Source organism: Pelodiscus sinensis, chromosome 24 (genome assembly GCF_049634645.1).
Source record: "Pelodiscus sinensis isolate JC-2024 chromosome 24, ASM4963464v1, whole genome shotgun sequence".
Taxonomy (NCBI): Eukaryota; Metazoa; Chordata; order Testudines; family Trionychidae; genus Pelodiscus; species Pelodiscus sinensis.
The window spans coordinates 21,471,528-21,593,693 of record NC_134734.1 but is presented as its reverse complement, the minus strand read 5'-3'; the positions used below and the strand labels follow the sequence as shown (position 1 = coordinate 21,593,693).

Sequence of the window (122,166 nt, the reverse complement as noted above, 5' to 3'; positions counted from 1 at the left end):
CCGCTGAGCGACAGGACTCCTGGGTTCTTTTCCCAGCTGTGTGTGTTGAGGGCAGTGGGGGGATGAGTGGTTGGAGCAAGGGAGCTGGCAGTCAGGACTCAGGTGCTATCCCCAGCTCTAGGAAAGGAACATGGTCTAGTGGTTAGAGCAGTGGTCTGGGAGTCAGGACTCCTGGGATCCCTTTTCAGCGCTGCTGTGTCCCCCAGAGGGATTCACTCCACCTCTCTCCGTGCGGCAGTCTCTGCTGCGCTGCAACAGGGGCAAGCAAAGCGAGTATCTCAACCGAGCCAGAGGGAGGGCGAACGGGGGTACTAACTCCACCCCCGAACCGTGTGCTCACTTGTCCCGTATCCCCACGGCCAGTAGGCTGTGGAGTGCTGCTAAACAAGACCTTTCCCCTGCTTGACTGGGTGCTTTGGCTGGCAGTGGGACTGTTACAATTGTTGCCATGGCACTGCAGTGGGTACACACACACACACACACACACACACACACACAAGTAACACACACTGCCCAGACACACAGTAACCGAGATCAGGACAGGACAGGCACTTCCCAGACACAGAGTAACTGAAACTGGGATGGGAACCTGAAAACCAGCGATGCAGTGACTCCCCCTGGCCCACACCGGAGCTGTGTAGCAGAGCAAGGATCTGACCCCAGTCTCCTGTCTCTTAGCCCAGGGCGGGCCTTCCCTCACGGCCACGTTTCCTAGCCCGGCTCTTGTAGCAGGAGAGATGCTCCAAAACCAGCTGGACCTTCGGTGTGGTGGGTTTTTCTCTTTTCGCTTGTAAAATAAAAGCAGATTCTTTGGAAAATGCTTCACTACTCTGTGTCCCTCAGCTGGGCCATGGCCGGCACCTCCGGGGTTAGGCCGAAGGGTTAAACCTCCCCAGCCTTCTCTTTAGGGAACTCTTACTGTCGGATCTCCTAGGAGGAAGGGGGGCGTAGTGTGGGTAGGATTTGTGCATTTCCTCCTACCCATCCTTCGCCCCTCTCCCCCCGCCCCCTGCACTGGTCCCCTATGTAGGCAGCTGGAGAGAAAAGGAAAGAAAACAGGCCGAGGCAGAGAAAAATAGGAGAAACTCTGCAAGGAGCAGCGCGTGTAAGAAGCCCCAAAGCAAAGCATCTCGCATTACCCATGCAGGGGGAAGGTAGCAAAGCCGGCCTGGTATTGATTGGTGTCTGTCAAGTGCTGAAGAACAATGGCTCTGCCTCGTGTCTCAGGCGCTGCGCCAAAGCACGGATCAATGAGGCCTGTCAATACAACAGGAATTGCACTGCAGCCATGGCAACTGGGAAGACAGGAATTAGAAGCGGTTGCTAGATGACTCCTAACTTCTCAGCTGCTCCCACAGGCTGGCTGGATTTCGGGGGGGGGGGAGCAGGGGAGAGAGCTGGGAAACAGAAAAATAACCCGTCGCGATGGGTTTGGTTGAAGGCCTTGGGGATGTGTGTGGGGGTGGGGGGGGGTGTATTTCAATGAATGTTTCCCGAGTGATTTGGGGGTGAACTTGCTTTTTAGAGGGGGGAGCCCTGAATTCCAGCTGCCCTCCGCAAATCAAGCCCCTTTTTAAGACTTCGGGGGGTCGGTCGCTCAAAACAGAGGCCCCCCCAATGTCTCCCGGTCCCTCAGAACTGACGGCCAAAGAAGGCTGTATTTGGGCAGGGACTGTCTCTGTTCTGGGTGCCCCAGGGGCCGGCTGGCGCGCCAGGGCAATGCCGTAATGCACCTAGTCAATCGTATCCACGCGCAGAATGTCAGCGTTTGGAAATGGGGCGCAGGGCCGGGAAGGGAGGACTCCAGTGGGAAAAGCTTCTCTGTGGCCATCGTGGGCTGACCGTGATGTCGTGGGGGAGAGAGGGGTTTTTTGGGGGGGAGGGTTGGAGCCTGTTCGAAATGCCTTTTTTAAATACAACAAACCTGATTCCATTTAAAATGAGCTGGGGCTTTTCTTGCCTGGGCCAAGGCAGGATCTGGGCTCAGTTCTAAAGAGGAACCTTTGAGGAGCCGGGCCAAAGATCTTACCGGCTGTGATCTGGCCAGACTCGGATCCTAAGGGGTTTAGGAGCTTAGCTCCCATCAAAGTCAGTGGGAATTAGGAGCCAAAGTATCTAGTACTGAGATACCATAGAAATGGGGTAGCCTGACCCTGTTCAATTTGCCCTGCCCTGCTGGGGGAAGAGGGGTGGGACTAATGGAGCCAGAAGTCAGACAGCTGCAGGGAGAGCAGCGGGGTGGGGAGGGTCAGTGCTCCGCAGCAGCAGCAAATTAAGACTTAGGTAGCCAGGAGGGCAGGGCTGAAGGGGATCCCAGAGGGATGGGAGATCCTGTTGTTTGTCTGGATGCTCGTTACCCTGGGAATGGCTACATTTATTTAGTGGCTTGCCTGCAGAGCTAAGCCCCATCGATGCCAAACTGGGGGGAGGAAACTGAGGCAGGGAATGGGTGTAGTGCCATTTACTCCAGAAGGGAGTGCAACAGAGCAGTCGTGGGGGGGGGGGTGGAGAGGTCCCAAAGATGGATACGTCCTGATCCTGAAAAGGGTGGAGCAGCTGCAGTTCGTTACCAAGGGGAGGAGCTGGTCTGTCCCTTCTGGACTTCGGATGGGGCAGGGTTAGGCCCCCCCAGGGGAGGGAGATCAAGGCTGGACCCCAGGGAGGAGGAGAGGCGAAGCACCTGGCTGCAGCACAACTAGCGCCACATCCCACTTTTATGTCATGACCGTGTGAGAAAGTCACCAACTCGTGGGCCTTGTGGTACCTGGTTTCAAAACAGTTGCGACGCCAGGGGGGTTTCTGCTGCTCAGCTTGCCAGAGCTGGGAGGCAGCATGGCCTAGAGGCTACTGCATTGGCTTGGACTCCGGAGACCCGACTGCTTGTCAGCAGTCTGCTGAGCGATCTTGGGTGAGTCTTGGCCCTGCCCCGTGCCTCGGTTTCCCCACCTGTGATCTGAGGCCCGCGATGCCGCCCCGGCCCGTTCCGCGCTTTGCGATCTAATGACGGAAAAGCAGCAGACGTAGCAACGCCCGAGCCTAACAGCTGTTAACAGAAAGACTGTGGTGCGTAGCATTCCTGAAAACCCGCTCACGCGCTCCTACCCCGGCGCGGCAGCGTGGCAGGGGCTAGTTGGTGTGCGCGCGTGCACGCCAGATGGGTGAATCTCCCACTCCGAGTATTGATTGGGGCTGCATTGATCCAGAGGAGAGAAGAGGGGCGGGTTGAGGGGGGGGAAATCAATGATACTTGTTTCTGGGTCTTGAGGATTCACTCTCATGCACGCTGCGCGGGATCTATTTTAATTTGGGGGGGCTGTGAAGAGGGGGGGAGCTTCCACCAGCCGAGAGGAAAAGGCTGCTTCTGCTTGGGGCTCTCCTGTCTGTAGCCCGCCAAGCAGTGTTGTTCCCTGGCTCGGGCCTCGCGTGTCACTGCGCCAGCCTCAGCCAGGCCAGCAAGCAGCAAGAACCTGGACTCCTAGCAAGACGGTGAGTGAGTTATTTTGATGGGCAATCGGGGGGGAGCATAGGAGATGGGGGAGCAATCTGACCGGGCAGCAAGGGGCACTGGCCACGAGGGAGATTTGCCATTCAACAGAGCCTCATTGGGGCCAGGCCAGCCGCTGGGCTCCGGTGCTGCAGGGATGATGCTGGCTGATTTCAGTAGAGGGCGCTCTTCCTTCTGAGACGACATCTGGACTTACTGAGGGGCTGGGCAGCTGCCAGCCTCCTTGGGCAGAGGAGACTGGCGAACCGCTTGGGCTGATGATGAACCAGGTCTCGTCTCTTGTAGAAGGGAATTGGAGCCCCCCTAGGGCGAAGGCAGGGTCCTTACATTCGGCGCTGCTCTAATTCCCCCAGCTGTATCGACGGCCTGCCCTATTCTGCATAGGTGGTTCTTGCTGGGTGGCGTGAAGCCCTGTGGCGCTCCGGCCCAGAAGTAGCTGCATTTCAGTGCTGCATGAACATCCCCATCTGGTGATGCAAAGCAGCTGCTTCATTTCATCCCAGAGGCGGCTGCATTTCAGTGCTGGGCCAGTACTCCCTGTTGTACATGGCTCTGCCTTGGGAAGTTCCACACCAGAGGTGGCTGCATCCCTGCAGTGGGCCAAGGGATGTCCACATATGCATGTGTGGTTCTAACCTGGTGAAGCTTTGTTCCTCTTTCTTCCGCGCCTCTGCTGCGGAATCACTCCTCCATCTTTTTAGTACCCGGGTTCAGCGCAATTATTTCAATACGTGTCACCTTTCCCGTTGCATAATGGCATCTCGACAATGCAGATTTCCCAAACGAGCAATCAGACAAGGCAGCTGGGATCCAAACAGTCACTTGAACTTTACCTTTGGTGTAGCCAGTGCAGGAGAAGAGTCATCCAGAATAAACCGTGTCTGATATTGATTTAGGCCTATGGTTAGAGAGAAGAATGTGCCAGCACAGCAGAACCCTGAGTGGGCAGAATATGTCGGCTTGTCTGATCAATAGCCCAATACATCAGAAGTAACCATGGAAACGTGGGCGGGAGAGGAAAGGGGGGAAATCGGCCAATCTTTAAGAAACGTTTGTCGGTTATCAGGGCTGTGTATTTCTAATGAAGCTCAATCAGGTGACCAAGAAAGACCGGGGAAGGCGGAAGATACATGATGGAATGGGATAGGTTTTCTCTCCTGCAGCCTGTAATCTCTGCTTTGCTCACGAGTGGCCAGGCCACAGGTGTTTTATTCATGTCACCCTGGGCTGGGAACCCCAGAGCTCCTTAACAGGCAGTGCTTATTAAAGAAAAGAATTTCAAAGTACAGGCGCACACACACACAAATTCAGGTTTCAACCCAGCTTGCATTCCAGCTCTGTTTCCTTTGTTTACCAGGGATTACCCTCTACACAGCACATGGAGCCATCTAGTGACTGAATAATATGCTGCATGTGAATAGATAATTACAATCCAATGACCACACTGATAAATTTCAATATGCCACCAAGGATTTGCTGTAGATTTTGCAGAAACGGGGATAAAGATCATTCAGCACTATTTTTCCCTCGTCTTTCTACCTGTAAATACTAAGTTTCTTGCGCACCATGAGTCAAATATCTCTGGACCTGCTGGCACTTCCACTGGGAAATTGGACCTTTCCCTACACTATAACCCCTATTTTAGTGCAATGCCTCACACACGTTAGAATCTGTTCTAACTCCTCCTCAAACTTACCCTGGTGGTGGAGAATTTCCACATTTTTGTGGAAAGGGGGAACAAGTTTTCTCTGGCAGGTGATTTTTTAAATTGCTGCTTTGGGAGCTGCTGCGAGATTTGCAATGTTAAAAGCAAGGGATGCAGGGGCCACGGGGATCAAAGATGTACAGTATATGAGTGCAGAGCCATGCGCTGGATGTCACTGCACGTGGTCCCCAACAAGGAGGCCTCTATATCAGAGGTGCCAGCACTGGAAAACACCTTTAGATCACCCAGTCCCGTATCCCTGCCGGGCTGCCCGGAGCAGGTGCTCTGTCGGGCTGGGAGCCTGTGTCGCACGCACATACGCAAGGAAAACCGGAATCGCCCTCGTGACTTTGGTTGCTTTTCCCCTTTGCGGTGGCTTCTGCACAGTACAGACCAGCTTTTCCCTAGCGCGTCCGGCCAGAATTTCAAATGCTCGGCACCCACGCCCAGGGCTGGGTTTCTCCGCACCGTGGTCAGATTTTTAGCCGCGATCGGTGCCCCGTAGATGTTAGTCTGTAAGGATATGTCCACACTACCCCCCTACTTCGAACTAGGGGGGTAGTGTAGACATACCCTAAGCTCTTAGGGGCAGAAGCCATCTTTCGTTCCATGCTTGTGCTGTGCCTAGCTCCTGGTCTGTGAGTGAGAACCGTGTGTGTGTGGGGGGGGAGGGGGTTGCAATAATACAAATCAATAATCAGAATGAGGGCCAGGTTCTCAGAAGATCCTCAATGCACTCAGATCCTGGGGAAAGTGCAGGTCCTTATTCGGATGCCAAAATAGGAAGTGAGCTCTTTGTAAAGATCTAGTGTTGCGTGAGTTCTTCCCGCTAATGATTTCTCTCTCCCATGCGCTCACAGTGGCTGACACACTGGGGCCCTCGAGAAAGAGCCGTCCTTTCCCAAATACAGAATACGCAGCTATGTGGGGCACCCGAAAATGTGGGGCCCTACTGGATCTTAATGTCCCCCTCCCCCGGTTTCTTCCTGTCCCCTCTCTCTGGCTCTTCTTCCTCCGGAGAGGATCCCGTTCACTGGAAAGTGACAAAGCTTGGCAGAGCTACTGGCCAGTCCAGTGGGAATGAAGCCACGTAAGACGCATTCGCCAACCCCAGCTCCAGACTGTCCGTGTCTCAATTGAGTCACCAGGCCCTGAGCTTAAAATTGGCTTTAAACTATTTCATGAGTGAGCTGCGGAAGACGATACAATCCCATCTCTAAAATATCCCCCCCACCCGCCGGCTGCCATGGGGCACCGGGGCACCAGTAACCGTGCTGCCGAGGGCCCCACAATGCTGGAGGACGGCCCTGCCTCCAGACCGGATTGCATCCCCTGCTACAGCTGGCGCTGCCCCTTCCTCGCTGCGCCTGTGCTAAGCCCGCCTGTGTGCGCGACGGGCCCAGAGAAGGACGAGACTTGCAGGCTCCGCTGGATGCTCTGGCTCCGGGGCGGTGCTAGTGCGCAAGCCGCCTCGAAGGCTTCCTGGGGTGAGGTGAATTGAGCGGCTTGTTCCACACTGAGCCGGTTCTTTGCCATTAGCCCCCAGCGCGACAGAGAGGCCCAGGGTCTCTCCGACCTCAGAGCTTCTGCTTATTGCTGGTGTGAGTCTTCCCAACCGTGCTGGGGGCTGCCGTAGGCCGGATGATGCCCAGACGCCACGAGAAACGGTCCCTGCCCCAGAGAGCTCCCAGTCTAAATAGACCGGGTGACACCGGGGCCGGACTGTGGTCCCTGTTTTGCAGGCAGGTTAAGAGCCGAGAAGCAAGTGTTGACGTAGGAATATAAGAACGGCCACACTGGGTCAGACCGAAGGTCCATCTAGCCCAGTGTCCTGCCTGCCAACTGGCCAATGCCACATGCCCCAGAGCGAGTGAACACAACCGGGAACCATCAAGTGCTCCCTCCCCCGTCACCCATTCCCAGCTTCTGACAAACAGAGGCCAAGGACACCATCTCTGCCCATTCTGGCTAATAGCCACTGATGGATCCAACCTCCATGAATTTATCCAGCTCTTTTTTGAACCCTGTTAAAGTCCTGGTCTTCATAACATCCTCTGGCAAGGAGTTCCACAGGTTAACTGTGCGCTGCGTGATGAAAAACTTCCTTTTGTTTGTTTGTTTTAAACCTGCTACCTATTCATTTCGTTGGGTGACCCCTAGTGAGCACCCATCCTCATGCAGTGTGTCCACGCGGATGTGCAACCGTACCCGACAGCATGGGAACGGCTGTCAGACGGACACAAGGAAGGGGTCTGCCGAGTGGGCCTGACCCTCAGATTGGCCTACCCAGCGGTTTCGGGTTGGGACTGGCAGGGATTGCACCGGACTGTCAAGGACTGGAGTCCGCAAGAGCCTGGAGAGGTTAGGGTGCACCCAAGAAGTGGGGATTGATGGCTTAGGGGAGCAACGGCCCCTGGAACTTCTCTCCAGCAGGCCCCAGAGCCGGGGCCAACGAGAAGGCCAACTGGCTAGGTACCAGCGGTGACTTCTTCCGAGGCCAGTGAGAAAATCCAACGCTGAGTCGGGCCTGGGAACGGGTGGCGGAGCCGGAGCCAGAACCCGGAACCCCCCCGGGAGCCCGATTTGAGGTGTGCGATGACCGCCTGTACAGCATGGTCCAAGACCCGCATGCTTGGGGAGCTGTGGCAGGTGCCCGTGTCCACAGAGTCGGGGCCCCCTGCGGTTAGCCCATGCGATCCCTTGGGCCGGAGCCCTGGGCCGAGAGACTGCCTTGCAGCGAGCGGTCCGGAGGTTCTTCTGGCCGGGTGTGCACCGCGAGGCCTGGAGGGTCAGCGAGCCAGCCCAAAGCGGGTACCGATGGCCCCCTTGACAGCGCCGCCGGGGGTGGGGCTTCCCTCTGAGCCAATTGGCCTTGAGTTGGTAGGACCCTTGGCGAAGGCAAGTTCGGGAGGTGACATTATCCTTGTGGCGGTGGACTACACAACTAGGTACCCCAAGGCCGTCCCCTTGCGGAATATCACAGCCCCCACCAGACCGGCTGCGCTTTTAAACATTTTATCTCCGGTGGAAATACCCGGGGAAAAATTAACTCACCATCCTTGAAACTGATGGCCAAATTGTGCCTGTTCTTCAATATTAGAGCCCTAAGGATCCCGGTTTATTGCCCCCGGACAGATGGGTGAGTGGAACCGTTCAATCAAACGTTAAAATCAATGCTGCGGAGCATCGTGGACGAGGACCCCAACGCTGGGACAAGCTACTCCCAGCCCTGCTGTTCACGGAGCACAGTCCCCCAACCTTCCACGGGCTTCTCGCCATCCTTTGCGGGAGGCAACCGCAGGGGATACGCGACTTGTTGAAGGAGACCTGGGAAGCGCGGGAGTCCCTAGTCATGGGACGGGTCCCCTACATGCTACAGCTCCGTGAGCGGCTCGAGAAGGTGGGAGAATCCCCCCGGACAAATCTTTTGCAGGCTCAACAGACCCATGCCCGAGATTATAATCGTGGGACGAGACTTTGCACTATTGAGCCGGGAGACCACGTCCTCCTCCTACTGCCGTCGAAGGAGTCCAAGCTACTGGCCGAGTGGCAGGGCCCTTTGGAGGCGGTGGGGTGTGTGGGGCCAGTGGACTCCACGGTGCGGCTGACAGGAAGGAAGTGAGAGATCCGGACTTACCACGTGAACCTCCTTAAAGGGGTGGAAAACTCGGGAGGGTTTGCTGATTGCCCCATGCCCCCAGAACCAGAGTTAGGGCCATGGGTGGCCAGGACTCCAACCCGTCACGATGGGAGAAACCACAAGAGGAGCCAAGCCAGCGAGTCCAGGAGCTCCCCTCCGTATTATCCCCCTAACCCAGATGGACCAAACGGGTCAACCAGCACACAGCCACTCTGCCGGGCCAGGAGGTACGTGGCCAACACCGGCCCCTTCCCAGGAGATGTGGGGGCAGTCCTGGAGGAACTCCAGGCTGTGCTAGAGATGGGAGGGGTGAGTGGAGAAGCCCCGCTGTACTGGTCCCAAAACCGGACGGGACCATACGGCTTTGTATAGACGTCCCCAAGGTGAATGCCACAGCGTGGTGTGACGCTTGCCCCGTGCCGGGGGTGAATGGACTACTCGAGAGACTGGGTAGAGCCACGTTCATCTCTACCTGCGACTCGGTTAAGGGATGTTGGCAAACCCCCTTGCCTCAGGCGTCTCGGGAGAAGACCGCCTTCCCCACTCTGCTTGGGCTGTATCAGCGGGTTGCCACGCCCTTCGGCCTGCATGGAGCAGCCACGACCTTCCAACGGTCGATGGACCGACTATTATAGGGGTGGCCAACCAGTTAGACACGAAGAGCCAAAAGAGCTGTGGGTAGTAGTGCAAAGAGCCACACATCCCTCCCCCAGAGCCAGGCACCCCCAGCCCCCCAGCTCAATGCCTCCCCCTCCCCCAGACTCCCCTAGATCCCCCCAGTCTAACCCAATGCCCTTCCCCTCCCCCAGAGCCAGGCACCCCTAGATCACCCCACTCTAACCCAATGCCCTCCCCCTCCCCCTCAGCCAGGCACCCCCAGCCCCCCAGCTCAATGCCTCCCCCTCCCCCAGACCCCCCTAAATCCCCCCCACTCTAACCCAATGCCCTCCCCCTCCCCCAGAGCCAGGCACCCCCAGCCCCCCAGCTCAATGCCTCCCCCTCCCCCAGACCCCCCTAGATCCCCCCAGTCTAACCCAATGCCCTTCCCCTCCCCCAGAGCCAGGCACCCCTAGATCCCCCCACTCTAACCCAATGCCCTCCCTCTCCCCCTCCCCCAGAGCCAGGCACCCCCTAGATCCCCCCACTCTAACCCAATGCCCTCCCCCTCCCCCTCAGCCAGGCACCCCCAGCCCCCAGCTCAATGCCTCCCCCTCCCCCAGACCCCCCTAAATCCCCCCCACTCTAACCCAATGCCCTCCCCCTCCCCCAGAGCCAGGAACCCCTAGATCCCCCCACTCTAACCCAATGCCCTCCCCCTCCCCCTCAGCCAGGCACCCCCAGCCCCCAGCTCAATGCCTCCCCCTCCCCCAGACCTCCCTAGATCCCCCCCACTCTAACCCAATGCCCTCCCCCTCCCCCAGAGCCAGGCACCCCCAGGTGCCTCCCATTCTAACCCAATGCCTGGGTCTCACCGGAGATGCCACCGCCGCAGCCACGCACTTCTCCCTCCAGGAACTGGGGCGTGCGTGTGCACAAAGTGGGCACGTGGCTCCGAACGAGCCGTAACCCTGAGAGCCGCATTTCTGTGAGCAGAGAGCCGCATGTGGCTCAAGAGCCTCAGGTTGGCCACTGCTGGACTATTTCAGCCCCACCGTCGGTACGCGGCAGCCTGTATAGATGACGCAGCGATCTATATAGTCAAACATGGTTGGAACATCTCCAGCATCTAGAGGCCGCGCTAAGGACTTTGGGTGAAGCCGGACTCACAGCAAACCTTGGCAAATGCCATCTGGGACGAGACAAAATGACCTACCTCGGCTACTCCCTTGGACAAGGGACTCTACGCCCGCTGACAGACAAGGAGCAGGCCTTCAAAGATTACACAGCCCCCACCACGAAGGGACAGCTACGCCAGTTTTGGGGGTTGGCGGGGTACTATCGCCGCTTGGTGCTGGATTTCGCGATGCTCACTGCTCCCTGGTCCAGCCTGACGGAGAACTCACAACCCAGAAAGGGTCAATGGTCGGCCAAGTGTGAGAGGCCTTCCGTGCCCCCCAAGACCGGTTAACTGGTAAACTAATCCTGTTTCATCCGGATTTTTCGAGACTTTTTATTTTACAGACAGATGCATCCGAGGTGGGGCTAGGGGCCGTGCTGTCCCGGGAGGTGGGAGGAGAAGAACACGCTGCCCTTTATCGGCGCAGGAAGTTGTTCCCATGAGAACAGAAGTGCTCCCCGGAGGAGAAGGAGGCCTTACCCGTAAAATGGGCAATGGACGTATTGAGGCATTACCTGCTGGGCAGCCTGTTCCTGCTGGTCACCAGCCACGCTCCATCGAGATGGCTGCATAACATGAAAGAGACCAGCCTGAGGAGCATGAGGTGGTACAACGTTAGCATGGCTCTGTGACGGCGCGTTGGGGGTCCCCCATCTCCTGCACCCCGAAATGGCACAAACAGACTGCGCCAGCCGGTGGAATAGAGGACGTTTATTGCCTCTCCAGGATACAGCACAGCACAGATGGAATCTGGTCACAGAGCTGGGCTAGGATGCCTCAGGCCCCCTTGAGATGGGGGAGACTGGGCCCCTAAACTCCAGCCCCTTTCCCTAGGCTGTCTCCTCCATGCTTCCAGCAGCAACTCAACTCACACTCTTCCGGCCCTGCCCCCCAGCCAGGGCAGCATCCACCTTCCTTTGTTCCTCTCCATGGGGGGTGTCTGGCCATACCGGTTGAGAGGTCCCTTTGCATAGTGACTCATCCTGTTTTGCTGGGTCGTGGTACCCACGGCAGCCAGTGGGGGTTACCCCAGAGCCAGCAGCATAGAAACCAGCCAGGTACCCCCACTACGTCACAGGCTCGTCGGCCAGGTGGGGCACACGCTAACTCGGACTTTTTCTCCCGTGCAGGCGGGGTGGACCTACGCCAGAACCTTTAAGATACTCACTTAAAGGGGAGGGTGGGTGCTGGGGTGAATTAACCCTGCGCTGGAGTGGATGGAGTTCCATTGGCCCAGCTGGCTGACAGGGCCCCGCCCCCACAGCCCTACTGGGCATGCTCCAGCTGGAGGCTGGCTATAAAAGCCTCTGGAGCAGGTCAGTCAGGGCTGGCTGCGGAAGGGGAAGGAGGTGCGGCAGGCGCACCAGGGGAGGAAGCGCAGCCAGACGAGATGGGCCGAGAGGGGCTGCCACAGACGCTGTGGGACCTGAGTGTGAGGACATCTGACAAGATCCGGTAGGAAGGAGCCCAGGGCAGGGAATTGTTCCCCGAGCGCTCAGCATGTCGGGGCAGGATTCCCCACTGGGCAAGTAGTGGAGCGTACCACTGTCAACAGGGCCCCCACCCCCTCTTTAGTTACCCCTGCGTGGATGGAGCTTTTCCTATGACATCTTGACCCAGGCCACTGGGCCATAATACCCTGGCTATAGGGGTGTGCGTATTGACTGAGGGTGCTGGGCCGTAATACTCTGAATAGAGGGGGTGTGCATATTGACTGAGGGTGCTGGGCCGTAATACTCTGAATAGAGGGGGTGTGCATATTGACTGAGGCTGCTGGGCCGTAATACTCTGAATAGAGGGGGTGTGCATATTGACTGAGGCTGCTGGGCCGTAATACTCTGAATAGAGGGGGTGTGCATATTGACTGAGGCTGCTGGGCCGTAATACTCTGAATAGAGGGGGTGTGCATATTGACTGAGGTTGCTGGGCCGTAATACTCCGAATATAGGGGGTGTGCATATTCACTGAGGCTGCTGGGCCGTAATACTCCAAATAGAGGGGGTGTGCATATTGACTGAGGCTGCTGGGCCGTAATACTCTGAATATAAGGAATGGATATAGTGACTGAGGCCGCTGGGCCATAATACCCTGAATATCAGACACGGACATATTGACTGAGGCTGCTGGGCTGTAATACCCTGAATACAGGGGGAGCGTATATTGACTGAGGCCGTTGGGTTGTTCTTTGAATAGACTTGGTGGCTGTTAGGTCACTCAGTCAAGAGCGTAAGTTTGATGGGCCTCCGAGGGCCCAACACCCCCCTGGGCCTGATTTGCAACGCCCACAGCCGGGGCCAGACGCTCAGGGACATTCAAGGCTCCGGAATGTCCCAATTTGTGGGTGCCGAGTGCTTGAAAACCCGCCCCTCTGTCTCAGTCGACAGCGCACGCAGGGGGCATCTCAGCTTGTTCCCCCAGCTGGTAAAACTGGGGGCAACTACCCTGTCTGCACTGACCTCCCTTCCCCCCGCCACCAACAGGACATGCAACTGAAATGCAAGCGTGCGGGTGTGCGCGTGTGCGTGTGTGTGTGCGTGTGTGTGTGTGCGCACGTGCTCCACCTATTCCCTATAATCCCGTTTCACCCCCCACCCCCACCCCCCACAAACGCTCCCTCCCCATTCTCCTCTGTGCCTTTTCCCCTGCCTCATCCACACAAGCTCAGCCTCCGGTTGGCCTGGAGGGGAGCAGAAGGGATTGCTGACCCTTAACCCCTGTGGCTGGACAGAGGTCGCAGGCCTCAGCTGCCAATCGATACAAGGGCTACCACTTTGGGGGGGCCTCTTAAAGGGGCCCCGTCCCTCATGAGCCGCATCAGTGCCACATCCCCACTCTGCGTTGTGGTGCGGCGTATTCTCCACCTTAGTTCTGCCTGGTGACGGCGGAGCTGCGCTCGCCGGAGAGGCCTCCGTGAGAGGGACTACGAGGTAGATGCACGCACAGGTGCATCCATCTGACAGTTCACAGCCTGGGTCCTCTGAGCCAGCCGCGTTGGCTCTGTGGGAGGAAGGGGGGGCTGCCCTCCGGGGCGATTGGAGAGCTGCCAGCTGACCTGTCTCCTGCGGGGCTGTTTGTGCTTAGTTGTTCTTATCAAGTCCCTCTGGTCCGACGGTTCCGCTTGGAGCCCCGGGTGGCTTTTAAACTCGCTGCTCGGCAGCGCGGGTCCCGGTGGGCGTCTCTGCTGCTCAGGCCGTGAGCCGTGTTCCCTGTAAGCGAGCACCAGCGTGGGCTCCCCAATGCTGGGAGGAGCCCTGAACTTTGGGGGCTGGATACACGCAAGCAGGGGGCTACATCCAGCCCGTGAGTTGGAGGTTCCCTACCCCTATGTTAGAATAATATACATTTTTGGTCATGCTATGGGGCCTCTTACATTTGACAGCCTAGAACCTCAGCATGTCATAATCCAACCCTGAATGGTGGGAAAAATCCAGTGGCCTGTAGCATATGATTACAGGTCTGAAAACATGACCTATGAGGGAAGACTGAAAGAACTGGGTTTGTTTAGTTTGGGAACGAGAAGGCTGAGAGGGGACATGATAGCAGCTTTCAAGTACCTAAAAGGTGTTACAAGGAGGAGGGAGAAAAATTGTTCTCCTTGGCCTCTGATGACAGAAAAAGAAGCAATGGGCTTAAATTGTAGCAAGGGAGGTTGAGGCTGGACATTAGGGAAAACTTCCTACCTGTCAGGGTGGTTAAACATTGGAATAAGTTGTGTAGGGAGGTTGTGGAATCTCCATCACCAGAGATATTTAAGAGCAGAATGACTGTGAACCATTAATAATCATTAAACAGCAGCTACTAAAGTGCGACATTTTGAAATCAGGTGGTTTGGATAATTTGAATCCAAGAGTTTTAAAAGAGCTGGACGAGGAACTTGCTGGACTGTTAATGCTGATTTGCAGTAAGTCTTAAAACACTGGGAAATTTCCAGAAGACTAGAAGAACGATGATGGGGTGCCAATATTTAAAAATCTGGTTAATTCGTAGAATTATAGAACTGGAAGGAATCTCGAGAGGTCATCAAGTCCAGTCCCCTGTCCGCATGGCAGGACCAAGCCCCATCTAGCCCATGCCTGACAGGTGTCTTACCTGCTCTTAGATATCTCCAGTGATAGGCCTGTCAGGGTGATGTTGTCCCAGGACAAGATAATGGAGCAGCTGGTATGGAACTTGATTGGTAATGACTCAAAGGAAGCTAATATAATTAATGCCAATCAACATGGATTTATGGAAAATCGATCCTGTCAAACAACTTCGTGTCTCTTTGGAGAGATGACACGTCTGAGTGACGAAGGCAATAGCGGCCAGGACATGGAGTTAGACGTGGGTAAGGCCTTTGGCTTTTACTGCACCACATTTTGATTAAAAAATTAGAATGCTATAAAATTAACATTGCACATTAAATAGATTAAAAGCTGGCGAACTGATGGGTCTCAAAACGGAACTGTACACAGGGAATCGTTATTGGCCAGGTACATGGCTCCTAGCGTCCCACCAGGATGGGTTCTTGGCCTTACGCTGTTTGACGTTTTTATTCGTGACCTAGAAGAAAACGAGAGCGTTGCTGATGAAGTCTGCAGATGGAAAGTTGGGGGAGTGGAGAGAAATAAGAGCGAGAACAGCTCGCTGGTACAGAGCGATGTGGCTGCCTTGCGGAGCGGTGTGCAAGCAAACACACCTTTTCATGTAGCTAAATGTGCCTCTAGGAGTAGGCCGACCATATTTCCCTGTGCTGAATGCTGGACACCAAGGCGGGGGGGCCTGCTGGTGCTTGGGGCTTCGGCCCCACAGTAAGGGTGGGGAACTGCTGGTACTGCAGAGGGCACATGGGATAACGGGCCGGTTTTTTTAAATTCAGGATGCCGGGCAGAGGGCTTACATAAGAATAGCCATAGGTCAGACCAAAGGTCCATCTCGCCCAGCAGCCTGTCTGCCGACAGTGGCCAGCACCAGGTGCCCCAGAGAGGGTGGACCGAAGACAATGATCAAGCAATTTGTATCCTGCCATCCCTCTCCAGCCTCTGACAAACAAAGGCCAGGGGCACCATTTTATCCCCTGGCTAATAGCCTTTTATGGACCTAACCTCCATGAATTTATCTAGCTCTTCTTTAAACTCTGTTATAGTCCTAGCCTTCACAGCCTCCTCTGGCAAGGAGTTCCACAGGTTGATTGTGCTCTGTGAAGAAGAACTTTCTTTTATTAGTTTTAAATCTGCTACCCATTAATTTCATTTGGTGTCCTCTAGTTCTTATACTATGGGAACAAGTAAATAACTTTTCTTTATTCACCCTCTCTCCACACCACTCATGATTTTATAGACCTGTATCATATCCCTCCTCAGTCTCCTCTTTTCTAAACTGAAAAATTGCTCTCTCTTTAGCCTCTCCTCATATGGGACCCGTTCCAAACCCCTCATCATTTGAGTTGCCCTTTTCTGAACCTTTTCTAATGCCAAAATAACTTTTTTGAGGTGAGGCGACCACATCTGTGTGCAGTATTCCAGATGTGGGCGTACCATAGTTTTATACAGGGGCCGGTAAAAACAGGGTGGGTGGTCGCCCAGCTAGGAGTGAAGACTGCAGCCACGGTTACACGAAGGGGCGACTCTATCCCAGGAAGCGGGGACTCCAGAACGAGGGGAGGGTGGTGTGATGGGTGAGCGGCAGCAAGCGGCCTGGGTGGCTCCGTGGCCGAAGGGCTGACGTGCCCCTGGGATGCACGTCCAGGGAATCCTGAGTAGGAGCAGAGAGGTGACTTTTACATCGATTCAGCGAGGCTGGCAGCCTCATTGGGCCCCTGGGCAAATGGCGGGGGGGGGGGGGGGGGCTCCGTGCCCCAGAAGGGGGCCTGGCCTCGGGTAGAAGGGACCAGGCTGGGGCGAGGCTGGCCTCAGGGCTGCCTGAACATGATGTGCCAGTGGCCATCTAGAGATCCTAGGTCTCCGTCCACTGCTACAGGACACAGAGCCATTGCCCCCGCCCACCCCCCACCAGTGGGCCTCCCTCGGTTTGGCCCTGGTGTGCCCACAGCTGGAACCCTGGGTCCTGAAGGACGTGGCTGCCTTGGAGAAGAGCCACGAGAAGGATGAAAGGACAAGGAACCCGGCTGTGGCGCGAGCGGCGCCAGGAGCGCCGTCTGTTCAGCTTCAGGAAGGGAAGGCCAAGGGGTGGCTCGGTCACAATCCGCACGTACCTCAGGGGGGCATAAATATCGAAGAAGAGGCTCGTGGGTCCGGCGGAGAAGACTGACCTGAGCCACTGGCTGGAAGTGAAAGCGGGCGAACTCAGCCCGGAAGTGAGACGAGACTCTTTAAGGGTAACTAACCGCTGGAGCCACTTGGCCAGGGCCAGGGTGGATTCTCCACCCGTTTCAATCTTAAAATCGAGATGGGAAGGTTTTTCAGGGGGGGGGGGGTTGTGGGAATCGCCTGGGGGCAGTTCTCCGACTTGTGCCAGGCAGGGAGATGAGGTGATCGGCGGGGTCCCGTCTGGCCTCGGACCCGACGCATCCTGCAAGGCGGGGGGGCTGGGTGGGAGTTGGCGAAGGCCCCAGAAGTATGAGACCCTAAACTGGGAGCGGAGAGGGGTGGCCTTGAGACAGAGGGAGGGGCAGGCAGGCCTGCCCGAAAGGCGCTTCGACAGAGGAGGCGTCGATTCCTGAGTGAAAAGCTCCTTGCGATGCTCCGGTTTCTTCCCCGCCCGCCCATCTCCCCCAGGCGCCGGCTGGAGTGTTTCTGAAGTGCCTTCCGAGGCGGCTCGGTGTCATCTCTGCGCCTTTTATCAGGAACCCTCCAAGTCCTGCTCTGAGCAGCGCTGGAGCCGGAGTGGCCATTAGCCCCGCTCGCCGCGGCCCCCTCTCTTTCATCTCGACAGCAGCGTGACTGAGCCTAACTCTGCCGGCTCGCTCCTCATGAGGTGCCTTGCCCGCCGCCGGCGACCACGGCTGGGCCCAAATGGCCGGCCCGGTGAGCTCCATCCCTGACTCATGCCAGAGCAGAAGTGTTTAGCAGCCGGCCTGGGATGGGCCTTGCTAACAACGCAGCCGCCTCTTCGTCGGACAGCCCATGCTGCGGAGACCTGGCTGACCGCTCTGGCTTGTACCGTGTGTGTGTGTGTGTGTGTGTGTGTGTGTGTGTGTGTGTTGTAGTGATGTCATCAGGAGACAATTGGTTTGGCAGGTTTATATACGCCGAGTGTGTGTGTGTGTGTGTGTGTGTGTGTGTGTGCTCATACGTGTGTGTGGGAGCATGTGTGTAAGACGAAGAATGTGTGTACCTCTGTCTAGACGCAGGGAGGGTCTGGCCACAACCATGTGTGCAGAATGGGCGTATCCGCTTAACTCTGGGGCTAGTACGCAGTTCAAGTTGCCAGTTTCTTTTGAACAGCTGATGGGTTTTTCCCAACATCCCGTCAAAGGCACGTGGACTATGAAACCGCCTTGAAACTGTGTTTGCCACAGCAAGGGGTGGGGTAGAGTCGCCTGTGAAAATTTGGGACCGTTTGACTAAGGGTTTCCCAAGATACAGCTCCTTCTGGACTCCCTAAATGTGTTGAGTTTTTTTTTTTTAAGGGGCCTGGCTCTTAACCCTTTTTTGCCTGCCCATTCATACCCTACAGCAGGGGTGGGGAATGCAGTTGGGGGGCACTGACCCACAGAAAAATCAGTCCAGGGCCGCACATGCAAACTCACTGACGTGGTGCCCGATGGAGAAGGAGAAAGACCCTCCCCACATTCCCCTTGTACACCAGAGCCGAGGGGGCCCAGGCTGGTAGATTTTGTGTGCCCCAGCCCCATGGTGGAGCAGCCAGGGGGCTGGAGTTCCAGCACAGGCCCCCCAATGTAGGGAGGATACTGAGCTTTGGGGGACGGATCCAGACAAACCGGGGCCGCATCTGGCCCCCGGGGCCTGAGGTTCCCTACCCCTGCTCTACAGAGTGTGTGTATTAAAGAAGCAGAGATACCAAATCCATAGCTAGAGACGTGTTCAGCCTTCCGCGTCGGTCCCGATTCAGCAAGGCTCCTCAGCACGTGCCTAACATGAAGCCCGTGAGCCGTTCCGCAGGCTTAGGGGGTGCAATCCGGGCGGTATTTAAGTGCCTTTGGGTTTGTTGCTCACGTTGGTGTTTAAGGCAAAGGTGGTGGAGCAAACGTGCAATACCCCAGCTCACTGGTGTCTAGGGTTATTTCCAATGTCCAGGAACCACATAGTGGTCACAAGTGGGTGAGGACTTTGACAGGCACTGGGGTTCAGTGGGTGAGGCCCTGGGAGTCCAGACACCTGTGCGCTCATCTTGGCTGTGCCACTGAGCTGCTGCGTGACCCCAGGCAAGTCACTTCCCTGCTCTGTGCCTCAGTTTCCCCTCCAGTCATCTCAGGCTGCGAGATCTTTGGGGCAGCGACTGTCTCTTGCTGTCTCTGCCGCGCCTGACACTGTAGGCCTGTAAGGCATTACTGCAATATACGAAATAATGCCCATCGGAAAGGCAGCGGTATGTTTGCCCTCAGGCCGGGGCCTGTTCTGACCAGCTGTCATAGCTCCTTCCCCACTCTGGCACGATAAATGCAGAAGTGGGGGCCAGCACGTACCCCAAAGCCTTATCTACCAGGCTTTGGTATAAAACTTCCCCCCAAAATCTTAACAACCTCGATATTCGGAATAAAATCTCCGCTGCCACCACCCAAATATTAATAAAGAAAATCAGGGGAGAGACCACTTGGGAAATCTCACCCCTAAAGTACAAACCAGGACACAACCATTAACCAATACCAGGTTAATAAAAAGAAAAGAGAAAACTTTTATTATCCCCACGCTATTCCTATTGCAAACAGGCTGTGTCTACATTGGCCAGTTATTCCGGAAAATCAGCTGCTTTTCCGGAATAACTTGCCAGCTGTCTACACTGGCCACTTGAATTTCCGGAAAAGCACTGATGATCTAATGTAAAATCGTCAGTGCTTTTCCAGAAAAACTGTGCTGCTCCCGTTCGGGCAAAAGTCTTTTCCGGAAAACTGTTCCGGAAAAGGGCCAGTGTAGACAGCAGAGATTTCTTTTCCGCAAAAAAGCCCCAATCACGAAAATGACGATCGGGGCTTTTTTGCGGAAAAGCGCGTCTAGATTGGCACGGACGCTTTTCCGCAAAAAGTGCTTTTCCGGAAAAGCATCCTGCCAATCTAGACGCGCTTTTTCCGAAAATACTTTTAACGGAAAAGTTTTCCGTTAAAAGCATTTCCAGAAAATCATGCCAGCGTAGACGTAGCCCATGATTAGCTGGAAAAGTAACAAAATAATATACACATGGAGAAACTCCATGGGCCTAGAACTTAGTTACAAAGGAAAGCCAAACTATTTTTTTAAAAAGTGCACAGACAGCAGATCCCACACCCAAACCCTAAAACAATAAAACCTAACTGATTTATCTAAATGTTACCCTACTCACAGAGAGTGAAAAATTGTTTCTTGGAGACACAGACATATCTGTCTCCCTCAGAAGCTGGAGAGAACTCCCAGAACAAAGGGGGGAAAAACCCAAATTCCTTTGTCCTAGTTTGAAATTCCTACCTACATTCCTCTTGGCCAACTCCACCTGAGTTAGATACAGTTAACCCTTTAGTCCCCAGGCTGCTGGCTAACCCTCATGATCATAACACCAGCTCTCTGCAGGAACCCAATGACTGGCTTTGGGCGCTGCTGCTGGTTTTAAAATGCTCCATGTCCCCGTTTTAAACCCGAGTTCCTCAAGTCCATGCTGCCCAGAGAACTAGAATCGGCCTCAGCGTATGCTGGGTGGAACCCAACCTCACGAGGCAGGCAGTGTGAGGTGGTACATAGACAGCACAATCAGGGCTCTAGTGGACAGATACCCCCGGGCTGCCCCGTTTCCGTTCTCTCCCGTCACAGGAAGAGCTGATGCAAGTGACGAGGTCCAGATTGCCGACTCCCCGGGGAAAGGAATGTCCCCTTGACCACCCGGAACCCAGCTGTGATGGGAGGTGGCTCTGAAAGCCATGAGCAGTGTGTGTCACAAGGCAGTGCTGAGTAAGGGTTAGGCCTAGCTTTGTGGCCAGGCAAGAAGGGAGCAGCTGTGGGCCAAGGACCAGGCTGTGGTGGGGGTCGTGTGATGGGGAACACATCACAGCAAGCTAGGACTCTAACTTGCTTCGGACTGCTAAAGCCCTTATTAAGGCACCACTCTGTACTTTAAGACCCCAAATACCCGTGCAATTCTACCTTTTTTTGTTTTTGAAAATGAAATTGTTCTAAATCACTTAGGCCAGGGGTCTCCAACCTTTTTAAACATGAGATCACTTTTTGAATGTAAGTGCAATCCAGGATCTACCTCAAACCCAAATACCTCTGCCCCGCCTCCTCCCCACCCCTTCTCTAAGGCCCTGCCCCTGCTCACTCCATCCTCCCTCCCCCATCCTCACTCTCTTTTATCAGGCCGGGAGCAGGAATTTGGGGTGCAGAAGGGATTCAGGACTGGGGCCAGGGTTCGGAATGCAGGCTCCAGCTGGGCACCACTTACCACAGGTGGCTTCTGGGTGGTGGTGCAGGGGGCTAAGGCAGGCTCCCCCCCTGCACTGACCCTGCACCACTCCCAAAAGCAGCCAGCAAACTCTCTCCATCCCTGCCCCCTCTGCTCTGTGGAGATGGGGTACAGGTGGACGGAGGGAGGGGCACCCTGAGATCAGTACCCCCCTCCTCTTCTTCCTGTGCCCTGCCCAGCAAGCAGGAGGCTCCCACGGGTGACAGGCAGCTCCAAGGCAGAGGGCAGGAGCAGCACGGCAGTGCTGAGAAGGCAGCTGAAGTGCCGGCACTTGATAACCTCCCGGCCAAACCTCTCAGGATCACCTGTCAAAGGTTCCAAGATCTCCCAGTAGATCCCGATCGACTGGTTGGTGACCCCTGCCTTAGGTGCTTTTGAACACTGGTCCCTGAGCGCCTAAGTAATTTTACGCGCCAGTCTCCTCTCTGACCAAATCCGTGCATTCTGAAGTGACCCTGCAGTGAGACGCGGACGGTGCTTGTGCTGCTCTGAGGTTATTTGTTCAAGATCCCCTGGCAAGCGGAGCCAGACCGCTCCCAGGAGGGCTGTGTGCTGTAAACACCCTGGCTTTTATTTTGCACCTGGTCTGCGAGACCAACCTTTTCAAGTGACAGAGCCGGGGGGGGAGGCTTCCTGGCCGCAGATGGCGCTTTAATCTCGCAGGCAAAGGCGCAACCGGCTGCGGGTTGGAAGTGGCCATGAGACGTACCGTTGTGCAAACTGAGGCACTGATTTTGACAGGGCGGGCGACTGACCGTTGGAGGTAAATTGCTCCATCGCTTGCAGACCTGAACTCAAGAACAGCTGCTCCTCTTCCAGACAGATGATGGTTCAGCCCCAAGTTGTGGGTTGGATGCAGAAGTGATGGGGTGACACGCTCCAGCCCGTACCGTGCAGGAGGTCAGACGACGTGGCTTTAAAGTCTGTGAACTGCACGGTTAGGACCCGCTCTCCCCCCCTCCTCCAGCAGACTCCATTTGGGCCAGATTTTCACAAGAGTTTAGCCCACCCAGCGGGGGGCTTTCCTGAGCCTCTGGTGGCTAAGAGGGGGTTGGGCTCTTCTGAAAACCTGCCCCCGATGTTGCCTCCTTTTTGAAAATCTGCACCTTGCCATTGATCCATTTGACCCCCCCCCCCCAGTTCTGCTTATGTCTCCCCTCAGACCGCTGGGTTCTGCTCTGAACAACTCTTGTATCAATCCAGAGCCACCCCTTGGCCTGCCGGTGTCACGGGGACCCCGATCTGCTCCATGCATCACGCGGGGTGCGTCGGAGAGGAGCCGGTAGCTGTGTCCTTTACCACGCTAGGCAAACTCGGAGTGGAAACATGGCAGAGATTCTTAATGACCGGGGAAATGAGTCTTGGGTTCAACTTCCCCAGGCCCGTGGTGGGAATCTTTAAATCAAAGTTGGCTTTTTTTTAAAAGATTTGACCTAGTCAAAGCAGGAATTATTTGGGGGAATGTTCTCCGGCCTGTGCTATGTGACTAGAACAGGGGTTTTCCAACGAGGGGTCACGCTCCAGAGTGGTGGGATGTCGGGCGCTGGGTCTGGTGGCTGTAGGAGGATCAGGTGAGCAACGGGAGGCAGAAAGCTGCCTTAGTCCCTCCCGCTACCCCACTGACCAGGAGCCACTCAAGGGAAGCTCCTCCTGCCGCAGCCCAGACCCCCCCAAAGCCCCCCCACCCAGTCCAAAGCTCTCATCCTCAGCCCCATGCTCCAGTGAAATTCTGTCAGGTCGCGGCCCCAACGATTTTCTTCAACGGGGCCATGTGCAAAATAGTTTGAAAACCCGCCGGGCCAGAGGATCCCGGGGCCTTCGAGTCCACCAATTTACAAGGGGGGGGGCGTACGATGGGGGCGAGGGGGCTGAGCACCCAAAGAGCTGCCCCTCCCCCTGGACAGACACACGCCAGTTGCACCCTATCGCCTGGGCCCAGAGCCAGAGCGGGGGCCGCGGATTTACCCCGCGGAGACTCTGGGCCCGGCAGCGTGATGCGCCAGGTGAGAAGACCCCTTCGGAGGCAGGCGGTGACCTGAGCGCTCCGGCAGCCCCGGTTCCTAAAGAGTTAACCCGCTCATCCCTCCGCCCGGGGTGCAGAGCAAGAATCCATCACGGAGCCAGGAGGAAGAGTAGAAATGGATTGGGGATGGCGCATCGCCGCTGTCCATTTATTATCTCCGCAATCAATAGGCCACTTCTTGGAGACGCTGGGTCAGATACGGTTGCTAGGAGACCGCAGCATCGAAGATGGGGGCTAGTGTGTTGGGCAGGCAGCTGGGAGGGCAAAGGTCACGACAGCGGGGGCGGGGGAAGGGCTCCGCGAGGTGGTACTAACGGGCATGGGGAGTCAGATTCGCCTGTCGTGAGAGCCAAAGGGGCGGTGGGGGCAATGGGAGGGACATAGCCCCAACCCTGGCCAGGTTTCCAACCCAGCCTGGGCTCCTGGGGGTGCTAAGAAAGCAACCAGCCAGCCTGGAGCTCTCTCCCTTTATCCTCCATATGGAGACCGGCCATGTCCGCTCTCGGAGGGAGAGACCGGAGCTGTGCCCAGGTGACTCCGGAACCCTTGCTGCTTTGCACCCCATCCTGCGTCACGGTTCCGGGCGTGTGCCAGAACGTCCCTGAGTCACTAGGATCCAGCGTGCGTCCCCCAGCGAAAGAGGGGGGGGGGTGCGTGCGGCACAAGCCGGTGTGTTTCCCCAGTAAGACCAAGGACTGATCTGGGGCTCCTAGTTCCCAAACTTACCACCAGTTTATTGCATGATGCTAAGCAGGTCCTTGTCAGGCATAACAAGGGGACTGATGAGTCTTACCGGTGCCTTGAGCTCTGTGGAGGAGAAGGGTTGTGTAAGGGCTAAGTGTTGTTCCACGTTCATGCACAATTCCCGCCTGCGCTACATCCCTTCCGTGGAAACTGCTGCCCAAATGCAATTGATTTCCAGTCACGATGTAAACCCCAGGAACCAGAGCATTTCAGGGGGGATGCTGAGTGACCCTGAAACTCAGGATGAACGAGGATGCTGCCGTACATAAGTATGTACAATATCAGCAACCCCAAATGTTAAAAAAAATCAGGAGACAGGCCCCGAAACCTCAGGAGACTGGTTAAAATATCACCAGGCTTTATCTGAGGTTCTTCTAAGTTGCGATCTTTCTATTTGCATTGTGGCTTTGGAGCCTGAACGTTTGTCTGGTCCTGTTTTGAAGCTTTTCTCTGCAGCCACAGGATTAGACGTGTGTGTGTCAGCTGTTAGTTTCACCTAATCACATAACTCCACGAGCTGGGACTTTTAGCATGGCACTCAAATCTGTAAGAGCTGGCATTGGTGTGTACATATGTGGCCTTTCTCTAACTTAATGCCAGTTGCACTCAGGTGGAGTTACGCTTTCCAGTCTTGTGCTGTGACTCTGCTAACTCTGAAGCTATGCAGAGTCAGCCTTGGACACTGCTGGGATAGGAGACCTTCTAGGAACAGGAATGATGTCTGCTAAGTTAGTACTAATCTAGTGTCTTGGGGTAACTCCAAGCTAAAGGCACTACAGCTGTACCAGAGACCTGTACTACAGAGCCATAAAGGGGTTTTTGTCACTTTAATACAACTACTCTCTTGAGAGGGGGTAGCCAGATTGATGGAACCAGGTGACTTTTTCACAGCCCTGAGCAATGTACTAGAGCAGTGTTTCTTAAACTGTGTTCTGCGGCACGAGGCAGTCAGAGGTGTACCGTGGAGAACAACAGAGTTCAAAATGGTCGCCCTTAAAAGGGCAAGCGACTTTTTTTTTCTCAATAACTTTCCCCCGACCATTTTTCCCCCCGACTTTTTTTTTCCTTGGTTTTTTTTTTGTTTTTGTTCAACAAAAAATCCTTGGTGTTGCTCATAAAAAATATTATTGTTTGGTGTTCCTCGGTCTTAAAAAGTTTAAGAAACACTGTACTAGAGCAAGCTACAGCTTAGTTGAAGACAAGGGCTCAGTATGGCTTGCTGAGGGGAGTTGCTATACGTCTGGAGACACTAGATTCCAGGCATGGAATGGTCATTACAGAACCCGACACATGTTCTAGCTAAATGCTTCTTGGGACTTACATTACTTCTTGCTACATTGCCAGGGCAGTTTCAACCGGGGAAGGAGTTGGGTCCTTCACGTCCCATCCCAAACCGGATCGACTCCTGGTATGGATCAGCTCCTGGCCAGACTCTGTGGCTTCATAGTGAGGGATAGATGAACTGCATTGGCGGGTGAGATTCTGCCCCAAGCGGAGGATCGGAATTAAGTTTATTCGGGTGAATTTCCCCTGGAAGAGAATCGCTCACTATAGGTTGAACCTCTCTCATCCAGGATTCTTTGGTCCGGCGACATCCGTGGTCCAGCGTGATTGATGTCAACTTATCATGGGTCTGGTCAAGTTTCCTACAGTCCAATAAAATTTGTTGGCAGTCACCAGTCCTGGCTCAGTGTTCTGTGCTGTTAGTAACCCGAAATGTCCTCTAAGAGCCCAGCAACTAGTGGAAGTGCTGGCAATGCTGCTAGACAATATTGACCTCCTGTGGTCCGGCAAATTCTCTGGGTCAGCACCGGTCAGGTTCCAAGAGTGCCAGACTAGAGAGGTTCAAAGGGAAAGTTTCACTATGACTTCAGCACGGACAGAATCAGCCCCTAAACGCCCCCTGGGCGAAGTGTAAAGCTTCGATAGATTCTCTCGGGCTTGGTGTCTAAGTTTACAAGCCCAGCTTAGGCATTGGCTGCTCCTGCTACTCAGACCCTGAGTTTAATTTCTGAGAGTGCAAAAGGGTTTCAAGGTCTTTTATTTTCACAGGCATCCGGGATCCGAGCAGGGGTCAGCTGGACGAATTTGTCCCAGTTCTGCCCACATGATCGGCTGCTCCCGGTGGACTGTGCAGAGGTTTAAAATATGCTGTAGGAGCACTGTAGGGAAGTAGAGCTCTGGTTGAACCAGGAACCTTCTTACCTGAAAGCCGAAGCAGTAGTGTAGGTCCCACACGACTCACCGGCATGGCTCAGTGGGTCAGGAAACCTGCCTGCTGGGTGACTTTAGACAAGTCATGTCATAGCATAAGAACGGCCACACTGGGTCAGACCAAAGGTCCATCCTACCCGGTGTCCTGTCTGCCCACAGTGGCCAGCGCCAGGTGCCCCAGAGGGAGTGACCACAACAGGGAATCCGCACATGATCCCTCCCCTGTCACCCGCTTCCAGACAAAACGTCCCTGATTTGTGCCTCAGTTTCCTAATTTGTTACGGGGGATAGTGATGCTGGTCTCTTTTGAGATCACTGGGTGGAAAGAGCTGGGGGGCTTGGCGGCGACCCACAAGAAACATCACGCACAGTAAACTGTACAGCTGTCACGTGTGTGGGCCTCTGATGCCAGGAGCGAAATACTTAACAACTTTGATATTTAAATACTCGTCATTGGCATCAGTGCGATGAATGAGGCGTGTCCCACCTCTTGGTGCTATTGGCTCAAGCACTCAACAGACTGAGGCCCAGTTGACCCTACCGCTGCCTTGCCCTGACCTGTGCGTGTGTCTACACTCAAATTAGTCTATGGCAACACAGTAACACCACCTCCGCCTGCTGAGATTGGTGCCGTGTGACTGTCGACACTGCATGATTGGTCTACCCTAAAGCTACGTCTTCACTGCGAGGTCTTCCAGCAGAAAATATGCTAATGAGGGCTCATTAGCATGAGTCACGATCTCATTAGCATATTTTCTGCCACTTCTTTTTGCGCACGGGGTTTTTGTGCACAAAGAAGCAGTATGGATGTGGGTTTTTTGGTGTAAAAACCCTGTTTTGCGCAAGACCTGTCCCACACAGGCATAAGGATCTTAGGCAAAACAGGGTTTTTGCACAAAAAAATCCCCATCCACATGGCTTCTTTTTGTGCAAAAAGAAAAATGCAGAAAATATGCTAATGAGATCGCGACTCATGCTAATGACCCCCTCATTAGCATATTTTGTGCTGGAAGAACTCGCAGTGACGACGAAACCTCAAAGTTCTCCAGCAGCTGCCCCACAATTCCCTGTTCCCTGCAGTGGTGTCTTCTCTGGTCACAATTATGAACTCTGCTGCCCAGGGATCACGGAGACCAGGAACACACCACCCCAGTTTAAAGCACTCTGTGTATTTCAGAAATGCCTTTGCCTGACTGCCCAGTTTGGGAAGCACATCTAGCAGCTGGCCTGTGTTTTGTGCAACTGCCCAGCCAACATAGGCACAAAACAACCATCCACTAGATACACACCTGCCTGGAGCAGCCAGGAGGAACGGCTCCCCTGGGGCTGGAGACATCACATCTTTGTAGCCGTAGCACCTAGGAACGGGCTCTGTTTGCTCAAACAAAGAGGCAAGATTCTGGAGAACAAGATAGTAGCTTCAGAGAGGTGCCAGACACTCTGAACAGGGCACATTAGCCATTTCCACGCCCTGCCATTAGATTATTTGGAAACCATTGTGGTAAGAGCAAAGTGTCTGTGGTCTGTTCAGGTGGCCGTATCAAGGGAGTGGAAACTCTTGATGGGGGGGATACAGCCTAGCTCACCCTTCCAATAACAGAAATACGTGGCGGAAATGGCAGAAGCTTTTACAAAGATCCCTGCTGATCATTCGGTAACTGCAAGTGTATGTGTGGCCAGCAGACGCCAGCTGCTCCTGCTGCGCGGGGCTCCTGCTACTCAGACCCTGAGTTGAATTTCCAAGAGTGCAAAAGGGTTTCAGAAGCTATCGAAGAGGCCATGCGCACGTGCTCCTTTAATCAAGCCCACAGCCCCCATGGAGCTAATTGAGCTGCGAGGCCCAGTCCAGCTCCCCCTAGGAATCCGACAGAATTCAGCGAGACTCTCGGAGAGCAGGTCTGCAGGTCTGGCAGGGCGGGTGTGTCTATACTGTGTGCACAGGGGCCCAGGACTGTGCAGTAGCAGCAGCTACCAGAGCCCTGGGCCCTTTAAATTGCCGCTGGAGCACTGAGACGCACTCACCAGGTGGCTCTAAGGGCTGCGGGGGGGGGGGGGGGCTGAGGGCTAGCTGTTCCTAGCCCTGCCCCTCCCACCCAAGGCTCCGCCCCTTCCATGAGCACAGAGCGTGCCCGCCCCACCTTGCCCAGGGGCCCCGGGCAGGTGGTCAGCTCCCCTATCGGTGGGACCCCAGCGTGGAGTTCCCCACTTCATGGGTGAGCGGCTGGACCTGGGTCTCCCAGCCATGCCACCGTGTCCGTATTTCATGACCCAGAGCTCTGACTTGGGCAACTGCCCAGTCAACATAGGCACAATAGCAGGGCTTGAACCTAAATCTCAGCAGGACTTGGGGGTGCTGCACCCCGCCCCCCAGCAGCGTTTAACCACGTGGATCTGAGCCCTTTGCCACGGGAGCCGACGCCAGGCCGGCCCCTTGAGCAAGCTGTGGGGGGGCGGCTCTATACTCCTAGGCGGGGCGGAGCCAAAGCCTCCTGGCTCTCAGGGCTGCGCCCACCCCCCCCCCTCCAGTGCTCCGGGGTTGATTTAAAGGGCTCAGGGTACCAGGTCCCTCTGAATCGCTGGGCCCCAGGACAACTGCTCCCCCCCCCCACACACACTCCTGTCAATGGACTGGTCCTTGCTGGCCCAAGTCAGGTGGATTTGTGTGTGGACGGAAGCGGAGGGGTTAGCGCTCAGCCTTCCAGGGGGCAGACCTGAGCTAGCTCCACTCCACTCCAACCAGGGCGCTGAAAAGGACACCGCAGCTCCTGGAGCTGTCCTCTAGTCGCCGTCTCGCGTGGGCCTACCCGCCAGCCCTGCCGGATTAGATCAGGCCCCACGTCCGTCTAGCCCAGTGGCCGGTCTGGCACAGCGATGTGTCAGAGATAGGAACCAGATGGGACAGAATCCAACTGCCCCCCGACCCGTGAAGGTTTCAGCCTGTTCTCCAATTGCTAGAGATCGGCTGAACTCCAGAAGCAGGAATCTGACGAGCGCTCCTTGAACTGCTTCCAGCGGAGTCCCTCGTAATTTGTGATTAATCAGTTACAGGCTCCGTGCGAGTTTCGCATTGTGGCCCGGTAGCTTGAACATTGGCCTGGCCTGGGAGACCTGGTTTCTACCCTGCTGCTAGTGACCACAATAAAAATCACTTTCCCCTTTCTGTGCCTCAGTTTCCCCCCCTGTAAAATGTGGCTGGAGAGACAATCCTCCTTGGTGAAGCGCTTTGAGGTCTATAGATGATAAGAGCTAGGGATTATTATTAGTACTCAGGAGAAACTTCCAGCACTGACGCTGGGAGAAAGTAGGGATGTTAAATATCGGTTAACTGAATAATCGTGTAGCCTCGTGAATTCTTATCGGTTACTCTACTATTCTATAGTCTCTGGGGGCGGGACCGGCAGCCAGTGCCATCTTGCCCCGCTCCCGAGGAGTCCCCTGCCACTCCACGCTGCTGCCTCTGTATCGGGTGCTAAGCAGGAACTGGTCCGTGAGGGGAGCCAGTTTAAAACCCACCTCCCCTTGCAGACCGGACGCCTGTCGCCCCATGCAGCTGCCTCTGATAAAGAGGTAGCTGCACTGTTCCATCCCTAGGAGAAAGGAATGAAGTCCTGATTCAGCCAGGCTCTTAACTTCCAACGGACACTTACATCGCATTGAAGGGAACAACACACCCTGACGTGGAAGAGCTTTGCTGAATCAGGGCCTGCCCGTATATTTGTCGTGTTGTCGTTGGAACGTGCTCTCCGTTAGCCTGGCTTTCCCCCCATGTATCCTGCTTGGGGTTTTTTTCCTGGCAAATTTCCCCTCGCCTTGGCTGTGATTTGAGACGATATGCAAAAGACAAATTGGGCTAATCCAGGCTGCAGCCTTTTCCTGACAGTCTCTGGCTCCAGGAGCAGTCGCTTGCACCTGACCATCAATTCTCACGCTGGGAATTCCCTGTAACTGCCTCGATTAATAGAAACAAGGTCTCCGATGAGCACGCCGCCAATAAACCTTGTTTAAAAGGAGACGTTGGCATGGGGGAGGGGAGAGAATCCTTACCGACATTACTGTCAGTGCTGGGGATTATGAAAACAAATTTAAAAATCCCGTTGACTTTACAGCAGCCTCATCGCTTTCATTTTGCGTCGTTGATTTCAAGTGCCTGATTCCAGTCTCTTTCTTTTTCGGGTTCTCATTAGTCTGCATCCAAAGCCCATTGAATCCATAGAAAAGTCCCCACTGCCTCCAATGGGCCTGTGACTGCGCGTCGGGGAGCCCCCGACCCTGCACCCCCGTCCGCAGCCAGATGTGACGCTCAGTCAGGCCGTAGAATAGAAGGTTTATTTGCTTCTCCGAGATACAGGGCAGCACAGGCTCCACACTGACGTAGGAGCCAGGGCAGATAGCCTAGTCCTCTTGGGGGGAAGGGGATCACAGGCCCCTGAACCCCCCGTCCTGGACTTAGTCTGTTTCCTTCATGCTTCCCTCAGCCAAGACTGCCCCTTCTCTGAGCAACAGATCACTCATCCCCCCAGGTAGTCACCTCCCTTCCTTTGTTCAAACTCCTTCCCCTGGCCAGGTGTGACGTCACAGGGCCATGGAGCATGATGCTGGTAGATGCTTTCCTTTGGCGATAGGTCTGTATTGGAAAAAAAATAGAGGGGTTAGATAAGTAAGTAGTTGTGAGTTCCAGCAAGGCAGAGGCAGCGTTAAATAATAATGTAAACAAAAAACGTGTGACTGGGGTTTTTAATTCCTCCAAATGATCTGTTGTTAGTCTGGTCGGTTAAAAGAACTCCAGCCTGAATGTTGGGTCTGGCAAATATCCCTTTCTCGTTAGCATTAGTGTGGTAAGACACGAGACGTCATTCTTCCGCTCTACTCTGCCGATTTGGCCTCAGTTAGAGGATTATGTCCAGTGCTGGGCTCCACATTTCAAGAAGGATGTGGAGAAATTGGCGAAGGTCCAGAGAAGAGCAACAAAAATGATGAAAACTCAAAACCATGAGCTATGAGGGAAAATAGAAAGAACTGGGCTTGTTTAGTTTGGAAAAGAGAAGACTGAGAGGGGACATGAGAACAGCTTTCAAATACATAAAAGGGTGTCACGGGAGAAGTGAGAAAAATTATTCTCCTTAACCTCTGAGGCTAGAACAAGAAGCAAGGGGCTTAAATTGCAGCAAGGAAGGTCTAGGTTGGACATTAGGAAAAACTTCCCAAGCGTCAGGGTGGTTAAACACTGGAATAAGTTGCCTAGGGGGGTTGTGGAATCTCCATCTCTGGAGATATTTAAGAGCAGGTTAGACAGACACCTGTCAGGGATGGTCTAGATGGTGGTTGGTCCTGTTGTGAGGGCAGGGGACTGGACTCGATGACCTCGTGAGGTCCCTCCCAGTTCTAGTGGTCTGTGATTAGGGTCCCAAAAGCATGAGGGACGAGCGCCACGTTCATGGGCGGCTCGAGGCGGGCTGCAGCAGCTGGCGCTCCAGGCGGAATGCGCGATCGGCGCCCCCGCCTGCACGGCTGTCAATGACATGACATCATCATGGGGCACCCCGTTGAAGATGGCGCCCTAGGTGACGGCCGAGTTGGCCTGTACTCATGGGCCGCCCCTGGCCACATTACGCCCACATCTAATGCCCACTAGCTATGTCTGCTTTGCACTAGCATTCACTTGTGTTCCGGAAGTCTTTAAAAGCACCTGCGGAGAGCAGGGCCCCATTACGCCAGGTGCTTGCCCCAACCTAAGCAGACAAGTCAGGCCAATGGTGGGAGGGGAACAGAGGCAAACGGCCTTAAGTCACAGCTGCTCTGAATCACAGAACCGTGCTCTTGCAGGCCAGCCCCCTGCCTTGTTCCATTAGACCTTCCTGGGGGCTGTATCTGGACAGTGAGGTAATTTGCCCTCGGTTGCCCTTTCGTGAGGAAAGAAATGAGCTCAGAAAATAACGTTGTGCCATCCAACCAACTACTCTCCGAAACACACGGATTGCAAACGGAGAAGGAAATGCTGCTCAAGCGGGACGTGGCACCTTGTCTGTATTTGAAGAATGCACCTCCATTCTGTTATTGTCTGCCCTATTCAGGCTTGCAAGCACCACCCCTTCTGGTTTATGATCATTTCACTGGCCTCTCTTTTTCATCCAGTGCTTTATCTAGTGACTGTGCCCATAAAAGACTGCAATTCATCCACCTCAAATTATTTTTTCCATCCAATATTTTTCTTGGGGAAACAGAGACCTAGACGCTGCAGAATTCCCCGGCCTAAAACAGAAATGTTACACCGACAGTCCCGGCCTCAGCAATCTCACAATGTACAGTTTATTTAACTTTCCTTGTGTTGCTGACTAACTGTCCATGGCTCCTTTAAAATGCCAGATCTTAACAGGGTGGAAGGAATGGTTCTTTCTTAGCAGGAAGTTGTCTCCTTGTTTGTTTTTTTAACTCAGCCAATATTTAATCATTTTTATTAGAAAAAAATCAACATTTTCCATGTGACCCTTTCCCTCTAGGGACAGGTGAGTAAAACCCGCCTAGCAAACTCGTAAAATCAGATAGAAATTCAGGGCTATGTGGGTTTCACATACCAGGCACATAAATTGGAAACTGTGTTAGGATGAACCAGCCAGGACTAAAACTGGATCCCCCCCCCTTGCAATAAGGAGCTATGAAACTGTCTAAATCCTTCAAACTCAGTTCTGAGAAAATTCTCTCTCTCTCTCTCTCTCTCTCTCTGCAAAATACCATCAAAGAAAAATCTTCCTAGCTCCCCCTAGCCCAGTGGAAATGCTCATATCTGGTTTAGGAATAATTAAATTGGATTGTCAAATTATCCTCTAATGATTATTTGTTTTCATTAGCTGGTAGAAGCTGTGTGTGCTGGGGGAGGGGTGGTTGGGGAAGTGAAAATATGGTCATTTCTGCTTTTCTGATGGAATCTATTGATTAGAATCTCTGTTCATTAACATCTTGATTAGCTAGGAACAGGGCGTGGGGGTGAGCCACAGGAGAGAGGGCAGCTTTGGAAGCGAACGGTGGGTTTATTTCCTTATTTATTTTTACTGGCAGGGAAAAGCTGGAGAGAGACAAAAGTCAGTCTGTAGGAGACCCAGAGAAAGGCGAAGAAGTGGAGCTGGGGTCATGGGGGAATCTGACCAGCATGTAGCAAGGAGACCTCGGCGGATTTCTGGCTCCATGGGAAGCGCAGCAGAGAAGAGGCGCTGGTCCCAGAGCGGAGTAGCAAGACACTAGCCACCAAGTCAGCATTGGATGGAGACTCTCCCTGTCCCCAGGGTAGTCCAGTGGGGGGGGGGGGGGGGGTTAAATGTCGGCAGCCAGCTCGGATTTGGGTCCCTGTCTCCTTAAGGGGGCAGAGCCTGGCAGGTCTGAAATCCACCCCGGCGTGGCTAGCCCAGGCAGGCTCTTCCGCCGAGTCTCTAATTGGGGGGCGGGGCGGCGCGGATCCATCAGCGGGCGAGCAAGGGAAAGGTTTGGGTGGAGAGCTGGTGGTTTGTCCCACTTGCACGTCCCCCGCAGTGAGCGTCTGTCTCCCCCCCCCCCCCCCCGGGGGTTGCAAAGTTCATAGTCCAGCAATTAGCCCGTGTCCTTATTCATGCTGCTCTCTGCAAGCCGAGCGTGGCTTCTTCGCTAGGACAAAGGCAAGGAGGGGGAGCCGACGCCCGGGACTTCCTCCTTTCTTAATAGGGAAAAGAGGGTGTTATTAACCAACTACCCCCCCACACCAACCCCCACCGCTCAATATGCATCGCTGGCTGCATTTAGTGCACACACCCCGACCGGTCAATATGCATCGTTGGCTGCATTTGGTGCACACACCCCGACCGGTCAATATGCATCGTTGGCTGCATTTGGTGCACACACCCCGACCGGTCAATATGCATCGTTGGCTGCATTTAGTGCACACACAGCGACCGGTCAATATGCATCGTTGGCTGCATTTAGTGCACACACACCGACCAGTCAATATGCATCGTTGGCTGCATTTAGTGTGCGCGCACACCCCTTCCCCCCAACCGGTCAATATGCAGTCAATATGCATCGCTGGCTGCATTTAATGCACACACTTCGACCAGTCAACATTCATCGCTGACTGCATTTAGTGTACATACACACATCCCGACCAGTCAATATGCATCGTTGGCTGCATTTAATGCACACAACCCGACCGGTCAATATGCATCGCTGGCTGCATTTAATGCACACAACCCGACCGGTCAATATGCATCGTTGGTTGCATTTAATGCACACAACCCGACCGGTCAATATGCATCGCTGGTTGCATTTCATGGAGCGTGTATTTTCTCTGCAGGAAGCAGTACTGTAAAATCTCAGTTTTCCCCCTCTTCACGCCTTCGGTTTCTTTCAGCTTGGCCCTCTATGCAATCAACTCTTCTCCGCACGCAAGACAATGGCCGTGTTAATATCACAGCGCTTCTCGGAGTTAAAATTCCAACCCATTGTGTGTCAGCCAGCCAGCTTTGGCCATGCAGCGCTGAGGATAGAAGCTCTCCGATATTATTTGTATGATCCCTCCAGGATCTTTCCTAATCTGAGTCCAGCCTCTCTTCCCCCAGTCACCAAAGTGTAATTTGGGCTGCGGGTGGAATGCGTCTAAAGAGATCTTAATTTAGTAGACTAGGTGGTTTCCGGCTACAGCAGGACACAGCCTTGCCGAGACAGCAATAGAGAAATTAACCACAGCATGATCAATAAGAGAAACAAAACACATTTGTAGCTGATTTGGGGACAATACGTCTGATGCCTTGAACGGAATAAAACCTCCGTGGGGCTTACAAAAACCCGCTTGCTTATTTATTTATTTCTTCTGATTCAGTTGGCAGATTCAGGCGAACCCAAAAGCCCATTTGCAACCTGCACGTTACTTTTGCTTTCATCAAACGTTTTAGCGATTGGTGGGGGAGAAGACACAACCTTGCTATAAAACACATTTCATACCTGCGGCTGCAAGATTAAAGGGGGTGAGCGGGGAACCCAGGATTTCAGCTGATCAATTAAAGTTTCCTAATTTGTTTTTTACGTGATCTGTGACTTACACAAAACAATGAAATACATTGGTTCCCACGATTAACGATGGAAAGGACCAGCCGTGTTGGGGGGTTTTAAGTGCAGGTGCAATATTGTGTTGCAGATCAATAAGCAGGATGGAAATCAATGTGGAGAGGCTAAAAAAAAAGGCTCTCCCTAACCAGTTAGAAATGAAAAAGAATCAAAGCAACCCAGCCCAGCCCCTGACTCAAGTCTGTTTTGTGCGGTTCCCTGTAACGATCAGCACACAACACTCTGAACACCGAGGTTTGCTGCAGTGAGCAGCTGCCGGGAGGTTTTCCTAAGGTCTCGTGTCACCTTTAGTTTCCCCTTCCTTCCACTCACAGCTGAAGCATAAGTTCCGTGCCCCATGCAGAACGCATCATCCCTGTTTAGCAGTCAAATAAATGGTCCTTCAGTGGACAACACCACAAAATCCCTATTGATCTCTTTAATACAGCCCTGATATTTCAAAGGGGAGAAAGTCTGCACCAATTTGATTTTTAAAAAACCATTCACTCTGTTCCCTGCTCTTTTAAAGCAAAAAGGGGGGGGGGGCGGAGTAGGGGCTCCCAACACATTATAGAATAAAAAGTGTGATAATACTAAAGATCTTTGGTTAAAACAAGAAGAAAAAAAAACTCCACAAAAAAGGCAGACTTTTTTTTTTTTTTGGTCATCTCTACCTTTGTTAATTTCACTCTGGTTAAAGAGATACTTTATTACAATATTCTATTGATCAGATTTAAACAGCCTTGAAGAGTCATGTAATAGCGCCCCAATTAAAGCTTAACCCAATAGAAGTAGTATTTATTAAGAAACATAAAATACTGTAAATGCAAAATGATTCATAGATGGGGCTGATATTTCACCTCCTTGCTGGCAGGGACTTGATCCATAGCATGGCAAATATAGGAATGTAATTTAATTTCCTTCCTCGCTATTTCCTTTATCAGTAAGGTAAACTACATTGGGGAATAGTCCAGGGAATAGTTTAAATAATGTTGATTACATTAAATCAAGTTAAATCCTCTTTTTTTTACTTACAGCCACTTTTATAGCCCTCTGAAGAATAACAGCTTATCATATTTGTAAAAAAAAAATTCTCTGACTTCAAGATAATTCACTCTGCTTTTTATTAGGGACTTCAAATGGAGAGGAAAGGATTTGTACTAATTTTTTCTCTTTATTTTGTTTATTTTGGGATTTGTCGTGCTATAGTTTCTTAGGTCTGAAGGAACAGAAGTAATTTCTCCCTCTTTGTTCTGAGAAATCTTCTCTTGGGTTATTTAAAAGCCTGTTTGTGCTAAGCTAATATTTTCCTTTCCTCAAATAATATCATTTTTATTTGTATTTAAAATATTTAGTGTGCATATATGTATTCATTATATACAATACTCTATAGAGCTTGATTCTATAAACATCTGAATTTGTATATACACTATGATCTGATTTAATAGAGATCTGAAAGATATATTATTCATAGTTGGGGCTATATAGATATTTCAAATCTCTATTAAATCAGACCTACAGAATATATGTGTAATTACAGCCACTTTACATTTTTCAGTTGCTAATAGCAGCAGACAGTGATAATTAGATGGTGTTTCAAATTGTTCTTGTCTGTTGCTTTAAGTCTTGTATTTCATCTCCTGAAATTGCTGTGATGCCTTTCTGCAAAATAATTTGATCTCGCTTATACAGATGTAACTTCACTGACTTTCCTTAAAAGGGCTCTCCGTGCGGTGTGAATGAGATCAGAAAACCTCCCTCAGAGCCTGTTTTAAATTTGGAATCATGCTAATATTTGTTTACCAGGGGAGAGTGATTCTCTTGAGTTTTTTTTAATGTTTGTTTGTATGGGGAGGGGCAGTCTCGCAATATCTTGTAGAACTTTGATTTTCCTAGATGAACTTTTTATTTTTAAATGTCTCCATTTAAACAACCCAACCGGCAGCTCTCCTGAATGTCAATTAACTACCAACTTGCCAAGTGGTTTTTATTGTGTCAGGTTGGATTTGTTTATTGACTGGGACTGAGTTGTTAAAGGGAAAGTATTTTTAAAGGCTTCAACATAATTCCTTAAGAGTTGTCATTTATTGGAAGATTATTTCAAATGAGTAGATAGAAATAGCTCAGCAAGCTTTGGAAAAGTGAGTTTTATCTGAGGGATTTTCCCCCCTCCTGAAACTGACATAAAACATAATTTCAAGCTCCCTGTATAAGCGTGACGTTTTATGTGTAGGTGCATGAGCATCCATATAGGTACGCGTGTGTGTATGGTAGGTGTGTGGATAGCTACAGATATCACGTAGGCACAATCCAGTTATCCCAGGATATTTTATCTCCTTAGATCACCGCCAGTTTGCAAATTCGGAGAGTTCATGGCTAAACATCCAGTCAGCTTCTCTACGTGCATCTAAATGTTTCTCGGACTAATCCTATCTCGCATAAGCACCGAGCATTTTTCATAATAAACACTCGTACATGAAACAACTGACATTTGCAAACTTTCTTCCTTTGCATTTAAAATGTTAAATTCCTGATAATTTTGAGATTTTAAAAAATATTTGTGGCAATAACCACCCCTACCTCCCACCCCCGAAACGGTGCCTTTTAATTCCTTTAAAAATCTATTCTTGTTTCTAGGGTGAAATTTTCCATTTATTTTAGCTTTGAACATCCTGTTTGTTAACAATTAGAAATAAATTCCCTAAACACATTAGCGCTCTAAACACCATCCTTCCACTGAGGCTTAGATCTGAAGAACAACAGAAGAAAGTTTGCTGGCATTTCATTAACAATCTGAAAGTTATTATTCTGAAAAGCCCTACAGAGGAGAAATATTAAATTTACCTAATGCAATTTTCATTTTTAAGGGGGCTAAATTGCATTAAACACAACTTCATTTCCTCGAAGTGAATGATAGCTGGATCAACCTGTCGTTTCTGCTTAGAAATGGTGGGGAAGGAAGGGGGAAAGCCAACCAAATTGTTAAAAAAAAAAGTATTTTGTGTCTCATAATGTGTTAGAGAAAGTATTTAAATACATTCAGTGAAGGGGCCAATGTTCCTGCCAAACAGCAAATTGATCAATAAAAAGCAATTAATCAACCAAATGGTGTTTTAAACTCTGTCCAGGAGAGCTAAAAACCAATTTGATGAGGCAAGTGCCTTTAAGAATTTGTGTAGGCGCCATATACAATTTCGCAGGAGGTGTTGGAAAACTCGGGAGTATGATATTATTTCATAATTAGGTTCAATTGGAACATAGACTCTTGCCAACATTTGTCTCTATAGTAAAGACAGTTGATTGGTGTCTTTGAAATCATTTGGGAGGTGCATTTCCAGTCGCAGTATTTCCGTATATTTTAGCCCCCACCCCCATTTTAAGTTTGATTTGCGCTCCTTGCACTTAAAAAAGGGAATGTAGAGAGATTGAAAGTAGACATAGCTATTTGCTTTGGGCTATAGGGGAATGTTTAATTTTTGTTATACACTAAGAGCTGCCATTCCAAGAGATTAAAAGGAACGGGAAAGTCTCACGTCTCTTTTTGCATAGTTCCGACAAGGAATAAAGTTAGTAACCTCACGTCGGCATCCAACACAAAACCTCTTTTGGACATGTTATTATGGGATGAAATGAGATGAAAGTAGCCGGGGAGGGGATTCCAGTGTCTAAGAGCTCCCCTCTACACTGTGGATTTCTGGTGGATTTCTGGCAGCTTTCTCTGGCGTTTCTCTGCTTTTGAAGTCTGAGCTGAGACAGGAGTCGGATGCAATTGTAGCAAGCTGAGATGCAAGCTTGCTTCTCCTTCTTGCAGAAATAAAATGCGGCGCCTTCTCAAAGCTAGTGAGATCCTGTGTTTCTGAGTAGGGAGGGAGCCATTTGGTTTCTCCTCCCTCCCGCCTGCAGCCCCCAAATAATGTACAAACTCCCCGGGCCTGCAAGTGATTTATTTCTCAGTCGGAAACACGCGTGGATTGCCTGCTGGAACCGGCGCTGTCCCCCTGCGCTTTCTTCCCGTGTAGACACAACACAAATAGATATTTGCGTTCCAGTCTGGAAGCTTTGATCAAGCGAAATGTTTGTTTGTTTGTTTGTTTTTAAAGCGACCGTCCCTATATTTGAAGTTTCCATCCGAGCCCTTTTTGGATCGACGTGGTGTCTTTTGATGTGGGGGATGGGCTGGGAATACCCTTTTCCTCTCCCCCCCCCCCCCAGCCTTTTCAGCACGTGCCTTTTGGACAGCTCCTGCGAGCGACCTTCAGAGGTAACTTTTGCAAAGGTTCAGCCACGTGATCCAGAGGGCAGCCCGGGGGGGGGGGAATTCACCCCACCCGGGAGCCGACCCCAGCCAGGGAGCCCTCTGTCTACACGCCACCCGGGCTCCTGACGGATCTGGCAGGAGCTGTTCGGCTCGGCTCCACCGGGCCTGTTTGGCTTCGCAGCTAGAACAACTGGAGAGGGAGAAAAATGCGCCAGGTTCCCAACCCGCCGCAATAAAACCAGCTAGCCGCTGTGCGAGCCACAGAGCAGCAGGGGTTTTGGGGGGGAGCGGGCAACTGTCTCGCGGGGTCAGCTGGTGCGGTTGGGGGGTCGTTGGAGCCTTGTTGGGAGGCGCTGTGTGCGAGGCTGGGAGGTGTGATGGGTGCGGAGCGGGTGCTTTGCTCTGGACAAGTCACTGACGCAATTAAGTGGCTATAGAATGGCTATAGAACGCAGACACAGACACACGGACACACACACCCCTGCAGGCGCGCACACACACACACGCAGACAGAAACACACACACGCAGACACACAGACACAGACACACACACCCCTGCAGGCGCGCGCACCCACACACAGGCAGACAGAAACACACACACGCAGACACACAGACACAGACACACACACCCCTGCAGGCGCGCGCACACACACGCGCAGACAGAAACACACACACGCAGACACACAGACACAGACACACACTCCTGCAGGCGCGCGCACACACACACACGCAGACAGAAACACACACACACACACATACATACACACACACACACTCTCTCTCTCTCCCCCTCCCCAGCAGCAAGCCCAAAGGAAGCGATTCGTTGTTAGCACCTCTGTGTTTCCCACGGATCCACCTCGTCTTGTTTCACACCCATCCCCTTCCTTCTCCGTTCACACCGACAGGAGAGTGGGTGTGAGACACACCTATTGGCGGCGGGTGCCCACGCCACCCCCAAACCCTAAATTCCTCCCCAACCGTCTCCCCTACGCCCCTCGCTTTCTCTCCACGACCCTAGCCCCTTGCTCTCGTTGCGCTGACTTGCTGGATGGCTGCATCTCCGAGGCACACAGGGTCAGTAGTCTGCCATGTGCCACGGGGCTCGCGAGTCTGCCGATGGCTTGGAACCCGAAAGCCCCCGCTCGAGAAATGTGCCCTGCAGATGCTGAGCGTGTTGAAAACCCCCAAGCAGCTTTCCAGATCCTTTGAGGCCATAGACAGCCAGGGACTCATTTCGCTAGACCCCCGTGTTTGTAGCCTGTGCACCCCTCAGTAGCGGGTCAGCTGCCTGTTTGGGGGCACGCAGATCAGAGAACGGGGCGAATCTAGTTCAAGGTCATTATCTGTGAGTTTCATTCGCAAAAAAAGGGCTAACATGTCCCCCAATGATCCGCCATGCGGAGGGACTCTCGGGCGGTGTTTTACTCTATACCAGGGCATGGATTTCTTTTCGTAGTTTTTTCCGTGGAAATGGTTTTGAGTCCAAGAGAAGGAGCCACTGGTTACAGCATCTGCGTTTTCCAATGCAAGAGGGTTAGAAGTATTTACACCCTATTCATATTGTGCACAAAGCTTCTTAGTAAAAAAAAAAAAACCTCATTCAATTGGCTCTACCTGTCCTGGAACCATTACTGGGCGGACAGGAACGATTTTAAACAGACGAGTCGAGTTTAAACCCCCTTTCAGCTCTGCTGCTCATGAAGTGACCAAGTTTCAAAGATTAAGAAAGTCTCGTTGCTTGGATGCCCGGGGCTTTTTTCCCAGCTCATGGATACAAAAGGCAGGGGGGCGAAAATGTGTGTGTGATGAAGATATGGGGACCGGCATCTATTATATAGATTTATTTGTGCGAGTTCTGCATGCGAGAAAAATCACCACAAATAGAGGAACACTCATTTTGCAAATGTCTGTGCTGTTTAGATTTACATAGATTTGAATGCTCTCCTGCCTACGTAAGGCAGGTAAAACACACACACACACACACACACACACACACACACACACACACACACGCAGTTGTGCGGCTTTCTATAGTTTTATAACCCCTGTTTTCACGTAGATTCTCTAGGTGGACAGGTATAGATTGATCTCTCGTTATAAACAGACTCCGTATGGATTAGTTGTGATCTCATACCGAGGAGAGAGACATTACAAAACGATCGGTAGTTGTACAAAGGAGAGAGATTGTAGGCAGTCCACTAGGGGCTTCGCCCTTTGGTTTGACGTGGGATACCACGGTGATGGGCGGCAGTGTAAAACGAGGCAGCTCTGGGGTATTTATCCTGATAGATAAGCTACCTGGCTCGCTTTACTTGATGCCTGTGTTTATTATCTAGATAGAAGTAGACACGTTAACCGCGACCCACAAAGCATCGCCACACGCTGCCAAGTCGGGATCACCTCGATCCCTTTCCCCCACCCTCCCCCGACGCTCTGGTCCGAATTCGCAGCCGGGCCGGATCGGGTTAACGCAGGTCGTGCGCTGATTGCACATCTGTCAGATTTTAGGCTTGGTGACGTGTGAGGAGCAGGAAAGCGGAGTGTGTGCGAGGGAAATCGATGCGCCTAGCTGTGGGCTAGGGCCGGCCAGTATCCTCTGGAGGGAGGTGCAGAGAGTCAGACTGTGCGTGTGTGTGTGTGTGGAGGAGACACAAAGAGGATGGGACTGTTTGGAGCTGCAGCTATTAAAACCAGAGAGACAGAGAGAGCGATCTGATCCGTCCCTTCTCTCCCCCCCCCCCAAAAAAAAAGAAACCCACAGGCAGCTGCTAATTGCTGGCGTCTGCTGCTTTGCGAGCATTTGCCTGGAGATCTCCTTGGACTACGCTGCCAGCAGACCCGCTGAAAGCTCCAGGAAGGGGGGGTCTGAAATCTTGCTGCTGATTTTCATTTCATTGTTGTCCTGGGGTTTTATTTATTTATATTTTTGCCTCTCCCCCTCCCTCCACAAATGCCTAGAAAAAGCAGCAGCCGGCGCTAGGTAAGCCAGGTTCTTCATGAACTTTCTCACTTTGCTTGGGGATTAAAGGGAGGGGTGGGGGGATTTCTCCAGCCTCCCCCCTTTCCCCTATACTCCTCCTCCCCCCCCTAAAAAATCCACGCTGCCTTGGGTTAGAATGTGTCTCGTTTCTGATCCGTTGGAAGGGGGCCTGTCTGTGGGCTGGGGAGCACTGATGAGTCTCCCTGGGGTTGCGAGAGGGTCCAGTGCTGCTAGCTTTCCCAGCCTGGAGACAAGATCTGGTTGCTGAATTCACAGGACTTCCCCCTTTGCCTGTGCGCCCATCCCCGCTGGCAGACGGCAGAGACCCCCCGGCAACCTGGCAAGCCCTTCCCCACACTCCAGAAGCGCAAGATTAATGAGTGGCACAGTAGATAAAGGGAGGCTGCACTAGCCTGCAGACATGAACGTCCAGCTGGGTTTGGAGACCGCCGGGGACATGTCCAGCCAGGAGCAGGAGCTGATGCACGGCCAAGGCAGAACCTTGCACTCCGCTCTCCCCAGACCGTCTCTGGTGGCCTCGGTGCTGGACGGCAGTGAGTACCACCGAGCCGAGCACCCCCTGGCCACCTCTTTGCACCCAGGGCTTGGCTTTGGCGGGGACTCGCCCAGCGGGGCCACCAACAGCTACACCACCTTGACGCCCCTGCAGCCGCTGCACGAGAAGTTCCACCACCAGCACCACCACCACCACCAGTGCTTGCCGGTGGGCAATGTGATCGGGAGCTTCACCCTCATGAGGGAAGAACGGGGCCTGGGCTCCGGCGGTAACTTTTACAGCCCGTACCACAAGGAGCTGGGCATGGGGCAGGGTCTGTCGTCCCTGCCCAGCCCCAACCTGACCCCCATGCATAGCTACAGCCACTCGGCCGGACACTTGGGCAACGAGAAGATGGTGACGGCCAACAATTTCGACGCCCACCCGGCCATGTTCGGCAGGCTGGACCAGCACTTTTCCAGGGAAATTTCCCCCTCCCAGAACTCCGGCATGGGATCCCCCAATGGCGTGGGCCCGCACCATTACGTCCACGCCAGGCCGGACATGAACTCCAGACCCACCCAGCCCATCTCCACCCAAACCACCGTCCTCTCCAGCCAGCTGGAGGAGATCAACACCAAAGAAGTGGCCCAGCGGATCATCGCTGAGCTCAAGAGGTACAGCATCCCCCAGGCCATCTTTGCCGAGAGGGTGTTGTGCCGGTCGCAAGGCACCTTGTCAGACCTCCTCAGGAACCCCAAGCCTTGGAGCAAGCTGAAGTCGGGGAGGGAGACTTTCAAAAGGATGTGGCGGTGGCTGCAGGAGCCTGAGTTCCAGAGAATGGCAGCTTTAAGGTTAGAAGGTAAGATACTTTTTATGAGCATGACCAGGAACTGAGCCTGGAACAATACAGGGGTCCCCGGCCCTGCCTCTTGATTTCCACGAGCGAGCGAGAGCAAAGGTCGCGGGTGTCTCTGCTTGGCGCTGGCCAAACTGTAAGGCCCAAATGAAGCAGCGATGCAACAGTAATGACCCTCTGGGCCCGTCTGGCTTGGGAATCGGGATCACAGCTCTTGATTGGAACTTGCACTGTGTGCGCGCCATTGGGGGGGGAAGGATGCGCCGGAGGCGTTCTCTCGCCTGCATTCCCTGTATTGTTTCAGGGTCCTTTCCACATCCGCACAGGAGGCTTCATTCCTTCATCCCCCACCCCCACTCGCCTTGTGTCCGTGTTGCAGTTCAAGCAGGTTTTTCACCTCGCCCCGGGGCCTATTGCTGCGCCGTGGTGTAACTGACCGTCTTAGCCTCCCGGTCCACGCGGAGCCCTTGTTCTCCAGGGTTGGATGCCCTATTGGGAGCCAAAGCGGATGGGAGTCTTTCCGCTGCGGTCAGTGAGTTTTGGACGGGGGGCGGTGTAGGGGACAGAGAACCCTGAAGCCAGCTCCCGTTTCTGTGCCCACGTTTTTAGCGTAGGGTTAGCTGGAGGAGGAACCCCGCCGGGGAAGGATTTACAGCGCCTGCCCTTCCAGTAGAAAGCGGGGTGGCCTTTTTCACTGATCAACCCCCTTGGATTGTCTAAAGCAAGGACCAGAATTCCACACAGTGTAAATCCCATTGACTTGTGTGGAACAACCCTGATTTATGCCAGGGTCCTGGTTAGGCAAGCCAGACAGGCCCAAAGCCCGTCTATCCCAGTATTGGACTGGGGTTGGCACTGGATGCTCCAGAGGGAGGTGTAAGAAACCCTGCAGTGATGGGCCAGCCTGGCGCGGGGTCTCTCCCTCCAATAGTCTAGAGCTTGTGGTAAGTCCTGAAGCAAGAGATTCTTAATCACGTGCTTATCTTTAAGCATGCACTTAAGTCCCATTAAAATCAATGACGCTAATATCCTTTTGGGGGGGTGGGAACTTGGCTGAATCCAGGCTGGTTGAGGATTTGAGCCTTATCCTTCAAAATGAGGCTCCTAAATCCCTAACGAATGGGCCTGTTTCCCCACCTCTTCTCCTCCAACTGTTTCCATGGGAGCTCGTGGGGGTTTAGTGCGTCTGAAAACGAGTCTAGATATTGAGTGGCCTCGCTATGGATTGAGGAGCCTAACGTTTGCCCTTCGTTTTGAAAAATCTCTCTGGCCGGTGACTCTTCCCCTCCTGGCTGCGGTTCGATGAGTTTGCATGGCCGCTCGGAATGATTCTTTTTTTTCTTTCTTTCGCCTTCCTGCTTTGAGGCTCTCCCGTCCCCTTCAGAAGGGATGGTGCATTTGAAAAAGCGAGGGGAGGGAGATGAAAAGATAACGCCAATGCAAAGCACTGGCAGTATTTTAGGCTCTCGGCCTGGTCCCCATCTCTCTGAGGGCATGTCTACACAGCAGCAGCATTTCGGAGTAACTGACGTTATTCTGAAATAACAGTGCACGTCTACACAACAAGCCTTTATGCAGGAGGACATCTCTCTCTGACTCCTGTAACCCTCGTTTCCTGAGGAGTAAGGGCAGTCGGAGGAAGAGCGCTCTACCAGCGACTTCCTGCTGTGCAGACGGCACCAAAAGCCGAGTTATGCTATTTCCACTTCAGCTGCGCAATTGACGTTGAAGTTGCGTGGCTTCATTCGATTTTAACCCTGCTGTGGAGACATGCCCTGAGTTTCCTCCCAGTGAGCCGGTTAGCGGTGGTTTTGTGTGGATGTATATTGAATGCCTTATGACAACAGCCCTCACACCCCCACCCTATGACACCCCAGGGCCCTGCGATAACAGCCTTTCCTTGCTCGGTAGCTAATAATGATGCAATTATGGATCCACTGGGAAAGTAGAAACAAAATGGGGGTTTTTGTGGCAATGATACTTTGACAGCCGAGGGCTCCTTACCCTGACTTTCAATGAAATATTGTAGGAAGAGAAGGAACAGGCCTGAGTAATAAGAAACGTCAGCAAGTCCAGGGACTGAGCCATAGAATCAAACCTCCCAGTGGCTGTTGTGAGCTTTGAATCCAGTGTGTAGTTATTTCCAAAAGGCTTCCATCTCCAGCGTACACTGTGCTTTCCATCCTCCGGCCCCTCTTGTTTTATCTTTCTCGCGGCGCGAGAAGTTTGCAGCGTTTATTCCCGCCAGGGTTCGTGGGAAAGCAAAAGGTTTCTCTTCTCTTCTCTTCTCTTCTCTTCTCTTCTCTTCTCTTCTCTTCTCTTCTCTTCTCTTCTCTTCTCTTCTCTTCTCTTCTCTTCTCTTCTCTTCTCTTCTCTTCTTCCTGGTTTCCTCACAAGCATGTTTATTCCTAGGGCAGGGGTCTGGGCATGGACAGCTGGGGGGGGAGGTCTGTATTAGCTGCAGTAGGCCTTGCCTTGCCTCTGATTTCTAGCATGGACTAAGACAGCCATCGGTGTGGGGTTCTTGCCCGAGTGCCCCAGCTCTGATGTTGGCACCGCAAAGGCCAAGAGCCAAATTGAACACTGGCCAAAGCACAGCAGGGGTTGTATGGTTCTCCTGCCGGGCCATGCACAGCTCTGACTTCGATTGCGTCCCTTCCACTGCGCAAGGATGGGCAGCCAGGAATGACGCTCTCCACGAGGGTTCGGGGACAGCGGAAGGGCAGAGAAGGCCCCTGCTGCACACAGCCCACGGCTGATCCCAGCAGGGGCGAATGTGTCTCCCTGTAATGTCGCTTGTGAGTGGCTGCCTCCCTCCAGACGAGTTACAGCCAGGGAGTTAGCCGCAGCCTTGTGTTAGCAACGCAGGTTCGGCTGGGCTCAGGGGCAGGTTAGGTGTTCCTGCTTCGCTGGCTGGAAGGGTTGGCTTGGGGCTTTGGCAACTCCTACACTACCTAGACAGGGAAATTTGAAGCCCAGTAAGGTTGGCTCATTTCCACCCTGCTGGGACTGAGCTCCAAGGGGCCTGTCACCCAGAGACACCCCGGCCTGCTCTGCATGGATGAGAGACCCCACCCAGAGAAGGGGAGACTTTAAGGCCAGAAGGGATCTGTTAGAAGAGATCTTCCAGTCTCTGCCCTCCTGAACACAGCAGAGCCCTGGTCTGAAGATCTCAAGAGGTGGCTACCGCACCACTTGTCACTCTGCTGTTCATAATCAGAGCCTGTTTTCCAGCCTGGATTTGTCCGGCTTCGGCGTCCGGCCATTTGATTTCTTTCTCCCCTCAATCAGTGGTTCTCAAGCAGGGGTACACGTACCCCAGGGGTGCACAGAGGTCCTCCAGGGGGTTACAGCTGGAGATTTGCCTAGTTTTACAACCAGCTATGTATTTTACAACCTAGCGAAGTCAGTGCAATCGAAAACGGGTGGAGGTTTCAGACCCCCGCAGGAATGTCTACACTACAATTTTTAGCCCTATAGTACAAGCCTGAATCAGCTGCCCTGGACTCTGAGGAGTCCTGTGGCACCTTATAGACTAACTGAAGTGTAGGATCTGACGAAGGGGTCTTTGCCCACGAAAGCTTATGCTCCGACACTTCATTTAGTCTATCAGGTGCCACAGGACTCCTCGTCGCTTTTGCAGATTCAGACTAACACGGCTCCCCCTCTGATCCTGGACTCTGAGAATCACTTCTGCTGCGGTTGGTTTGCAGTGTTGATTTGCCCTCGGTCTTTCCCCCTAAGGCATTTTTCTCCAGTTCCCAAATAATTGTTGCGGCTCTTCTCTGTACTTTATCTAAGTGTTCAGTATCCTTCATAAAACGTGGTCTCCAGAACTGGCTGCAGTAGTCCCATATCAGGGAAATCCCTTCCCTACTCACTACTTCCCTGTGTATACATCCAAGGATAACATTAGTCCTTTTTGCTATTAGTTGGTTCCACCCCAGAGGTGGCTGCTTGCTAGTGATTGGTTACATTATTATTTTTCATTATGCTGTAGCTTCTCAGAATACTAGCCAGCCCCCCACGGAGCCCAGTGCTGTGCAAACACAGAACAAAGTGAGGGACCCTGGCCCAACCCAACCCGTTCTTGTTACTTCCACTGAGAGCCATCCGCCAGACCAGTGCGCAGCGGCAGTCAAAAAAGCAAACAGAATGTTAGGGATCATTGGAAAAGGGATAGAGAATAAGACAGAGAATATCGTATTGCCTCTGTGTAAAACCATGGCACGCTCACATCTGGAATACTGCGTCCAGATGTGATTGCCTCAATTCAGAAAAGATACATTGACATTGAAAAAGGTTCAGAAAAGGGCAACAAAAATGACGAGGGGTTTGGAACAGGTGCCATATGAAGAGAGATTAAAAAGACTTTTCAGTTTAGAAAAAAGGAGACTAATGGAGATATGAGAAAGGTCTATACAATCATGACAGGAATGGAGATAGTGAATAAGTAAAAGTTATTTATTTGTTCCCATAACGTAAGAACTAGGGGTCACCAAATGAAATTAATAGGTAGCAGTTTTAAAATGAACAAAAGGAAGTTTTTCTTCATGCAGCGCACTGTCAACCTGTGGAACTCCTTGCCAGAGGATGTTGTGAAGACCAGGACTTTAACAGGGTTCAAAAAAGAGCTAGATAGATTCATGGAGGTTAGGTCCATCAATACTTATTGGCCAGGATGGGTAGGAATGTTGTCTCTCACCTCTGTTTGTCAGGGGAGGGATCACTTGATGATTACATGATTCTGTTCACTCCCTCTGGGGCATCTGGCATTGGCCACTGTTGGCAGACAGGATACTGGGCTGGATGGACCTTTGGTCTGACCCAGTGTGACCGTTATTATGTTCTTGTGCTTTGGGCTCGGAATTTGAGTTGGCCCACAGAATGTGGGAGACAGAAAGGACCCACAAAAGCAACCAACGAGTCCAACGACAAAAGACTAGCCAATGTATTAAGGCGTAAGCGTTCCAGAGATACAACTCGCTTCCTCGGATGCCTGGCGGGAAAGGAAAGGCAGGGCTCCAGGGATGGGACTAGTGTGACATCCATGCTAATGCACTCAGCAGGGTGGACATGGCTCCCCTCCCGCCGTGATGACAAGGTGAGAGACCCCGATGAGGAAATGACGTGTTGTAACGAAAGGAGCCATTCCATGTCTGTATTCCAACCCATTTTGACTTTGAAGTGGTGCCCGGCCTGGCAGGATGCCACATGCTAGTCTTCACATTGGTTGGAGGGGTGCCCTTCGCTGGGGCAGGGGAGGGAATGCAACATCAGGAGTTTTTGCAGGTGGGGGTGACTTGTTGCCAAGAGGCGCCAGGCTGGCTGGGATCCGTGGCGAGCCCTTGGCTTGTGAAACGGGGGCCCACGTGCCAAGGCCTTGGGCTTTGCACGGGGACTGTTGGGCAAAGTCCATGGGAAGCTTTGCACGACTTTAAACCACCCTCAGAGCAGTGAGGCATCTGCCTGTGGACACAGCCCTGGTCTGCAGCCTCTGAAAGAAAACGAGGCAGGGCTGCCGGTTCCAGTCCACTCGCTCTCCCGCGGTCGCTGTAAGAAAATGAGGCAGGGCTGCCGGTTCCGTTCCTCCTGCTCTCCCGTGGTCGCCATAAGAAAGCAAGGCAGGGCTCCCGGGTTCCGTTCTGCCTGTTCTCCCGCGGTCGCTGTAAGAAAACCAGGCAGGGCTCCCGGGTTCTGTTCTGCCCGTTCTCCCGCGGTCGCTGTAAGAAAACCAGGCAGGGCTCCCGGGTTCTGTTCTGCCCGTTCTCCCGTGGTCGCTGTAAGAAAACCAGGCAGGGCTCCTGGGTTCTGTTCCGCCCGCTCTCCCGCGGTCGCTGTAAGAAAACCAGGCAGGGCTCCCGGGTTCCGTTCTGCCTGTTCTCCCGCGGTCGCTGTAAGAAAGCGAGGCAGGGCTCCCGGGTTCTGTTCCGCCCGCTCTCCCGCGGTCGCTGTAAGAAAACGAGGCAGGGCTCCTGGGTTCTGTTCCGCCCGCTCTCCCGCGGTCGCTGTAAGAAAGCGAGGCAGGGCTCCTGGGTTCTGTTCCGCCCGCTCTCCCGCGGTCGCTGTAAGAAAGCGAGGCAGGGCTCCTGGGTTCCGTTCCGCCCGCTCTCCCACGGTCGCTGTAAGAAAACGAGGCAGGGCTCCTGGGTTCTGTTCTGCCCGCTCTCCCGCGGTCGCTGTAAGAAAGCGAGGCAGGGCTCCTGGGTTCTGTTCCGCCCGCTCTCCCGCGGTCGCTGTAAGAAAACGAGGCAGGGCTCCCGGGTTCCGTTCCGCCCGCTTTCCCGCGGTCGCTGTAAGAAAGCGAGGCAGGGCTCCTGGGTTCTGTTCTGCCCGCTCTCCCGCGGTCGCTGTAAGAAAGCGAGGCAGGGCTCCTGGGTTCCGTTCCGCCCGCTCTCCCGCGGTCGCTGTAAGAAAACGAGGCAGGGCGCCTGGGTTCTGTTCCGCCTGCTCTCCCGCGGTCGCTGTAAGAAAGCGAGGCAGGGCTCCTGGGTTCTGTTCCGCCCGCTCTCCCGCGGTCGCTGTAAGAAAACGAGGCAGGGCTCCCGGGTTCCGTTCCGCCTGCTTTCCCGCAGTCGCTGTAAGAAAGCGAGGCAGGGCTCCTGGGTTCTGTTCTGCCCGCTCTCCCGTGGTCACTCTGGGGTGGGACCTTTCCCCTCTCTGGACGTCTGCTTTCCCTTCCCCGCCAGACGAAGACGATGAGTCGTGCGGAGGGGTTACAAAGGCTCAGCAATGATTCTAACGTATGCCCAGGCTCCGGGATGGACGGGGAGCACCGTTTCTGTGCCGCGCTCCTGCCGGTGGGGCGGGATCTTCCCCCTGGTGGAATAGACACCGTTTTAAGACATTTTCACCCAAATAGCATGGGAAAAAACACTTTGATTTTCCCTCCCCCCCTTTTTAATATGCATTTTCCTCTGCTGTGTGTGGATACAGCAGCGGGGAGGCCAGAAAATGAACCTGGCTAGACCTCCACCCCCGAACACTCCCACCTCCCTGGGGCCTTTTCTCTCCCTGTCTCTGGCACCGCGGCCAAGGGCTGGGCGGGGGTAAATGGGCTTGGGGGAGGAGGGGCTACTTACCCGATGTGCTCACAAGCAAGATGGCGGAGCCCCAGCCTTCTTGGTCACTCCCTTGGCGGTGCGGCTGCCCTAGGGTACTCCCTGCAGGATAGCTCTGCCTGCAGGCTCCCGCCCCCCCCCCCCCCCCGGCCATTCTCATATCATGTCCCTCAGAACAGCAGCCCCTCCCTCTGCATGTTATGGAACCCAGTCCCTTTCCTGGGGCTTCCGGTTGTCCTGGAGCAGCCAAACCCCGACCTGGCTTTCAGTTATGAGAAGAGGAAGCCGCCTGCCAAATTTGGTGGCCCGAGCTCTTGAACAAACAGACTCACAGACAGACAGACAGACAGACGCAGTCTGAAATGGAGATGGAGAAACAGACAGAGACAGAAAAAGAGATGATTTAAATAAATGTAGATGCTGAATGATGCAGAGTCTCAAAAGTGCCCGTCTTTGTGCTTTGGTGCCTAAAAATCTTTATGAACCTGCCCCTAGGGCTTAAAAGATAATCAATGATTTTAGGCATAAATTCCTGAACCCCTGTGCCCCTCAGGTTAAATGGGGGCACCGAAGGGCTATCCGTGAAAATAATAATTGTGCTTTCAGGAGATCAGGCCCCTGTAAGACGACTCTGGTTGGGCTTCCCAAACTGCTAGTCCCGTTTGCAAAAGACTCGGCTTTGCACGTGTCACTTTTAGTGTAAGCGGCGGTTACGATGCTGTGACGGCGCGTTGGGGGTCCCCCGTCTCCTGCACCCCGAAATGGCATGAACAGACTTCACCAGCCAGTAGAATGGAGGTTGTTTATTGTTCCTCCAGCACAGCGCAGCACAGATGTAATCTGGTTACAGGAACTGGGGCTAAGAGGCCTCAGTGCCCCCCCTTGAGATAGGGGAGTCCCAGCCCCCTCCCCAGCTCCTTCTTCCCTGCTTTCCAGACAGGAACTAACTAACTCTCCTCCAGCCCTGCTCCCCAGCCAGGGCAGCATTCCACCTTCCTTTGATCCTCTCCATGGGGGGTGTCTGGTTCAACAAGTTTGGCATTACCTTTGCATAGTGAGGTTTTCCCTGCTGGGTCTTGCTCCAGACAGCAGGGGTCACCACAGCCCAGCAAGTACCCCCACTACGTCACAGATGCCACCACCAGTGGGTGTGGTGCTATTGGCTATGCTGGTAGCCAAGCCACGAGCCAGCATCCCTGACGCCCAAGAATAGTGTGCCGGATCCCCGGCCATTCCTCGCAGGAACAAAGGTGTTAGGATTCGATTTCTTGGGCTTCCAACCCTTGTAATTTCATCGTGACGCTGTTGGGTTTTCTTAGAGCCCCAGCTCCTGGGGTCAGGTGATCATGCAAGACTCTTGCATTGTCACTTCTGGCTGTTTTGGGAGGGTTAATTTCTAGTTTTTAGCATTGTAGAGGGAAGCTTGCAAATGTGACCCTTAGATAGCAAATACAAACACCAGGTTTATTCCATGACTCTTGCTCCGAACACGTGACTTTCGGGGAGGGAGTAAACACATACTGTTTGATGGTTTGGGGTGGGCAGGCAGTACTGACTCCCTATAAATAGACAGGTCTCCTGAAAAGGGGAAACATTACACCTGGACATCAGCTGAGCTCCTATTAATTCAGGGCCCCGTGCTGTACCACTAAAGTCGATGTGGGTTTTGTCGTTATTTCTAACAAGCGCAGGATCAAACCCTTCTAGGCTGAATTTACAAACTAACTTGCGGGACTTTCTCTGGGTCCGCCTACCTTGCCCCCTTTTCAAAACAGAGGGAGATCGGAAATAGGGCTCCTAGAAAGACAGTGCTTGTTAGGAAAGCTACGGTAATACTTAGAAGCCACTTCCTTGCCTGAAGAATACATCATAAAAGGTTGGCCCACTAGACCGTAATGTGCCACTAGACCTTTTATCTCCAGCTTCCTTAGATAAAAGGTACTTTGGATTTGCAAACAACATGTCTTTGCAACAAGACTGTCAAGGGGCAGGAGACCTGCCTAGCCTGAGACTGTGGAAACTCAGACAGGTCTGGTATCAGGGGTTTGGGACTGGACAGTCTTTTCATTCCTAGATGTGTGCGGTGCCTAGCCAGGGGGGTGGGATCCAGCCAGGTAGGGTGCTGAACTGGGATTGAGGGAGGGATGGGGTCCTGCCACTAGATCCTCAGCAAGCTGCTTCCCCCCCTCTGCCTCAGTTTCCCCTCTTACCCTTTGTCTCGTCTCTTTCGCTTATCAGCTCTTTGGGATACGGACTGTTTCTCACCATATCCAGGGGGACCCCATCTTGACTGGGGACCGTGGACGCTGCTGCTGTGCCTATTCTTTGAGCTGGCCGTGTGGGTGAGCTAACGTGCTAACCACAGAGCGTTGCCTGGCTGGGCACAGGTCAGCAGCAGCCTCAAGGATGGTGCTGCCTGAGACACAAGGCACTCCTCGGGGCAGCTGTCCCCTCATGCCACAGCCACTCCAGTCTGCTTTTAGCCCACGAGCGCCGAGCACTGGCTGCCAGCCCCACCCCCGGGGGCTATCAAATAATTGTATAACTAAGATTTGGTGCGGTGACACGATTATTGAATTGAATGGTATCTAACATCCTTACCAGGAACAGAACCCATGACTCCCGGGTCACTGTCTGGTGCAGGACTACTCAGCACGCGGCCCACAGGTGGGATCCTTTGAACGTGGCCTCCCCTGGGGACATGCTCCACAATGGCGAGTCAGTATAATGGTCTTCTGTTGACATGCGTTTTAGTAGTTACATTCCCGGACTGTCATTGCTTATTGAAAGTGCTGGCGTATGGGTGGAAATTGGGTAACTATTACATTTTATTAATATCAGCAGAACCTCTCTAGTCTGGCACCCTAGGGACCTCACTGGTCCCGAACCAGAGGATGCGCCGGATTGGGGAGGTCAGTAGTGTCTTGCAGCATGACCAGCACTTCCACTGCTTGCTGGGCTCTTAGCAGACATTGAGGGCTAACTCAGAGCTAACCAACAGCACAGAGCCCTGAGAGCCAGGACTGGGGGGCTGTCAGCAATCTTCATGGGGTGGTGGGAAAGTTGGCCACACCCGCCAGAGAGGTTCCATCGGTACTTTAATGGAGAAGTGTACTCAAGTTGCAGCGCTGTGAGCGCTCTGCTCTTACAGCGTGGCTGGGAAGTGGGGAGAGGTGGCTGCTTTGTGGGGATGCTGCATGAGGGGGTGCACAGGTGGCGAAGGGTGGCCCTGCTTTCTGGCTGCCTTGTGCAATGCACAGCAGAAAGCCCCATGCCTGGGGGAGTCAGACAGGCCCTTCCAACCAGCCCTGCTCCCCCCACTTCCGCTGCAGTCAGACGCGGCGCGTTCCCTGGGCAGAATCTGTGCCGGTACGTGAGCCACAGACCAAACACTGGGCCTTGCTGCTGCAAAGGAATCGACGCGCGAGGCTGAGAATTGACAGCGGGGGACCTGTGCGCAGAGGCTGCGACCGGGCTTCTCAGAACAGGCTGGCAAACAACCCACCTGCCCCTGCTCCCCCGGGATTCTCTGGCTCATGCGGGCGTGTGGCAGGAGCCGAAAGCCACCGAGATTTGCTTGGGTAACACCAGAGGGAGATCAGAACTGGGCACAGCCTGTCAGCCCTGCTCTTGGATCAGCTGCCCCCTAGGAATCAGGCCAGGTGTTCCTGCCCCTCCCTTCTCTCCTCCCCATGTTCCCCGCCTCCCACCCGGGACGACCCCCAGGGGTCAGGTCTGGTCTTGGCAGCCCGGCCGTCAGTGTGACCCAAAACGGTTGCCCTCTGAGGGCTGCTTTGTGTGAAACGAGTTGTTGGGACTCAGCCCGTGTTACCTACAAAACGGTGCCCTCGGGGATGGGGCGGCAAAGGACCCGAAATGTCTGAACGCGAGTGAAAATCTGTGCCGAGGGAGGGGCAAATCTTCACTTCAAGGCAACTCAAAATGTCCAAGGGGATTTTTTCTGAATCAATGAAAAAAAAAAGGGTTTTGGGTAGGAACTAATGGGATTTGTTTTCAAAGAGGGAGGTTTGGGTTTGGCCCCCCCAGCAAAAAATCCAGTGGTCGCGCCGCATTATTTTGAAGCGCAGCAATAGTTCCTCCCTCCCGGGGTTCTTCGGGGCTGGAAGAGCATCTGAATTCTCCCCCGACGGTGGGTCAGAGAGATCACGTGGGCCGTGGCGCTGTGCTTTTCTGGGTCGCCTTCCGGCGCAGCTAGCGAGCAGCCTGCTTGGCAGCTGTCCTCCTTCGCCCTGGATGCCCCTGAGATCACAGCTCTTTCTTAGCATCTGTTAACGTAGTCATTTGCAAGGGGGAGGGGATCAGCACCTCCATTTTACAGATGGGGAAACTGAGGCCTGGGGAGGGGAGGGGATTTGCCTGACGTGACACAGGAAGTCAGTGGCAGAGATGGGAAACCCACAGGAGTGGGGGGATGAGACTGGGAAGCCTGAGTCCAGTTCCCACGTGCACCAATTGCTGCTCTTCTGCGAACGCCACTTTCCCCATCCACACGATGGGGCAAAAGATACTGAATGGGGGGGAAAGCTTATGTCGCACTTTAAAGACGAACAAAACGGTTTAATAGGTGATGAGCTTTCGTGGGGCCAGACCCATTTCCCGGAACAGAGCTGCTGTTTGAGGTAGTATAAACAGGCCCTCTTCCTGGAGTTGGGACTAGAACCCAGACGCCCTGGCGGCCGTGCCCGCCTGCGCGAACCACTAGCCGCACGTCCTAGCCTGCCGCCCGGCACTGAAATGAAACGTGTGTTCCTAAGAGACGGAGACATCGACTTCTCTCCTGTTTTAATTAGGGCATGTGCTGTAACCTAGAGCAAGGGCTGGGGTAGAATCTCAAGGGAGTGGCGGGGGACCTTAGGAGAATGAAGTCAGACAGCTGGGAACTGGTTGGGCTGTACTTTCCCAGTGAGAAACGATTCCATGCTGCCCTCATGTAGGATCTGTGCAAATTCCAGCTGTGAGCCAGGAGCCGAGTAATTAGCGAGGGGGGAGCGGCTCTGGATGTGATGGGCAGGCAGAGTCAGGAGGTTGGCTGGGCGCAGAGACAATAGGGAGAGGAAGGCCGATGGGGCTTAGGGTGTGAGCCTGCGATTTAGGAGACGTCTCAGGCAGGCTCAGATCCTCCTGCCAGCAACTTCCTGGCGCTGGGCAAGTCGCCGAGGACATGTCCGCACTGGGGAGTAATTTCGAAATAACCAGGCGAACACCCACACGACCAGGCCTGTTATTTCGAAATAACAGCGCCTGCTTGCGAAGGGGTGCGGCTACAAAGCAGCGTTATTCCGGAATAACAATGCGAGCGTCTACACAGCAATTCCATTATTTCGGAATAAATTCCGACTTCTGTAAACCTCATTCCACGAGGAACAACACCTCTTCCGAAATAGCTATTTCGGAATAGCAGTAATGTGAGGGGGGTGTCTACACAGCAAAGTTATTTCGGAATAACGGCCCTTATTCCGAAATAACTATGCGAGAGTCAACACGGCCATTCCGTTACTTCAAAATAATTTCGAAATAACGGACGGCTTATTCCGACTTCCGCAAGCCTCATTCTATGAAGAATAGCGCCTATTTTGAATGAGCTATTTTGCAATAAGGCATATGTAGACGCTCCACGGATGCTGTTTTGAAATATCCCTTCACTGGGGCCATGCTTAGTTATTCCTCCTGTGGCTTTAAATCGAGATAGAACATCTACATCAGGGGAGCCTGCCAGACTAATTTGGAGGCTTCCCTGAAGTGTAGATGTGCTATTTCAAAATAACTATTCCAGAATAGCTTATTCCAAAATAACTATGCAGTATAGATGTAGCCTGGATGCTCCACAGCTGTTATTTTGAAATAGCTCTTCCACAGGGCCATTCAAAGTAATTACTCCCCAGTGCCTCTTGGGGCTTTAAATCGAGTTAGGACATCCACATTAGGGGAGCCTGCCTCGGGCTAATTTTGAGGCTTCTCTGTAGTATAGACGTGCTATTTCGAAGTATTTCTTCCGGAACAGCTTATTCAAAACAAGTGATAGAAATGTAGCCGTGTTAGTCTGGGGTAGCTGAAGCAAAATGCAGGACAATGTAGCACTTTAAAGACTAACAAGATGGTTTATTAGATGATGAGCTTTCGTGGGCCAGACCCACTTCCTCAGATCACCTTTTTATTCAAAACAAGTGTACCATGTAGACATACCCCTCAGGAATAAGCTTATTTCGAAATAGTTATTTCGGGAGTTATTATTTTAGAATAAATGATTTTGAAATAACCTGGTAGTGTAGACATAGCCTGAGAGTATGACTATGCTGCAGCGGAAATCCACAGCTGGCCTGTGTCGGGTGACTCAGGCTCAGGGGCTGTTTAAGTGTGGGGTAGAGGCCACATCTGGAGGATTGCATCCAATTCTGGGCCCCTTGCTATGGAAAGGATGTGGACGCATTGGAGAGAGTCCAGCAGGGGGCAACCAAAATGATGAGGGGGCTGGAGCACATGATGTAGGAGCAGGGCTCGCCAAACCGTGGCAAGCCCCGCTCGCCAGCCACACTGTCCGGCGATCTGCGCATGCGCAGATCCCGGCTCTTCCGGGTTGTAATCTACTCGCCACGGGCGAGTAGATTGCATAGTTTGTCGAGCCCTGCCTATGAGGGATTTGAGCTTTTTTGTCTGCAGAAGAGAAGAGTGAGGGGGGATTTGATAGCAGCCTTCAACCTCATGAAGGGCGGTTCCAAAAAGGATGGAGAGAGGTTGTTTTCAGTGGAGGCAGATGACAGAATGAGGAGCAAAGATCTCAAGTCATAGTGGGAGGTCTAAGTTGAATATTAGGAAAAGCTATTTCACTAGGGCTGTGTCTAGACTGGCCAGTTTTTCCGGAAAACCAGCTGCTTTTCCAGAAACACTTGCCAGCTGTCTGCACTGGCCGCTTGAATTTCCGCAAAAGCACTGACTTCCTACTGTCAGAAATCAGTGCTTCTTGCGGAAATACTATTCTGCTCCCGTTCGGGCAAAAGTCCTTTTGTGCAAAACTTTTGCGCAGGCCAGTGTAGACAGCTCAGATTTGTTTTCCGCAAAAAAGCCCCGATCGCGAAAATGGCGGTCGGGGCTTTTTTGCGGAAAACCACGTATAGATCGGCCACTGGCGCTTTTCCGCAAAAAGTGCTTTTGTGGAAAAGCATCTGTGCCAATCTAGACGCTCTTTTCCAAAAATGCATTTAACAGAAAACTTTTCTGTTAAAAGTATTTCCAGAAAATCATGCCAGTGTAGACACAGCCTAGGAGTGTGGGGAAGTACTGGGCTGGGTTCCCTAGGGAGAGGGTGGAATCTCCATCCCTAGAGGTTTTCAAGTCCCGGCTTGACAAAGCCCTGGCTGGGATGAGTTAGTTGGGTTGGTCTTGCTTTGGGCAGGGAGTTGGACTTGGTGACTCCCGAGGTCTCTTCCAGCCCTATGTTTCTATGTTCAGGCTCAGACCCTGGGAGGCAGGAGGGACCCAGAGCTCCAGCTGTAGCTGACATCCTGGCTACGTCTACACTGGCATGATTTTCCAGAAATGCTTTTAACAGAAAAGTTTTCTGTTAAAAGCATTTTTGGAAAAGAGCGTCTAGATTGGCACGGACGCTTTTCCACAAAAGCACGTTTTGCAGAAAAGCGTCCGTGCCAATCTAGACACGGTTTTGTGCAAAAAAGCCCCAATCGCCATTTTCGTGATCAGGGCTTTTTTGCGGAAAACAAATCTGAGCTGTCTACATTGGCCCTTTTGCACAAAAGTTTTGCGCAAAAGGACTTTTGCCTGAACGGGAGCAGCATAGTATTTCCGCAAGAAGCACCGATTTCTTACAGTAGGAAGTCAGTGCTTTTGCAGAAATTCAAGCGGCCAGTGTAGACAGCTGGCAAGTTTTTCCGGAAAAGCGGCTGATTTTCTGGAAAAACTGGCCAGTCTAGACACAGCCCCTAAGTCTATCCTAAAGGTACATCTACACTGCATATCCCACCTGTAGGGGTGCGTACTCCCCACCATGCCTCAGTGACTCACTGCCAGTCTTCATCTAGCCCATCTCTGGGCAAGCTGCAGTCTGCACAGGCTGCTCATCACTGGCACAGAGTGTAGATTTGCTACCCCGCTTCCCAGGGCTGCCACCCTCCAAGCCCCAGGCCTTGCTCCCCCAGTCCTGTTCTTGCTCCTCGGAGCCGCCGGCTTCCTCAGCTAGCAGCTCCTTACTGCTCTCTCCCCTCAGCAGGGCACTGTTCTTCTTTATAGAGCCCCCCGCTGGGCCCTCATTAGCCCTAACGACCTCAGCTGGGTCTTTTCTTTCAGCCCCCTGCTCTGGGCCTGGGTTTTGCCCCTAAAGGGCTAGTGCAGGGCATGCATCCTGTCACACGCCCTCCCTCTCGGACAGGGCTTCCCCTCCCCGGCTGGCCCCCATTTCCGGGTCTTGGGTGTACTTTCCCTCTGGCCTGGGTTTGTGGTTGCTGCCTGGGTTTGTGGTTGCTGCTATTCCCCCTGCCCCGTGCAAACCTTCTGGCTCAGGTTTGCGGCTTTGCCGCTTGAGCTGCGTCCACACTGCAAAAGGGCAGGGCTTGGACCCAACCCGCAGCAGGAATTAGGCTCAGACCTGCCCCCTTGATGGACCAGATCCCGACGGCTTCTTAACCCAAGTCAGACTGATTTGTGTGTCCACAGATAGGGGCTTGGGCTCAAACCTGAGTCTGAACCCAGCTTCACAATGCAGTGTAGACACAGAGATCTAGCTCCTGAAAGACATTTGCATGCTTAATTTGCATTGATTTCAATGGGAGTTAGCTGCATATGTAACTCTGCAGAGCAGGGCTTTGGTGTCACCGTGCCTCAGTTTCCCATCCGTACAATGAGGTCCTCTCATACCATGGTGATGGGAGTCAGATGGGTAGACAGAATCCCTCGGGGTGCTTCTGTCCTTTCCAGCTCCCCTCCACTCCTGTATCCTGCTGATTTGTTATTGTAGGGTCTCCTGAGCAGGCCTGCTCATGTGGGTTTGTTGGTATAGGACCGGTGAGTGCTGAGAACGCAGGCTCTGCCCATGAGGTGACGGTCCAGGGAAGGCAGCTAACGCTCTCCTATCCCTGGAGCACCATGGGGGTGCAGCGATGTTTCGGGGGTGGGTTGGCTGTGGGGGTTTACAGACCTCATTGAGTCAAACCTTCTCGCCCTTCTATCTGACTGCTGCTCCCAGCCAGAGACGAGAAGTTCAGTAAGGGGTACGGTGCAATTCTCCGCCCCTGTGGCTTCACACTGGACTCCCAATTCCAATACTTCCTGCCCCAGTGCCCCATTAAAGCAAGGGAGCAGGGATAGTAATTCAAGCAGGGGCGACTTGCAGCTAGGGGTGTAAAATCCTGTTTAAAATATTAACTGGTTAAACTACAAGATTAATCGGCCTGGTGCTGTTCTGGCTGGGCCAGGCGCCGGTTAACCAGTTGCCGGTTAACCGGTTATCCCGGTAAGCATGCCAGTAAGACAATGCTTACCAGGTAACTGGTTAACTGGTTACCCCTTCGTATCCCTCCGGGGAGACAGCATTCCTGGGTTCTCGTCTCTGCTCAGGAAGAGAGTGGTCCCTAGTGGTTAGAGCAGGAGAAATGGGCTGCTTTCTGCTTCCAGCTTTGGAGAGAGGAGCATGATCTGGCATGAGGGCCAGGGCTGGGGAGCCAGGACTCCTGCCCTGAGTCTCTGCAAGCTATTGGGTGGGACGGCACCTGCTTTCATTTCCCCACCTGTAACCATCTCTCCTAACACCCCACCGTGGAGGATGGGAGGCTCCCTGGTGCTTGGAGACATTCCCAGGGCAAGCATGAGGTCACGTTGCAATGCTGTGTCCCTGAGGCTGGGTACCACAGGGACGTAGCAGAGGCAGAGGCTGGCTAGCAGGGCAGGAGCCGCCGGTCTCCATCAATGTTGCATGCTCAGGCCAGGCTGCCACCAGGGAAGCAAGAAGCAGCGTATTCCTGGCTGGTTCCCAACCCCCCTGGGGGCTTTATTTAAAGGAAGCCATTGATTCCCCCCCCCCCCTCTTTCTCTCCGGCTGGCAGTCAGTCAGTCAGTGACAGTCACAAGCTAGTAGTCAATGACCCACAATTCCCTGCGCCTGATTCCCTGGAGCGGGGGGAGGGGGGGGGGCTTTTCTGCAAGGGAAGCATTGATTTTTGGATTTGGCAAAATTAGCTCCTCTTTTTGCACTCCCCCATCCCCTCGCAGCCCTTGTTTACTGTCTGTGCACAGGGAGGGCGAAATTCTCTATGGATGCAAGTCCCTGGAAGTCAGTTTGTGCTCACACCATGGGTCTGGCAGCGGCCTGATATATTTACAGTACCCTGAAAGGAGCCAGCAGTGAAAATCAGGCCCAGCTGAGTGTTGGTGTCTGCAGAGATTTTGCTTCTCAGTCTCTTTAAAACCCAACTTGGTCATCTTGCCTTGAAATGCCAGTTTGGCTGCTGGTTTGGTATGAGAGTTACCTTCTTGCCGGAGTCCCGGGCTAGGCTGCCTTCCGCTGGGTTGCCCAAGACAGATCAGGCCCTTTGGACCCAGGTATATGCAGTGGCTCTTGTTTAGCTTGGGGAGAGTTCCTGTTTTATCGGAGATGCTTAAGGGAAGGTCTTGGTCATTGTTCTCTGTCAGCTGGATGCTTCTGTGGCCACCCGAGAGATTCCAATGCCACCCCGCTGATTAGCAGAGCACTCACAGTCAGGTTTTGTTTCTATGGGTGGTGCCCATTCGCACGTGCCTTGGTGCACATAAAAATTTATTCTGCACCTGGATGGAAAAGATTGGAGGGAACATTAGTCTTGGCTGTCCCCGGCGTTTGCTCCCCTCCGGGGCTGGGGAAGTTCCCCCAGATGTGGGTCTTTTAAGACTTGGTGCTGAGCCCAGTGGAGAAAGGAGTCAGAATCACAGAAGACTTGGATTGGAGACGGCCTCAGGAGGTCAGCTAGTCCTGCCCCCTGTCCAGTTGCCATTGGGTTTTGGGGGGGCGTGGAGAGAGCAGGGGAGGTGGCCTTGAAGGACAGCGGGTCGTGTAGGGGGAGCAGGAGCAGAGAAAATGGAGGGGAAAGAGCTGAGAGAGCACAGTTCACCCGCCCCCCCCAAAGCTCCCACTGGGTGCATGGGGCAGCCACAGAGAGCAGACCTGGCCATCTGGGCGTGGAGGTCTGGGCCCCTGTGTCTGCTCCCCTGCCCCACAGTGGGGATGGGGGAGGGAATTCTGTCTGGGGAGCGCCCCCCCCAGCACAAGTGTCACCATCGTGCCAGGGGCAGGGCAGCCCAACCCTCCCCGACAGGAAGGAGAAAGGTTTCATCCTGTTGACTCTCCCGGCCCTGGTGGGGGGGTGCCGGTTGCCCTGCACCCACCGTGTCCACAGAGGATCCTACCGATCCGCCTGGCCTTCCCCATTGCCATGGCAACCCTGCCGGGCCATTGAGCTCCGCTGTCCGGAGGCCGGGCAGGGCCGTGTGCTGCCCCCGAGCCCCCACACAACTGGCACTGAGAGAGGACTGGTCCTTCTAGGCCAATCGTAGCCGTTCGGCCACCCCTCGGGGGCTGGAGCTGGCCCACTGGGATTGGGGCACCTAAGTCACTTAGGCATCTTGGGAGCCCAGCCTGGAACTTTAGGGCCAAACCCCCCTCTCGGTCACACCTACGAAAGGGGGAACTCAATGACCTTACGCTTGGGAAGATGAAGGAGCCATTTGGCCCTTCATTTCTGACAGCCCCTCTCAAACAAACTGCTGTCGGGGCCAGTTATTATCGCAGGTGTTAGAACAGGTACATAAAAGCCCTGACTCAGAGCAGGGCCCGTCGTGTCCAGTGCTGCCCATACATGTCCCTGCCCAAAGTCTAGCCAGCCAAGTGAAGGGTTATTTTGCAGAGGGGGAACTGAGGCACAGGGAGAGGACGTGACTCATCTGGGGAGCCGTGTCGGAGCTGCAATCCAGCCCTGCTCTCCCAGTTCTATTCCAGCCCCGTCACCACAAGGCCACGTGCCTCCTGCTGCTTATAGATGAAAGGTGTTTAGTCCAACTCCCACGGACTTCACTAGGAGCTGGGCTGATCCAGCTTTCAGGCCTGACCCTCAGCTCCCTGGCTTCTAAGAACATTCTCTGCCACCAGGCCCCTGTCTCATGCCTGCCAGTGCTTTAGGGTCCAGCATCTCCTCCCTCATCTCCTGCCTACGCTGCCAGCCTCCACAGTGCTGCCTCCCCCCAGCTCCAGGGTTCCCTGTAAGCAGTACTCTTGTGCAGCCACTCGGGAGAGATTCCAGTGCCACCCAGCTGATCAGCACAGCGCTCAGCTAGGTTTTTGTGTCTACTGGTGGTGCACATCCGCACCTGCCTTGGTGCACATAACATTATTCTGCACCATGATGGAAAAGATTAGAGAGCACATTGCCCAGCTCCTGCCAAACTCGGGGCGGGGGGAAGGGGGAGTTATAGATGGTCAGCAACTAGAAAAAAAGTCAGGCCTTTAATTTCTGCCCATCCAGCCATCTTGTGCATTTCCTGCTGCGGACACCAGGTGACATGGCTAAGGGGTTGTTCTGAAGACAGGTGGGGAGTAGGTGAGGAAGCCGCGGGGAGCAAGAAGGGACGAGGGAGTGAGGCTTGGATTGTGATTGACTCTTCACGAGAACAACACACAAAGTGGGGATGGGGAGAGAGAAAGGAAAGTCTCTGCAAAGGGCTTTGAGATGGTCTGATGAAAGGCATCCCTGGAAACAAAATACTGTCCACTGGACACTGCCATTCTAGGGAGCAGATGGGGCCGGTTGCTGCGGGTGGATGTGATGCAAGGTTAGGAGGAGACCGATCCAGAGGACACTTCTGTCGTCCTGTTGTTGCTAATGAGACCTAGGGTCTGCCGGGAGCATCACCCCGTCCACCCCAGATCCAGACTCCTCCCCATCAATGTCTGAGGGTGCTCATCTTGTGTCGGGCCATGTCTTGGATGGGCTTTTATGGGCCAAGGCAGGAGACACACCCCGTCCCCGCCATACACACAACGTGGCTAGTTGGTGCCTCTTTGGCTTTGAAAGGAGCGTCTGGCAGCAAGGCGCTTAGTGCACCAGTGCTGGGGTAACAGCCACCTCTGTGTGCGACAGCAGCTGGGCTTGTTTGAATCAGGCACTTCCGGGGCTGGCTGAAGGCATCATAGCTCTAGGCCCCAGCTCCTGCCGTGGCTGAAAGGGAGCAGGAGTGTGGAAAAGCTGGAAAAGGTGACTGATGCCTACCTGAGTCTGCAGCCAGCCTGAAACAGTAGCTCCAAGAGCTGCCCCATTCAGCTGAACTCTGAAACCTGCTGCAGCCTCCAAGAGGGGGCAGGACCCTGGCATGGGGACTGGGCTATGGGGGCACTGTGGGGCAGTGTGTATAGGGCGCTGGCTTCCTTTCATTTGGCCTGGGCCACGGGGAGTTCAGTGGGACACTTGGGTTATAACTGACGGAGTAGAGGCTTAACCTGTGGAACTCCTTGCCAGAGGATGTTGTGAAGGCCAGGATTTTAACAGGGTTCACAAAAGAGCTAGCTAAATTCACAGAGGTTAGGTCTATCAATGGCTGTTAGCCCAGAGGGTAGGAATGGTGTCCCTAGCCTCCGTTTGTCAGGGCTGGGAACAAGTAACGGGAGGGATCACTTAATGATTCCCTGTTGTGTTCACTCCCTCTGGGGCATCTGGCATTGACCACTGTCGGCAGACAGGAGACTGGGCTAGATGGGAATTTGCTCTGACCCTGTATGGCTGTTCTTATGTTCTGGATCGGAACCAGCTAAGCCAGGTCTCTGGTTTCTACCCTGTCACCTGCTGAAGGAGGCCAGGCCCCTTTCAAGCCCCCTGGAGTTGCTGAACACACCCCGCTCCCCCTGCAAATGCCATGGGTGGCGGCTGGAAGCCCGGCCCGGCGAGGGTTAATGTGAAATAGGCTGTTGTTTGCAGACCGCGCTGCTTGGATCTGATCAATATTTTCTATCAGCGTGCAGCCCCAGACGAGGAGCCAGGCGGGGGGCCGGGGGCTTGTTGGGGACGGGAGGGGCAGGGAATGGAAGGACCTGGGGGGAGGGGAAGGCAGGGCTTTCACGTTCGTAACCGCAAGGCAGACACATAGATGGCTGTACGCCGCGGTGCCACTCGGGGAGAGACGCGTCTGTGCAGCTGCCCTGGGGGGCAGGTGGGGCGGGAGGCTGGGGCGAGGGGGGGCATGCTGCCCCCTCTGCCCTGGTGCCTCTGGGTCACTGGTGCGCCAGGGCGGAGAGGGCTGCGGGCAGGGCTCGGGTTGAGTGTCCCACCAAGTGCCCAGGGCTGCCATGGCCAGGCCTTCGCGGGGCAGCAGGTTTGGGTCTCAGGGTGGGGAGCGGATGGTGCCGAATGGAGTCAGGGCCGGCCCACAACGTTTTGGCATCTGAGGCAGGGGGCTCAACTGACGCCCCCTGCCCCCTCGCTTGGGCCGAAACGTAGAAAGGTCTCAGTTCTCTGGGTCCTGGTGGCCCCCTCCCCACCCACACACCCACAGTCTGGCACCTGAGGCGGCCGCCTCAGCTCGCCTCATGGTAAGGCCAGTCCTGAGTGGAGTCGGTGAGGGGGTGAGGGGAGGCGACAAGAGGTTCCCCCCCAGCTCTGTCACTGGCCCTCAATCCCCACCTGCAGCCCCTCTTGCTAGTCCAGACCTAGAATCCCCCTCAGGCCCACACACTCCTGTCAGTGGCCACCCTTAGCACCCCCGCTCTCCCCACATGCAGCTCTGCCCCGCCCCCCACTCCCAACTCACAGCCCCCCGCTCTCCCAGCACCGGGCTCCCCACATGCAGCTCCGCCCCGCCCCTCACTCCCCACATGCAGCCCCCTGCTCTGCCAGCCCTGGATTCCCTACATGCAGCTCCGCCCCGCCCCTCACTCCCAACCCACAGCCCCCTGCTCTCCCAGCCCTGGGCTCCCCACATGCTTCTCTGCCCCGCCCCTCACTCCTGACCTGTAACCTTCCCGCTCCCCTCATGCCCTGGGCCTGGCCGGGCAGGTTGGGCACTAACGGGGGATTTTGGATTCTCACCAGTCGTTCACCCACAACCAGATCCTGAGGCCTGGCTGCTCCGTGAGGGTTTAGTCTTTGTGCAGACAGCGGAGCAGCCGGGCAAAGGGCCCCCCTGGCCGCAGCTGGAATCCAGGGGTGGCTCAGAGGGCCCCACTGCCCTGGCTAGCCCAGCGGGTTCGTTCCCGGGGGGGTGCCCGGCAGGTGGGATCAGAGCTCACGCTGTTTGGGGCATAAAGTCCCCGCTGATGGAGTCAGGTGATTTTCTGTTGCTTTTGTCTAAAAATCCCCAAAGTCAGTTGCTCGCCCGCACAGCTGCGGAGAGAAGCTGGAAGGCGGAATAGTGAGGACTCCCAGGCTATGTCTAGACTGCAGGCTTCTTTCGAAAGAGCCTCTTTCGAAAGATCGCGTCTAGACAGCAGGCGGATCTTTCGATAGAGGAAATCCGCTTTTTCGAAAGAGAGCACCCAGCGAGTCTGGATGCTCTCTTTCGAAGACGGCCTCTTTACATTGAAGAACGCCTTCTTTCGAAAGAGGAACTTTCGAAGGAAGGCGTTCTTCCTCGTGAAACGAGGTTTACCGCCATCGAAAGAAAAGCCGCGTTCTTTCGAAATAATTTTGAAAGAACGCGGCTTGAGTCTGGACGCAGGGGAAGTTCTTTCGAAAAAAGGCTACTTTTTTCGAAAGAACCCCTGAGTCTGGACACGGCCCCAAAGACCAACCGGAAGAAGCTCAAGCCTGTGGCTGGCGTAAAATCGCGCGGCTCTTCCGCCTAGCGGACCGTTTTGCCGCGCTCGGCGTTGGGACTGGAGCAGGATCTGTCTGCACATGCCTGGTTCACAGGGCCGCCTGCGGGCGCCTCTGCCCGGGCACGCCCGCCGGCCCAGCAGCTTTCTCAGCCTGCTGCTCGGTCTCTGCTCCGCCGCCTGCTTTCCGCCCCAGCAGAGCAAACCCTGCCGCGCCGCTGCAGCACCAGCTCCCTTCCGTGGCCGGCTTTGGGAAGGGGAAGTTCACCTCAAGGCAAAGCTTCCAGCCCCTCAGCTAGTCCTTTGGGCCTTCATTATCCTCTCAGCCGCCCGGCCCGTGCTTCCCGGCCCAGCTGCAGCCTCCCTCTGTTGTTCACCCGCAGGCAATGACAGACTGGCCTTTTTACCCTCTACTGACTGAGTTCTGGGCTTCCGGTGCGCCGGTCCCTCAGTCCCTGTAACCCAGCCACAGGAGCGGCTGCGCCCAGCCCCGGCAGCCAGCCTTGGAACAGCCCTGCTTTCCACACGGTGCCATTCCCAGCTCCACTTCAAACTTGGGCAAGTCCCTTGGCTGCCCCGTGCCTCAGTTTCCCCATCTGCAGAAGTCGGGGGAGGGGTCACTCTGTCCCACCTCCCCCGAAGGGCTGGGAAGATCAGGCCACTAACGATCGCTCAGATCCGAGGGTAAAGGAGACGCGTGGCAGACAAAAGCGACAGCTGCCCTGTCCCCCTCTGCGTCCATCAGACGCTTGCCTGATGTCCCCTAGTGCTGGACAGGGGTGTCGTAAGCGCTCAGCTGGCCTTGCTGGGCCTTATCTGGTTCCTATCGATTCCAGAGCGTGGCCCAGAAAGCGCGAGGCTGAACATCACTGCCCAGGACTCCCATCATAGCTCTGCCTGCCACCCAGCTAGGGCGTGAGGCCGAATACAGCAGCATTTAACTGTCTTCAGCCCCTGCCAGCTTCCTGCCCCTCCATGGGGCTCCCGTGGACCATCCCAGCCATCGTCCCCAATGCGCCTCGTGAAGTGCCCGCTGCAGTAGTACTGGCGGGCGGCCGCTTGGATGAGGCGTGAGCGAGATGAGGCGGCCGTTCATGTGCCTTGATGCCACCTCACGCGCCCTTTGCCGGACGCCGTTTTCGACACCCCGCCTAAAGCCAGGCGGCAGTTGGGTTGCTCCCCCGGGCGCGCCAGGAGGCTGCTAGGCCAAGTGTCAGGGAGAGCGTAGGGCTAGGCCTGGGGCGAGTAAATGTGATTGTTTAGGGCCCGGCTGTGCCTGTGCGGTATCGTCGCAGGTGGTGTCAAGAGCAAACGACACCAGCTTGGCACCGAGGGGCAGGGGGGCAGGGCTGGCCGACCTCAGGGAATCGGGGGCCTCTACTAACGGGGCATCTCTAACTTTTGTTTTATGGCAGTGCTCTCAGGCCTGGCGGGGCATCCCCACAGCCAGAAGGCCTCTGTCCATCTCAGGAGTATGGGCGATGGGCAGAAACCTGGTAATGTCACCGGCTCTTCAGCGTCTCAGCTCCCAACTGGGGGAGACCTGTTAGGCCCTGTGTATGAGCCCCCCCCCTTGTCCCTGCCCTAGACACCATCCACTTGGGCCCATTCAGTGACTGCCAGTTCGCCTGAGGTGTCGGGGAGGGGGAAATAGAAGAACCACCCACACAGCTGTCACTTACATAGACACCCACCCACTGGGAGTCAGCCGGACTCCTCCCCATGCAACCAGCTCATTGCTTGGTCTCTACTAGCACGGGGCTGTATGTGAACCATCGGCTTTGGGGTGAAAGGCTCTGCCTCCCATTTCTCATTAATAATAATTAGTATTATTAATTGTATTGTACTAGTACATGGGAGCCACAGACATGGACCAAGCCCCCATTGCACTAGCCTCTATACATTTATATTGTTATTAGGTGTATTACGGTAGCACCTAGGCGCCACAATCCCAGACCAGAATCCCGCTGTGCCAGGCACTGTACATTTGTATTGCTATTAGGTATATTACGGTAGCACCTAGGCGCCACAATCCTAGACCAGAATCCCTCTGTGCCAGGCACTGTACATTTGTATTGCTATTAGGTGTATTACGGTAGCATCCCAGTGCTGCATTCTTGGCCCAGTAGCCCCATGCACTAGGTGCTGTACAAACACAGCCCAACAAGAGACTGTAAATTCTGCGGAGTCGGAACTGTCTTTCTGTTCTGTTCATCCGGCAGCTCATGCATTGGGGTCCATTCTCCCAAGCACCCTGCTGGCTGCCAAGAAGATGGTGGGGCTCTTAAAGCTGCAGCATCCATGGACTATTAAGGAAAATAAAAGATGTGTTTAAAAGGAACACGCGCGAGGCTTTTGCTACATGTAGTCAAATCCTGTCACATTAACTTTTGTTGGATTCCTCAGCCAGGATCCCACCTCCGTCAGGGTCTCTGGCATGAATTCTGGCTTTGCAAAACGTTTACTGTTGCAGTGGGGTTGAACGACCTGTCTATAGAAGGGGTGGCCTCTTTTTTTCTTCTACTTTGCCATGGCTCGTTTTGTGGCTCATCTCAGAAAGAGGTGCCGGGCCTGGTTCGCAGTCCCTCAGTTTCCTAAGCTCATTGGGTATGTCTACACTACCCCGCTAGTTCGAACTAGCGGGGGTAATGTAGTCATCCGCAGTTGCAAATGAAGCCCGGGATTTGAATTTCCCGGGCTTCATTTGCATGAAGCCGGCCGGCGCCATTTTTAAATGCCGGCTAGTTCGAACCCCGTGCCGCGCGGCTACACGCGGCACGGAGTAGCTAGTTCGGATTAGGCTTCCTAATCCGAACTAGCTGTATTCCTCGTTCCATTGTTTCCTAGCTTGACCCTTCCCACATCCAGTGGAAAACTACCAGCAGATCAGGATGGGGACCCTGTACCAGGTGACCTAAGCACTGCCCAGCATGAAGGGAGATTAGCATCTTCAAAGTCCCACTGTCCTTCCTAATGGCCCATCCAGGCTGACTGCCTCCTGTCTGGACGGCGTTCCCCAGATACAATCATGTGTATAATTGATACCTAGTCCATGTCCCTAACTTTAGATACAGCAGAGACAGATGCTGACAAATAGGATAATCACATTCAGCAAATCAGAACCTGTCCAGCGATGTCTCACATGACCCGTCTTGCAAGGAAGGTATCTTAGTTACGCCACATTCCTATGGTCCCATTTCTATGAAGAATAGGGGGCGGAATGTCACAGAAAGGATCTGACCTCTGCTTATGAAGCAGCTGGTACTGGTCCGTAGGGGAGGTAGGGCAGGAGGCTCGCTGGACCTTGGTTCTGATCATAACGGGCCATCCCTCTGAGCCATAAGGTCGGTCTTGTTAAGGAATCCTGGATCAGGAGAGTTAAATGGGCCAGAGGAAACTTCCCGGGGGCGGGCTATCCCTTTGCTGCAGGTTTCTGAGCAGCTGGATGAGCGTCTGTGCTGCTCCAGCCAGGCAAGCCCCCCCACTCCCGGCTGGGCTTGTGGCTGAGGGTCTGGAGTGGGGTCAGGACTCCTAGCAGTGTGTGGGATTCCAGTCTCTGGGGCTACTGGCTGGGCTCGCTCCCCCCCCCCCCGCCCAGCTCCGGCGCCTCTGCGCAGTTCCCCGCCTCTCTGACAGCGTCTCCTCTTCTCTCCCTCTGCCGCAGCCTGCAAAAGGAAAGAGCAAGAGCAAAGCAAAGCCGACCGAAACCACGTCCCTAAGCGGCACCGGCTGGTCTTCACGGACATCCAGCGCCGCACGCTCCACGCCATCTTCCACGAGAACCAGCGGCCTTCCAAGGACCTGCAGGTCACCATCGCCCAGCAGCTGGGCCTGGAGCTCTCCACCGTCAGTAACTTCTTCATGAACGCGCGGCGCCGCAGCCTGGACAAGTGGATGGAGGAGGGGCGCCCCCCCTCCTCGGGCGCCCACGCCCCCAGCGCCGCCTCCGCCGTCACTTGCACCAAAGCATGATGGGAAGCCGGGGCGCCGGACGGGGGGGCGCCGTGCCCGGCTGTCGACGGGGCGGGGACTTTTTGGGTGGTGATTGGCTTTCGTGTCTTCTCTGCGGTCGCTTCTGTGCCCTTCCCCCGCCTCAGTCCTTTCGGCTGGTGCAATAGAACCCACCTGCCCGGATCCTGAATCGGCTTCTCTGCATTGAGTGGGGCTCCCTGATCCACCCCAGGTGGGGGTCTGGCCCCCCCGACGCCAATGGAGCGATGCCGATTGACCCAGGTGAGCTCCTCAGCTGGGGTGCATGGGGGCACCCTGATTGGCACCGGCGGGGTGCGCCCCCTTCCCTGCCTCCAATAACTGCCTGGGAGGCAGGGGAAGCACATGGCTGAGGATCCAGGTGCCTGGTGGAGGCTGCAGCTCTTTGAAAAGCATCCGTGTGCCCCTGATGCTGGAGCCCGTTCATCGTTGTGACTGGTGTTTTGGAAGGCAGCGCTGCCTAGGAGTGAGAAGCAGAGCCAGGACTCCTGGGTCCTAAGTGTGTCTGGGAAAGGGGTACGGTAGGAGTGGTGGCTGGGAGCCAGGATTCCTGGGTTTGGGTCTTGGCGGGACGAGGGGAGTGAGGTCTTGTGGTTAGAGCAAGAGCCTAGCAGCCAAGACTCCTGGGTTCTGCCCTTGGCTCTGGGAGAGGCAATGCAGTCTAATGGTTAGCGTAGCTGAGCGGGAGCCAGGACTCCTGGGTTCTGCATGCAGCTCTGACAAGGTTTCTAGTAATAGCGCTACGAAATGATGAGTCCAGCCTCCTGGGTTCTGTTCCTACCACTGACTTGCTGCACAACTTTGGGGTAGCTCACGTCCCGGTCCCGTGCCTCAGTTTCCCCAGCTGTAAGGGCCTACTTTCCTGGCTACTGAATGGAGACGCTGCCCGTCAAAGTCTCTGAGAGGAAAGGTGAGCAGGAGACAGACAACCCCTGTCCCCCAGGGTATGACAAGGCAGATTGGGGTGGAGATTTGTGGGGCAGAGGTCCCTGGGGAAAAGGGAGTTGCCCCCCCTACCCCGTCTGGCTCCCCCTCTGTTGCTGACTGGCGGGAAAATCAATCAAGCAAATTATCTCGGGCAGCATAATTAAGGGTTTATCTACAGGTCACGTACTCTAGGGAATCCGCTTTACATTCCTGCTCTGCCTTAATCCGGATTCATTTTCCTGTGTGGACAAACCTGCCCCTTCTTCGGGCCTGAGTCTCCAGACTGTGGGCCTGATTCTCCGGGAGCCGGGTGCCCAGCACCTTGCGCCGCTGTGTGCACGGGTGCAGCCCACTCAGTGCCCTGCCGTGCTCGGAGGCCGCCCGCTGGGCTGGGTCAGGGGCTGGGGGACCCAGGGCGTGGTGCTGAGCCCTGGGGGGGCTGTAGAGCTTCTCTGCTCCCTTGTGCACGGGGGATGGCTGGCAGCCCAGTGCGCTGCTCCCAGAGGTCCCCTCCCATATGGGCAGCCCGCAGCATCAGCCAACCGCCAGCTAGGCTCTGTGAGCTGAGGCCCAGAGCCTCACAGGCGGGTAGGCACCTAACTCCCCTTGGTTTTCCAAGGGGAGTTAGGCACCAGGTTGCCTTCCAGGATCCGGGCTTTGAAAGCACGAGACCCGGCTTGGAACAGCGCTCACCCATGCTGGCTTTGCACTGCGGCTGTGACCGCAGGGGTGCGGAGTGATGGGGAAACCGAGGCGGGGAGCCTCCTCGCGGCCGGGATGCTTAGAAGATCCTTTAATTTCTTCCATCCCATGACACTTCCAGGGGTGCCCCCAAGGGGGCTTCTGGGCCCGTAGGAGGGTCCTGGCCTAAGGGGACTGGTGCACTGGAGAGGCCTGGGCATGCGGAGAAACCAAACCCATCCTGAAAGCTCCCCAGCAACCCTAGGTCCAGAGCCTGCGAGGAGCTGAGCTGCAGCACCCATGGGTGCCAAGGGGGGCTCTGGGCTTGTGGGGCGCTGTTAGGACTGGGCCGGGATGGAGTTTCCCATGGCGAGGAGCCTGGAATATTCCCCCAGCCCTGCCAAGGGAGGGTGCGTTAAGGACGCCCCCTCCTCCCTGCCCCGCGAGCTCCCGGCCCGAGTGTCCCGCTACGGCTGGGAGGCGCACGGACAGACCAGAGAGCCAGCTCCGAGCCCTCCGTTGGGAGCAGCACCCCAGGGTGCAGGCAGAGGGACCTGGGCAGGTTTGAAGGGGGATAAAAAGGGGACAGCGGAGCGGAGCTCTTAGCAGCCGCCGTCCCAAAGGGCTCCGCAGCTCAGCTCCCTGTCGGTTCCCCGGGGCAGGCCGTGCCCAGAGCTTGGGCAGTGGCGGGGGGAACGCTGGCACCACCCCGCCCTGCCAGGTACTTCCCATGGTCCCCCCGATCTTTCTGCTCCCTGCCAGGCTGGCCGGCCCAATGGGCAAGGCCGGGGATGGCAGGTGTGGAGCGAGGGCAGAGGCCCCTCAGACTCATCCCGCCTGGGTCTCAGACTGCAGAGTGGACGGTAATGTGGGTGCGACCGCGTCGGAGGCGGCCATCTGGGACTCGCAGCTGGGGTTTGAATAGGCAGGAAGCGTCCGGCCCAGGAGCCTCTGGTTCTGTGTTCGGCAAAGCTCAAGGAGAGTCGGGGAGCAGCCGCTAGCAGCGTCGACGCCTGCCCACGGCTTCGTAAGGTGCCCGTCACCGTGGCGTCTGTGGACAAGCCATCTCTCGCAAAGCCTCTCTGAAAAGAGCAGGATCCCCTGGCCGGGAGAGCACCTGGGGCCGTCAAAAGCCACGCTCCCTGGAAGCGGCCAAGACCCGCCGGGGGCTCGTAACCGTGGCTGGAACCGGCATCGCTGCAGCCGATCCGTGGGTGCGAGTCCCGTGTTGCCCCGGCTAGATAGCTGTATGAGGGGGTGGCAGCCGGTGCAGATTTCCCTGGGCCCCCAGGCTTGGTGGGCAGGCGCGCTGCCTGCTTGTGCAAGGCACAGATGGGATTCAGGGCTTGTCTGTGCACACACACGCGTGTACCTAGGCTGCTGGGTGGACACATTCTGTCCAGTGAAACTTGGGTTAGGGGGCACATTGAGCAAACTAACCCGCGAGAGCAGGGTGGGGAACCTAAGGCCTGGGGGCCGGATGTGGCCCCGGGCTTGCCTGGATCCGGCCCCCAAGGCTCAGGGCTCCCCCCAGCATTGGGGAGCCCACGCTGGCGCTCCAGCTCCTCCACCATCCCCCTACAGGACGGGAGCACCCAAAATCTACCAGCCCCTCGGCTCGGGTGTGCAAGGGGAATATGGGGAGAGTCTCTCTCCTCAGCTGGGGGCCACGTCCGTGAGGCTTTGTTTCGGGGTTGGATTTTTGGTGTTGTTGCTTCTCACTTGTGTGTGGCCCCCGACTGATTTTTCTGTGGGTCGGGGCAGGGTTCCCTGTAAGCTGGGCGCTTGTGTGGCCGCCCGGAAGAGAGCCAGGGGCTGCCCAGCTGACTAGCAGAACGCCCACACTTGATCAGAGCCCGCCGCATATGCTTCTATTGGTGGTGCACATCTGCACATGCCTTGGCGCACGTGGCAAAATGTATCCCGCCCATGGACAGGAAAACGTAGCGGGAACACGGGTCAGTGGTCCCGGACCCAAGGAAGGTTCCCCACCCCTGCGGGATAGCCACGCCAGAGCGTCCACACACAAAGGTGCCCCGGTGTCAGCCAGCTGGATTAAAAAGCGCAGCGCGGATCCCAGGGCTTTGTAAAAGGGTGGCAGCGCTGGGGCTGAAACAAGCCCGCGAGAAGCAGCCTGCCCTTAATTAGCTCCACGAAGCCCTCCTGCGCGGCGCTGCCGGGGCTCGGTTTCTGTGGAGCGGGGCGGATCTCAAGCTGAGACGGCCACGGTCACAGATCGATCGCCACGTGGCGAGGCCGTAGGGTCTCCTCCATCTGCCCGCGGGGTGCTCGTACAGCCCAGAGCCCCCCTCCCCCCTCCAGAGGGATGCTCATTAGCCAGGTAAGACTCTGCCACATCCATCTTCTAAGCTAGGGCCCTGAGAAATCCACCCCTGGGGTCACCCGGGGAGTCTGTTGCACCGAAGGAAGGCTCTGACCTAGAAAGCTCTGCCCCAAATTCAGCATGAACACCTCAGCCGCGGCTGGCTTCCGCTCCTGTCCCCGCCCCAACTCGTCCCCTGGGTTATGTGTCGTGCGACTCTATTGTTGTGTCAAACGGCGGCGAATTTCTACCTCACTTTGTCTCTTGCACCAAAGGATACCAAAGATTTTTGCAAGGCGTCTCCGCGTGGGCGTGCGTGTGTCGAGAGCTATATTTCTAGATGTCTATTTTTTTGCATGGCTCGTCTCTCCAAGTGCTCTCTCGTGTTGGGCTGCCACCTGGCGTGGGACGGGAGCGGCCGTCCTCCCTGCAGAACTAGTGACGGGGCCCGGGGGACATGATAGCGGAGGCAGTGGCTCTGTGACGTTCCCCTCCCCCGGCCACGTCCCCCCGCTCTCTGGATGTGGCCGATGTAATGCACTTTAGTGAGACCCCTGTCACAGTGGTGAGGTGCCAGCTGTGGCCAACCCAGGGGGGCAAACCAGCGCTGTTCTGCTCCGGGGAGTGACCCGGCGTGAAAACGGGGGCAGCGCCAGATCGGTATTGATTGGGGCTCTGGCTTGATTGACAAAGCTGCTGTGCAAAAAGATCCAAAGATGATGTTTCCCCCTCATTTCAGCTGAACAAGAAACATTCTCGGGGCAAAGATGTTCCCCCACGAACTGCAAATTCCTCCTGGGCTCTGGGAATCCAACGGGGCTTGTTTCAAATTGTGAATCACGCCCGGTAACAAAACCCTTCACTGGCGAACAATTCTGCTCTGAGTCGCTCTGTTGTCTTCAGTGCACAGCATGCCTCTGTGTCATCCAACCGGCGCATGTTTTCCGGGCTGTACACCCACCTAGGACTTCCACCGGGGGCTCCTTCCAGTTCCTAGATCAGGGGGTGGGGGACCGAGTAAATAATGGGATCGACGATGCAGGAGTCAGGCTAAAACCTGGCTCCGTCCCCCATAGCTGGGCTTTCCTAAACTTGTGATGATAGTCACCATCCACCCAGGACGCCCCACCTGCTGATTTTACTTGTAGGCCCTACCTCTTGGTCTTGGGCAGGGGAATCATGTCCTCTGCGTAGGACTCTACTGGTGGCAGCATGGGGATAAAAGGAGGCAGGAAGCTCTCAATCAAGAATCCCCTTTATATTCACTGCAGCCCAGCCCTGCCGGTTCTCCACAGGGGGGAACGGGGAAGAATCTAACAGCAGCTCAGAGCATCCTGACTCAACCTTTGTGGCTCACCCACACCCCAGGTGAGCACGCTGCCTGTGTTCCTCCCCGTGCACAACGCAACCACGCTGGGATACCCGCTCGGCCCTTCCCACATTCTGATTACAGCCGGCTGCATGGATTTGTACAGAACATTGGGCTTGACGCGCCAGCACAGGCAGGCCTCTTTATGCCATTCTGGTAACGTACGGGCGGCCCCAAAGGTAGTAGCCCCCTGAGCAACCAGTCCTGTCCTTTCTATAAGCGGAGTGCCATGACCGTGTGTAAAAAGCAGTGCATTGCTATATCTCACTCGAATGTTTCTTCTTTGTTTGTTGACTGTGCTAACTAACCAAAGTCTCTTTGCCTGTAAACATTTTGAAGACATGTACATTTTATACCAAAGTTTTTTCTTGGATACCTCAGCCTGTACCTGTTTGTGTTGATATGTTACCCACAAAGTAAATGTCCTTTATTGAAAAGCCCTTGGCTCGGTCAATTTGCTTTCATGGGGGTTAGGAGCAGTGTTCTCGGTAAGTAATGCTCAGCTCAAATGCAGATTAGCAGAGCCCCCAAAGCAAAGCTTGTGTTTCTACTGGTGGTGCACATTCCTATATGCCTTGGTGCACATACAAATTTATTCTGCACGTCTGGAAAAGATTAGAGGGAATATTGAGTAGGAGTCCACCCTTTGGAGTGTATTTTAGAACTGCCTTGACCGCTGAGTGCGTCGATGGAGGGCCCTGCTCATAATTAGGCCTGATTCTCTTTTCCTGGTCTAGACACACATTTTGTACAATCTGTCGTCAATCAGGATTTAGGGTTTTCCTGACGGGCTCCTGACAGGTCCTCTCCGCCGTCCGTGCTGATTAACTTTCCGCTGTGTGCATGCGTGCGTGTGCGCCCCTGTCTAGCACGTTAACCGTGCGCAATTAGTCAACACGAAAGACTCCCGAGAGAGCCCCCAGAGGCCACACATCAGATAAGGATCGAAAGCCCCCACGTGGGTTTATTGCCAAACGCCGTACAATGACAGTTGTCAGCGAACAGACTCGCTGCTGTGCCACTGCACCGTATGTACGCCGTGGCAATGGACTAACGCCACACTCAGTGCTCTGGATTTGAGTGCCTCCCACGGTGGGTCGATCACCCTTTGGGGTGCACTTTTATACACAGGTCCAAACAAAGTTACACTTCAGTCCTGACACATCAGGTTGCCACCTTCTGTTACCTAGTTGCCCCGCAGAAGGGAGGTTTCTCATGCTGTCAACTTAGACCCGGTCCTGAAGCTAGGTGGGTATGTCTGTCATTGGTGGGCAGGTGTGTTGGTACCAAGATATTGCTTAACAAGGTGTTCTGTTACCACCCCTCTGCAATGTGATTTATGGTCTGTGCCTGGCACCTTTTGGCGTTCTCTAGCTCAGCCTCTTTCCTGCCTCCAGTCCCGCTGAGCCAGAGTCCTGCTCGCTAGATTTCAGGCCTGCCAATTTTATGTTGCAGACCCTCAACTTATTACACAGTCTAACGATCAGCTCCAGGGTCCGACTGGCAACAAACAGTTTTGCCCTCCGTGTGGACTCAGTGCTGTGCGTAGAACAGTGATGTAGCGAGGAGGTGTGGCCTTCCTCAGAGATTCTCCAACAGGGACCACAGCCTGCCCCTTGGTTTGCAGAGCTAGGCAGGTCCCAGTTGTCCTGCTGCCATTGGAAGGGAGGGGCAGGACGTGGAAATATAAAAGGTGGCCCCTGCAGCTCAGTTGGGCTGGAGCTGCTGAAGGAGACAGATGCATCCTGCTTGCTACAGTAGCCTGAAGAGGACCCCAGCTACACAATGGGACTGCCAGATCGGCCCGTCGACCAAGCCACCAAAGACCCGCTGGAGCAACCATTGGCCACCTACCCTGAGCAGAGGGAGGAGATGTAGGATGTGGCCCCTGGAAACCATACTACAGTCTGGTTGGGTCTTAGCTGTTACTACTCAAGAGAGATCTTGGGGGTCACTGTGGACAGTTCTCATAAAGCGCCCGCTCCATGCGTCGCAGTAGTCAAAACAGCCAACAATGGTCAAGAAAGGGATACGTGAGAAGACAGGAGATTGCAGATTGTCTGTAAATCCACGGCACGCCCGCATCCTGAATACCGCGTACAGATGTGGCCACCTCACCTCGAGAAAGGTATCTTGCAACCGGAAACAGTTCAGAAAAGGGCAACAACGATTAGTGGTATGGCATAGCTGCCAGATGAGGAGAGAGAAAGAAGAGTGGGGCTTGTCAGCTTGGAAAAGGGAGGGATAGGCGGGAGGTCTCTAAAATCATGACTGGTGTGGAGAAAGTAAATAAGGAAAAGTTATTTACTCCTTCCCATAACACAAGAACTAGGCATCACCAAACGACATTAAGAGGCAGCAGGTTTAAAACAAGCAAAACGTGCTGTCAACCTGTGGAACTCCCTGCCAGAGGATATTATGAAGAGCTAGATACATTCATAGAGGGTGGGTCCATCAATGGATTTGAATGGCCCACTAAGCCAGTGGGTTTCAGACTAGGGGGGTGGGATGTCGGGCACTGGGTCTCGTGGCTGCAGGGGATCAGGTGAGCAGTGGGAGGGCTACAGTAGCTCCCTGCCTGTCCTGGCACCGCTGACTGTGCTGTGCCCTAGAAGCAGCTGGTAGCCGGCCCGGCTCCTAGGTGGTGGGAAGAGCGCACAGGGCTCCATCCACTGCCCCTGCCCCGAGCGCTCGCTCCGCACTCCCACTGGCAGGATCCTGCTGCCGGCTGCTTCTGGCGCAGCATGGTCTGCGGTACCAGGAGAGGCAGGAAGCTGCCTTAGCACCCCCGGTCGCAGCATCAACAATTTTCTTCAACTGGGTCATGAGAAAAAGCGTTTGAAACCTGCTGCCTTAAGCTAAGCCCTACAGTTCCAAAAGGCACCTGACCCCTGCAGTGTGTCCCATGCACACAGACCAAGGAAGGATCATGCCCGTCACGCCTAACGATAATAGATTCAACATCATTTTCTGCCGAAACTGCACCTTGGGCACTCATTATAGCAGTGCAAAGTGAGCGGGAGTTTTGCACCGACTTTGCACTGGTATAAAAGCCAGCAGGAAAAGCAGAGCAATGATGAAGTGGGCCCTCCGATGAAGATTTTAAAAATTTCCCCAAATGCAGCTGGTCTATTCTGTGCACAGGGCAGAAATGCCTGCTGGACCCTCATGGCAATCGACTCTTGCCTTTGACTGTGAGAGTGGATTCTCTCAGCGTAGCCTGCATTGGTCATCAAACTGTCGACCCTCTTTTCAAATCCAACCGCCTTATCTGACTTCCTGATTGCCTGCAGCAGGGAGTTCCACTGATTCTCTTTGTGCCATGTGAGCAAGTATCTCCTAATGAGAGCCGGCAGAGTTGACAGTGTGCGGGCCCTTTGAAGGTGGTGTGGGAGCTGAAGGCCAAAGGGAAAACGCATGATTGTCTCTCCCCGTGAAATAAATGGGAAGAATCCACTTTTCAGTGACTCTGCCCAGCAATGTGGCTACTAAGGAGGCCTTAAGTAATTGGATGGAGATGTCAGTTGTGGCTTGGCACTGACAAATGACTCAGGCAAGTCCATGAGGAGGCACTTTGGGGAGTGACAGCGTCATGCTTAGCAAGGTGAGACCGCTAGTCCCCTCAGCCTCTGCTGGCCCCATGAAGCTGCTGCTTCAAAACAAACCCAGCTGAGATTTACTCTTACTTGCTTCTAAGCCTTCTGCTTAGATTAGGGGTGGGAGACTTATGGGCTGGGGGGTGGATCTGGCCCCTGGCTTGTCTGGATCTGGCCCCTGAGGCTCAGGACTCCCCCCACAGCACTTGGCTAGCTAGCTGCAGCCCCCCTCACACCCAGACCCTGCACCCCACTCTGCTTCTGTACCCTACCACCCGCTCAGCCCTCCCACCCCCAGCTTGCTCCTGCACCCTCGCCCCCCCGACCCTATATCCCAAGTCTACTTCCCGGCAGCCACCCCCTCACAAACACTGAACCCCTCATTTTTGGCCCCACCCCAGAGCCTGGGGGCCCCATTAAAATCTACACGCCTGGGCCCGCCTAGGCTCTGGTGTGTGTGGGGAAGGTGGGGAGCATCTTTCTGCTTTTCCGTCCGGTTTTTTTCTCACTTGTGTGCAGCCCCAGACTGATTTTTCTGTGGGGCAGCAGCCCCCGTCCCAAAAAAAGGTCGTTCGTCCCCCCCCCCGTCTCCCCCCCTCCCCGCTGTAAAAGCCTCTGCAAAATGGGGCAAGCGTGACATCTAGTGGCCATTGCCAAACACCTTGCAGCGAATTTCGACTGGGCCCTGTATTTCCGAGCAGTGGGACAGAACAATGGACGCCATGTTATCCGGGGAACTTCAGCCTGGGCAGGGGAAGCGAGGCGGGAACAGCTGGGACTTGGGAAGGGTTTTCCAGCTCTGATTTCCTGGGGGTGGGGGTGACGGTAACTCCTGGGAATTGCGCTCAGGGCCAGCGATCCGCTGTGCCAACCTCAAACGAAAAGACAGTCGCTTCCCCGGAGAACGTCCGAGCCAAGTGTCACTGTACTTTGGACAACTGGGCCTTGGCTAAAGACAAGGACACAGCACCTCTTGTCCCCTGCTGTGCCCCCAAAGTAGGGTTTTTTAACCCTTTGCACTCTGTGCTTGGCAGTGCAACGCACAGTGGGAAACTGAGGCACGCACAAGCCTCCTAACAATATCGTCGCTCCAAAAATTCCCACTTACAATAAAAACCAGCCCTGCGTGCAGGGCTGTCCGTAGGCAGGGACAGCATGCGCCGGGCATCACGGTGGCAAGCCGTGTGAGCGTGGGCTGGAGGACTTCAGAGGAGAAGGGAGCACCCGGGCCTGGGTCTTCCCTGCCACCGCCGGTGCCAGTGAAAGGGGTGCACGTGACGTGGCACAGACTCCTCTTCTGGTCCTGAGCCTCCTGCCCAGCTGCTGGCTGCCCCCTTCTGCCTTAGGGGTGCATGTGGTCTCTAAGGCAGGAGGGGCCAGTCAGCAGCCAGGCTGCGCTGGGAGGAACAGCCTGGCCTGTGTGATCGTTTCTGCTGCACCGTCCAATGCCTAGGTCTTTAGTCCATTGTGCTAGGGCGTGTTCATTCCACTTTAGCAGCATCAGTGGGTGGAAGCGGCTCGCTGGGTCTTGTCTTGGCTGGTGTGGAGCTAACGCAGAGGCTCTGCATTGGTCTTGCTCCCAGCCCTGAGTCCGGAGGGCAGGCTGGGGGCACAGCTGCTGCAGGCTGCACTGTGGCCGGTGTCCAGGGCCCAGGGGAAGCGGGGCATAAATTAGAGGACCTGAGGCCGCGCAGTCCCGTGGCATGGGGCGCACAAAAGCAGCATGATGCCCCCGAATCATCCCATGCCATCCCATCCTGGCCCAAACTCTGGAAAGGGTTACCAGATAGCCAAACCCAAGCTGCCGCGGGGGAGCCGCAGTGACCTCCAGTCTGCTATTAATTTCCTTTTATAGGTAATTATCTGATAGCACTTGGGAGCCTCACTCATGGTCCCCAGCACCACATAAGGTGGGGCCTGGCGCTCGTAGGTTTCACCCTTCTCTTGATAGTGCAAGGGGTCTGTCCTGGGGAGAGTAATCCTGCAGAGCACGATTTTGAAACCTTTGTGTTCTCTGACTTTTCTTACAAGGATGACGAGGGGGATCCAAGGGGCTGGCTTGGCGTACTTTCTTCATAGCCGCTCTACCTTGTTCTCCAACAAACACACTTACAAAGCCACGTTTGCTTTGTACCGATCCCAAATTCCCAGGGGCAGGAGCAGTGAGCACTTGGGCAGCCATCCTGGGCGAGACTCACATGCCGCTCAGCTGATTGTAGCAGCTCTGCCACAGCTGTGTTTTTAGTGGTGGTGCCCAACCGCCCCTGTCTCGGTGCGTGTAACAAAATGTATTCCGCCCATGGGTGGAAAAAAATTAGAAGGCGCATTGGGCAGGACTCAGCATTGAGCCACCACCGAACACACAAACTGTACGACGCCGGAGGTGATGTGGGGAGGGGACAAGTGCCGGGGGGTCCTGAGGTGAGGTGGGGGAGCGGGTCTGGAGAGGGGGCCAGCCCGTGGGCAGGAGCCGGGAGGTGGGGTCCTGGCTGGGGTCGCAGGGAGGCGGGTCCCATGGGCTCGTGGGGCATGTCCCAGGGGGATGGGGCTGTGGGTGGGAGGGCCCTGGCTGGGGGGGGGTCACGTCCCAAGAGGGGGAGGGCTGATGTGGGTCCCAGTGGGCGTGGCCCAGTGGGAGGGCCCTGTCTGGGGGGATGATGTGAAGGGCGGTCCCAGAAGGGCGGGGGCGTGTCCCAGGCGATGGGGGCGGGGCTCCAGGCCTGGCCAGAGCGAGTCCCACCTCCCCCAGGCTACTACTGCTCGAGGCAGGGGCGAGTCCAAGACCTTCCCCGCCCCCACTGAATCCCCGCCCCTCCGTCTCTTATTGGTCCCTCTCCCTTTCCGTCATTCCCAAGGTCTGCCCTGCCCGGCTTGCTCATGCCTCACTCCCATTGGCCCTTTGCTCTATCTGTCTCGTCTCCATATCCCGCCTCCATCCCGCCTCCCGCGGGCTCTGACTGGTTGGTTGTGATGTCATCCTGGCCGCCGGCGGTTTCTTATTGGATGTTCTGCTTGCCAGTTTCCAGGCAGCAGCGTTAGGGGGGCGACGGCGGCCATTTTGGTTACAGAGTGAAAGTGACAGAAGCCGGGGCGAGAGTGGGACGCAGAACACCGGCCCGTCTCTCAGCCACGTCCCTCTTCCCCTCCCTGCCCCGCCATGTCGGACAAACTGGACACCGACAGCCGTTCCGAACAGACCGGCGACGAGAAACAGGTGAGGCGCTGAGTCTGGGCGGGACAGCTCTGAGCCCCGATTGGTCACCGGGACTGCCTGTACGCGCTGGGCTACGCTCTGATTGGCTGCCTTACTCGTCCATCCTGGTAATCCTGTTTGGTCATTGGCTACAGGCCTGACGGGGTGGTACTTCCGGGGGGCTGTGGTGGGGCGGTAGGGTTTAGCAGGGTCTTAGGTGGTGGATTATGGGATACTGGGGGTGTGGGTGGAGGGCACTGGGCCGTGGGTGCCGCTCTGGGCAGGGGCAGAGGGGATTGTGGGATAGTGGGGGTATGTGGGTGCCGCTCTGGGCAGGGGCAGAGGGGATTGTGGGATAGTGGGGGTATGTGGGTGCCGCTCTGGGCAGGGGCAGAGGGGATTGTGGGATAGTGGGGGTATGTGGGTGCCGCTCTGGGCAGGGGCAGAGGGGATTGTGGGATAGTGGGGGTATGTGGGTGCCGCTCTGGGCAGGGGCAGAGGGGATTGTGGGATAGTGGGGGTATGTGGGTGCCGCTCTGGGCAGGGGCAGAGGGGATTGTGGGACACTGGGGGTATGGAAACTTCTGGAGGTGGGTGCAGCCTGGTATGGGACAGGGTGGATAAGAGGAGGCTCTGGGGGGGGTGGGGGCTAGCCTGGGGTTGGAATCCAGGCCTGGCGGGCTCCCCGGGGGCAGGGGATTTTGGTGGAGGGAGGCTGTGGGAACGCCAGGTTGGGATTTCAGCAGGCGGTGGTGATGCTGGTGGGTGGAGCTGGGGAGGGGGGGGGAGAGTTGAGTTTTTGCGTCAGATCTGGCCGCACGCCGGGTGGGCACTTGTGTAGCTTGCTCAGTCTAAATGTTCCATGCAGACCAGGGCTAAGGTTACAGGTCTCTGTGAAATCATGTGTCAGAGGGGTAGCCGCGTTAATCTGAATCTGCAAAAGCGACAAGGAGTCCTGTGGCATCTTATAGACGAACAGATTTGTTGGAACATCTGACGAAGTGGGTCTTTGCCCATGAAAGCTTATGCTTGACTAAATCTGTTAATCTGTAAGGTGCCACGGGACTATTCGTCGCTTTTGTGAAATCATGATTACTGATTTGTGAAATGAGCGACAAGGTGGAGGAGGAAATGTCTTGTCTTGGACCAGAGTCTGCTGATGGAAGGTACAAGATTTTGAGCCACGCGGAGCTCTTCTTCGGCCCACCTGCCCCACCAGGTCCTCTGAAGAAGAGCTAAATGTAGATTGGAAGCTTGTATCTTCCACCAACAGAAGCTGGTCCAATGAAAGATACCCCACCCCACCCCATAACTCTGTGTCCGTGACTCCTCGGATCAACCCTGCAAGCATGTATGTGAAATAACTTGTAATAAGTATCCCTCGGCAACCTGTTAAGACCCCACTGGTAGGACAAAGCTGACTGCCCAGCTGGATGTGAGCCACAAGAATTAAGAGTGCAGATGTTTCTTTAAAAGCAGTTGCCTTGGTGGCTTTAATATAAATGTCAGTTCATCTCTGTAAGTATTTGAGGATGACAGGTGAGATGGGGCTTGTGTGAGATGGAGGTAAATTAGAGTTTTACAATAATGGCTACTTCAGAGTAAGAAGGGGAATTTCCCTTTGGTATTGGGGGAGGGATGTTTCTCTCAAAACATCAGTTCAGGCTTGCACTAAAGCAACACCTTTGTTTTAGGCAGTTCTGAAATTATATGCACAAACTGTTGACTTATTTGAGGGTAATAAAGTTCTTTAGGCTACAGCAGAATGTAGAGGGTGACCCAAAATGAAGCTGCAGTAGATGAGAAGAGGTGGCATATTACTTTGAGGGGAGCGTTAAGCAGTAATGGAGGTTCTGTATTAACACTGTAAGACTGAACTATGAGTAATAATTTAAAATTGTCCTACATAACCCTTCTGCACAAAAATTCTTGTTCTGTCTTTTGTCTAGGGCAGCTTAGCAGCATGCTGTACAGTTCCCCTGAGTCATTGACTTAGCGCATTGCCCACGATGTCGTGAGCAGAACAGTTACTCAGACTTATGCACTCTATTTAAAGACTGTCTTATCAAAGATGCGTTGTCTTTCCAATTGTTCATTACGCTTAATTTTCTGTAAGTGGATAGTATCCAAAGAGTGGGGATGGTAGTTTTAGGTAAAGAAAAATCCCTGACTTTTAATAATCTCTTCCAAAATGTCTTGGCGTTGACTGTCTTAGTAATCAGTTATTGGGTTGGGGGTGTTTCCAATCTGAAACCTGAATTTTAAATATTAACTCTCTTCAGTCTTGGTTTTTAACATGGGGAAATACTTGCTCCTCAAGAGCCTTTCCACTTAGAATGCTAATATGGGCACAACACAGGATGTGAGGTCCCAAGCTCAGAGGGAGGGCATAGTTACTCTTACTGACTTTTGCAGGGGACCCTGACTATCAAACACCACTCAAAATCTAAACGTTTCTGATGTTTGTGTATGTGCATAATCCAAATCCCACTGAGGTCCGTGGGAGACTCCCATTGATTTCAATGGACTGAGGATCAGGCCCTATACAGGACCTGTTGGGAAGCTATGCCATAAGAGAACGCCATTTATGCTTTCAAGTGTCCAGAGCAAGTTTTTATGCCAAGTAAATGGACTGTGACCTATGGCCCAGCAATGCTTCTGTGAGGCAGGAAATCTTTGACCTTTCCACTTGTGATATCCCAAACATCTATATGATGTGCAGCCCTTGCTCATGAAAGACCTGGAGGCTAAAATGCGGGAAATCTCCAACAACTCTGGCACAAACATCCTACACAAAAGAAGCTCTTTAACTATCAGTAGCACTCCAATCTAAACTGCCTTCTCAGAGCTCTTACCCCATCTCTAATGGGTGTGAGGCGATAGAGCATTCTGGGAAACAGGGCATGCAGATGAAGATCATTGAAGCCTATTTAGCTCAGAGTTTCTATGCACAGAGCTGTCACCTGAAACTTCAGAACCAGAGCAGGTTTAGCACAGGCCAGGTGTTCTCATACAAACACACGGGCAGCTCTTAGCCACACCAGTTGTTGCCTAAACTAATGAGGCCAGTACTGCAGGGATCTGTCAGAACAATAGGCTTTCCTGATCTGACACTACTGTCTGAATACAGGTTAAAAGACATGCAGCTAAAACCTACATGCAGTCTGGCTGCACAGGTTCAGGGATACATGGGAAAGGTGGCAGTCATGTATCACTGTTTTGAACAGCGATTAAACATTACAAGAATTAAGGATTGAGCCTTGTGCTTGAAGCAGAAAACAAATGCACTGGGAAAGTTGAGCTGTGTCCTGCTTTTAGAAGGGAATTGCGTGTCTGGTTTCTTCTTTTGCTTAGGGACTAATTGCAGTGAAGTTTGTTGAATTACACAAGAGGAGGCTTGAGCTGTCTGAATCTAATTCAGCGCCATGTAGCAGCTCCAGGTGGCTTTTGATGGCTTAGTCTAGCTTGGCAGGCAGATTGCATCATACTTTTGAAAAAGAGCCATTGTCTTTAGTTCAGGCTGCATTGCAGTGCTGCACATATAACCACACTGTCCAAAAATGTTAATTAGTATTAATATCCCAGCTGTGGGATAGGCCACTGATTGGAGTAAATCACAAAGCCATTGGCTGTAATGAGCCTGAGCAGCAGTCTAAGATAGTGTACCCAGGATTAAATTAATGGAGGTTGCCTATCTCCTAGAACTGGAAGGGACCTTGAGGTCATCAAATCCAGTCCCCTGCCTTCACAGCAGGACCAAGTACCATCCCTGACAAATTTTTGCCTTAAATCCCTAAATGGCCTCCACAAGGATTGAACTCACAACCCTGGGTTTAGCAGGCCAATGCTCAAACCACTGAGCTATCTCTGGGCTTGAGGAATGGGAGGAAACTGCCTTGATAGGGATATATGACTTGGAAATAAATAGTTGAGGAGAGGAGCTGGGATTGTTCAGTGTCTGGTAAGTACTATTGAGCTAAGGGTCAAACCTCCAGAATTCCTGCTCTGAAACCAAATGCAGCTTTGAGCTCATGCTTCTCTCTTTAATTGTTTGCCAGTAAAGAATCCCTTTATTTTGGGGGGCAGTGTCTACTTGAGTTGCAGTTGGCTAGGTCACATCTGTCTAGCTGTATCTGCTTCCTAGAAAAGAGAACGTCATCAGGACAGCGAGGCTGCTAAATCAATCTCTGTTAATCCTACCACCGTTGGAATGAATACTATAGCAGAAAATATCTCCGAGAACACTTGTGACTGAGGTTCCACAGCCAACTTCTCAGCAGCTGTCAGCCACCTTTAATAGACCAGATACTCACTAGTCCATTTCTAATTGGGCTGCGTATCATCACGGTCACTAGCCACCACCCGTCACCTGTGGAGTAACCTCCAGTATACCTTGACAGCCAGGCTCACATCTTGCCTCCTAAGCCAAACCTTCCAAGCCTCTCCATCCCAGTTTCCCACTATGCTCAGAAGATTGGACAATAAGCTACGCCAGTGGTCCCCAACCTTTTGGGGCTGCTGGGTGCCCGGGGGCGGGGCCACTCACACGCCGGGTGCCACGTGTCTGGGGGCGGGGCTGGCCCCGATCACTCAGCGGGCTCACAGAAATGGCCCTATGGGTGCCATGGCGCCCACAGGCACCACGTTGGGGACCACTGAGCTACGCTATATACACAGGTAGGAAACATTGTTTCTACCCGCTATCTAATATGCTATTCAACTATCAGCCATGAGGCCCAGTCTACCTTTCTCTCAACTCCGTGTGGATTCTGACTGCCAAAATACACGGTCACTATTGACATCACCAGCAGTGCTAACTTGCATCAGTACTTCTCAACTGAGTGATTGCCTTTCTGTCTATGGCTTTGCAGTCTGGAACAGTGAACAGTTATGATGATGTGTGGATTGTGGTTGTGCCTGCTGTCCCTTTTTGTTGGCTAATCTATTAACCTGCAGTGGCTTCTCAAAATATTTTGCCTCTCCTTCCAGTGTGTTACCTGTAGAGCCCTGCGGGGATACAAAATTTGTACGTGCATCCGTATCCCCAAAAATGAGCCATGGATAGCTGTATTGACAGCTGTGGATGTGGATACCCGTGGATATCAACAGACTTGCAGGGTTTTAGATACAAACTTTGTATCTGCATCCATATCGGCAAAAACGAGTTGTGGATCAAGTACCTAAAAGGTTGTTACAAGGAGGAGGGAGAAAAATTGTTCTCCTTGACCGCTAATGATAGGGCATGAAGCAATGGGCTTAAATTGCAGCAGGGGCAGTTTAGGTTGGACTTTAGGATAAACTTCCTAATTGTCAGGGTGGTGAAATACTGGAATAAATTGCCCAGAGAGGTTGTGGAATCTCCATCACTGGAGACATTTAAGAGCAAGTTGGACAGACACCTGTCAGGGATGATATAGACATCACCACAGCTTGGTCCTGCTGTGAGAGCAGGGGACAGAACTTGATCTCTCGAGGTCCCTTCCAGTTCTAGTATTATGATATTCATATCTGCTTCTGCAGATATGAGATATCCACTTTGTGTCTGTGGGTATCTGTGGATTTGTAGGGCTCTAATTACTTGGTAGTGGACCAGAAATCTCAGAATGATGCAGGCCAGCAGTAAATACAATCTGAGGATCCCAGATACACTGTGCAGGTCGTCTAAATGGAACTGAGTTCAAACTGGGTACGGTCTTACTTTTCTGGAATGGATGGCAGTGATGACTAGTAGGAATGGAGGTTTCCAGAAGGGACTCATGAATGCGGCAGGCAGAGCCCAGTAAGCAGTGGCAGTGTTGGTAATGCTGCTAGACAATATTGACCTCCTGGGATTTGGCAAATTCTCTGGTTTGGCACTGGTCAGTCCTGAGGGTGCCGGCCTAGAGAGGATCAGCCTGTACAATGCACCCCAGGCAGCCTTGCAGCTGGCATCAGTTTTGAAGTAATCAAAAACTTCTGCGCTTTTAAAGTAATTCTGTTACAATAGTCTTTAAATTGTCACTTAAAACCCAGTCCATATGATCAGCTAGTTATAGGCCTCAACTCATTTTCTAGGTTAGGATACTGCTTTCTTTCCTGTTACCTTTTCCAATTGAAAAGTTTCACATGTGGGGCACACCCGCGTCTTCAGATCATATTCTGAAAGTGAATTGGCATGACCATTATATAACAGAGGGATACAATGAAGAAGTAAACAAATTATACAGTAATGAATCAGCTACATAGAATCAGAAGGTGGAGACAAGGAAGGAGGAAATTGCTTATTGTAGGAGTCAATTAAGAGGCTAATCTGGAGTTGGTGGGGAGGCTGTCTTTGTTATGTAATGATAGAAATGTAGCCGTGTTAGTCTGGTGTAGCTAAAGCAAAAAACAGGACTAGGTAGCACTTTAAAGACTAACAAGATGGTTTATTAGGTGATGAGTTTTCGTGGGCCTGACCCACTTCCTCAGATCAAATAGGAAGTGGGTCTGGCCCATGAAAGCTCATCACCTAATAAACCATCTTGTTAGTCTTTAAAGTGCTACACAGACCTTTCTTTTGTAATGTAATGATCATCTAAATTAAGGCCCATTCGCAACTGTGTCGAATTTTAGCATAAATAAAAGTTCTGAAGTCTCCCTCTGTAATCTGGTGTTAAAGTGTCTTTGAAGTAAGACGCATGTTGTCAGTCTTTAAGGGACTGGCCAGTTTGATTAAAATGTTGGCTAACAGGGTTCTCTGTGTGGAGATGTCTGATGTCTCATTTGTGAGCATTGTTTCTCAGGCAAAGTGACTGACCAGTTTGTCCAATATCCATTGCAGTGGGGCATTGCTGGCACAGTAAGTCGATAAGGACCAACCACTCTGCAGGGCCACAGCAGGGTTCTCTCCAAGATCTGGCACCGAGCAGTGGCTCTGCGTTTTAAATGTAATAAGAGCTGCTGGGCACTTACTGCATTTAAAATGCAGAGGCGCAGCATCCTGGACCAGCGCGAGCCAGCACTGCTCGGTCCCAGTTCATGCTGAATCCAGCAGCCCCTGTTTGCAACAGACAGCCCTGGACTGGTTAAAAGACAGGAAACAAAGGGTAGGAATAAATGGTAAATGTTCAGATTGGAGAGGGGTAACTAGTGGTGTCCCCCAAGGGTCAGTCCTGGGACCAATCCTTTTCAACTTATTCATAAATGATCTGGAGAAAGGGGTAAGCAGTGAGGTAGTAAAGTTTGCAGATGATACCAAACTGTTTAGGATAGTCAAGACAGAAGCAGACTGTGAGGGACTCCAAGATGATCTCACCAAACTCAGTGATTGGGCAGCAAAATGGCAAATGAAATTTAATGTGGATAAGTGTAAAGTAATGCACATCGGGAAAAATAACCCCAACTATACGTACAGTATGATAGGGGCTAATTTGACTATGACAAATCAGGAAAGTGATCTTGGAGTTATCGTGGACAGTTCTCTGAAAACTTCCACGCAGTGTGCAGCGGCGGTCAAAAAGGCAAATAGGATGCTAGGAATTATTAGGAAAGGGATAGAAAATAAGACACAGAATATTACTGCCCCTGTATAAAACTATGGTACGCCCACATCTGGAATACTGTGTACAGATGTGGTCTCCTCACCTCAAAAAAGATATTTTGGCCTTGGAAAGGGTTCAGAAAAGGGCAACTAAAATTAGGGGTTTGGAACGGGTCCCATATGAGAAGAGGTTAAAGCAACTGGGACTTTTCAGTTTAGAAAAGAGGAGACTGAGGGGGGATATGATAGAGGTCTATAAAATCATGAGTGGTGTGGAGAGGGCCGATAAAGAAAAGTGATTTATTAGTTCCCTAAATAGAAGAACTAGAGGACACCAAATGAAATTAATGGGTAGCAGGTTTAAAACGAATAAAAGAAAGTTCTTCTTCACACAGCGTGTAGTCAACCTGTGGAACTCCTTGCCAGAGGAGGCTGTGAAGGCTAGGACTAGAACAGAGTTTAAAGAGAAGCTAGATAATTTCATGGAGGTTAGGTCCATACAAGGCTATTAGCCAGGGGATAAAATGGTGTCCTTGGCCTCTGTTTGTCAGAGGCTGGAGAGAGATGGCAGGAGACAAATCGCTTGATCATTGTCTTCGGTCCACCCTCTCTGGGGCACCTGGCATTGGCCGCTGTCGGCAGACAGGATACTGGGCTAGAAGGACCTTTGGTCTGACCCAGTACGGCCGTTCTTGGGACAGGGGCTGCTGCCGGAGCAGCCCCTGCATGTGGTCAACATGAGTCAGCGCAAACGGGCTGCTTGGCGGCAGCAGCCCCTGTCCCTTGCGCCTAATCCCCCCCCCCCCATTGCCTCTGATAGAGGCGAGGGGCAGGGCGGCATTTCAGAGATGGCACTGGGGGGAACTGGCTTTTAAGCCAGCTCTCCTTCCCCACTCCCTCCCAGCACTGGCTCATGTCCCTCCTCTCCCACTGCTTCTCATAGAGGCAGCAAGGTGGGGGAAGCAAGTAGTCCACGCTTATTAACATCCCCTAACTCCATCTTGAAGCTGCAGAACTTGATCTCCGTGACCCCGCTGGGGAGGCATTTCTGGCATGTTGCTTGCTCTTGAGTATAAAAGCGTGTTCGAATTTCTAGCCACCTCCCATGTTGGCTCAACCAATTAGCTGCTGCCGTGTGGAAAGGTTCGATTTACAGATGGTGCCACACTTACCTGGTGGGAGTTGATGTGAAACTGATGCCTTCTTGCCAAACCTGATTGCCAGAGTTAACTTACCAACAAGTCCTTGTCTCTGGCAGTATCGATCACCTGGCCCGTTCATTGGCCTGCTCTCCCACAGCCTTTCTGGGAGAGACAATCCCACTATGGGCTTAGAATTGAATTCACCGCGTCCTTGAAAGCTTAAACATACGTTGAGTGGCCACACCTCAATTGCACATTAGACTTGTCGTTACAGGACCAGCATTATATAACTCGATTTCCGAGATTACAATAAAGGGATCTTCTTTCATAGGGTTGTATAGCTTTAATCCGATTCTTGTTTTTCAGGATACACAGGAGAAGGAAGCAGTCGTCCCAGAGAGAACAGAAGAAGCAAAACTAAAGGCCAAATATCCTAATTTAGGACAGAAGCCAGGAGGGTCAGACTTCCTAATGAAAAGACTGCAGAAAGGGGTACTTACCTATTCAAATGTTCTTGCCTTGAAAGCTAAGTGTCCTCATTGCTAGTTGGTGCAAAAAAAAGTGTACACGATCTAGACAGTAACACTTAAACTAGTCCAGACATGGGCAGTAAAGAGTGTATTCAATGAGAGATACAGAGTGCTTGTATTTCTATCTTTGGGCCAGACTGGAGTAGTGACTTGACCGTGTAATGCCGTTCAAACTCAGTACGTTTCTGCTATCGGGGTGGTCAGGGCATACAGCAGGCATGAAATGCAATGGGCCAGATCACTTAAAGCATCCTAATATACGAACAAGTATCATTTTGTTTTAGCTGCCCACGATGCATAGGCGTCTGCTTGTCCCTTGAGCGACTTTGTGCATATGACGGTTGATCATGCAAGCTTGCACCAAGTCTGGAGGGCCTGATGAAAGCACCCAGTTAATGGGGGTGCACATTGTTCCCCCCAGCTGGCTGGAGCAGCCCCTGTCTGCGATGTGCCTGGGCCCACTGTGGCAGGCCCCGTGGGGCTGGAGCAGCCCCCTGCCCATGATGGACGAGGAGCGTCTCCAGCCCCCACCAGCAAACCGGAACCGGTAAGCATCTCCCATTAAGGGTGATACTTACTGGTTAACCTTTCACATCCCTAATTTGGACTCTGATACTTAGAAACTAGTGTACTGACTTCATTGTGCCATCTGGCCTCCCCCAGGATAGACCTCAATCATCTGCCAGATCAGATGTTCCAAAGCTCACATGTGGTTCAGATGGAATTCTTAAAGAATAAGGATGCAAAATTAGAAACTGTGGGCTTGATTTTTTTTTTCCATTGCTATGCGCTTTGGAAAAGTCACTTATACTTGTGCACAGTGGGTGTAGAAGTGCGACCAAACTCAGCATAGGAACATTTTGCACCCACTCTGTACTGGCGTCAAGGTTCGAGGCAGAGGTGTCTCCGGCCTTGTGACTCCCGTATGTATCCGAATTAGTATAAGCCCTCACTGAAATTCAATAAAGCAAAGTTTGGCATCTTGTTTATAGCTGTAATACTTTATAAGGTCATTGTAGAGCAGTCTGTACAGTATATGAGCCCCTTATCCCCTTCAGATTGTACCAGTATCCTCTGAGACGCTGAAAAAAGCAAGTGTTTCGCCCTGCCCCCCCGCATCCCTCCATTTAGAACACACAGCCTCTGCCCACCGGCTCTGCTTTGCTCTACTGGAATTAACATCATTGTTTTCCTTTTATAGCTTTTATTTATAGCCTTTCATCCTGCCAACACATTTTTGTATGCCAGGGTTATCTCTTGCTGTTGGTGTTACTCTGGGAATATTGTTTTAGGCAACCGCCTGCAGCAAGCACAAAAAGAATGGTTATTTAATTTCTTGGCATGAAAGCATTTTTTGGGGGGGGGGGATTTTTAAATGTAGATATTTAGAGTCTGATTCTCCTTTAACTTAAACCAGTGAGAGCACAAAATCAGGCCTTTAAGGAGCAGGAGTCAGTTTCTCATTTACACCAAATCCCCCTTTATGTGCTCTGCCAGACCGTAGATTTACACTCACTTTAAAGCCTCTTTTATGCTGTCAGAATGGGGTAAATGAAAATGGGGTTGTGGTGGATTTCTTGTGGAGAAGGAGCCTGCTTGTCTGACTTCAGTCTCCTGTAACTGCTTCTTTAAAGAGACGATAGCGTGCTCGCTGAAGCTGCGGCTCGGCACAGGTCTTGCCAGCATAGCTCTGCCTGATAGGGGCGTGAGAGTTGCTGGTTTGTTTACAACGTCGCTGTGCCAGCAAAAACCCTAGCGTGGGTGTTTTTCTACCGACACAGAAGTGCTTTTGCTGAGAGCTCATGTCGCTCACCGAACCTGAATGATCTAGACCAGCAAAAGCCCTCTGTTGCTAGTAGAACTGTCTGTACTAGGGGGGTTTGGCGGGGGTAGCTGTCATTTTATGGCTATGCTGACAAAACTTGCAAGTGCTTAGCAGGGCTTCTCGAATGAGTCTGCACGTTCAGTGACACCATGGTGGGCCCTGAACAAGCTATTTCTTAAATCAAGAAAACGCATTTGCAGTTAGGTCTTGTGGGGTTCACAATATTCCAACAAGTTTTCAGTTGTTTTGAGACTCTGCCGAGGTAACGGAAAACCCTGTTCCTCTTACAGCAAAAGTATTTTGACTCGGGTGACTACAATATGGCCAAGGCAAAGATGAAGAACAAGCAGTTGCCAAGCACTGGGCCTGACAAGAACCTGGTGACAGGAGACCATATCCCAACCCCGCAAGATCTTCCACAGAGAAAGTCGTCCCTTGTAACCAGCAAGCTGGCAGGGTAAACCTGCCCCTTCTGATGATTTTGGGTTTTGTTGGGTTTTTTTGTTTTTGTTTTTCGGGGTAGGAGGTCAAACTGAACTGCTCTGTATTATAGGGCTGGGGTGATCAAAATTGATGTAGTCACTCAATACTTACAGTAATCAAACAAAAGGAAAGCGAATGAGCTGTGTTTATAGTCCTAGGTGTGTGTGGGTGGGGGGGTGGGCGCATGCACGTTTTTATAGCTGGTGATCAGTCAGCTGAGTGGATCTTTCCATCCAAAGCCCGTTTGCTGCCTTAGTTTGCATGCAGCTGAAATCCCTCAGCTATCAGAGGAGTCCGAGCAGAAGTGTTTGAACTTTGCCACCTCGCCACATGAACGAGGAAGCTTATAAAAGCAGAACACTGCGCCAAAGGGAGTGGCCTGCTCTTGGCTCATGGCTTAGCTGCACACCTGGAATGTAGGCCCTGGGACTCTGATGGCTACTTGGTTCAAGGGACTGAGAAGTTTTGTGACTGCAGAGAAGGTGATGAGAGAATTGGGCAGGAGTAGGATGATCAGCAAACAGTTGGCCCATGGGTACATATTATGCATGAGCTAAACGAACAGTGGAACCCACAATCGAAACAATGAGTGAGAATTTTAAAGAATTGTCAAGATTTGCCTGTTCAGCTTGGCTGAGCTAACTGGGAACTATTTCATACTGCCCGGTACCAATGTGCTTTGGCAAAATTAGAGTAAAGCCCTCTTGAGAGATGACACTTTTCAGCTTTATCTCCTGGCACCAGCATGGTTTTAACCTGCAATTTCTTCACTGCAAATCCAATGGTCTTAATTGTCAGCATTTTAAAATCAACTATTTCTCTTAGTCACTTGTACCTGGGACTAAATTGCTATCGGTCTCAGGAACTCATACGGCCCTGATCGCTGTGTTAGATGAGCACCTCACAGTCCTTCATGTGTGTATCCTCCCCACATCTCTGTGAGGCATGGCAGTTCTACACTCCGCCTTTCTCAGATGGTGAACTGTGTGAGAGACTACACAGCACCCTTACCTCGAAATAAGCAACACAAATCGTGTAGCTTATTTAGAGTTATTTCAAAATAAAGCACTATTTGGACAAACCCCTTAACCCTCATGGAATGAGGGTTACAGGGAAGCTGGAATAGCACACCTGTTATTTCCAAATATATTTGGAAATAACGGGCGCATTCAAAGACATGGAATTGCTATTTCAGGATACTTCTGGTATCCCGAAATAGCCCTGCTATCTAAACATAGCCTAAGTGATTTGCCACAAAGGAGCCTATGATCAAGCAAGGAATTGAACCCATTTCTTTCCAGTTTCAGACTGGAAATAAGGTGTCCATTTTTATCGGTGAGAGTAATTAACCATTGAAACAGTTTACCAAGGGTTATGGTAGGTTTTCCAGCATTGACCTGTCTTAAAAAGAGAATGGGTGTTTTTTCTAAAGTATTTGGTCTAGGAATTATTTGAGGGAAAATTCTGTGGCCTATATTTTATACAGGAGGTCAGAGTAGATGATCACAATGATCTTTTCTGGCCTTGGAATCTATGAATAAATCTAGGATTCTAAATTCCTGGCTAGCGCCTTAACAAATAGCCCAAATTACCGAATACTGCAGCCCATTGATGCCAAAAAGGTTGTTTTTTTTTAACTCTGGAAAGGGTTAGGAAGAGTGTAAAGCAAGCATATCTTGTAGTTCAGAAAAATGGGACAATAATTAGGATGCTTTTAAACCCATGAAGATGCACGGGGAAGAGGATGTTGTCTTTGAAGGTAGAGCACTTCAAGATAGACGATCACCAGCCTGTAAAAAAAAAAAAAAAAAAAAACTGAGCACCTGGGAGGATGGATTGGAAAGAAGCATAAAACCGAACTTGCATTAGTGGCATAACACTTTAGTAGCTTGTTTTGTGGGGTTTTGTTTTGTTTTTCATGCCTGTGTCTGTTTCAGGCCTGAAAACCATGTTGATTCAATGGATGCAGCCTGTGGAGTGCAAGATCACAACTGATAATGCATGTCAAATACGGTCTTCATGTCATACGGAAAATACAGCACTTCTCCTAGAACACAGGGTCGAAGTGCGTTTATAATCTTGACTATTTTAGCAGAGATGCAATAGTGAGCTGGATTAAAAGGTGCTTCAGCGGAACGATACCGTTAAGATTTCCGCATGCAGTTTGCTGTGCTGGAAGCAAACCCGTATCTTTTAAAGCCAAAATTTAAAGATTTGGTTTGGGTTTTTTTTTTGCTTTGGGCTTTTTTAAGGTGGGAGTGGGAAGAAGGGAATCTGTTTAAATCTGTTCATTCTGTAGGGTACTATATCGCATATCAAGGCCAAGAACACTCAATGAAAGGTAACACTTGAAACCCCACAGTTAATGTAGCTTTTTCTACATACGTTCTCTGCTCTGCCTTACGTCTAGGGACTAAAAACGATCGTGTCATTCATACAAGGGATTGTTTCAGTTGATCATGCTTTGCTGCTGCTGCTTCTAAATAAAAACCTGGTGTTGCCTCTTGCTAAGCAGGGTATTCCTAAGAGTCTCCGAGAAGAAGTAAAAACTCCAAGCTTGACCCATCCTACAGCTCAATATCCATATTCATGAGGGTGTAAAGAACCATTTTTTTCTTTTCATAGTGACTGGCCAATAAAATGTCAGTTTCAGCCGAATGACAGAGACAGGGTTTAGAGGGGAATGGGGAACTCCTTTGTAAGTGTGTAACTTCATCCTTTAGTCTCCATCTCCTCATGCCTTATATCCAGGTTCCAAAGCAATCTGTGAAGGTTGGGGGAGGAAGCTAGTCGTGTTTTGTATAATCTCTTCAAATGTTTTGCTGTTTGTCCCAGCCACATTGTAAATAGATTTGAATCGTATATATATATATATATATATAAATATATATAATTTTTTACATCTTCTTTATCTCTCTTCTATTCTATGCTTTTTTTTCCCTTAAAACAATAAAAGTGTGGGGGAGGGATGACGAGTTGGGGAAGAGAAACTGTTCTTGAATCGCTGAGTACATGTCAGCTGTTCAGTCAGCCTCCATGGTGCTGATCTTAGTGCAATCTGATTGACAGGGAGATCAGCGAGGGGAATAAATGAGTATGTATCAAACCACTCCCTCGCTGTCCCTGGGAGTCAAGAAATACCAAGTGTGTTTCTATAGAAAGGAGGAAGAAATTGCCTTCAAAAGACCAGGTGAGAAATATCAGGAAGGATTTATTTTAGAAAATAAACTTGTCTCAAACACAAATTGAAGTCCTATTTGTTCTGTCCTGAAAATGAAAACCAGTGGGGAAGATGGACCCTACAAAGGGAGCATTGATGTTTTTCACGGTGGCTTCCTTCCCATTCTCCTCCATTGTTTGGCGTCTGCAGCTCAGCCTCGTGTGTGCAGCCTTAGATGTGGAAATGGAATGAGTGAGCTGCATGGGACAGTGGCACTAAATACAAAATATTTGTATCCTAAAGTTGTACTTGGAACGATTTCTCCTTGCTTGAGGCAAAGTTCTGGGAAAAACTGAAGCATGGCTGTCCTTTTTGTATGAGTCCATATTTCCTCTTTTGAGGAAAGAACTATGAGGGGAAACTCTTTTTTTTGGCTTGTGGAAGGATAAGGCTAAATATTAATTAGAAATCCTTGCAGCAAAACAGTAAAGGGTCTGTGCACATTTAATGTTTAACATTCGGGTTTTTTTTTATGGGCCAAGCTGAGCGATAGTTTCCTAGACCCGGATACCAGGATCCCGTTGGAAATCCCAAGGAAGAGCTGACTTCATTTCAAGCAGTGCCTTGGTGCAATTCCTCTGTTGGAGGGAGGGTGGCATCTAGACCAGGCACAAGTGTATAAAACCAAGACTAATGCAGGTTATTTCTCCACAGCTGTGCTGGAGCAGGGTTCTTAAGCTGGGCTTTCCTTAAAGGTGGAATGTGATGGTGCTGTTGAGGAATAAGTAAGGTATTTGGATGCTGAGGCGTAAAACCCTAGACAAATGGCTGAGAAGTCTCTTGTTTCGACTGGTTTGGAAAAAAACAAAGTTTGTTTCTAGTTGGAAATGTTGATAGATGCTCAATGTCTGAGCTAACAAAAGTGCTATAAATCGTCATTCTCCTTGCAGGTAAAACTTCCCGTTCTCATTGGAAAAGCAACCGTTACAGGTTGAACCTCTCCTGACTGGGACTCTGGTCTGGCAGGGCCACAGCGGTTACTAGACCAAAGAGCCCTGGCCGCAGAGGTTGAGGGGCTGGGAGCGGAGCTGGTCTGGCAGGTGGCAGCCCGCAGGGCCAGTGACCTGGAGGCAGAGAGCCCCAGGAGAGGCTGCCACCCCCTGGGGGATGGGGTCAGGGAGCCATAGGAGCATCTGCTGCCTCACGCGGGGCCAGGTGTCTCCCTGCCCCAGGAGCAGCTGCTGCCCTGCACAGTGCCAGAGGCCGAGGGCAGCAGAGGCAGGAAGGTGGGCCGTGGGAGGTCAGGCCTCCAGGTTCTCCTGGGGCAGCAGCCAGGAGGGGCACCCCAGGAGAGGCCTGGCCTCCCCTGGTCCAGCAAATTCCCTTGTCCTGGACCTCTCCGGTCCTGAGGGTGCCGGACCAGGAAGGTCCAACCTGTAGTAGGATTTCAACCAGAGCCTGTGGAGCAAAGTGGCTGCATTTACAGACAGATGCTGTGCTGCAGTTTGGTTGAATAGGCATTGCAGAAGTGTATAAATGGTAGCTCTAGAGAACCACTCATACTTGGGGGAAGGGGGGGACGACAAGAGTCTTAGTATCTGAAATAAAGTGCTCCGAAGCACAAGAATATCTTATTGCACAAGCAGGAAATGGAAACTTGATTCTTATGTCTTGGTATGATTAAACCTTTCAGATTCTTTAAGATTGGGCTGCTAGGCTTGTCCTGAAGATATGGTCTCTTGAATGATGGTGTTTCGCACCAATACCAGTTTAAACTGGTGTAAATGATTGTACAAGGGAGATTTGAGCTCACTGGATTTTAAAGGGGACTGTTGTATTCCTTTTTATGAGCAGCAGAGGGCAGAAGACACTTGGTTAGTCTTATCCAGTGATTTTTTTTTTTAAATCCCACTTCCCTCCCCTTCTTTCTCCTTCTAAGCAAAACTTACTCACCACCCTTCCCAAATCACGTGACTTTTATTTTCTCCATCCAAACTATTTTCCTGTTTTCACTATAACAACAATTAACTGCACTGAAAGAAAATCTTTTCCGCGGTTGCTTTTCAAACAGTTGCTGTATAAAACCACTTTCCTAGGTCATGCGTTTTCCCTTATTAAATTTCTGTTAATTGCAACAGTATTTCTTAATGCCCTGTTCCCGCTGGAGTAAGAAGGAAGGAACATTCAGTACCAAACTGCTGCGAAAATAAAACCACATGACATCTCTGGATTCTTTATGACTAAGCTGAATTTTCCCAAAGAACTGTGCCAGTTGAGATCCCATGCCCAGGGTGGGTCTAACCATGGAACAGAGAAACAGATGTGGGATCGCAAATGGACAGCAATTCCAGGGAGGGGAGGAATGGCAGCAGCAGTGCTATCCCATTGGCAGCCCCCAGTCTGAATGCATTGCCCGCACAGGCACAGCACCCAATAAAAAGTGAAGAAGAGGCCCCCTTGAATTGCTTGAGGCCCTAAGCAATTGCGTAGCCTGCCTAGTGCCAGCACTGGGGCCAGTATGCCCACCACAGCCTCGTCTAGCCGTGTACAGTTTACAGGCCTTTACAAGGGAGAGGCCTTGCAGCAGGGCGGGGTCCCAGAGCGTGTTGGGGCACCTACGCTACAATTAGATCCCAGCGGGCTGGGACAGCGTCTTTGATCTCCCCTCTGCAGCGCCCTAGGGGTTTGATTGTCCGTCTGGGTGCAGTATGCCAGCACCGCACTGGTCAGCTTTTGCAGTTGGCCAAGGACAATCTAGATACAGATATTTTAGTGTGGCTGTGAGTCCGTTTGTTCAGGAGCTCCTCCTAAACCACAAGAGTTAGGACCCCGTTTGGAATGCAGCTGCCTCTGACCTTAAACCAGGGGCAGGGTTTGGCTGTGCCTAAAAGACAGGGCATACCGGGAATGGGGCTATTTTCCATAGCATGGAAAGGAAGGGGGCAGAGAGGAGAGGGATGCAGAAGGAAGGTGCGCAGAGAGGAGGGAGGCAATACTGAGAGTGGCCACTGGGGACAGCTGCAGCACCAAGTGGGCAGTGGGGCTGGGACTCCACCATCTTGCCTGCCATCAGATGGAGTAAAGCGACCCCCATGCCTGTGGAGAGCCTGCAGGCAGTGTGGGGGGGCTGCTGGAGGAGGGGGCAGCCCCTGAGGCCTAGCCCCCTCAGACAGCCTGCAGGATGTGGGGGGGACCAACTAGAGCAGGGAGTAGTCCTACCTAGAGCTTGGCCCCTGCCTGGGTAGGGGTGGGCACTGGAGGCCAGGGGTGGGCACTGGAGCCTTGCTCCACCCCAGACAGCCGGCAGGCCCTCAACCCCCCCCCCCACACGCACACACAGCCTGCAAGCCACAGAGGGGCTGCTGGAGGCTGGGGCCAGCCCACAGACCCCGATTCCCCTCTCCTGGGAGGAGCCGCCCTCCAGGGAGCACAGCCCCAGCCCTTGGGAGGAACCACTAGCCGGGGAACACTGCCACGGCCCCCTGGGAGGAGCTGCCGCCGGAGCAGAACCACCCTCAGTGCCACGGACGGCCCCGGTAAGACACTCCCCAACACACACCTCCCTGCCCTGAGCCCTGCACCTCCCACCTGCCTGGACTTCTGCACCCCCACTTCCTTCCCTCTGCCCTGGGGGCCTCGCCCTCTGCCTTGAGTCCCCCTCCAGCCCTCTACCCTTAGCCACCCTCCCCCGTCTCTCCTTACTCCTGAACCCTCACTCCAGCCTTCGTTTTCCTTCATTTTTTAAAAGACCATCATTGAACTAAAACATGGACATTTTTCATTATTTAAAGAAAACCATCACTTCAGTTACAGACCTGAACAACAGTGGGTCCATCTGCTAGTAGATTCTAGAGCAGGGTTTCTTAAAAGCGTGTTCCATGGCACACCGGTGTGCCGCGGAGAACAACAGGATTCAAAATTGCCACCCTTAAAGGGGTAGGCGACTTTTTTTTTTTTTTTCTTGGTGTTCCTCATAAAAAACAATTATTGTTTGCTGTTTCTCGGTCTTCAAAAGTTTAAGAACCATTGTTCTATAGGCTGATGCCTGGGAGGTCCAGGGTTGACTCAGGAAGCCAGACAGGATCAGGGTAGACTATTGGAGCTCTAGGGAATAGCTCTTTTTCCTCCCCAGTGTGAGAATGTTTTTGTGGCTGTCCCACTGGTACATGGAGAAAAGGGTGGCTGTGTTTCCTGGTGTATAAAGTCAGATTATAGGGCTGCAACTACCATGGAAGTAAGGGTCTGATCCAAAATCAGTTGACGTCAATGGTTCTGAAGCAGAGCTTGATGGAGCAACTACCTGCCACCTTGTAACTGACCTCTCTTGTTCGGAGGCAAAATCCTTTCTCCAGCTGGATCTAGGGAGAAGAGGGTGACACCAGGGTCATGGCTAAACTTTTCCTCCTCAGTTAATAGTCCCTAATTTCAGGGCGTCATTGTGAGCCCCCCACCACCTGCCTTCTTTACCTGCGTTCTTTTTAGGCTACATCCTAAGTTTGTTCAGCACTGAATGGAAAACGAGAACTGAGCCGAAAGCAAAGGGGACTCTGCTCTCTCTATCTGCAATGTGCCTTTTCCAGTAAGAATACCCTTTGGCAAATATTAGGACAAGTGAGTAGAGTGCCCCATGCTGACCCACTTGACCAAAGGGAGGAAATGGCCAATCAATACTAGAGACCAAGTGGGATAAGTGAGAGATGCTAATCAAGAATTTGTAAAGCAAGACTCGCCTGATTTCTGATTGAGATCAGCACAAAGCTGATCCCCCAACAAATCTTTTAATGAAAGTATTTCATTTTTTACACTGCTCACTCCACAAAGTAGGCACAGTCCATCTGGTCCTCCTGAAATGCAGCTGTGTCTGGAGTGAGGGCAGTAACCAACGATGGAGGGGAGATGTTAGCCAAGATTTCTGGGGCAACATCTGTCTCCCATAATGAAATCTAGGTTCCGTAAAAGTCTGTGTGTGGCTGACAGGAACTCAGTGTTTAAAGTCTTATCTGAAAGGCTTCTATTCACAGGAAACTGGAGAACTCATTTGATCTGCTGTGGAGAGGCAGCACTGAGTTAATTTCCAGCAGGATTCGGAGTTGTGGTCCCAGGGAGCGCAAGTTTTTCAGACCTAGGCTATGTCTACATTACGTTTTTTTTTGTGGAAGCGGCCATGCAAATGATGCACTCATTAGCATTTTCTCATGCTTCATTTGCATAATCTCTTCGAATGCGTTTTGCGCAAGAGGTTTTTGCGCAAAAACTAGCAGTGTAGACGGATCCGTTTTGCACAAGATCCTTATGCCGCAGAAAAGTAAACAGATCTTGCACAAAAGGGTTTTTTTGCACAAAATGGATCTGTCTACACTGCTAGTTTTTGCACAAAAACCTCTTGTACAAAAAGCATCGGACGAGATTATGCAAATGAAGTATGAGAAAATGCTAATGAGCACTTCGTTTGCATTGCCTCGTCCACAAAAAAAATGTAGTGTAGACACAGCCCTAGAATTTAGTGTAGGCAACCTCCCTGGTGGTTTAACAGTGTGCTGAGTCTGAACCTAGACACCTGGAGCCCCCTATATCTCACTTTGAAAAGTCAATGTGATGGATTTTGTTGTTAAGTCTGGAAAATAAGCTCCCGCTTTTAAAATACACGTCTCTGATCTGCTTTCTTAAGTTCTAATATCTGTTTCTTTCTCCGTGCAGTTAGATCTTGTTACTAAATTACAGCATTTCATTTCACTGACCTCGCTTATTGAAACCAGACTAGCTCGAAGGGTTTACACGTCATTCGTAGGGAATATGCGATAATACTAGCAAACCATGAGAAGAGGCACTTTACAAAAGCCTAACACAAGTCCTGTGCTCACCTCTTGCTTTGTGTGTGCGCCCATGTGAGTGTTTTAACTTAAGACTGGGCACATGGTCACAACAGGGCCTAATCCTGCTCTTGTTAAAATTCCTGCAAAAATTCCATTGATTGCAGGGAGAGAAGGTTAGGCCTAACCTAATTTTTCTAATAGAAAGAGGAAATGAAGACAAACCCCTGGCTACATCTAGACTGGCATGATTTTCCGGAAATGCTTTTAATGGAAAAGTTTTCCGTTAAAAGCATTTTCGGAAAAGAGCGTTTAGATTGGCACGGACGCTTTTCCACAAAAGCACTTTTTGCGGAAAAGCGTCCGTTCCAATCTAGACGCGCTTTTCCGCAAAAAAGCCCGAATCGCCATTTTCGCAATTGGGGCTTTTTTGCGGAAAACAAATCTCAGCTGTCTACACTGGCCCTTTTGCGCAAACGGGAGCAGCATAGTATTTCCGCAAAAAGCACTGATTTCTTACAGTAGGAAGTCAGTGCTTTTGCAGAAATGCAAGCGGCCAGTGTAGACAGCTGGCAAGTTTTTCCAGAAAAGCGGCTGATTTTCCGGAAAAACTGGCCAGTCTAGACACAGCCACCGTCTTCCCACTCATAATTGATGCTGAAACACATCTTGGTCTTTCAGCCACCTTGAAATATATGGAACTGAACTAAAGAGCCATCATACAGGGGCCATGCTACTTTTTAGATCAGTTTTTTAGTAAGACGTACCAGATCCTTGTTAGATGTATCACAACTCAAGTTCATCTGTTCCCATGGCAGGCCAGGAGTGCCAGTTTCGGTATTGTGCCCTGGTCAGGAACAGAGTGTTCCGTGTCTTATGCCAAGTATGTGCTGTGCCCATGTTTGTGTGTGTGCTCAGCGCTCTGCACTTGAAGGGAAATATACACCAGGTCTTGCCCTGTGGCACCTGAACGATCTCCAAGCATCTCCTAAGCCTTTTTTAACCTGTATTGGTTTTAGTGATAAGAATTCAATACCCAGCAAGAATAGAGTTCTTGCAGCTGAAGAATGGACCTTAGGGACCTGACATTTTGTTTGTTTGTTGGGCCGGTAAAAGGAAACGCTTTATCTGATCTACTGAATCAGAAATAACTTTCCTGGAATGCATTGTTCAGTTGCAAACTTTGGTTTCTTGCATAGATTGTCCATGTGTGAACTGTAAACAGGAGCTGGTGAACTAGAACGGCACAAGAAGAATTATGCAAGCGAGGTGTAACTTTACATCTATCCTGGGTGGGGGAGAGGAACCCTGGCTTTGCAGGTCCACACCCAGGCCAAGAGGAACAAGGTCTTTTAATTAAAAGGTAAATGGCTAGGACCAAGTCTAGGCTACATCTTTTGCTGGCATAGCTATACCAGTCCAGTCAGGGGAGTGAGCTGTGACTAACATAGCTGTACTGGCATAACCCCCAGTCTGAACTGAGTTCGACTCAATTGGCTTCATAGAATCATAGGACTGGAAGGGACCTTGAGAGGTCATCGAGTCCAGCCCCCCGCCCTCAAGGCAGGACCAAGCTCCGTCTACACCATCCCTGACAGATGTCTATCTAACCTGTTCTTAAATATCTCCAGAGAGGGAGATTCCACCACCTCCCTTGGCAATTTATTCCAATATTTGACCACCCTGACAGTTAGGAATTTTTTCCTAATGTCCAATCTAAACCTCCCCTGCTGCACTTTAAGCCCATTACTCCTTGTCCTGTCCTCAGAAACCAAGAGGAACAAATTTTCTCCTTCCTCCTTGTGACACCCTTTTAGATATTTGAAAACCGCTATCATGTCCCCTCTTCAGAGGAGAGCCAGTCCTGCACAACTCCATCAACCAACTTTCAACTAAAAGTAATGTTTAGTCTGACACTGCTCTAGGATTGTCATCCCAAACAGTTGTCCACAGTCCATCTGGCCCCCCAGAAATGCAACTGTGGCCGGGGTAGAGGGAAGAGGTTGGTCAAGGATTTTGTTCGCGCGTTGTTGTTGGAAATGTTAGCCAAAAAAAACGATGGTTTTGCTAGTAACGCTTGTGTCACTCGGCAGCTGGAATAAGCTATGCTGCGAGAGCTTGGTTTTGCTCGGCCCACCTGGCCGAGGTGGCTCAAAGAACAGCTCATGCTTCCCTTCCCAAGGGGCAGGTTGTTCGCCTGACTCATTCTGCCAGTGAAGCTTGAAGCTCCCATAGTAGCACGTAAAAAATACGGGAATTAAAATGTGTCCCAAGAGAATTAAGTCCATCCTCTCCCCTAGCCTACCACTGACCTGTTCCCTGTAAAACATTCCAGAACGCTTTGTCTAGTTCAAAGGTGATCAACTTAATGAGCAGGATTCCCATTACTCCCCTCTGTATTTTTCCATCGCTTCCAGCAGCCGGCAGCTTAGTTTCCAGCCTGCATTTTTCCTGGCTCTGTTTTATCCCATTCTTTTCACAGATTTTTTTTCTCATTCTTGCTGATGTCCTTCAAATCCTATTGCCTCTTGGCCTTCCTTCAATCTGCCTGGATGCAAGTAATTCGTTCCACAATGCAACCTTTATTGGATACGTATCACTCTTCTGATTTTAACAATTTCAGGTTCCTAAATCTACCCTGCTTCCCTCCAGCATTCAGCATGCAGTGCTGTGGAGAAAAAGCAGGAGGCTTCGTGCTCTCGTTTCTTCCCCAACCCTTTGGAAGGATGATGCCGGTGTGGTATCTTTCTTGAGTTGGGCTGCACTGTCCTGTATGCAGTCAAACCACTGCTATCAAAATAGGGGCTAAGAACATAAGAATGGCCAGACTGAGTCAGACCAAAGGTCCATCTAGCCCAGTAGCCTGTCTGCTGACAGCGGCCAGCGCCAGGTGCCCCAGAAAGGGTGGATCGAAGACAACGATCAAGCGATTTGTCTCCTGCCATCCCTCTCCAGCCTTTGACAAACAGAGGCCAGGGGCACCATTCCTTACCCCCTGGCTAATAGCCTTTCATGGACCTAACCTCCATGAATGTATCTAGCTCTTTTTTAAACTCTGTTAGGGTATGTCTACACTGCCACTCTAGTTCAAACTAGGGTGGCTAATGTAGTCATTCGAACTTGCAAATGAAGCCCGGGATTTAAATATCCCAGGCTTTATTTGCATGTTCCCGGGTGCCGCCATTTTTAAATGCCTTGTAGTTCAAACTACCTGCCCGCGGCTACACGCGGCACGGGCTAGGTAGTTCGAATTAAAGCTCCTAATTCGAACTATCGTTACTCCTCATTGCAGAACTTTCTTTTATTCCTTTTAAACCTGCTACCCATTAATTTCATTTGGTGTCCTCTAGTTCTTATATTATGGGAACAAGTAAATAATGTTTCTTTATTCACCCTCTCCACACCACTCATGATTTTATAGACCTCTATCATATACCCCCTCAGTCTGCTCTTTTCTAAACTGAAGAGTCCCAGTCTCTTTAGCCTCTCCTCATATGGGATCCGTTCCAAACCCCTCATCATTTTAGTTGCTATTTTCTGAACCTTTTCTAATGCCAAAATCACTAGAACAGTGATTCTCAAACTGGGGGTCTGGGGGGGGGGGGTTTGTTGGGGTTTTTTTGCGGCTCACTTGAAAATTGATCTTTCCAAAAGTTGCTTGCACTTAGCTAACTATTGTAAAGCACCTTGGATAAAAAGGCTATATAAAAATTAATGATTTTGTTCTAGAAATACAAACACACCACTCATATGTTCATAGATGTACTCAAAAACTCAGTGGACTCACTGAGTTTCTAAAAGGCCTAGAGCAGTGGTCCCCAAAGTGGTGCCCGCGCCCGCCGGGGCATTTATGTGCGCCCGCCTAGTCGGGGTCACGCCGCAGGATGGCCGGGGGGAGGACAGGCCACATGTGCTGCGGGGTCGAACTCTCGCTGTAAAGGGGCGTGGGGAAGTACTGGCGGCGGGAGAACCTGCCGGGGAGCGTAGCAGGGAAGCCGCGGGAGCAGGGTGGTGGGTCCGGAGTGGTGAAATGGCCGCGGTGGGGGGTCTGGCGCAGGTGCACTTGGCACGGGGCCGGCCAGCCAGCCGGGTGACGCAGCGGGATGTCACCCACCAGTGCGGCACCCGCCACACAAAAAGTTTGGGGACCACAGGCCTAGAGCACCTGGCTTGAAGTTCGTGCTTCAAAGACCTTGCCAATAAAGTCTTTATCCTCTAGGATCATGGGAAAGGACTGACCTTGTCTGGCATTTAGGACTGTGCAGGCCCGTATCCTGTCTCTGATGGTTTGTGATGTTACAGGCCTCATGTTCAACAAGGCTGAGCGCTTGTAACTCAGGCTGACGTCACTGGGACGTGCTGGAACTTACTCCATATTCCCATTGGCTCCAAAGGGCTGTGTATGTGCAGTGGCCGTGAATTTTCTCCTCTCCACGGTAAGGAGTTTACTACTTGCACTTGCTGCACACGTTCCAAAGCGCTCCTTCTCTGTCCCTTTTCTGACTGCAGTTGAGAGGCCAGTCGGCCGTGTGTGCTGTGTTTATCCAGAAATCCTGTCCTACTGCAAGGCACGGAGCTGATTCTCCTCTCGGGCACGGATGTAAATCCGAGGAAATTCCATTGGTTTCCCTGGAGTTCGGGTGGTTCCGGTGTTAAGCAAATCTCCTGCTGTCTGGCTTTACCAGCGGTCGCAATGGCGGCGGAGCACATGCACAGCTCAAGTGACCATTCTTGTGCTTGCCATTGATTTCGATGACGTTACATGAATGTAACCCCAGGGTCAGAGGAAAATCAGGCTCACCGGGAGTATGTCTACACTGCAGTCCTCTTTCGAGAGAGGAATGCAAATGCAGCTGAGCGAAATTGCAAAGGAAGCGCAGATTTAAATGTCCCATGCTTCATTTGCATAATCGCGTCCGGGCGCTATTTCGAAATACCCTATTTTGAAAAAAGAAACGCAGTCTAGACGCGGCTATTTCGAAAGAAAACCCTTCTTTCGAAATTAGATTTAAACCTCATTTTATAAGGAGTAAACGTAACTGAGAAAGAAGGGTTTTCTTTCGAAATAACCGCGTCTAGCCTGCGTTTCTTTTCTTAAAATAGGGTATTTTGAAATAGCGCCCGGACGCGATTACGCAAATGAAGCGCGGGACATTCAAATCCGCGCTTCCTTTGCAATTTCGCTCAGCTGCATTTGCATCCTCTCTCGAAAGAGGAATTCAGTGCAGACATACCCTGAGTCATTCCCTTTCCAGATCTCACCTTCAGCTTCCCCTTTCTTGTGCTTCTGTGGACCATAGTGTATGTGGGACACGGCCCAGAACAGCCTTTTGTATGTTTATGGTGCAACACAACTCCAGGTACAGGATTTCCTGCCTGACGTTTTATTGCTAGTATGAAAAGGAGATGATTAATATATAGGCCAAGAGTCACTTGCCATTCATCCGTCAGGGTCATTGTCATCCCTGAGAGGGGGCAATCTCATGGGCTCAAGGTTGGAAAGTCACTTTCATGTTCTCTATGATGTAACGATCTGAGGTTGTACCTGGACGACTCTTTTTCTTATCTTTATGTAGTGACGTCAGTTTCCTATGTAGTGACTGATAATTATTGACAATGTTATTGCTCAACACTCGCTGACCTCATTACTTCATTGTCTTTACATTGTTGTGTGCACCACAGTTGTAGGCCAGTCATATGGCTCCCCTGCCCTCTGACACACATTGGGGGGGGGGGAGTCTGGATTTTGGATGAGATTATGAAATCATATCCTGAAATGACTGCATTATGGAAAGCCTCTGTTTGTGGCTCCCCCTGGCTGTGTCTAGACTGGCCAGTTTTTCCGGATAATCAGCCGCTTTTCTGGAAAAACTTGCCAGCTGTCTACACTGGCCGCTTGAATTTCCGCAAAAGCACTGACTTCCTACTGTAAGAAATCAGTGCTTTTTGCGGAAATACTATGCTGCTCCCGTTTGGGCAGAAGTCCCTTTTGCGACTTTTGCGCAAAAGGGCCAGTGTAGACAGCTGAGATTTGTTTTCCGCAAAAAAGCCCTGATCGCGAAAATGGTGATCGGGGCTTTTTTGCAGAAAAGCGCGTCTAGATTGGCACAGACGCTTTTCTGCAAAACGTGCTTTTGCGGAAAAGCATCTGTGCCAATCTAGACACTCTGTTCCAAAAATGCTTTTAACGGAACACTTTTCCGTTAAAAGCATTTACGGAAAATCATGCCAGTCTAGACGTAGCCCCTGAGTTTGCAGGGCCGTGTCATGTCTCTTTCTGGCCAGAAACTGGTGAACACTCAGCACTCAAGGGCCTATTTATGAAATGAAACATTTTGGGATAAAAGAGGCCAATTCCTGTTCTTCCCCTTGTCTGAAGCTGGGGTTGGGATGGATGGAAAATGACCCCAAAAATGTAACGAAAGAAGCAGGTAACCTTAGTATGACTCTAAGTCAGTGGTCACCAACCAGTAGATTGGAATCTATTGGTAGATCTTGGAGCCTCTGACAGGCGATCCTGACTGGTTTGGCCAAGAGGCTGTCAAGTGCAGCCCTTCAGCTGTCCCTTCCCTCCACTGCTGCTCAGCTCCCGCCCTTTGCCTTAGAGCTGTCCCTCCCCCTGGGAGCCTCCTGCTTGCTGTGCAGGGCAGAAGAGGGGTGCTGATGTCAGGGTGCCCCCCTCCCACTCTGTATCCTGTCTCCACAGAGCAGAGAAGGGGCACAACAGGACTTGGGAGGGAGTTTGCTGGCTGCCTTAGGGAGTGGTGCAGGGCCAGGGCAGGGGTGAGCCTGCCTTAGCCCCACTGCACCCCCACCCAGGAGCCACCAGCTGTGCCCAGCTGGGGCTCACATCCAAAGTCCTACCCCAGTCATGAACCCCCTCCTGGACCCCAAGCCCTTGTCCTAGCCCTGAGCACCCTAGCATCCAAATACCATCCCAGAGCCTGCACCTAGAACCCCCTCCTACATCCCAGCTGCTCCAAGAACAGCTCAGAGCCCCTCTCACACTCCAGATCCCTTAATCCAAGACCAGATCCTGCGCCCAACCCTCCACCACAACCTGCTGAAAGTGAGTGAGGATGGGCAAGAGAGGGAGGATGGAGTGAGCAGGGGCGGGCCTTGGCGAAGGGGTAGGAAGGAGGCAGGGCAAAGATATTTATGTTTGAGGTAGATCTTGGATTGCACCTAAATTCAAAAAGTGATCTCGTGCTTAAAAAGGTTGGTGCCCCCCTGCTCTAAGTGGACTTTGTGAAACGTCAGAAGAGAAATGTCTTGCGCTAGATGAGGAGGCTGCGGCAGGGACAAGGGGAAGAAGGACTTTGCCTGCCTGAACATAAGTTGTCTGCCAAGGGACAGATGAGCTAGGGTGAGTGTAGGATCCTTGTTGGGTGCGTATGACCTGTGCTTTGCATGATTAAAGAGCATAAACCTCACAGGCAGAACAAAGAGAGAGGAGCTTGAAACGCCCTTAGGAACCCTGACTATAGAGGCTTGAATTCCCCTCCATCGTAATCCTAGTGGGCGGCCAGGATGAGGTGCTTCATCTCCAGGTGCCCTCACTGCAGTATCCTTTTCACCTTGCTTGACCTACTTCCCTCACTGCTACCAGTGGAGCAACGCCTCCTGCTGGGTGTTTTTGTCCAAACACACGGTCCTGTCAAAACAGAGACATTTTGTAGCAGGACAGCTGTCTCGATGACATTTTCGACGTGACGATTCCTGCCGTCCCCGATGCATGCTCCTCTCCCTGAAAGAGACCCACATAGAAAACCGGGCCTTCCTGAGCTGAAAACAGGCCTCAGGCCACAATCCCGTCTTGTAAAAATATTTGGTTTGGGTCCATTGTGAAACAAAAACAAATACTGAAACCTCAAACGTTTGTCACACAATGGACTTCTTGTTCTCCGGCTCGCTCTGGTCGCACAGGCTAACTCGCCCGCCCCACAGAGACAGATCAGGCCACCTCAGGTATGCCAGTTGGGTCAGCCATAATTACATGAGAGACAGGAAGAGGAAAGTGAGAGAGAAAAATCACTCAACCCTGGAGCAAGCTTGATTCACACACTTAACCTAAGAGCGGCCACACTGGGTCAGACCAAAGGTCCATCTAGCCCAGTGTCCTGTCTGCCGACAGCTGCCAATGCCAGGTGCCCCAGCGCGAGTGAACAGAACAGGGAATCAGCAAGTGATCCCTCCCCTGTCATCTATCTCCAGCCTCTCACAGAGGCTAGGGACACCATTCCTGCCCATCCTGGCTAATAGCCATTGATGGACCTATCATCCATGAATGTATCTAGCTCTATTTTGAACCCTGTTAAAGTCCTGGTCCTCACAACATCGTCTGGCATCTTAGTAGCGGTGCACAGGCCTTTTTTTCTTTATTTGGACAGGACCAGATCATTCAGACTGGACTATTTGTCCTCATAGAGTTAAGGAGCAACCTATAGCCATGGAGAGGTTCTCAGAGTGCATCGCCTACTGCTTAGGGACTTGTGAGTTTGCCAGGGTAGCTCCACCTGAATATTGCTGTGTCTGAAATGTACATGGTAGCTACAGGAACCAGAGTCACCTTTACAAGGCCTGGTTCCTCTAGAGGCTTCTACGTAGGGTGGTCTTGCAGGTGTTTTTTTGGTTTTTTTAAAGTCAGATGCAGAATTCTCACCTTCAAGCAATTGAACAGCAGCTTGTTAGTCACTGAGGGTGAGTCTAAACTACATGGCTCCGTCAACGGAGGATTAGGCAGGACGGCAAAGGGAAATGAAGCGGCGATTTAAATCATCGCCGCTTCATTTAAATCAAAATGGCCTCCGCGCGGTGCCAATCAGCTGATTGTTGGCACAGTGCGGCAGTCTAGACGGGGATCTGCCGACCCCAGAACCTTTCGTTGGCAGATCCTTTATGCCTATCAGATTCGGTATTGGAGAAGGAACTGAGGGACAGTGGGGTTCTTCATGCCCTCACATAGGAGACACTGGGTATAGGTCCCCCGCATACTGGATTCCTTTGGTCAGCAATCTGGAACATACCACCTGGGAGACGTGCACACCAAGCATAGGGTTTGTGTAGCCAGCGCATGTCAAAGAGGCCCGTTACTGTGGGTCAGTAATCCTTCTTTCCTGCAATCTTGGGAATGGTGCAGTATCACCGCTGGAAGCAATGATTGGCCAGGGTGAGGCGCATCCCACTACCCCTCTATTGTCTGCCCCCACTCAGGGACGTGCTGTGTGTGTAGGTGGCTCACTTGCACTGGGAAATTCTAAAGCAAAGACTTTTGACAAACAGCAGCTTCAAAGCCAAAAGTGAGGCTTTGCCCCAGTTACAGCCCGGGTGGTAGCTGCTGCTTCGCAAAACCCGTCCTGTAGATGGGCTGAGCCATGATTTGCTGTTCTGTATGGCTACGTCTAGACTGGCATGATTTTCCACAAATGCTTTTAACGGAAAAGTTTTCCGTTAAAAGCATTTGCGGAAAAGAGTGTCTAGATTGGCACGGACGCTTTTCCGCAAAAGCACTTTTTGCGGAAAAGCGTCTGTGCCAATCTAGACACGGTTTTGTGCAAGAAAGCTCCAATCGCCATTTTTGCGATTGGGGCTTTTTTGCGCAAAACAATACCGCGTTGTCTACACTGGCCCTCTTGTGCAAAAGCATTTGCGCGAGAGGGCTTTTGCCTGAATGGGAACAATGTAGCATTTCCGCAAGAAGCACTGATTTCAGACAGTAGGAAGTCAGTGTTCTTGCAGAAATTCAAGCAGCCAGTGTAGACAGCTGGCAAGTTTTTCCACAAAAGCAGCTGCTTTTTGCGGAAAAACTTGCCAGTCTAGACGCAGCCTATGTGTATTACAGCACGGCCTGAAGGCCCTAGCTGAAATCGGGGACCCCCTTTACAATGATTATCCACACAGTGAGAAACTGTCCCTGTCCTCAAGAATCTAGACAAAACAGAGAGAGACAGAGAGGGGGACTGACTTGCCCAGTCCTACACAGGCCTGTGGTAGAGCCAGGAATAGAATCCTGGTCTGTAGAGTCCTGATCCACTTTATTAGCCACAAGCTAACAGACTGCCTCTGGTATCAAGCAGGAATGAGGTGCAAATTGTGGCTGAAAACAGTTTTACGCGTCTAGCTCAGAGGTTTGCATTGCTGCAGTTACCTCCGTGACTGGTCGGTGACGGCTGAAATTCCCAGCTATCATGACTTAGCTTCCATTCTCCAGCCTTGTATGCTATTTATCAAGTGATAGTGGGCATGGACAGAACACCTTCGTTCATCCTGCTCCTTCAGCATGGCCAAGAATCATCACTGATCCCCCCCCAAAACTCCAGCTGTTTAAGGGCAGGCCCCAGCACTGCCAGAGAGCTTAGGCAGGATGTGAAGCAGAAGGTGCTACAGGACTCCTTGTCACTTCGGCTCCCACCAGTTAACCTTAACCCATTGGCGAGGCTTACCTACTCAACCAAAACAGCTGGCCACACAGCTGCCTCCCAGAAGGACATCCTTATTGCCAATAAAACATATAGACCAGAAGTGAGCAGAGACCAGGACAACCGAAACAAATGATCTTTCAATCCACAGGATGCTGAGCTGACGCGATGCGCCCCATCCTGGTCCTAGTCAGGGTCTGAAGGACTCTCTCTCCAAACTGGCAAAAGGAAGTCGGTAGCTTCCTACTGATTTTGCTCATTCACAGAAGTGCTGTCTTGAGCCATGTTCCCCCCTTAGGCCATTCTTGCAAACAGTGATTTGCACCCCAGAGTCTGGGACTGCTTAATGGACTTTGAAACAAAATACAGGACAATGTAGCACTTTAAAGACTAACAAGATGGTTTATTAGATGATGAGCTTTCGTGGGCCAGACCCACTTCCTCAGATCAAAAAGTGGGTCTGGCCCACGAAAGCTCATCATCTAATAAACCATCTTGTTAGTCTTTAAAGTGCTACATAGTCCTGTATTTTGTTCCAGCTACACCAGACTAACACAGCTACATTTCTATCACTAATGGACTTTGTTTCATTTCACCAGCCATTAACTACCCCTTTGTTAAGTGAGAGATTTCTCCCTCCATTTGCAGAGGAATGTGAGCTATGTCATGCGGGTTTCTTCAGGGGAATCCTATCTTATCTTATTTCCTCTCCAGGCGCAAAGCTTGAGCAAAAAGCAAATGTCTTGTTTATTGCACAGCAGCATTTTTTTAGTTTTAAGTATTCTCCTGGATTACCCTTAACATCTGTTTAAGGGGGAAGAACAAAGAGATTATTTCACTCATCAAATTGCACCTGATTGTTGTGTTGGAGGCAGCGTGGCCTAGCGGTCAGTGTGCAAGCAAAGGACTGGGCATCAGTATTCCTGGGTTCTGTTCCTGTTGATCTTCCTCTCTCCGTGCTTGTTTTCCCATCCATAAAATGGAGACAATAATACATATTCACCCTCGGAAAGTGTGCTCAGCCCATCAAATAAAAAGCACACGGAGTGTATTTATTAGAGACAGGGTACACATCCCATTCCATGACCTTCTTCCAGCTGCAGGCTTTTCCTTTTCTCGCCTCCGTGATGGCCCATGAATCCTTTTCACTTCAGACATCTCCTTCCACCAGTTCCATTCCCGTGCTTAGTCTTCTATCCCCTCTGGATTGCGCAGACTTGCAGGGACCTGTGTTCTAAGCATCAGACCTCTCTAAGCTTGGGATTTACCATCATGTCAGACACTGGTAAAGATCCACCACGACAAACCTCCCACCTTAGGTACACTGGAGCACAAGATAAGCTGTGATTTGTAGCAGTGCAGCTCGTTGTGGGGTTCCAAGGTGGGATGGACCACAGCAGTGTCACTCCCAGCTTCCTTTGTCTTCACCTCCGGTTTGCCCGAGTCCAGTTATACTGGATTCAGCTTCAATTTCTCTTCCCGTGTAGACATGTCTTAATGACTTGCCCAGGTCACAGAGCTTAAAGCTAGTGCTCTGAATGCTGTACCAGTTTACACACATACACCTCTCTCCTGCTTATATGGAGTTTAATAATGCTCCAGTAGTAATGGCGGTTCATGCGATTTGTAAGACATTTTAGGCTGTGTCTCCTCTCATACAGAAGCTGTTCCTTACCCTTCATCATTTTTGTTGCCCTTCTCTGTACCATTTCAAATTCCAATATATCCTTTTTGAGATGGGATGATCACAACTGCACGCAGTATTCCAGGTGCAATTATACCATGGATTTATAGTGGTATTATATTTTCTGTCTTATCTCTCATTAGCTTTTTCACTGCTGTTGTTCATTGAGCCTCTATTTTCAGATAACTATCTACAGTGATGCCACAGTTTCTTTGAGTGGTAACAGCTAATTTAGATCCCATTATTTTGCATATATAGTTGGATTATGTTTTCCAATGTGCATTACTTTGCATTTATCAACACTGAATTTCACACTCACATCCCTTTTGTTGCCCAGTCACACGGTTTTGTGAGATCCTTTGTAACACTTTGCAGTCTGCTTTGGACTTATCTCTCTTGAGTAATTTTGTATCATCTGAAAATTTGCTGCCTCTTTTCCAGAGCACCCGCCCCGTCCTTGTGGAAGGGGCCGGGGGAGGGGGTCCAAGTTGATGCAGAAGCAGCAAGGGGTGTGGGAAGTGTTTGTAGTCGATAAGATTAACCAATAAGCCCAGGTTTATCAGTTAATCATGTAGTCCACTACAGCTTGACATCTCTAGCTCAGAACCCATTGGTAGTACTCGATGGCCCACTGTGATGTAGTAAATAGCTTTTGTGCAAACAACATTTAAGAACATAAGAACGGCCATACTGGGTCCATCTAGCCCAGTATCCTGTCTGCTGATAGTGGCCAATGCCAGATGCCCCAGAGGAAGGGAACACAACAGGTAATCTGCACGTGATCTGTCTCCCGCCACCCATTTCCAGACAAAATCTAGATTACTAAATATTTCTTACCCACAATACACCTATTACCAGGGCTCAACAAACCGTGGTGAAATCCACTCGCCAGCCCCACACCGCGCATGCGTCAGACCCGCATTGCACATGCGCACACCGCCAGTGAACAGGGCGACCGGCTGAAATCTACTTGCCACGGGCGAGTAGATAAACAGATTTGTCGAGCCCTGCCTATTACCATACTTTTGACATGCATCTGATGAAGTGGGTCTTTGCCCACGAAAGCTTATGCTCCAATACATCTGTTAGTCTATAAGGTGCCACAGGACTCCTTGTCGCTTTTGCAGATCCAGACTAACACAGCTACCCCTCTGATACATGATACTTACGTAGCTGTGCTGCTACAGCGGCAGTAGTTTAGATATGTCCTCAGTGTGTCAACCCTAGTGTCTTCATCATCTCCCTAATTCCACACTTACACCCCTGTATAATTCCTGAATTTTCTATTGAGAAGAGGGCTTTCCTTTGACTTCCTGCCTTGCAATCGTGGGCGCTGTTAAGCCATTTGCATGCTTCATCCCAGAGGAAGCTGCATGAACCAGAAGGAAAGCAAGGCCTGTATGCAAGCCATTGAATTCCAGCTTGCAAAAAGCTCATTAGGGCTGAATCTTGCAATGCAGTTCCGGATCACGCTGGCATCGCCTGCTAGCTGGGGAACTGGTTTTCTGTCTAAATCCTGATTTCTCCCTGTCCCCCACAAGTGGAATATTTTATGATCTGGCTTCCTTCCTTCCTTTCTTCCTTCCTCTTTTTTTTTTTTTTTTTTTTTTTTTTGTAAGCATCGATGGCTCTGTGATGAGAGCAATTTGAAAATTCCATGATGGCCTTTTTTTTTATATCTATATATATAAAAGGGAACCAAATTATTTCCCCTGCCCTGTTACATAATGGGGAAACCCAGAGGCCTTCGGGAAGCCGCGCAGCCAGCCAGCCTGGATTTTTCCATCGCTTTCTGGCTCCCTCCCTGCTTCTCCCCACCCCCCAAACCAGACCCTGCTAGTTTCTCACCCCCCTTCCTGCTCCCCTCCCCCACTGCTCTGCCTCCGTGCGCCTCGCCATGCCGCCCCCCACTCAGCCAGCCCCCCCACTACGCACTGCCTCCGAGGCCCCGCCCCCTCCAGGAGCCACTCATTCATCCCTTCCCCTTCGGCCCCGCCTCCTGCGTGGGTGCGCGCGTGCGTGCGTGCGTAGCCCCGCCCCGCCCCTCCGGCGTCCCGGGCGCTATATATAGAGGGCGGCGGCCAGCCGCTTTCTGCGATTGTTCGACCGAGGGGTAGGCGACGCCATGTTGGCGCTGAAACGCAACGCTGTGATCGGCCTCAACCTGTATTGCGGGGGCGGCCCGGCCCTGGTGCCCTCCTCGCCGGCCTCTCCGAGCGGCGGGGCCGCCCCGCCGCCTTCCGCCGCCTGCCCCTCGGGCCCCTCGGCGGAGGGCGACCGGCCGTCGCCGCTGATTGGTCGGTCGCCTTGGGGTCCCAACGGTCCCTCTGAGGGGGCCCGCGCGCTGATGGACGAGGGGCCCCGGGCGCTGATTGGCTCCCCGGGGACCCCCCCGGCCCTGGTTGCCGGGGCGACCCGGCCGGCCTCGCTGTGGCTCCCGGAAGAGGAGCTGGACGGCTGCGAGCCCGAGGCCGAGCGGCTGGGCCCGGCCGACGGCTCCTTGCCCAGCACCCCGCCCGAGGAGGCGGACGACGCCGACGGGCTGTACCACGACTCGCTCGAGCTCATCAGCCGCTACCTGCGCGAGGCCGCCGACCCCGCCGGGCCGGGCGGCGCCAAGCTCTTCAAGCGGCTGCTGAGCGGGCCGCGGGGGGCGGGGCCCGCCGCCATGGAGAAGGCGCTGGACACGCTGCGGAAGGTCGGCGACGGCGTCATGGAGAAGCACCAGATCGCCTTCCAAGGTACGGGGGGGGCCCGGCTGTGGGGGGGGGCGCGGGGTCCGGGGGGCGCCGGGGGGAGGGGGCGCGGGGTCCGGGGGGCGCCGGGGGGAGGGGGCCCGGCTGTGGGGGGGGGGGGGCGCGGGGTCCGGAGCGCGGGGGGGGGGGCCCGGCTGTGGGGGGGGGGGGGCGCGGGGTCCGGAGCGCGGGGGGGGGGGCCCGGCTGTGGGGGGGGGGGGCGCGGGGTCCGGAGCGCGGGGGGGGGGCCCGGCTGTGGGGGGGGGCGCGGGGTCCGGAGCGCGGGGGGGAGGGTCCCCGGCTGTGGGGGGGGGCGCGGGGGGGAGGGTCTCTGACTGTGGGGGGGCGGGCTGTGGCCGGCTCCCAGCGAGGGGAAGGGTCGCTGCGGGGCCCCCTCTGAGGAAGCTGCCTTGGGGCGGAAGTAGCGCCCTTGGGAGTGGGGGGGAGGGGGCGCTCCGGGAGGTCGCAGTGTTTGTGAGTCACACCCGGGCGGAGGCGCTTTCAGCCGGTCGAGGGCGGTGTGTTCCAGCCGGAGCCCCCTGCAGCCCTTGTAAGGGGTGGTGTCTTGCAGCGGGGAGCCCCCCCTGCAGCCCCAGGCTCCCCGAAGGGGTCTGCACCGGTCTCCAGAGCTCTGTCTCTTGCGGGTCTTGCAAGTGGCTGGTCTGGGGAACGGAGACCCAGCCCTGCGGTACGGTTTGGCAGGATTTGAGCGGGGCTCTCCGGAGCCGCTCAGCTGCATGCAAGAGGCTGGGCTGCAGGGCTCTGGGCCGCAGTTAGAGGGCATGTCCGGAAAGAATAACCTTCGCTTCTTCAAAAACGAAACTAAGCCTTGTTTATCTGGAGGGTGGGGAAAACCCTTAACTTCTGCAAAACTAGATTGTCACACATTAACTATATGAGGCTGCAAGACGTGGCCGAACATGCAAACACATTGTAAATATTGTCCAAAGGTTAGCCAATTTATGGCTTAGGCCTCAGTAAAACAGAATGCTGGGCAAGTGTTGATTCTGAATTTTCTTTTTAGCGTTTTACACTAGTCTTAACATAGCTGCAGAACTTGAATGCTAAAGTTCATGGTCGTGGGTGGGTGTCCTGAATCTTGATTGGAATATTAACAATCTGCAGTTTCTGGTAGCTTTTGAGGAGCACATTTTCTTTGCTGTTCTAGTGTTTCAAACGTCATTTTTAAATTAATAGCAAAATAAATGCCAAACTTTGAAAAATTTCTAAAATGCAAGCTGCTGCTTAAACTAGATACCATAATATAAATCTCCAGACTCCTCCTCTTAAGCAGTACTGTTCATAAATACAATACCCATTACATTGCTTTACTGCCAAATGCAGAAAAGATGAGTAGGTTGGTTGAAGAGGAAATATAATAAAATGTCTCGAGAAACCACAAATAACTCCTCTAAAATGTAATGAGTCTAAAGCATTTGAGATGGTGTAAACTTTCCACAGGGTTATATTAATCTTAGATCAAAGGAAGCTGAGGACTTCCAGTGGGATTTAGTTCCTTGGGAATGGCGTTCATTAGCATTTACTGTTGGCATTAAGCCACCTGAATAAATTAATGCTCTTCAGTTTGTGCATTACTTGGGAAACAGTATTTTAGATAATTTTTTTAACTCCTGGTGCAGAACCTTGGAGGAGAATTCTGTTAATCTGAACTATTGAAGCTAGTTTGTTAATTCAAAGGGGCCATTGAGTTAAATAGCTGGACTTTTTTGTAACCAATAATGCAAAGGAGTGACAGTTTCATAATTGTTCTAAGTTGTCTAGCCTGTTCAGTGAGTCCAAAAGAGGTGGAAAAGAAACTGGTTTGGTGGCTAGTGTCTTGTCATTCTAAATCCATTGAGCAGGAGGATACTCGAGACTTGGCTAATAGGTGTTTTCCCAAAGCTTAAGGGTGCAGTGTCGGGAACTTTCATTTTAGATCCCTGTCCCAAAAAGGATTTAATTTGAACTAAAATAGCTCACGCAAATAGAATTGTGTATTAAAGCTTCCAAATTTAATGCCTGTAGTGAGATAATGGCTTGCCCATTTTCCTTGTATTCCATTTGTGATGAAGGTGTTATAATACATGTCTGGCCTTAAGGCAGATCTATCTTGTGGTGTTTGAACTGCCTGTTGTATTGTGCTGCAGTCACTAGACAAGTGAGTTTTTGTAGTCTCAGTGTATTCTCTTCTGCTAATCTTTCACTTCAGGGATGCTTCGGAAACTAGACATCAAGAATGAGGAGGATCTCAAGTCAGTGTCATCAGTTGCAACCCATGTTTTCAGTGATGGAATAACAAACTGGGGTAGAATTGTAACACTCATCTCTTTTGGTGCCTTTGTTGCAAAACACCTGAAGAGCATAAACCAGGAGAATTGCATCAACACGCTAGCAGGGATCATCACAGATGTGCTTGTCTCAGACAAACGAGATTGGCTAGTTAACCAAAGAGGCTGGGTAAGTGAGATTGCAGGGAGTGAATGTGGCCAATGAAGCTATCCATCTAGTAGTAATTTCCTAGGCTTGTACATGTCTAAGGCTACCAGACCAGTTAAACTACTGGTTGTGCCATGCAAGCAGATTCTGAATAACTTTGTCCTAAAAATACATGGTGCTCTATACTGTTACTTTGCACTTGTATCACTTTTATCCATGTATCTGAAAGACCTGTGGTGGACATGATTCCCCCCCCCCCCCCCATTGAAGATGGGAAACAGAAGATACAAAGATGAATAATCTTGTATCATGCTATGTGTATTCTGCAATTGGAATCAAATTCCCCACTTATTCCACTACACAGGTTCCTTTACTTGGGTAAAATGTATCAAATTGCTTCTCTATTTGGTACTACACACTGCAGTGTGAGCACACCCCAGTTAAAATGGCTAATGTTAGGCATTAATCATTCACTTCTTTCTTCTAGGAGGGATTTGTTGAATTCTTCCGTGTAGAGGATCTAGAAGGTAGCATCAGGAATGTTCTGGTGGCTTTTGCAGGCTTTGCTGGACTGGGTGCAAGCTTGGCATACATGATGCGATGAGCCATGGAGTGACTCTAAACTGAATTCTGGGTGGACTAGCTCTTCTTGGCATCTAGAGTTAGCCAACTGCACAATTCCTGCTGTGAAAGAATACCTGACGCTGTACTTCATGGGAACATAGAGAATAACACCTGGGAATCCCAGTGAGTGACTTTCCCCTCCCCCATAGAGGATAGTGCGGTGCAGTCTGAATGAGGGTACCAACAAGAGGATTTTTGACTGAACAGAAAATGAAGCAAGTAGTACTCTGCTTCCTTGAAGAGCCTCGTGAAAGGATGCCAAGAGTACTATTTCCAAGTGAAGCCTTGTCACTAAGGGGAACCGCTCCTGTTCTGCAAGTCAACCAAAGCACCAATGGCTCTTACTCCGGACTACCTAGAGGCTTTTATTAGGTTTGGAATGATGGTTGTATACAGAAGGGGTTTCATTTCCTTAGCACAGAGTTGTGATCATAGCTCACTGGAAATGTGGATTAGGGTCCTGTGGACCTGTTGGGTCTCCTGAGTTTGTGGCTTGTGTTTTGAGTTAGAAGTGCAAAAAGAGAACCACCTACTGGTATTAGACACACCAGTTATGAGTGGAACTGTTGCTGAAACGCCTACATTCCATCAGCAGTACAAAGGGGTACAGTCATCTTGAAGGCTAGATGACTAGCTACAGCCAGATTAAGCAACTTTAATGGGCTGCTTGGAGAGCTGCTTAGGCCATTATATGCCCCCCTCTGTTACACTGCTGTGACTCCCAAGAACACATGCAGCTATAAAAACAGGGAGCACAGTTGTAAGTATGTACAAACTTCACAGGGGGTGGGGAGGCTGTACAGAGAACTTTGTAAATGTCTACAAAACTGTAAAATATGTACATTTTTACAGAGATTATCGTTGAGAGGTGGCTTGAGTGAGTCAAATCACTTTATTGAAATACTATTCTTTAGTCCCATTGAATCCAGCATTTTGTTTGCTTTACTTTTATCTGGACTTCCACAAAGTGTCTCTTCTGTATGTGCTCTAGTAAAACTGCTAGGCTTCTCTGGCCAAGGTCAGCAACATGACTGATTGCTGTTTCCCATGACTTGCTAGCAACAGCACAA

General features: G+C 52.4%; 3 protein-coding genes across 7 annotated transcripts in view; all 3 read left to right on the top strand.

Annotated features, from left to right (window-relative positions):
* Nucleotides 1-10,987: 10,987 nt before the first annotated feature.
* On the top strand, nt 10,988-74,550 carry LOC102461102 (hepatocyte nuclear factor 6-like). 5 transcript variants are annotated; one of them, XR_012897492.1, is made up of 3 exons: nt 10,988-12,082; nt 25,287-25,416; nt 25,517-25,619. XR_012897492.1 is itself a non-coding variant. In XM_075907926.1 (2 exons), the coding sequence occupies exons 1-2, from the start codon at nt 42,879-42,881 to the stop codon at nt 70,639-70,641; spliced, it is 1,245 nt and encodes a 414-aa protein (XP_075764041.1). In that variant the 5' UTR covers nt 42,778-42,878; the 3' UTR covers nt 70,642-74,550. The 5 variants fall into 5 exon arrangements, 1 of the variants encoding a protein (XP_075764041.1); XR_012897494.1 differs by lacking the exons at nt 25,287-25,416; nt 25,517-25,619 and adding an exon at nt 70,334-70,470; XR_012897493.1 differs by having other exon boundaries at nt 25,292-25,597.
* Nucleotides 74,551-82,601: 8,051 nt separating this feature from the next.
* On the top strand, nt 82,602-97,136 carry ENSA (endosulfine alpha). Its single transcript, XM_006110441.2, has 4 exons — nt 82,602-82,769; nt 91,758-91,883; nt 94,037-94,203; nt 96,167-97,136. The coding sequence occupies exons 1-4, from the start codon at nt 82,713-82,715 to the stop codon at nt 96,222-96,224; spliced, it is 408 nt and encodes a 135-aa protein (XP_006110503.1). The 5' UTR covers nt 82,602-82,712; the 3' UTR covers nt 96,225-97,136.
* Nucleotides 97,137-117,384: 20,248 nt separating this feature from the next.
* The window catches only part of MCL1 (MCL1 apoptosis regulator, BCL2 family member), a 5,316-nt gene continuing 534 nt past the window's right edge, over nt 117,385-122,166 (top strand). Inside the window, exons 1-3 of the mRNA XM_075907770.1 lie at nt 117,385-118,042; nt 120,246-120,493; nt 120,960-122,166. The exon at nt 120,960-122,166 is cut by the window's right edge and continues 534 nt beyond it. Of these exons, the coding sequence (XP_075763885.1) occupies nt 117,427-118,042; nt 120,246-120,493; nt 120,960-121,076 (981 nt within the window). The 5' untranslated portion in view covers nt 117,385-117,426 and the 3' untranslated portion in view covers nt 121,077-122,166. The remainder of the gene's footprint in view (nt 118,043-120,245; nt 120,494-120,959) is intronic.

Bases quoted from the DNA above. Each gene is read 5' to 3' on its own strand.
- ENSA (XM_006110441.2), top strand. From the start codon at position 82,713: ATGTCGGACAAACTGGACACCGACAGCCGTTCCGAACAGACCGGCGAC. The intron at 82,770-91,757 runs GTGAGGCGCTGA...CTTGTTTTTCAG, and splicing joins AGACCGGCGACGAGAAACAG to GATACACAGGAGAAGGAAGC. The intron at 91,884-94,036 runs GTACTTACCTAT...TTCCTCTTACAG, and splicing joins TGAAAAGACTGCAGAAAGGG to CAAAAGTATTTTGACTCGGG.
- LOC102461102 (XM_075907926.1), top strand. From the start codon at position 42,879: ATGAACGTCCAGCTGGGTTTGGAGACCGCCGGGGACATGTCCAGCCAG. The intron at 43,816-70,333 runs GTAAGATACTTT...CCTCTGCCGCAG, and splicing joins GGCAGCTTTAAGGTTAGAAG to CCTGCAAAAGGAAAGAGCAA.